The 104,646-nt window shown below is 43.6% G+C and overlaps 2 protein-coding genes and 1 pseudogene across 6 annotated transcripts; 1 reads left to right on the top strand and 2 right to left on the bottom strand.

Annotated features, from left to right (window-relative positions):
• Window positions 1-11,101: 11,101 nt before the first annotated feature.
• NKTR (natural killer cell triggering receptor) lies at window positions 11,102-47,055 on the bottom strand. 5 transcript variants are annotated; one of them, XM_033165695.1, is made up of 17 exons: window positions 46,984-47,055; window positions 45,471-45,565; window positions 40,517-40,591; window positions 39,814-39,921; window positions 38,409-38,453; window positions 36,369-36,456; window positions 28,508-28,537; window positions 27,773-27,918; window positions 24,881-25,106; window positions 22,480-22,632; window positions 21,406-21,493; window positions 20,356-20,501; window positions 15,881-18,727; window positions 14,951-15,046; window positions 14,655-14,714; window positions 14,201-14,305; window positions 11,102-12,379 (listed from the first exon to the last, which is right to left on the bottom strand). In XM_033165695.1, exons 2-17 carry the CDS (start codon window positions 45,526-45,528, stop codon window positions 12,301-12,303), a joined length of 4,350 nt encoding a protein of 1,449 aa, XP_033021586.1. In that variant the 5' UTR covers window positions 45,529-45,565; window positions 46,984-47,055; the 3' UTR covers window positions 11,102-12,300. The 5 variants fall into 5 exon arrangements, with proteins under 5 accessions (XP_033021586.1, XP_033021587.1, XP_033021588.1 ...); XM_033165696.1 differs by having other exon boundaries at window positions 14,201-14,302; XM_033165697.1 differs by lacking the exons at window positions 40,517-40,591; window positions 45,471-45,565; window positions 46,984-47,055 and adding an exon at window positions 38,090-38,117 and having other exon boundaries at window positions 39,814-39,877.
• A 7,213-nt stretch (window positions 47,056-54,268) lies between these two features.
• Window positions 54,269-68,143, top strand: SEC22C (SEC22 homolog C, vesicle trafficking protein). Its single transcript, XM_033165762.1, has 7 exons — window positions 54,269-54,393; window positions 58,505-58,714; window positions 59,962-60,125; window positions 62,150-62,329; window positions 62,815-62,933; window positions 66,481-66,546; window positions 67,924-68,143. The coding sequence occupies exons 2-7, from the start codon at window positions 58,533-58,535 to the stop codon at window positions 68,122-68,124; spliced, it is 912 nt and encodes a 303-aa protein (XP_033021653.1). The 5' UTR covers window positions 54,269-54,393; window positions 58,505-58,532; the 3' UTR covers window positions 68,125-68,143.
• Window positions 68,144-91,690: 23,547 nt separating this feature from the next.
• On the bottom strand, window positions 91,691-92,403 carry LOC117056008 (annotated as a pseudogene).
• Window positions 92,404-104,646: the final 12,243 nt, after the last annotated feature.

The following is a 104,646-nucleotide window of genomic DNA, read 5'->3' as shown; positions in this document are numbered from 1 at the left end:
GCAACCACTGTATAATAAAACAAAACAAAAAGTTGTCTCTCTGTCACAGTTATATCTTAATTTTCAGTCCACATACAGAGAAGTGGCTCCTTCCAGCTCTCACCTGGGAGAGCCTCCTCCTTCCTCAACCTCACACCCTGAGAAAAGCCACTCTGGCCTGCTTCTCACACGGGTCTCTTCCTCTTCGGGCGAAGGGGGGAGGGCATGCAACCTGCTGGGGGAGATCTGTGGCCACTGAGAAGCTCAGCCCCCCAACACCCAGATTTTCCTGCCTTCTGGGGACTCGGAAGGAGGGCTCAGGAAAGTTCTCTGGGTTTTCCTCTGTTGTTTGTTACCACTTATGTGCTGTCAATCTTTACTCTTGGTTGGGTGACGCAGAAACACCCCTTCAGCTGTGATTCCTGCATTGCAGGGGGTTGGACTGGATGACCCTTGGGGTCTCTTCCAGCTCTACAATTGGAGCTGAGAGTTCTCAGCTAACAGGCACCTGGAACAGCTCCCCCCCCCTTTTCCTTTCTATTTCAAAACCAAAAAGAAACAAAGTACAAACATCAAATTCAAAATCCATATTCGTATTCTAACATAAGCCTATTACATGCCATAACAGGCACCTGGAACAGTTTTTATTATTATAAATAAATCTTTATTGAGAATTATAACATTCATACATTAAAAACAATACACAACAAAACAAACATCACACACACACAAAACCATAATACATCAAAAAGAAAATTAAACAAGACAAATCATACATATTCATTCATTCTATCTATTAATAAGATATCAATATTCACTATTTAAATAAATAAATCATAACCAATCAAAATTAATCATAAATCATAATTGTTGTTGTTCAGTCGTTCAGTTGTGTCCGACTCTTCGTGACCTCATGGACCAGAGCACGCCAGGCACGCCTATTCTTCACTGCCTCTCGCAGTTTGGCCAAACTCATGCCAGTCGCTTCGAGAACACTGTCCAACCATCTCATCCTCTGTCGTCCCCTTCTCCTTGTGCCCTCCATCTTTCCCAACATCAGGGTCTTTTCCAGGGAGTCTTCTCTTCTCATGAGGTGGCCAAAGTACTGGAGCCTCAACTTCAGGATCTGTCCTTCTAGTGAGCACTCAGGGCTGATTTCTTTGAGAGTGGATAGGTTTGATCCTCTTGCAGTCCATGGGACTCTCAAGAGTCTCCCAAATCATAATACCTGGTTGTAAACTTGACTTAGGCTTCCGCCTGCCCTCCTTTTGGGTTGCTTAATTTACTCGGTACTGCGTTTTCCAACCATTTAACCACACTTCATGTGAATTTATCGACTTTTTATCTTTCCTTTGGAACAGTTTTTATGATGCTTTTAAAAAAGCGTTTATTTGTTTTATGCACCATAGATTATATAGATATAGATCCTACTTCCAATAAATAAGCAGCTGCAAATAAAGTAGCCAGAAATAAGCATCAGTGTTTATTCTTTTTTTTAATGTGAGAAATGCGGAAACAAGATAGAATCATAGAACCGTGGAGCTGAAAGGGACCCCCGAGGGTCATCTTGTCCAACCCTCTACAATGCAAGAATCTTAACAAAAAGCATGGGGCCATCCCATGGCTAGAGGAATAAAGTGATAATTGTATAATATAGGCACACATACAGTGTTTCACACGTGAAAAGACAGGCAGGCAGGCTGGAAGAATGAGGACATTCTAGCCAGAGCCTGTCTTTGCATGCAATTGCCGGATGGACTACACCTCCTATCATCCCTGATGACAACCCAACATCGGCTGGAGGTCCACTGCCTCTCCTGGAGAGTCTCCGTTCGCAGAACCTGCTCATACAGCCATTTGCAGGATGAGTAACTGTGTGCGTGAAGGTGACTCTCCTGTTTCAGAGCCTGGGGGGGGGGGCTAGAACTGGGTCAGCTGTTTCTCATGTCTGCCATCTTTGTAGGTCAGGGTGCCTCGATTGCTAGATAACAGCTTCCTCAAAACTGGTGGGTTTTGGGGGGCAGGGCGGGGCGGGAAGCTGTATGATTTTTGAAGTAGACCTCGTAAACCACTTTTTCCAGCCCTGGGGCCTCTTTCCAGCCCCTTCCCACCAGATAGATCTTAATTCACGCTCTGCACAGCCCCGTCAGAGGTCAGTATTGAGCACTTTGGAATCACTGTGAAATTTAAAGTGTATTTAAAAAAGTATAGTAAGATTGAAATTTAGAAGGAGCTTGGAAGAAAAGTTTAGACTTCGGATTTAGATTATGTTAAGTGTTAAAGAAATGGAAAATAATGAATTAAGATGATAGTTAAAGAAATGGATAGGACTTTTTGAAAATTAAGGTTTATACAATGTAAAGAAATTACTAAAGGTGAATGATGATAAACGCAGGAAGGGCAGATGCGAGGAAGTCAATTTACAATGTTTAGGAAAGAATTAGTTTTTTTGTTTTTTGTAGCATGTTTGTAATAGGTTTTATTTATTTCTTTTTTGTAGTTTGTTTGCATTTGCATTTGTATTTGTTTGTATGTATTTGGTTGATGTTTTGAAAAAAGTTAATAAATATTTTTTTAAAAAAAATACGAAAGGAATCACTGTCCACCCATAAACAGGACTGCTTGACATCTGGTCCTCATTTCCATTCAGCTTCAGCTGCCTTGTGCGGTAACCCGTTCCAGATGTTTGTTGCCCTCTGCAAAGGCATTTGACACAAGGCCGGTATTAATTCTGCCTCCCATTTCCACCTCCCCACGCTTAAAAATTCTACCTTTGTTGTCTTTAACTTTTCTCGGGGGGGCTGAAAAGCTCCACCAGCTTTTCAGATGCCTTTTCTCAATTTTTTAAAAAAAGAGAGTAAAGAAACAAACAATAGTTCTTCTAAATACTTGGCAGGGAAGCCAGCCAGCCTCATGACCTGCTGCTGTCAAAACTTCTGTGGGCATTGGAAACAAAAATTCAGAGAGTGCTTATAGCACAGTATGCAAATACGATATCCTTGTGGATCTGGAGATTCCCTTCTGATGACTAGGGATGGGCCAATCTGTCAAATTCAGTTTCTCGTTTTCCTAATCCTAAATTCAGCTCTTCATTTCCCACATCCGTTTGCAATAATAATAATAATAATAATAATAATAATAATAATAATAATAATACAGTAGTAATGTACGGAAGTGAGAGCTGGACCATGAAGAAGGCTGATCGCCGAAGAATTGATGCTTTTGAATTATGGTGCTGGAGGAGACTCTTGAGAGTCCCATGGACTGCAAGAAGATCAAAGCTATCCATTCTGAAGGAAATCAGCCCTGAGTGCTCACTAGAAGGACAGATCCTGAAGTTGAGGCTCCAGTACTTTGGCCACCTCGTGAGAAGAGAAGACTCCCTGGAAAAGACCCTGATGTTGGGAAAGATGGAGGGCACAAGGAGAAGGGGGCAACAGAGGACGAGATGGTTGGACAGTGTTCTCGAAGCTACCAACATGAGTTTGGCCAAACTGTGGGAGGCAGTGGAGGATAGGGGTGCCTGGCGTGCTCTGGTCCATGGGGTCACGAAGAGTCGGACACGACTGAACAACTGAACAACAACTAATAATAATAATAATAATAATAATAATAATAATAAATCACTCATTTTGTGCAAGTTTCTCCAGATAAGACATATTTTTTGTATGCAGCTTTGCCTAACGCAATCGTGTTTGCAAAGCAAGTTCCCCCATATAACAAATTTTTGGTGCACTAGTAAAAATAACACCCAAAAATGTGTTATATTGGGCAAATAGCTTTGCAAAAAATGTCTACACTGGGCAAAATTTAGTAAACATTTCTACACATGCTTTACCTTAGTATATATGCATTTTTTATACCAATTACTTGACTGGAGAACTGCAGTGCAAAATTCAGGGAAGTCTGCGGTTTGAAAGATGGTGGCATTTCGCTTCATGTGTTGTTCTGGGAAGTGCAAATTAGCTAGATTCACCTTTGAAACTGAGCAAAATTGGATTTCTTCCCCATTCCTACTGATGATTCTATAGTGGTCCGCTGGATCAGAACGGAACTACCCACCTCATCCAAACACAGAGAAGGCAGGCTTTTCTGATTTGAGGGGGAAAGTATTTCAGAAACCCTCCCTGAACCAAGGAGATATGCAACTTTTAGAACAGGCATAGGCAAACTAGGCCCTCCTGATGTTTTGGGACTACAACTCCCATCATCCCTAGCTAACAGGACCAATGGTCAGGGATGATGGGAATTGTAGTCCCAAAACATCTGGAGGGCCGAGTTTGCCTATGCCTGCTTTAGGCAGCTCTATATAGGGAAGCTTTTTGTTGTTTAATGTTTAATTATAGTTTTATATATGTTGGAAGTTGCTCAGAGTGGCTGGGACATATAATAATAATAATAATAATAATAATAATAATAATAATAATAATGGAATAGGACATCCCTATTTTCATCAGAGAAATCTGGGAGGGTATGTAATTCCACAACACCCTCTGCGTACCTTGGAAGGCCTGCCCAGGGTCTCCAGGTTCTGTCACATGCTGATGATGTAATCAGTGTGCGCTGCTTTTCGATGTCTCCGAGCAGGAAAGGCCGTGGGCTCTTTCCTCTTCCCAATTCCTCCCGCAGAATCATCCAGAGGAACCAGTTTTGTCTGAACAGGCCATAGCCTGCCCTAAATATTTATGGGCACATGCCACACATGCTGTTTCGTTGGGCATCATCATTCTCTATTGCATTGCACTCCTGGCGGTGAAGCGTTTGACAGAGATTGGTTGAACCGGTGGTGTGGTATATAATGTTTGCCAACGCTCCAGCTGGCAGCCACGCAGGGAACGAAACCAGAATGTCCACAAGGCACCCCCCCACACACACACACACAAAGCTAGGGGAAATTGCTAGTTTGGCTCATGTTATGAAACCACACAGGTGGGACGCTTGAGGTGCCAGGAAATCACAGGTTGGCTGGAAAGGGATGGTGTAGCCCAGGGGTCAGCAAACTTTTTCAGCAGGGGCCAGTCCCTGTCCCCCAGACCTTGTAGGGTACCGAACTATATTTTTTTGGGGGGGGAAACAAAATGAACAAATTCCTATGCCCCACAAATAACCCAGAGATGCATTTTAAATAAAAGGACACATTCTACTCATGTAAAAACACCAGGCAGACCCCACAAATAACCCAGAGATGCATTTTAAATAAAAGGACACATTCTACTCATGTAAAACACGCTGATTCCCGGACCGTCCGTGGGCCGGATTTAGTAGGCGATTGGGCCGGATCTGGCCCCCAGGCCTTAGTTTGCCTACCCATGGTGTAGCCCAAGGGTGGGGAACCTGGGGGTATTTGGATGTTGTTGGACTGTGACTCTCACCATTCCTAACTCTACCTGGGAGACCAGGGTTCAATTCCCCACTAGGCCATGAAGCTCACTGGGTGGCCCTCGGCCGACCTACCTCATAGGGTTGTTGTGGGGATTAAATGAGGAGCGGGGGAGAACTATGTGCTCTACCTTGAGCTCCTTGGTGAACACAGTGGGGTAGAAATGCAACAAAACGAATAAGAATAAATAAATGCTGGCTGGAAATGGAGTTCAAGAACATTTGGGAGGCTGCATATTCCGCATCTTTGGTGTGTGAAAGGCCCTGAGAAGCACCAGCTGGAGGCAGGCAAATGGAGGGAACAAGTTAAGTCAGGGATGGGGAAACCTGTATCCCTCCAGGTGTATTTGGACTCCCAACTCCCATCAGTCCCAGTCAGCATGGCCAATGGTCAGGGATGATGAAAAATACTGGAAGGGTACCATGTTCTCCGGGACCCAGGTGGCGCTGTGGGTTAAACCACAGAGCCCCTAGGGCTTGCTGATCAGAAGGTCAGCAGTTTGAATCCCTGACACGGGGTGAGCTCCCGTTGCTCGGTCCCTGCTCCTGCCAACCTAGCAGTTCAAAAGCACGTCAAAGTGCAAGTAGATAAATAGGGACTGCTCCAGTGGGAAGGTAAACGGCGTTTCCATGCGCTGCTCTGGTTCGCCAGAAGCGGCTTTGTCATGCTGGCCACATGACCTGGAAGCTGTCTGTGGACAAACACCAGCTCCCTTGGTCTATAGAGCTAGATGAGTGCCGCAACCCCAGAGTCGGACACGACTGGACATGATGGTCAGGGGTCCCTTTACCTTTACCATGTTCTCCAGGCCTGACCTGTACCAGGCAACCTTTAGAGAAAGGCGACCACAACCCAGAGGCAGTGGAGGAGAGATGGGATTTGATTTGGTTTGTCCCTCCAGCCACTTCCTTTTACTACAGTCTCCTAATCGAGAAGAATATTGCAGGTGAAACGCTGAGGACAATGTCTTTTCTAAGCAACACACATGCTACTGGGAACTCTCCATAATTGAGCACTCCTAGCACAATAAAGCAATTGCCTGCACGAGAGTCACCCTTTGCTCACAACAGATAAAACGATCATGTAAGGTTGGAAGTTTCCTTTCGTCTCCCACATTCGGGAAAAACAGCCTGTGTCCTAGTTACAGTACACATTACATTTGGCTGCTACGGAGATGTACCAACCAGCTGCTGGAAACAGCAGGCTCCGGGTATGCTGCCAAAACATTATCTTAGAAGCCAACACGAGTTCCAGAGCTCCCTCCCCTGCCCCATTTATTTTCCTAAATCCTTATTAACTATCCTTGCGAAACTGCCGATATCCAAGACACACAGACCGAGCACAATCACAGCATGTGATGGGGAGGTGAAAGACGAGAGCAGCACCTTCGCTTGTGGGAAAGGGAGGTACGATGACCTCGCAGGGAATTTTATTTACTTCTTACGGCACACTCCCAGTTCTCGCAAGGCTCACTAAAGGAGATGGGACCATTCCACTTTCTGGCCAGTTTGCTGATTACAAACATACCTCACGCAAGAATATAATGCGTGTTGTTGTTTTTTAAAGGGACACATAATTTTTCAGACAGGCAACGTGGTCTGTCGTGACCTCCTCTGCCTGCAATCCCTCCCCACAGGCTATGGACCTGATCTAGCCAGCTTCACAAATACTGAAGGGTGAGAGAGTCGTTGGCATCCATCAAACTGTTAGAGTTAGAGCTCCTGCTGTGGTTTTAGAGGTCTATATGGGAGACATGTTTTGTTGCAGTTGGGGCAGATGAAATGCACTATGGCGTTTCTTCTCTGTGCTCCTCCCAGCGGTAAATCGTCTTCTGGTCACTGCTTTGGATACACAACCTGACTGTCTTGTCTCCAGGCACTGTGGTCGTTGTGACGGATTGGCCCTAGGGTGGAGGAGTTATTACCTCCCGGCTCAGAAGGAGTTAATCCACCTTCATCTTGACTGACAGTTCATCCTTTGGGGGCAGGACATCCCAGGTTTAAAAGGAGGGAACAGCCGTTTTTGACAGTTGAGAAGAGGGTGTGTGTGGAGACAGGGAAGAAGGAGGGTGTGGGGCTAGGATAGTGGTGGTTTAGGTTAGGTTTAGTTTTAACATGAAACTATAAAACGAAATATGTTTCTGTATTACTGCAACTAAGATTGTGAATGCATGAATCTTTAAAACAACTATGTTCTCAAGAAAATAAAGTTCAGTTCTTTTTGGTGCCAAGGAGGAATCGTCATTATTGGTCCAGCAGGGTATCAAATCTCACAGAGGTGTGGACTCAAGAAAGGGCAAAACTTACCTGAGGAAAGGGAGGTGATAGTTTGTGTCCTAGAGTCACACAGAAAAGGGTTAGATGGTGAAAACCTAGAGTGCCAAGAAGTTGCCAGTGTTGAGGCAAATCGATACAGTGGGGATCCAAGCTGAGGGAAGCCCTTTACTGTAGGCAAGAGGTTGTTCATTTAAGTAACCCAGAGTAGTGAGGGTATCAGGCCACGAAAGCTGGAAAAACTCTCATTACTATTAAGCCCTTGAAGTAAGAGGGGTTTGTTTTGAGGCGAACCAAGTGGAGGGGGGTTGGTTTCACCCCTGTACCCTTGTGGACACGATTTTAGTAATTGAGAGGTGGGGGTTTGTCACAGTCATCTGCAAGGCATTCCCACATGGCGGGGATGAAGTTGACAGCCTTTCCGTCACATTTGTAGACATCTATGTAAAACAGAGTTGGTCTGTCAACGGGCCTGGTGCCTGAAGCCAGCTCCCCATAGAGCACATCCTTGGGGGATCCTGCTTGTCTTCCATTCAGTGAACATGACCAAGCCAACATAGGTGTCGCTGAGAGAGGAGTGCAAACATGCTGGGAATGTGGGTTTGGGGGAGCACATGTGTTTGAGACTCTTTCCTGCCACGTGATGCCCAAAATCTTCCTGATGCAGCATATGTGGAAGGCATTGTGGTGTTGTAATCCAGCAATATCTGGAGGGACACAAGCTCCTCACCCCTGCCGTATGCTGACAGGCGGATTCCTCTAAGATTCAGATAAGAATCTTTCCCAATCCTACTTTTAAGATGCCAGGGACTGAACCTGGGATCTATTGCATGCAAAACATCCCTGAGGTGTGTTGAGAAATGGCATTTGGCCCAAGGTTGCCCAGGAAGTTTTGTGCCTGAGTTGAGATTTTAATCTGGGTCTCCTTGGACCTTGTCCAAGCACTCTTGAACACTTACACCATACAGGCTCTCCACATAACCACTCTGGGAAGAGGAATGCATGTCAAATAGTTTCAGCTAGTGTAAGGGCTGCAGATGAGATATTGTACAGTGTTGCTTGGTTATTGAACAGCATAACAAGGCTTGTTCGAATCCACACTGAATATTTCATTTGCGGGCAGAAGCTTTCAACGGATTTGAGGGGGGCTCTGGAGGATGAGGGACGTGCCATATGGAGCATACACATTTTCCCACCCTCACGATCGGATCCACCAGGCTACATTCAGAATAAAAGAGCAAATGACTAAAGCAACCAGCTGTGGTACAGAATTATTAAAGCAAGCCAACCATGTGGAACCCTAGCTGAAAGCTGAAAGTTCTGCCACATTGTGCTTGTGAACATCAGCTGAGAACTTGGAAAACCTGGCGTTCAGGCCAGACAGATTGTGGTGGTGGGTTTTACTTCTGCAGGTTTTTATTAGCATTTCAAAAAGCACCAACTGCAATGATCTAGCACATCAGGAAAAGGTTTGGAGCCATGCTGACTGGGGCTGATGAGAGTCAGGAGTCTTAACAAGATCTTTAAGTCCACAGGTTCCCCACTCCTGGGCTAGACGAACCTCATTTTCCGATGTTGGTGCTTTACTATAGGCATGGGAGCATTCAAAAATACAACCCTCCAGCTGGTGTCTGAAGTGGTACCACCAGAATTCTACCACCTTGGCCAACATACTGTTCCACATGGCATATAAAACAGCTCTGCCTTTCCAGTCCTGTTGCTTATAGCATGGTTCCTTATCTAGCTTGTTGTTGGAGGATGACAGCCAGATAGCAGGATTACTAGATCTAGCAAAGGGGAAAGAGTGGGTACTCAGAAGGACAAGAAGATTGGAATCTACTGGTGGCCTTTTAGAAGAGTTTTGCTGTTTTAATTATTTACTTGTGTTTGTATCTTGTATTTTATCCTGTGAAGCACCCCAAGATCTCATGAAGGGCCGCTAGGATCTAAAGCACACCTTTGGTGCATTCAGTTACGTGCAAAAATGCTGGAGTCTTCCCATTTCCCTTCTGACCACAAATCCTTACGCTGCTTCCAAGACCTTCTGGCCCACCGGTGAAAGGCTCCGATTCTGGAAGCAGGAGCTCAAGAAGGCTCACTTACAGGAGCAGAGCCCTCCACCTGGCCCCTGGGAGCCCACCATCTCACAGCATCGAAAAAGATCGCCGTGATATTGAGAAGCCTTGTGCAAATAGGCAAGAGACTATTTAGGTCACTGGGCACCCACTACTTAAAGGAAGGAACTTCTTCTTATAGTTGTTGGAATTAAAAATACTTATTGGAATGGGGCCTCCATTCATGAGCAGTAGCAGGAACCACCATTTTCATGAGTGAAGGTGCATGCTCAATTTCTAGGGACACTTTTGAGAAAAACAAAGTTGCTACCAATAAATTTCCAGAACACAGAATTAAGGAAGCTTCCTTTGAACAATTCAATACCATATTTTAAGAGTCTTGACTCTGTGAATCCCCAAGTCTGAATATACCTTTATGAGATAGATAGATAGATAGTCCAGTAGCACATTAAGAGACCAACTAAGTTTGTTCTTGGTATAAGCTTTCGTGTGCATGCACACTTTCTTCAAATATCTGAACAGGTAATGTTCTTAAGCCAGGTGTCCCCCATCCTATATTTGTGCATCTGGTTCTTCCTGCCTAAGCGCAGAACCTTACAATTGCCCCTATTGAAATTCATTTTGTTAGCTTGTGCCCAGTTCTCCAATCTGTTATGGTCATTTTGAAATCTGATTCGGTCTTCTGCGGCATTAGCTACCCCTCCCAGTTTGGTGTCATCTGCAAATTTAATGAGCATCCCCTCAATTCCTTCATCCAAGTCATTTATAAAGACGTTGAGCAAGAATGGGCCCAGGACAAAACCCTGCGGCACCCCATTTGTCACTTTTCCCCAGGATGGCAAGGAACCATTTATGAGTACTCTTTGGGTTTGGGTTAGCCAAACAGCTACAAATCCACCTAACGGTTACCTCGTTCAACTCAATTTTTACTAGCTTCCTCATGAGTATCATGGGGGACTTTGTCAAAAGCCTTACTGAAATCAAGATACAGCACAGTTGTACCTTGTGTTGCGTTCACTGCGGGTTGCGAACGGCACAGCTTATGAATGCGCCGAACCCGGAAGTAACAGAACAGATTACTTCTGGGTTCAGTGGGTCGCGCATGAGCAGACACGCAGTGACGTCACGCGCATGCACAGACGCGCCGAATCACAACCCACGCGTGCACAGAAGCGGCGCTGCGGGTTGCAGACTTCTCAGGATGCGAACGGGGCTCCGGAACGCATAAGCTTGAAAACAATCTCAGTTCTATCAACCCAGGTTTGCATTTGAGGTAATGGGAGGATGTCATGAGTTTGATGAGCACCAAATGACCAATATCCAATATACTTAAATGGTTTATATTTTTAATTGCAATGAGGGGAGGGAGAGAGAGAATCACATTTTCAAATGTACAGCTGTTAGCTCTTGACAAAAAAAATCCTGATTTGATAAGAAATGTACAGCATTTCAAAATAATAGAAAGTTAAATTCAGTATCACGACTACAGTTACAGACAGCGTTTCCCCCTCTGCTGTCACACCCAGCTATCAGAAGGGCTAGTTCTGCTGTTAGAAAACGTCGCTATTTCATATGAAAATTTGTTTACACTGAAATGTTCATTTACAAATAATTCTTTAACTGCTGAATCAAAGCACTGGAAGAAACTCAGTGCTTTTGAATTGAAAATGAGTGTTTGTAAACCCATTTACAAACAGTTTGCTGTCACTATCGAGACTCTTTTTGGTGCTGAACACTGAAAATGAACTCCCATGTCTTCCTTTGTTTTATACCTACAGTATAAAATCTTAACAGTATAAATACCTGCTGATACTCTGAAGCCAGTGGGAAAAATCAAACATCAAATTATCTTGTACAAGTCGCATTCACTGAAGGGTTGGTGGTCAGAAAGTCCCCACTGAAACTGTTCTCGGTGTTCGAAGACATGACTTAAGAATGTCAAAGGCTCTTTAGGTCAGCTTTTACAAATCCAGGATGCAACATTCTTCCTACATTCTTATAGCATGGATACAGAATTGAAATAGAACTCTATACTATCATCTTTTGAGGCTTAACATACACCTTTATACATTTTTTAACTTTTCCAAGAAAGAGCTGCGAAGGTTTGCACCTGAACCTAAGCATTGGATATTGTACTGCAGAAAGACAGAAATACCTGCCTTAAATCTTTTTATCCACCTCCACTCGTGTAAAGGCTCATACCATGTACATACAGGTCACCACTGAAATGATACAAGCTTTTTAGGTAACTACAAAGAAGCTAGTCTCGGAACAGTATTCTCCTCCTCCCCCTCCTCAGTTTCATGGCTGCCAGCGTATTTTTGAGAAAAGGCTAGTAGCCATCCCCTAGAGGTAATTCTGACACATCAGGCCTCTTTCAGTACATAAGGGTATCTGCAAATCCAAATCTCTCATGACTGAGAAATCTAACTCCAGGATTCAGAAGATGGCATATGGAAAAGTTGTGCTCAGAAGTTGTAAGGCCTCATCTCACTAGGCATCTGTCAGTTTTACTGAGAAAAAGGGGTCTGCACAGTACTGATGGGGGAAAACCCCTGTTAAATACAATCTGCATTTCCAATGGTTATGGCTTTCAGCTGTATCTGCTGCTTTCACTGGGGCTTCGGTTGTTGGAATAACTGCGGTCACTTTCACTGTCTGAGCCGTAGGATCTAGAAAGGGGGGAAAAAGTCAAGGCACAAGTGAAGGTGCGCACTGCTGAAGTGTCACATTTTCAAGTACAAAGTTCTGCAGCAGTCCCCATTGCGAGCAGAGCGGCATGGCAAAGAAATGAAATACATTTCATTATGTTACGGTAAATATGCTCCCCCCCCCCCCAAAAAGCGTGCTTATTTCAAGCATGGATTTTCTCAATTGGATGAAAGCTCAACTACTCTAATTAGAGGTACATTTCAGGATTCCCCCCCGGCCCCAGGTTGTCTTTCGCCAATTTTGAACCTGCCACCTAACTTGGTACGCAGCCAACACCGACTTTCGATTCAAAGCATCATAAAAAAAGGTAACATAATAAAAAGCCTGGCGTAAGAGAGTAAGAAGGGACAATTTTTAAAATACTGATTTTCTTCAACACCCGAACAGGGGGCAATTACACCTTTTCAGGCAATGCGGTGGAAAGCTGATGTCTTGGCACCATAAGGAGATCTAACACCTAACCAGGTTGTTAATGGAAAACTACACATCAGGACCACTACAGGGAATAAAAAGCAGTGACCAGGTGTTCTCAGAAACATTTAGACAGAATATGAAGCGACGTTTGTGTCTCTTCTCAAGTTCAACAGCTGTCACCAAAGGTAACCTATTGGCTGCGTGTTCTGGCTACCAATAAAAATCAAATGTAATAACCTAGTTCTTTGTTCCTCTATGAGTCCAGTGAGGCAGAGTAACTTCTGAATCAGTTATGGATTAGATGTGGGCTAACAAACTGAAATCTAATTGAGACAAGACAGATGTGCCTTTGTTCAATAGGAGAGTTGATCTGTTTTGGCTATTTTGATCACGTGTAGCCTGGAATCCCCTGGGATGCAATGTGGTAGTTGTAGCTCGAAGCACCCTTCCACCACTATGGTTTCTGGAGAAAATGGATCTGGCCACTGTTGCACAAGCCTTGGTCAGATCCAGAGTGGCTTACTTGTAATACGCTCTACTAGGTGAGGCATTTTGAAGTGTAAAGTGTTTGGACACTTCAAACTGTTGTCACTGGAACATGTGATCACACTGGCTTCACAGCGGAACATGTGATCACATTACAGTGGTACCTCTAGTTACGAACTTAATTCGTTCTGGAGCTCCATTCTTAACCCGAAACTGTTCTTAACTAGAGGCGTGCTTTCGCTAATGGAGCCTCTTGTTGCCGCTGGCACACATTTCCGTTCTCATCCTGGGGCAAGGTTCTCAACTCGAGGTAACTCTTCCAGGTTAGCGGAGTTTGTAACCTGAAGCATTTGTAACTCGAGTTACCACTGTAGTTTTTGGGTACAGTCTGAGGCGCTTATTACCGCCAAAGCCCTAAATGACTTGAGTTCAGGTGACAAGGAACACCCCTTCTAATAGGAAACAGCTCGCCTGTTAAGGTAATTAGAAATTATCTTGCTTTGTGTTCTGCTGTTGTCACACGTGTAGCTGAAGCTTGCAGTGACACAGAACTTTTCCGCAGTGACACACAAGTTGTGGCACTACCAGCTTCTGGTATTGGGTAACTGTGCTGCCTTGGCATTTTACATTTGCTCTGCTGCTTCTTAATGGTTTTGGACATTTAATGCTTTACTGTACTCTGATTTATATTGTTTTGTTTTATATTATAATTATGTTTGGAGCCCTTGGGTCGCTCCTATTTTTGTGGAATTTTGGCAGATGCACAAGATTCGTAAACAATTTGCATTACTACAAGTAGTTCGAACAGAGGTGAGACACAAATGTCATTTGCATTTGTCTATATAGTAAGTTCCTCAGTCTAGCTGTCAAAAACCACATACCTGGAGCGTCTGTCATAACTGCGAGATCTGTGGTAACTGTCACTCCTTTTGCTTCTGCTTCTGCTTCGGCTCCTGCTGTAGTAACTGTCATAGGTATAGGACCTGCTTCTATGAGTGAAAAACCAAGCAATGACTTACTTTGTTTAACACTGAATCTCCTTAAATAAACTTAGAGACATCAAAGCTTTCTTATTCACAGAAAATATATTTGGATTAAATACAATATGCTAGAGAATTAAAAACTAAACAATTAAACGCAAATGGAAAAAAAAATCTATAAAAGGCACCCATTCAGTGTAGCTATGATTCCATTATGCTCTTTCAATTTTGAAGTAAAGTAAGCCTGTTTAGAAAAGTAAGCCACAGCACCTTATTATCAATGCATCATTTAAATTTACTGTTACTAACCCATTATATACTAGAGTCATATTTCAAAAATGATCTCTTAGCATACCTTGATCGACTGTGGTGATCGTAAGAGCTGCTTCTGGACCGACTTCTACTATAAGTGCGACTATTAAACAAGAAAATAATGACATGACATTTTTAAACTGTAAGGAAGATGTCCCAATATTGTGCTTGCTTAGTTTGCATTAAAGCCAGTTATAACTATTTCCCAAAGTGACATAAACCATACTAAATCTACAGAGTGCCTCTGCTAAGAAACCAAACTAGGCTTCAAAAGCAGATGTTTGCAGAAAGTTATCCTCTTCGCTCCAGCACTTCCCCATCCCTTTTACTGGTACTAACCTGTGACTCCTGCAACTGTCATAAGAACTACTTCGACTTCTTGAGTGGCCTCTGCTGTACCATCCTCTGCTCCGGCTTCGTGTGTAACTCCGTGACCTAGAGATTTCAAGTGCATGTAGTGAAAAGCTGTGCAAAGTAAGTCCCAGCTAATCACAGGGGTTCGTTTTAAGGTTTTCAGAGCACACAGTCACCAACAGGCAAGCCCCACTGAGCAAGGAACACTGAAATAGCTTATAAGATATCAGGCAGGAGCCTTCACTGCACTCTTTTCGGCACATGCTAAAACATTTTTGTTTGGACAAGCCTACACAGATACCTCCATTCATGGATCACTGCCTTGTCGTGGCGAAGGGGCTTGAATAATTCCAAGAAGCTATGAGCTATGCCATGCAGGGCCACCCAAGACGGACAGGTCATAGCCGAGAGTTTAGACTAAATGTGATCCACATGGAGAAGGAACTGGCAAACACTCCAGTATTTTGCCAAGAAAACTCCATGGACATAAAAAAAGGAGAAACTTTGAGAAGAAAATGGGAGTTTCCAAGGCATGCTCTGGTTCATGGGATCACGGAGAGTCAAACATGACTAAGATGACTAAACAACAACAACAACAACACAGATACCTACAATGCTGACGTGGTTTCAGTTTCTCATTGGTTCTAGTTTTCTGAACGATTTAATTGTTTTTACTAACAATTGTTATGTTTTATTCTTTGCCATCAAGTGGTGTATACATTTCATGAAAGAAATACAGGCAACTGAGAGTTTGCGTGCACTTAAGGCACGCACAACCACTGACATGCATGCAGTTTTTGACACTGGAAGGGGGAGGAACAGGGATGGGGGCCGGGCCGGGCCTATGTGCATCCCTATGACTGTCCATAAAGAAATAGCTATGCCTATTTGTAAAATGCAAGTAATTTTACTTACCTGTAAGAAGAGGTGGAACTTCCTGATCGACTTCTGGAGTGACTGTAGGAATGTGATCTTGCTCTGTGCCTGGATTTGGGGTCTGACTTGCTTCGTGACCGGCTATGACTCCTTGACTGGCTGTTTTCCCGTGCAGGAGAATCCTCCTCGCTAGAGCTCTCATGGTTCCTTGGTCTCCGATTCAGTCGGGCAGTCTTCCTAACTTCATCAAACAGGGAGCCTGGTCTAATTTTGTTTTTGCTTTTAATTTCTATTCTTAAACCTTGTGGCTTTGACTCAGACGATGAGGCCACGTTTTTGGCTTCGGAAGGATTACTAGCAGCTGCCGGAGCTGCAGCCTGCAGGTTCCCTACTCCCTGTAACGGTTTCCATTTATTATCAGCAACGCTGCTCTGAGGATTTTCCACCATCTCAGTCTTCAGCACACTTTCCACAGCAGCAATGGTTGTGACGGGCTTAGGTCTTTGTTTCTCTCTCTGTGTGTTGCCTTCTTTGCTACCAGTCAATTCTCTAGCATCAAGTCCTGGTTTTGCACTCTCCGCTTCAGAGCTACTTGGCACACCTGTGCTCTTACTAACTTTAATGTCCTGCAAGTTCACCTTCAGACTTACTGGAGAAAGTTCCACCTCAACCTTCATGGGTGAATTATGCTCTGGAGTACAAATCTCCATGTCATCAATCTGGGTAACATCCACCTCATTTTCATTATTTACTTTGGCAGCACCAGCGCTTTCTGAAATTTCCGTATTTTTTTCTGAATTTAGATCATGTGCTGATGTTGCCTCTTCCCCATTAACTTTAAAAACTTTCTTAACAGCGGGTGATGCATGGCCTACAGTTTTATTCTCTTCACTGAGCTTTTTGTCATTCCCTGTTTGGTCTTGGAGCATTTTATTGTTTTCAGAATCTTGCTTTTTATCTGTTTTTGTCACGACTGGCTTCTCTCTCTCATCCTTGGTACGTGGCTTTACAGCGATGTCCTCTTCCTCCTCCTCCTCTTCTCCAAACTCCAGAGGCGGCTGCCAGTGAAATGTTTCCATTCGTTTTTGGGCCTTATGCTTCTTTTCTTTTTTACTCTTGGATTTCTCCTTCGCTTTTTTGGAATGTGCCTTTTTGAAGTTCTTTTTGGAGCCATGTTTCTGCTTTCTGGATTTCCCCCTGGCCCCAGAATTGGAATGGGAGCTCTCTGTCTCGGAAGGGGAGAACTGCTTGCTTGTCTTGAGTGTACCTGAGGAGGAATCCAACTTTGTCTTGCACTTGGCGAGGCTGAGATCTGTGTCAGAGTCTGATGTGGCTTCACCTTCCTCCTTGCTAGAAGACAATTTTGAATCTTCCTTAGAGTTCCTGTTTCCGCCTCTTTCTGAATTTGATTCAGAGTCCCACTTACTATCGGCACGTGTTTTCCTTTTTGCTTTACGACCACTTCTTGGGGAGTTCAGTTTCTCCTCCAAGTGTCTTTTTTTTGAATGGTCACTGCCCCACTCAGACCCGGCCTTTTCTTCATTCCCATCGCAAGCAGAGCTGCTTTGCTTTCGCTTCCGGCTTGCTTTTTCTTGCTGTAATGGCCCCTTTTCCTGCACTGGCTGTGGTTTTGTCACCTGCTCACTATCTGTGGAGGAGTCCAAAGAGGATCTACTCACACTCTCCCTGGGCTTCTGAGAAGCCGCATCTTTTGCATATAGAAGGGTACTTTCAGAACTGCTTTGTCTCTTCTTTGACAAGTGCCCACTTTCTTTTGTTTTGCTTTTCTGTCGGTCATCCTCACTTAGAGAAAAATAAGATGACGACCCACTGTAGCATGACCGGTCACTGGGGAATTTATGCACTGAATGGGATCTAACAGTTGATCGAGATCTCGAGCTGGATGGACTTCTTGATCTGGAGTAAGACTTGGAGTAGGATCTACTTCGAGATGTCCTGCTCCTCGACCTTCGCCAACTCTCTGAGCTTCTATCACTGTGATTTTTTGAATAATCACTGCGGTCACTATCCGAACTTTTTCGTCGCTTACGGTACGAAGAGGATGTGCTTGTATCTTTGACACTTACTAAACTGTAGGTAATCTGAGTAGACATCAAGTGAGTGGTCTTTGCTTTCATTTCCTGAATTCGCTCATAGGATGGTTTCCAAGGCTTTTGCCCAGGTTTCCATCTAGAAGGCGGAGGACTGTCACTAAGTGATATGACTGGAATGCTTTCGGCAACAACGGGCTGTATCACAACTTTATCATTCTGTGGCAATGCTGCCATGACAGGTTCGACTGCAACAGGCTTGAATTCATTTAAACGAGCTGCGACGTTTTTTGGTGAACTGGACACCATCTTAAGATGCTTGGAACTGGACCTAGATCCTGATCTGCTCCTAGACTGAGAAGACTTAAAAGCCATTCTTGACCTAGAACTTCTTCTGGAATAAGATCTGGATCTGGTTCTGGATCTGGTTCTAGACCTGTAGTATGACTGGGAGTCCCTGCTTGACGGGGACAATGAACTCTGCTTATCTCTTTCAGATTTAGACCAGTCCCTTCTGGAGGAATCATCTCTAGAAGAAAGTGAGGAAGAGCGGGACACCCTCTCACGATCACAAGGCGATTTTGTCCTTCTAGCAGAAGAACGAGAAGATTCTTTCTCTGTTGAAGTAGATAACCTCTTCTTTTTAATTTGCTTCTGCTTCTTGAAGTGTTTTTGCTTTTTGGCCTTCTTTTTGTGCTTTGCCTTTCTCTCTTTCCGGTGTTTCTTGTGGTGGCGACCGTATTTAGCACTACTTAGGTCAGAATAACCATTATGTGACCATGACCTTGACCTCTGAGACAGACTTCTTTCATCCCACCTTCCTGGGTCACTCAACCTAAGAAACAAATAAATAAAATGTTTATCTGTATCTTGTGAGCACCCTGAGAACTTTGGATGAAATATAAAATTAATTAATTAATTAATTAATTAATAAGCACCTCATTGACTATGCTTGCTTGGCTTCTAAAGTTCTCTAGCAGAGTTTGAGTTTTCAGGAACCATACAGCATGGGTCTAAAGACCTGGGTACATGGTATGCAGATGCCTGGTAGTACTGGGCTGGTACAGGCATCTTCCTAAAAAGGCCCTCAACAATTAGTGCACATGAAACTAAGAACAGTATCTCTACCTCAAGTAAAGAAAACAAAAATGAAAGAACTACATCTGAGTGGATAAACAAAAGCCTCAGTTCACATGCCTCAAAGGAGTTGCTCAAATATGATCCAACAAAATCGTGTTAATACTCAGAAACATGTCCTCAGAGCAACTAACGTGGCTGACCGTTCAGATGAATAGTTTTTTGCCTAAGTGTGTAACCATGGAATTCATTACAAAAGCAATCCCGTGTGGGGGGGGATTGTTAAAGCTATGATGGTTGTTCACTGGGAATGAAAACAGCCGGGGGGGGGGGGGCAAAGGAGCTTCACAAAAGGGCCATTCCATGAAAAATGAGCCTGATAAGAATGCTAGATGAGCGCTGGACTTTGGTGAGGAAGATTCCAAACATGCAGGCTAACCATTTTTTTAAAAGCTAAAGACAAAAGAAGTTTATTTTATGGACCTTCTTTTCAAAAGTCCACCCACGTAGTCTTCACAGAAGTGTTCAAGTTAAAAGTTTTCTGATGATTGTCCCACCCGTGACAGCATTTTTTCCTTAATTTTGTATCGTTAAATTTCTTAAACTTAATTCCTGATTGTATAGTTGTAACCAATAAACATTGATTTAAATAGATATGCTGAGTTTATCATTGATTCACCTCCCAACTCACAGAGTTTTTCCATAAATCAAACTTATCTCAAGCTCCATGTCCTTTTTTTGTCCCACCCGTGACAACACTTTTAACATTTAATAAAATTGTCAAAAATATCCATAAAAATAATAAAAAATTAGTAAAATGTTCAGCATCTTATTAAGAACATAGTTTAAATTTTGGTTGTTAATTTTTATGTATATTTACATTGTTACACATGTGTGAATACCAAAAAACATGGTCAAAGTGTCCCACCCGTGACAATGGAATGGCCCAAAATACAAATAACTAAAGTTTCATGAAACATATTTTGGGGCGAACTCAACAGATTTTCATTTTAAAAAATCCTTCCATTTTAGAATTATTTTTAGCCTGTTCATATAGGTTTTTTTTTTTACAATGCAGCCCCAAACTGTTTAAAACTCAAGAAGTTTCTGCAAGCGAGTAAGATTAACATGTCACTCTATTCCAGATAACAGGATGTAAACTAGACGCAAAGCACCCAAGTAAAATTTCATAACCCAATCAGCCCTACTCTCTTATTTGTAGCCATCTAAAAATAAACTCTCTCACCAGGTACAAAGTCTATCTAAACTGCAGTGCAATAGATGCCTTACAGAATCTGCTATTACCACTCTCTTTATTCATCTTGTGCCTATATGTAACCAACTTACTATTTTATGGGACAAGAATAATTTAAGGGATAGTCTTACTTGTCTCCTTTACTCCATTTTTCTCCACTGGGTGGCCTATAGGCTCTTAACCTCTGCATTTCTTCTTTCCAGTGTGGAGGAGTTTCACTGCTCTCATCATTATCAGATTCTGAACATGAGCGAGAACGAGGTGGTGTATGGTATCGCTAGAAAAATACAACAGCACAAGCAGAATTGTACACAAAATCCATAATACAGTAGTGCTCTTGCACAATCATCAAGGCTTATCTACGATTAAAAACAAATGTCTTGGGGCAACTGTATACCGAGCATATGTTACACCCAAATCTGGAGATTACTTGCAGATTTTCTGTGCAGGTAAGCAAACCTTGCCAGAGGAACTCTGCAGGAAGAGAAAATGTAGGTACAAGCAGAGACCTTGTTCAACTTGGAGAAAGAGCTTTTGTGACAGGAGAACGTAAGAGCCCACAAGAAGCTAAAATACAGCATCTGCCTAGTGGGCTTTAAAAAATCATCTCCACTTCTACTCTCTCTGTTCTTTGCCATATAAAGGTTCTGCAAGCAACAGGCAAACACTGCAATACACTTTGATAATATTTTTCAGTTGTTTATTGCTACTCCACCTTTTGAGGTCTCACATTCTCAGCCAATTTATAATGCCTTACTATCAATCCCCATCTCCATTTAGAAGAGAAGCCTATATCACTATTTTTTGTTTTGATTCAGTGCTATTTTTAATAAGGTAACTTGTGTGTATATATATATATATATATATATATATATATATATATATATATATATATATATATATACACATACATACATATATATATATATATAAACCATTTACTGTGTTTTTAGCTCCACTCATTTTTTATTCATGTCCTGGATCCCACACTAGGAGAAATAGAATAAATAATACTTTGTAATTAACCTCTTCATTCCTGCTTCCTCATGCAGGGACAAGTATGAATTTTCATATACAAGTGGTCAGCAAACAGAGGTAGCTTTCAAACACTGGCCAAAATAAAGCTCTCACGTAAGTTATAAAGCTTGAAGGGTGGGGGGAGGGGAATATGGAAAACATACTATTGTGCCTCTCCCTCTGATTTTTCTTCCAGATTTAGATACTGAAGGCTTCTGGTCATTCAAAACCGGGGCTACATCAAGCAGCTTCCTTAAATATTAAGAATTATACATGTATAAGGAAAACAGCACTGGCAACAATATATGTTTCTTGCAGTCAAATGTTAAAGACAGCCCAAACTGAGCAAGTGACTCAAATGGCCACACACTTAATTGCATAGCTTTTTCTTTGCTAAGACACAGTTCAGAACCATCTGGTTGGCACCCTCTCCCCTCCCCCAAGTTACAGAATTTTCACCCAAGGCAAATGAGTCTCTACAGCTCCTAGCTGAGGGGTGCAATCACATACTGTAAAAACATTCCTTCATCTGGCTCCCTAGCTGGATCACCCGGACATCTAAGTTTTCACTGGGGTTTCCCCAAGAAACGACGCCTCTTTAAGGAATCCAATAGAGAAGAATCTGACTCTTCCTGAAAGGAGTTTCCCCAAAGATGCTGAATTGCTATGAGACTAACCTGACCAGGGTCCAACACCACATGGTCCAAGAATTAAATGGGCATGTAGGATTTCTTCACCCTTTGCTGCATATACCCCACTAAGTATGAGAGAAGTATCTGGGGACCAGGAATTACTCCTTTTGGAAACATCAGGGGTTATAATGGTCAGGACGTAAGAAAGTTCATGCTGAGGATCCTTCTAAGCCAAAAGCTAGCTAACATTTAGAGAAAACAAAAACTGGAATCCAATACTTCGTGACTATCCTGCACCCTTGTCCCATATTTTTTTAACAGCAACTGGTACATAGCTGGCTAGATGAGACATTTCTTCAATCAAAAAATAAAGACCTTGGTTTCCTATATGTAAAATACATTTTTTTCAGCTGTGGGAGTACGCAAGCATCCCATTAAAATTCAAGCATATGAACTGCATCCCTGTAGCGCTGAGCTATTATTGCAAGTTACAACAATCCCCCACTAACTCCATAACTGCAAATACACAATTGACTCAAGGACTGCTTAAAAGGAGCAGTCCCACAGAGAAGGAACAAATATAACAAGAAGAAAATTGTTGCATACGGCTCAGGCTCTGTATTTATAACTGGTTCGTCTCTTCTGAGCAAAAATCTGTTTTCTGGTACTGGAGGAATTTCTTCAGGACGGACCACAGGCTTGTCCCTCTTCGCATTTGAGTCCACTGCTTTTTCATTTTCTTCGCTTCCGTTAGGATGGCTGAATAGAAAGGGCAATTTAGAATACACACACACACAAAATTTGAAACCCAAATGAGAACTGCATGTGTCAGACTATATATCCTGTATGTGACAACTTTCTACATCAAGTTCCCTTGCATTGTAAGAGGCTTTTCTCAAACTTAATAGCCTGATAATGAATCAAACTCCTAAATTTTTTACTTCCTGAATTTCTTTAAGTCAGCACAATTTACTTTTCCAGACAAGCAGAGAATGAAGGTCTGCAGGTTATCTGCTTCTATTCCTTTACAGATAAGCCACATTAATTGAGGACAAAAAGTAGAATTCAAAGAGCTCCAGTAGTGACATATATTCCCATATGGCAGGGGTATGCAATGGCTCTGTATGTAGGTTAAAGAACTAGGCAACCAGAGGGGCTCCCTCTTACCAAAGTGGGGTGCCAATAACACTCCCCTGCTCCCCATTATGTTTCTCAGTTACTCTCTGTCATTTACCGCTATTTCTCCTCTATTTCCATAGGTCATGGATGAGGAAGCTTTTTTGCCCCAAGGGCCACATGCCCATGGTGAGCAGGACCAGAGGGCAAAAGTGGGTGGAGGAATGAATGAGAGTTTTGTACTGTAGGGAAGTATCTTCCCACATTCCTCTCTATTTTTCATTCAGACAAGTGAAAGGAATCATCAGAGTTTAAGGATGCTTTGCAGCCAGGCAAAAACACTGTGCTGCAGGTTCAGTGAAGGGTGTTGTAAGGTTCGCGTGAAGGTGCTTCGCGAGTAACGGAGCAGGAGCCCAAACAGTCTTTTGCAGTTTTATTGTGCAAACTATTTACAGTGCAGAGCTATAAAAAGCACGTTTGTCTCAGTCGCTGGCAGAATCCGGAAGTGGCCCCTTCCGGCTTCTCCCCCAGCATAATAACTTCGGCACCCCAAGTCTCCTCCTACCCTCCTTGCGTTTCACCCCTCTGTGCAACTGGGGTGCCAGAAATGGCGTGCCTCCCTCCTGACCAGCCGGGCAAGGTGATCGCAGGGTCTCAGCAACATCCCTAAGCCCTCTCCCCGCCAGGCTGGTTCCTTCCCTCTCCTCCCCACTGGAGGTGTGGCGGCTTTCCCCGCTAGAAGAGGTGCTGCTGCTCATTTGTCGTTGGGGCTCTCTGTATGCTAACGGACCCTCCATTCCCCTCAGCGGGCCAGGTGGCAGTTCCCTAACAGGTGTGGCCTGTGGAAGAGTTACAGAAGCTATAGAAGGGGGTCAGGGGGGCATATTCAGCCCTTGGAGCTGTGGTCTTCCCTCCTGCTCCAAGTCCATGGGCTTTGCAAGAAGTGAGGCTGTCCAAAATAATGACTGTGGAGTGCAGAAGAGCTCAGTGTTGGTGCAAATTGATGTTGTTTTTTAAGAGTTGAAAGCTTCATTTTTGTTTTTAAAACCCCACAATGCTCTGCTTTTACAAAAAGAAAAAAACCCCAAACCAAACCAAACCAAACCAAACCAGAGCCCTTCAGAATTCAGCAACCACATTCAAGAGAGCTTCATGTTGTAAGATCTATTTGTAGGTACAGTGGTGCCCTGCTAGACGAATGACTCGCTAGACGAACGGCATTTGTTAGCGGAAGGCTGCCCTGCAAGACGAAAAAGTCAATGGGGCTTCCTCGCAAGACGAAAAAAAATATTTTTCGGCGCGAAAACCTCCGCGCTGCATTGCCGCTTCGCTAGACGAAAAATTCGCTCTACGAAGACACTCGTAGAACGAATTATTTTCGTCTAGCGGGGCACCACTGTATGTAAAAGCTTAGGGGTTGGCTGTTTTTAGATTCTCCATTATAGCAAATGGGAGAACAAAAGTGTTTGATTTTACACAGAGTAGCTTGGAAGCTCACACATAGGTCAAAGCAGAAGAACACAGAGCGATTCAGAAAGAGATAAGAATTTAAGAACGCACAGATAAAAGGCAAATATTGGGGCCCATGAATACCCCTACTCATTTTACTGTGATGTGCTTTAGCTTAAATGGTTAGGACCGGTTCCTCAGTCCTAAATGTCAGCATTAATTTATGGAACGTGTCAAAGTCAACTTCACATGTTATGCCCTGGAATATTATTTCCTAATGCAAGAAGTCTGACAGTGAGACACGTTATCTTCACTGCAAGCCAAGAATCTTAAAACTTGGTGCTCAAGAGAAGCTTACAGGTCTATGCACAAAAGTGAATAAAACGTTAAAACCTTGATAAAAAGGCTTCTTCATCTCGTCTTGTGATAATGTATTAGATACCTTCTTTGGCTTGATGCCCGTTTGTTCTTGGGTTCCTCCTTTTTCTTCTCTTCCCTTCGTCGCTTCCTTGACTGTTTAGCTTTCATTCTCCTCTTGCGTTTCCTTTTCTTACTTCTCTCACTTTCAGATTCACTGTCAGATGACGATTCTGATGAAGTAGACGAGCTGCTGGTGGAAGTATCTGAAGCTTTTGAGTGTGCAGACACCTTTCTCTTCTTCTCCAATGCTTAGGATGGGAAAGTTAATACATTTTTATAATTCACTCTAGGAACATATGGATCCGCATCCAGCATGGGTAAAACCACAAACACAATGAACTCTGGGGATCGTGATTAGATCATTACACTTTTTTGTTTGTTTGTTTCTAAATATCTGAGATGGGACCCAGGTGGCGCTGTGGGTTAAACCACAGAGTCTAGGGCTTGCTGATCAGAAGGTCGGTGGTTCGAATCCCTGCCACGGGGTGAGCTCCCGTTGCTCGGTCCCAGCTCCTGCCCACCTAGCAGTTCGAAAGCACATTAAAGTGCAAGTAGATAAATAGGGACCGCTCCAGCGGGAAGGTAAACGGCGTTTCCATGCGCTGCTCTGGTTCGCCAGAAGCGGCTTTGTCATGCTGGCCACATGACCCGGAAGCTGTCTGCGGACAAACGCCGGCTCCCTCGGCCAATAAAGCGAGATGAGCGCCGCAACCCCAGAGTCGGATACGACTGGACCTGATGGTCAGGGGTCCCTTTACCTTTACCTTTACCTGAGATAGTATGCTAGTTCTAGCCATACTGTGTGACCACTGGGCAGACATAAAAAGGCTACACTGGCAATTTGGCATTAACCAAATGCTAGACAATTTAATGCTGGACAATGCAGCCATTGTTTACTGCCATTTGCTTTGAGAAAATGCATCCAGATACATTCATAGAAACTCAACCTGCTGGTTACTGGTGGGAAGACAGGCAATGTGCTGTACAGTGGTGCCCTGCTAGACGAAAATAATTCGTTCTACAAGTTTTTTCGTAGAGCGAATTATTCGTCTAGCGAAGCGGCAATGGAGCGCGGAGGTTTTCACGCTAAAAATATATATAAATAAATAAAAATTTTCGTCTTGCGAAGCAGCCCAATTGACTTTTTCATCTTGCGGGGCAGCTTCCGCTAGACGAATGCCGTTCGTCTAGCGAGTTTTTCGTCTAGCGAGGCATTCGTCTAGCGGGGCACCACTGTATGTCAGCAGCTGATATTGTAAAAGTATTTAACTCTTAACATCACCCCCAGCAAATATACATCTTAATTCCTGCCTTATTTTTAAATAGCCCTGGAGACTTGTTTCATCCAGGTTCTTCTAGAGGATCCACTGCTTGTGCCCAAACTTAACTTTTCCTTCCTGCTTTCATTTTCCTATCTTAAAGATGCCATAAGAATGGATACTCATAGTGCTTTATTGTTTAATGTAAAATCTGCATCTGCTGAGGGTATGTGCACACAATATACAAGACTTTGGGATGCAATTTATCTGCACTTGCTAGTCTAACAGTGCCCACGGGAAAGTTTCTGCACAGGCATCAATGAAGTCCTCTTCTTTCCAAGGCCCTCCATAATATCTCATTCTCTGGCCACTACTTCCATCAGGGGTCGGTGTGCACCTCCAGCACAGCCAGCCCTCCTCTTCCGCCTAGCAACCTAGGTCTACAATTTATACCACTGGTAGTGATGGCTGTGGTGCAAATGAGGCCAAGGGCACACTGGGGAGAAAAGAAGGTCTTCAATGAGCACCACACTCTCCTGTGGGAAAAATTATGCCTACATCTGGATGGATCATGGTCTTATGCAGAGTAAAAAAATAATAGGCCATCTTAAAAAACAAAATCATAAAGAGTAGGGTGCTGACGGATGCATTGTGTTATAGCAAGGGTGGCTAACACATGCCCAGAGGCTCCACCCAGCCTCCAAGGGATTTTCTGTGGTCCCCTACTCCAACCTGTCTTATTCTTACTGCTCCTATGGGTCCTCTGTCGTGATTCCCTAAGGTTTGTTGTAGCCCCTAAAGGAACTATGTGCCCCCAGTCCATTTTGTCATTTAAAAAAAACCACACAAAAACCCTGACAATTCCAACAGGTCCCATGCACTTATTCTATGATGCCAAAAGGTTTAAGATCCCAAGATACCCTCCAAATTGTCTTTAATTGTTAAAAATAAAATGACCACACACCCCTCTACACTTTGGCCCACAAGAGGACTGACCATGGGCCAATGCAGCTCTTGGCCTGAAAATGGTTAGCCACTCACATTAGAGAGTAAACTCATTCTACGTAGACAACTTTATCATGAAAATGTCCTGTTTTACTACGATTTAAGCTTAGAAAATTTGATCCATTATTTAAACATTTAAAATTTAATAAGGAAGCACAACTTTACTATTCCTATATTATCCTAGGTTTAACAAACGAGTGCAGTATTTTCCAATATGCTTATTTGGTAAACATTCAGCAGCCCATTCTCCCAAATGTAGCAACGCAATACAGTCATAGCTCATGTTGCGTTCGGTGTGGGTTACAAACACGCTGAACCCAGAAGTACCAGAACGGGTTACTTCTGTGTTCGGTGGTTCGTGCATGCGCAGAATTGCGCTTTCTGCATGCGCAGAAGTGCTGAATCGCGTCACACTAATGCGCAGACATGGCGCTTCAGGATACGCGCTGCTCATGTTGCGAATGGGGCTCCAGAATGGATCCTGTTCGCAACCAGAGGTACCACTGTATGACCAAACTCAGTATAATGTTACAAAATGGAAACATATTAAAAGCACATAAAAAGGGGTTTCTAGAGCTTGCAGAATACCTAGATCTAATACAAATTATGATATTATCTCATAGATTTTGAGGAAGTATGCAATGGCTTACCATCCTTTGCTGATTTTGTAACCAGCAACCCACAGTCAATAACTCGCACATCTGCATATGGCCTACTGGCAGTATCAGTTTTCAGATTTTCTATTTGTTCTATTACTTCAAAACCAGAAATAACCAATCCAAAGACGACATGTACACTGCAGAAATATAAGATGCAAAAAAGTGCACTGGTTTATATGCAAGCAGCAATTGCTTGGAGTGACTTCTAGCAACAAATGTTATCCTTAACACAGAAAATTCATTTAAAAAGAGGTTGGGTTAAGAATGCTTTAAAATTATTGGCAAAATGCAGAGCCAATATGCTATGCCCTGTTACATGTTTTATGTCAGACACATATGGAGTCTCACATTACACACTTTTAATTACACGCATAGGTTGTTTTTAAGGTGAAGTAAATTCGGTTTTTTAAAAAGCAGTTTTTGCCTATCCTGTTCATTTTCTTTATGTGTTCAGACTGTCCTTCCTACAGCAACCAATATGTACCATATCTCATGTGCCTATCGTAAAGAGAATAGGAGAGGCATTATTGCCCTTTTAATTTTAGAATAACAACTCTAAATGATCTTATATGATACAAGGATAAAAAGTGGGGTGGAAGAGCAGAACAACCATGTATAATTGACAGAATCCACTGAACTTTGGGAATGAGCACAGATTTGAGCCTTGAGTTCTGCATGTTCAAGAGATGGCCCTAAAGTGCAAGAATACAAATATCTGTATCTTACCCATCAAGATGAGGAGCAGGCTTTGTAGTTCTGATTAACATCAACATGAGATGATTTTTGTGTGTGTAGAAAAAAAATCAGTTGTTCAGATGAGGAGGTACAAAGGCAGAGTGGCACATAAAACAAAAAAGGAAGGGAAAAAAACAGGGCCAAGTTAATAATTTTTGCATACAAAGCTTAAGAGTCATATGAAATTCAGGAAATGGAATATATTTTCAATAATTACTACTACTACAGCATAAAGCCACACTTCAGTTATTCCTCCAGTTAAGGCGATATGCATGCAGACAGAGCACATACATTAATAACTCAGTTTCACTGTGGCTGATATTGGGCAAATAATTGTACATGTCCACAAATCTCATCTATTGCAACAAAATTCATACTGCTCTACTGCACTGCACTGCCATCTCGTTCTTACCAATAACACTAAAATACGGCAATAGTAATTTAGGTGCTTGTATCAACACCGCATGCTACACAAAACTTTAATTATTAGACAGAAAAGGGGATAAAATCAGTTTCTGCAAAACAGATTGGTTTCCCACTATTCTTCTGGGTCTGCAAATCAGCTTCAATTTTTTTCACTAGAGACTGGTCTACAGCCACTGTTCTAGAAAAGTATCGGTAAAATTTATGGACGGTCAAGTAACACCAAAGGCTAGCACTGAATTTTTGTTGACGCCTAATCACAACTAAGTCCCACTGAATTCAATGGGGTTTCCATAAGACTGCAGCCTTAGCTGAGACTCTTAATTTATTGAACTCCAAGTCCTGTTTCTGTCTACTCCTACAATGGCTTGTATTTTAAGGAGATTAAAAAATAATAATCAGGAGGTAAATGCTATATTTGAAATTTCATTCCTCTAAACACCGTACCGTTAACTACTTAACCCTTTCAAGTCAAACATTCCAACAGTTCCCATCTGTCAAGAAGAGGATGATACAACAGATTTCAGGGGAAAGTTATAACCCAAGTATAGAACACACCTCTTCTGCATACCATGCAGATTTTCTGTCACAAAAAGCAAGAACCACCACAGAGTTCATTATTTTGATTAAGAGTCCTCCTCCTAAGTCCTCTTAACTTACGTTCCACTCTTCAAGAAAATCAAATATTCCTGTTAAAAGTTTCCTATAAACCAGCAGGTTTATTATTAGGGTCCACTGTTCTTGGCTGGCCTTGGTAACCAAGTCAGAAAGCAATGCTTGTTTGGGTGCCTTGCCTGAACAGAAGCCAAAGGAGCCCCCTGCCTCCCTACAGCAAAGAGAGGTTCGGAGCTTGCCCATCTGGCCTCTGCTTGACCAGGGTGTACAAGGCACTGTCACCAAGTAGCAGCCAAGGACTCTTCCCATTTGTTCTGGAGTAAGAAAGGGTGGCAGACTTACTGTCCTGGCCCTGCACTGTGGGAGGTGGGGCAAGACTGCTGTACAGCAATACTGGGACCCTCCCTCGCTAGACAGCAGTGGTATACAAATGTTGAAGTAAGGACAGAAAGTTTTGCACCTAAATGTGGGAAACCTGTGATTTGCTATACGTCCTGAGAGACGTCTGGCTACACCTGAGCATCACACCTGAGGCAAATGCTTACCTTTTAGAGAACTATCCAGAACAGTGAATATTAAGCTGGTGATTAAGTGTTCCTGACACCAAAGAACATTGAAAAACTAGTGAAGGAGCACAATGTACTACCAAGTATTACCTTGCTGGTACTTGGCTTTGGGTATCCTGTTATGATTACTGCTGTTCCAACTATGTGGGTAATGGGCAGCCAACATCCCACCAAGATTATGTATGAACCGCCCTCCAGTAAAAGGGATGATCATTTTGATAATTTGATTCTTTACAGAGCTCACATGGTGCAGTATGTGATATACAGGAACTTGGAATTACAAGTTCAAGTTTTACTGCATCAGTGGATGCACTGGGTAGCTACTGGCATGTCACTCAGTCTCAGTTCCCTTATCAATAAAATGGAACCAATCTAGCAGAGCTGCTGCAAGGATGAATAATGCATACTGTGAAACAATCCACATTCTATGAATTAAAACAGAAGTTTAAGACAAGTTTGATTACAATTCATAAAACAGTTACCAGAAACTATAGTCCAAACACCACCAGCTTCCAAATGGAAGTCTGATAATTAACAATTAAGGGTTTGAATCACCATAAAATATTTCTTATCTTAATGTTTAAGGGATTTTAGAATCTCTTCACTACACAGACATACAAGTTTATTAACATTTTCAGGAAGGCACTGAGGAAAACGAAAGTGCTCTGGACCAACAATTAGAGTAATTTTTCTTTGTTTATTTATCCCCCTCCCCATGCTTTAAATATTCTGATAAACTTGAAACTTTGTATATGCATGTTGTTAAATAAGATGGCAGGTGCCTGTAAATACAATGCTTTAACCAATGTTTCTTCCTTCCTCTGGAAGTCCATTATAGAACTGCAGTTTAAGAACACAAGCTGGTGATCTACACATTCCACACATTTTCAAAAGTGTAAGCATAATTTCATCCTAGTGAAAAGCACTGCAGAGAGAATGTTGCTTGCTCCTCTTCCCCCCCCCCCAAAAGCAAAGCAACTAGCTTTCTCCAAGTAATTAATATAGTTTGATATTCTTTCACAAAATAGCACCTTGGTTCCCCCCCCCCAAGCTGAGAGAATACTTATTTAGGGGTTAAAATAGTGTTGTCATATAGACAAACTGCTCTGCTCAAAGCAGGTACTTCCCCCCCCCCCCAAGAAGAACTTCAATACCACAAGATTTAATGCACATATGATCAGAAAAGGACAAGAAAGACAGAAAAAAAGAGAAGAGAAAGAACACAGCCTTAGAGGAATGAGACATTACCTTTGGAGCGCACGATGTAACACTGTTTCTGTAAATTTTACACAAAAATGGCAAGAAATAAATTGTAGTACAATTCCAGACAAAATTGAGTCTATGTTTAATACAAATTTAAAATATTTTTTTCAAGTGAATGCAGTTTTCAAAGTGTATGCAAAACCAAGAACACTTTAAAAAGAAGGGCTCTAAATTTTCTTCATGTTCATATTTAGAAGGTTAAAGTAAGTTGAGGGTTATACCAGTAAAGATATGTCCGGCTTATGTGCTGAAGTGTCACTACAAACAATGCACTCTATTAAACCTTTGCCTAGAAAAGAACTTTTTACGGAAAATTTTCAAGAGTATGCAACTGCACGTGTAGAATTCAGTGTAAGTGATTTTGGCATCTGAGGATGAATTTGTATTGCACAGGATATTATGGGTTGTATACAATGCAAGTCAGACTTCAAGTAGACCGACTGAAATTAATATACATGACTACCTTAGGTCTACTAAATTTAAGTTAGCTGCAACCCTATGCCCCTGTTATAAGAGACCATTGAAAGGAAGACAAGCTAATAAAGAATGTTAAAAACACACAAGTCCATACTTTCCTGAGTAACTATGGACACTCATTTTAAAGTCTTAAGAAAGAAACTCCAGCAGTACAGAAAAAATTAAAGGCAGTAAAAGTTTTAACATACAAAAAAGTCAATCATATGAAAACAGACAGCATTCCCTTAACATAGTCAGGAATGATGGGCCAGAAAAACAGTAACGTTGATCCAGTGTTAAAAACTTTTGTGCCAGCATGTAAAATGAACCATGTGGTGATATTGCAGTTTCAATACTTTTACACTGAAGATTTTGTACTGGAGGTGTTACTGTTATTCTTTCAATACATCAAAGATTACCAGCAAGCATTTATGAAGAGATCCTTTATCACTTATATTTATTTAAAATAATTTATATACCGCTTAATTTTTAAAACTTCTAAGCGGTTTACCTGAAATATAATTCACTAAGACTTACAGGGCTGGAAGTCCTTGTTAACGACTTCCTGTGAATAAGCAGTGTTGTGAACCAGCACTCATTGATTCTTGCAGGTGGGGAGAATGAGAGCTGGCTGTTTATTCACAGAAAGGCATAAGCCACAACCCATGGTTTACTGTGATGTGTGTATCGGCCCATGTGTGACACCAAACACACTGGGTCAGTTTTATTTGAATTTACTCATTACAGCAATTCAGCTGTGTTATTCATATTTAAGTTGAGCTGCTGAACAGAACTGTTTAGATGTTAAGAAACAGTTTAAGAAAGTAGGAATCAATCGTTTGTTAATGGTGTGAAAAATATTGTAGGAGAGCTACACTAGAAGACCTTGTACCTTGAAATTAACTGCTCCAAGAAATGCACTACTGTACATAGACATAAACTTTCATCACAAGCAAGACCAGGTACACCACCCGTAAAATCCATTGCTTTAGATTTCTCTTAGTAGAATGCCACCGTCCACAAATGAAAGCACAAAGTAGAAAAGTCACAAGGTTGAATACCCCCTAGCCTCCGCTCCCAAAACACAATCCCTGTCTACCATAGCTCTAGCATCTTAAAATTGACCTCCCAACCTCCAGCTATGTTTTAGAAAAAACTGTAGACCTGTTCCAAATACTTTAGCTGTTCATAAACTAAGCTTCAGCAGATTTACATGCCAGTTGCATGTTTGGACAAACACTGAATTCTTAGAGCAGTGTTTAAAGGCCAAATATTTACTTATTTTTGTGTGTGTGCATGCACAAGGGGGAAGCAAAAATGTGCATTCACATACTCATGCTATAATCTATTTTAGGTATCCCGAGTTTGTGTGCACCCAGCTGAATATTCTAACACCCCACCACCACCACCTCCCTTTTAACAGCAGATCTTTCTCTAGGCTGTATTACAAAACTTCTTTTGGAACTTGACTCTATTCCAGAACTGCAAGGTACTGTGGAAACTGGACAATATGGCTTAAAAGATGTACTTCCTGGCCTGATCGAAAACATTGTAGCTCAGTATACAACACTTAAACACATCCTTATGAGACTAGTAACTCGTGAAAATATTTACAAAACATTGGCCAGGATCCTAACAGCTCATAGTGTAAGCAGAAAACCTTCCACTCAAAGGGGCAGCTTGATGATTTTTTCTTCCAACTACACTCCTTCATTCTGTGTTCCTGATCTTCAGCAAGATATTTTCGAGGGGTGTTTCCACAAAGCGCTGTAAAATCCCCCTTTTGTATGCAGAAGTCCCACATGTCCTCCTTTAATTCTCAGAAAAATATTATCTTTACTGTATTTAAAAAACCAAAGCCACAAAATCTGTGGGGCTCCTGGTATAAATAGTAGTTTTGTTAATGGGCAAAGACTGATCACTTAGTAGGGGTGTGCACTGTTCACAAGAGTCAACTTTTTATCCATGGCTTTGGGAAGCAGCCTGATCTGTTCTGGAGTTCTCCATTACCCTAAGGGCCATTGGCTAGATATTTCAGAGTGTTTCCTATAAGTTTCCTATATTTCCAGAAAGGGGTTGGTTTTTTTTAAACAGAATTTAAGGGGGAGATTTCTGGAGTGCACACACACACACACACACACACAGAGCAAAAAAAAAAAAACTGTTTGGGGAGTTCACTGGAGGTAGCTACTTAGAGAGAAGCACCTAAAAAGAATGTTAGCATACTGTGCTTAGCGCACCTCTAAATTATAATCATTTGCATCCATGAAGGCTAGGAGCTTCAGTTGCAATTCTGTGCACATGGAACTCAAGATGTACAGAAGCTGTTGTAGCTCCATGCTGCCTCTCTGCTCAGAGCAACACTGCTGACCCTGATGTGGCAGGCTTCTTGGGAAGTCCCCTCTGTATCTCATCTGCACCAACTACTTGCTCTTCCCCTGTGGATGCAATGTGCTCAACACCAGAGCACTCAACTCCTGATTTTGAAGTCAACAGCTTTCAATAGCTGCACAGAGGTAATACTGGGGTCACTCGGCTCTCCTTGTGCCAGAGCTGCATCTAGCTTTTTTTAAACCCAGAGCCTAAGCCACTCAGCCCTTTCCAGTTGAATTATCAATAATGTGTAAGGAGCCCCCAGAAAAGATGGCAAATGATTACAGTCCTAGAAATATGACAGCTACTGGGATCAGTTTCTATACGTATGAGCCTGAGAACCGTGTCTACATAAGATTAAATTTCCCCTGCACTCTTGGATTAAAGTGAAATATAAACCTATTTATTAACAGCATTTTACAGAATTAAGACAATTTAAACTCTGGTGTTGGCTGTTATTCAAAGCTGGTCTATAAGATCCAGCTACTAATAGTTTGCCTATTAATCGAACAATCCTGCAGGTAATATGAAAGAAACTTTAGAGCCCATTGGTAGCTTCTTGATCAATGTACTATCAGTTGTTATTTCTCTAGTTCAGATAAGCTTAAAAATGGAAAAAGTGTGAGCAATAGAGAAGGTAGCAAGGATAGTGAACAAACTGCTTGTGCTCATGACTAAATATATGATTAATCCCAGTGTTAAGTTTCAAGAGAAGCCACCTTTCTGCCAAACAGAATTCACAACAAACCTACATCTCTTTGCCCAATGAAGTATGAAGCAAATCCATTTCCAATTCTTCTTCTGGTTATATTCAATTTCCATTTTTCAGACTTTTTTTTAAAAAGGAAACAACCTAAATATGCCTCTTATCTGAACTTCATGAAGGCAGAGATATCTTGAAAAAAGAAGAGTCTAGTCCTGGACAAGATACTCCTTTAACTCGGCTGTGAAGCGCCATTCACTCTTACCCAACAAGAAAGATGGCAAAGTTTATAAAGTTTTGAATAGCGCAACCTGGATTGCAATTCTTCTAAAGCACTCCTGAAAACACACCAGCTTGAAAGCAAAACGAAAAAACCAGATCCTCCTAAACACAAGTCTACAGTGAATAAAGTTTGCGTTTTTAAAAATGTTAATATAAAATAATGGAAGATATTTTCAACACCGAAAGGGGCACATTGAAAACAGAATGACTGGGAAGTCACTTCAGCTTAAGAGCTGTGCGGTACTCACAATATTTTTACGAATCAGGGATAAAGTTTTGTTGACGAAAGCTTGTGAACTACATTACTTTGCCATTCAGTTTATCTGTCCAAACTTAAAGCGATTTAAGATGTGCAGGGTAACCCATTTGGAATGTCTGTACTATGTTATGATATCGAAATCTTTTATGACAAACCTAAAGTACTGTCAAAAGAAGTATTCCCTTCGAAAATTTATTTTATGTTTTGCAATTAACTCTGGTCAATAAGATGCTTTGTTTTGTCTTCTCTTCCCTTTTATTTTTATCTTCAGAATGCAATAAAATGATTGTAAAAATTGTCCTCAAGATGGTCAGTCAGCTAGTATACAGGTATATTGTACTGAGTAGTCTGCTTCAGATGTTTCTCACAATTCAGGGAATCTATGGAAGGCAGCAGGACCCTCTGGTCCCATGCCCAGCATGAACATTCCTGCTTGCTCCGCTCCTGATTATATAGAAGCATCTAATCCAACCCCCCTCTATGGGTGTCAAACAAATGTCTCAAAAAGAGCCTCTGTGTATCTAGCTGTACATGTACTGTACAGATTCCCCCTTTAGACCTTTGGCAAATGAGAGAATGGAGGGATACTTCTGATATGGGATTTTTAACAGTTCTGAGCTGAACTGAGACAAAATTTGTCACAGAAGTGGGATTTAAAAGATAATCTACTTGAATTATTTCAAAAATACTATTTTTATGCTACAGAAATGCCAAGCAAATTCAATTATTCTAGAAAAAATATATCTAAAAAAGAATTGTTTTCTGTAATTTGTGAGATGAATGAGTTTTTGACTGCCCTTTGCTTTTTTCTGCAACAAATACTTTTGATGATTGATTTTAGCAATACCATCTTTCTCATGAACAGCGCTTCTTCGTTTAAGAAAACTCAGCTCTCACATTAAATCTACTTACATGAAAAATTGGGAACCATTGGTATGTTTCCCTCTGTTTGCCATCGACAAAAGGAATGCTCTATCATGTTTCAGAATAAAGTTTTCATCTGTTTCAAGAAAGAAGAAAAGACAGGCTAGTTAGCTTCTCTGGGCTGAAGTACTTCAAAAAAGATCAGTAGCTTAACAAGCAGGAATTCTCCAGCTGTTCACCAGGAAAATTTGAAAACTTAAAAAGCAATCTACATAATAAGAGCAGATACAGGTTGTACAATCAACAAATCAGCAACATTCGTTAAATAATATTTAGGAGTTTTGTTGTTAGTCATAACAGCTTTAAAACTAAAAAAACCAACAAATAGATTTTATCAAGCTGCCTTCGACTGTTAGCCTGCACATTGGTCCATTCAGTCCAGGTCTGTTTGCTCTGACAGGAAACAGATCTCTTGCAAATACCGGTATCTTGGACATGCAAACTATGCACACTATCACCAAACTATACCTGACTGACTATGGAGAAGGGGGTTGGGAAATACCGCAGGGTGGCTTTCCACAATTTAATAAATTCAATTGTCAGTTAATGCCCCCTTTCCTTTGTGAAATAAGAGAGCATATTTGGCTGACTCTAAGTATAGCCCTCTTCCATTCCAGGACTTAAAATGATGACAGCCCCCCCTGGAGTACTAATAAATTAGCAATATATTAGCAATAGAGTAAGAATGGTGCAGGGTGGTAGTAATTCACAGACCATTAATGACCAGAATATTAAAAGGCTGAACTGCATAATTACAGTGAGGGTTGGATACTTTTGTTTATAAAACCTGTCTTGAGTGCAATACTGACCATCTACAGAGAAAACAACACCCAAAACATATTATCTCTCAAAACCCACTTCAGTACGGTTTTTCCACCAATTGCAAAAGCGAATGAAAATAATTTCCACAAAACAAGAGGCAAAAGCCCTATGCCCTCCTTTCAAGCTTTGGTCCGAGTACGTCGTTAGGAGTAAAACGTTAATCTGATGAAGGGTATAGAGGAGCTGAGCAAAACTAATTTTAGTGAGATAGTCCCTTTCATATGTACACAAAAGTATAATTATGACTGAACTGTTAAAACAGCAAAGCTGCAAATACACAGTACCATAATATTTGTACTTACCTATTATAAAATCTTAAGAGAAAAAGAACCAAAAACCTTTAGAATAAGAATTTGTCTATACACTACTATTAAAGGCCAATATCTGTTGCCATCTAACTATATTTAAGCATCTTCAGAGCACAGCTTTGGTAAGCATATTTTGATTTGGTGCATATTCCAACCAACCACTTTCAGCACAAGTTTGCAACCAATATTCCAAACAGAACCATCCTGTTTAAGAATCAATGACTAATAATAGGAAGCTCTTGGAAACAGTTCATTCACAGGTTTAGTAAAGAACAAACATAAATGTATTGCTCCTATGAAAAACAGCTACATGCTGAAAAATATTTTGAGAATTCAATATACATACAAACCTTGAAAGGGTGGGGGATAGGGGAAGGGGAAATGTTTCAAGACAAGTATTTCGAATCCCAATTATTTCTTTTGCCAAAGAGAAGACTGCCTTAGAGTCTCTCAAACTATATTTAGGCTTTTCTCCAAACTATATTTACCCAGCCACAAATTCATTATCAGTGGTCCAAATGTTTATTAGGAAGGGGGCAGGGGAACAGTTTGAATTTGTGTTGAGCATTTGTCTCTTACCTTTTCATTTTGCAAAAGACCACATTCTCTATAAACAAAAGAATATGTTGACAGTTTTAGGCAGGAAGATAGGAGTTGTCATGAATCAAGTTGCCTAGCCTCCATGCTGAAGTCATGTTTAACCACTACATTAGCCGCAATATGTTTTGACAGTTAATACTAACATTACATTATATTCATTTACAAGTCATGCACATAGATAGTATCCATGCAACGTTACTTTCATGCAAAGGTGATCTAAGTAGACCTTCTCATTAAATGCATCATGAATAAAAACTCTCAAAACTGAAGCAAGGGATCAAGAACTATTAGACCTTACCTTTAAAATATCCTCCATAAACAGATTCACCTCCTTTTCCATTACCTAGTTTTTTTTAAAAAAAAGTATGCATTAAACCATGTCAAGTTGGAATTATTCACATGATTAGTATAGTGATAGGTCTGTGTACAGGTATAATTCTGAACAAAATAGAAAATTCTTTCCAGTAGCACCTTAGAGACCAACTGAGTTTGTTCTTGGTGTGAGCTTACACACGAAAGCTCATACCAAGAACAAACTCAGTTGGTCTCTAAGGTGCTACTGGAAAGAATTTTCTATTTTGTTTCGACTATGGCAGACCAACACGGCTACCCACTTGTAACAGGTATAATTCTGAACTCTCGATATGCAAAAGATTAAATAGGACCAGCTTAATTAAATGTTTTAATTGCATAGTTTATCATTCAACCTCATGGTAAAGCTCAATTACAGAAAGCTTACAGCTAAATAGACTATCCAAAACAAAACTAACATACAAGGATGGAAAGTTGCCACAACACTTTGTTCAGAACCACTTATTTTACAGCTTGGTGTTGCTGCCTTAATGTTGCCCAATTATATCCCTGACCACTGGCTATGCTGATTGAGACTGATGGAGTCTAACACCTGAAGGTTCTCCATCCCTGCCCTAAATTCATTTGACACCAAGCAAACTCTCAGCAGTGCTAGACTCAGGCCAGAACAGAAGAGCAGCCAAGTGTGCTACCTGGCATGAACCCACGATTTTGAGGGGAAGTACTCCAGGTCCCCCTGCAAGAGGCAAAGGGGGGAACCTTTGTAAATACTTTATTATTGAAATGGGGCCTATATTTTCCATCTGGCATGGGTGGAATTCACATTTACTTTCCAAGTAAGCCTTCAGTGCGGGATAAAAGGTAGGCATTTTGAAGCAGGGGTGAAGAAACCCACAGCAACCAAAGTGCAGTTTAATGAACAGAGCAGTAGTGGACATTCACACTCCAATTCTGAACACATTATGTCTAAGTGCCACTTAAGGTCACTTCGCCTAACAAGATTTCTTCACATCTCACTTGTGTGAACTTTCTGTGAGATGTATGTAATCCACTAGATCTACACTCAGCAGATTTTATCATGTCTGGGCATAGATGACTGACATGTCAATGTTTTAAATTTCAAATAAATGCAACAATTAGCATCTCATCTTACTATTTTATTGCTTTGAAGATGGATAATATCTGGTAATTAAACTTTATTTTTTTTCTTTAATTTGTATACCACTCTTCCTCCCAAAGGAGCCCAGTGCAGCAAACACTACAGTTGTCAAACTTCCAATTAAAAACAAAAACATAATTCTAAAAAACACTACAAGGCAAATTCCCTCACTATTTGAGTGGGACAGGGTAGATGCGCGGGGGGGGGGGTCATAATTTCTCTCAGACTCTACCTTCACTGAAGTCTCCTCCTTGTATCATGAAGTTTTTAACCACACGGTGGAATGTGGAGCCTTTGTAGCAGAGCTTTTTCCCAGTTGTTTTTCCAATTCCCTTTTCCCCTGCAGGGAGGAAACATATGTAAGCTACTATCCCAAAAATTCCCCAAGTAATAAACTTGCTCTAAAGTTGAACAGAAATACAGGGCCAAGCATTAACACTCTGCAAAATAATCGGGTTTACAGATAAAAGGAACACTGGTACCTTTCTACTACTCTGTATATACACCAAGATATTTAGAGATTTGCCAATTCTTCTTCCACTCTACCCTCAAGGTTTAACACTGCAAATGAGATGTGGCCAACTTCTAGGCTTTTAATGATCACATCAGCATTTTCTTCTTCTTCTATCACTTGGCAGATGTTGTTTCCCTCCAGGGTTGTTTTCAGAAAGATTAGGAGTTTAAATAGGATTTAATCTCCTGGGCTCAAGAGAGATATCACATTACCACAACAACTCCCATTTGGCTGATCTCTGGTTTTCAGTGAAAGGAGTAGTAGACTGTAAAAAGGGGTGACAAAACATGCAAAGAAGCCTCCTGTCAAATGCACCTCTGTCAGCAATTGTGGGCAATGGAATGATGAAGCCACAACTTACCCGACCATAGTAACAATTATTCAATTATGGAAATTATTTAATTATGGAAAAAAAGATTACCTGTACATAGGCAGAGAAAGTTTTTGCAAGTCCTTGGACACACATCAGAGAAAAGTTGCAATATGATACGACCAACTGTAATAAGAATAAATATATAGTTACTTTGCAATTTTGTAATATCCAGGATAAAATAGTCACATTTCCTCAGTGATTGTACTTCCATATATTCTTGCTGGAGATAAACAAAACACAATACAAGTTTAGTTGTAATTATGTTAAAGGTAATTATATGGAAAGTTTTAATGCACTGGCAAAAACAGAAGACAAAATGGACACCTATTCTGTCTGTCGGGGGGGGGGGGTTGTACAACCAGAGAGTAATGATGTGCTTGATTACCATTTTTATTTCCCACAGGTGATCAAGGAAGCCTGATTCTTATACTGGCCTAATATCGATCCAAGTTATTATCTGTTATCCTTCAGTACACAACAGGCTTAGGTAGTGGAGGGAAAAGGAGCCCAGGTAAGCACCTACTACAAGGTATTTTTCTTCCAGAACATCTTCACTTCTTTTAGAATGCACTAATATATAGGCTGCCTTCGAGAGCTCTTGGTACTGTAGTACTTAACAGCAAAGCAACTTTTTCATTTGTGTATTACCCTGAAGCTTGAAAAAATGCAAATGCAAGTGCTTCAGTGAATGTTAATAACAGTAGGTAACTGCACAGCCTACTATATAGCCTTCCTGTGTCCTGCGAGTCAGGGCACGATAAGAATGAGTAGGATTCGTGACCTAGAACCTGCCTTTATTGGCTCCTCTATAATCTCCCGACCCTGCCAATAAGCATATTGGCATTAGAAAGGGAAAGACACTTATGACTGATGATACTACTACCCTGCAGTGAAGCTTTGGATAAACCTGTGAAGAGTGGGCAGATTCCGTGTTGCTGTCCCCAACAGCTGCCATTAGCTTACACTCATTCTACCCTTCTATCTCTTCCCAGTTGTGCAGATGCCTGGCAGGAAGGAGAGGAGGGTTAAAGGATTTTCACAAGTGGCAGGAAGGCAGGCTTACAGCTTCAAACATTCACCTATGTGGAAGTGAAATGCCCCCCCCATGACCTGAGTAACATCATAGGCATTTTCAATGGGAGAAAGCAAGTGGAAAAAATACCATACTATCTCAGTATCTCAGGTGTATAGTAAAGGTAGGGTTTTTAAAAATCTGAATTATAGACCTATCAAGTGTATATTAAAAAGGTAAGAGTCATTCACAAAAAAGACCTCCACATGAAGAGAAAAGCAAAGCTTACTCCTTCCTGATGCAGAAGTACAGTGGTACCTCTTGATACACACACCTCCAGTTGTGTAGCCTTCAGGATGCAAACGCGGCAAACCCGAAGTATTTTTCCAGGTTTCGCTGCACGTGCATGCACAGAAGTGGCACCTCCAGTTGCAAATTCCTCAGGATCTGACCGGAGCTCTGGAACGAATCCCGTGAGCAACCGGAGGTACCACTGTAACTTCTTTTAAGTTGCAACACTTCAGATTGCAGGAGAGGTCTCATAAGACTGAATATTCTCCACACCGAGAACAAATGACAAACAAAATCCTTTCATACAGAAAACACACAAGTCAGGGACAAGGTATTTTGCCTCATTTGGTCATCTGATGCTTGTGTGAACTAAGCCTGGGTGTTGCCCATCTTATTTCATTCTTCCCTACCAACGAAGATCAGGAACTTTCCACTCAGCAATATTTTATTATTCAGTACTATGCACCAAATGAAAAGCCTTTCTCACTACTTTCTCTCCCTGGATAACTCTGTACAATTCACTTCCATCCTCACTGGCCTTTGTTCTCACCAACTGTCCAACATTTCTGGCTATGCTCCCTGCAATATTCTTCTCATTGTCCAGCACAGTGGAAAAAAATTCACATCACTTTTAAATTACTGACCATATAGTCTTATAAATACTTTGAACATTAAAGAAATGTGAGGGTGGGTGGAGGAGTATGTAATACATCAAATATACTACATTACTGATTTTAGAGAGGCCCTTCTTTATAACTTAATTTGAAACAGTGTCATTTACTTTTTTAAAAAAAGATTTAATACATGTTCTAATCAGTTCATTTTGTGGCATACTTTTAAAACAGATTCAGAACAGTAATCTGTACAATGACTATGAAACACCTGAGGGTCTTTAAGAAAACCCTGATCACCTAACTGCTTCTACAATTCCGAAATATGAATCCCTGTGCACTCTGCCACTTCCCTCAGCTGCTATAATAAAGATATACTAGGCACTCACATGAAGTCTGAGAACATGCAATTTAGAAGTAGTCATACCTCGTGTTGCGTTCGCTGCAGGATGCGAACGGCGCGGGTTACAAATGCGCCGAACCCAGAAGTACCGGAACGGGTTACTTCCGGGTTTGGCGGTTTGCGCATGCGCGTCGAATGACATCACGCGCATGCGCAGACGCGGCGCTCGGGATGTGGACTGCTCAGGATGTGAACAGGGCTCCAGAACGAATCCCACTCGCATCTAGAGGTACAACTGTACCCTTTTATATCTTTTAATTTTCTTACAATGACATGCAGATGGCATGAGATACTAACACCACTAAGACGACTCCTAAAGGTTCTAATTTAGCACTATGCTAATTAGAACATTTTACACGCCAGTAAAATCCATTTATTTTCTACTGTAGGCAAGTCAAAGTGGAGAGATGGACAGTATCATCTGAAATCTGTGTCTTCCCCTACTTTCCTTGTCAAGTATACGTCACTACCGGTAAATATTGCTTCTTACCCTCAAATGCTACTTGCTCCTCGAGGATGCTTCCCTTTCCACCCTAAATCACTACATACTGAAGAACTTACCAGTGTTTTTTGAAAGAATGTTATCACCAAACAGAAAAAGTGCTGTTTTTATTACTTTAAAAGTAGTAACAATAAAACAAGACACTGAACAGAATCCAGAGCAGCATAGATGTTTCTGAAGGCCTGATATTTCTGGTAAATTTTCACTTGTCTTTTAAAGATTAGCAAGAATGTTTCAGACATCTGTATAGATCATTAATCCATACTGCACATACCATTTTCACTACTGTGAAATCTGGGCAGTCTAGCAAGCCGAGGTTTCTATAGATGGGGGTCACCAATACAAAATAATGACCCCCCACATACTGGTTATCACCATTTCCCTAAGCTACACTACTAACTTCAGCTGCTCAACAAGGAGAGCTCAAGACTGCCTTCCAGATGTGATTAAAAGCAGAGTCCAAAAGATATTGATTAAGAACAGATCATTAATCCATTCCTATGTGAAGAAGAATGAATAGTACAAAATTAGCACACATTTGCGGTGGTATTGAACCTCACTAATTTCTTCTCTGCCTGAAAAATCAAAGGAAATTGCAAATTTGGAATCTGCAGACAGGTAAAGGACAAGTGTTAGAAAGACCAAGTTAAAAAGAAAAACACACACTATACTATTAACAGCCTACTGAAATGAAATTCCTCTGCATCGCCTCTTCATTAAACTATTTGCGAGGGGCGCATATGATCTCTTACAAGTGATTTATCATACCAGTTCTTACAGGTAAGCATGTTCTAGCGATAGAAAACAATGAATAAGTTCTCTGATACAACAACTACTGGCAAGTAGAATAAGATGACATACAAAATGAAGAAAAAGATAGCTTTATATGTAGTTAGCATTTTGGGTTTTTGTCAGAATCATGACAATCCCAGCACTTATTAAAAAACAGAAAACTCCCAGTTCCCATTAATAAGGAAAAATGACAGATGTGAAGAAGTGCATGCCAGATGAATTAAAATCAAAGTTCCTGGATGGAGATTCCTGTGATTAGAAAAACATGAATATCACAGTGCCGACTGTGTGCTTTTTAAAAAATTTAATATTCCACCTGATGGAATATCAGCAGCTTCCCATCACCACCCACCAAGAGGAAATAACCGAGAAACTTGACTGCCAGAGACCAGAAGAGAACATGACCACATATCCTTAAGATCAGTCAGCTAGTATACATGTATATTGTACTGAGTAGTCTGCTTGTAACCTTTGCCTGAGAAATGGGGTATAAATATAGTGAAAAACCACTTGTCAATGTTTTGCATGATTCTGCTTTCCCTTCTGGCCATGAGAGCAAACACATACTCTTTAGGGATTAGCATGCATCCTCAAAATTACATATACAGGCATCCCCCACTGCGTTCAACTTGGGTGTGTTCAGTGTTATGCACTTGGCAAAATAATAATAATAAATAAATAAATAAATAAAAGCGTGTGGAACAGAAACAAGCATCCAGGAAAATTATTTTTTTCAATCTCACCCACCACTGAAACCACTATACGCAATTTCACGTACATCTTCGGTACCCAGGAATATAACCCCTGTGTAAGTGGGGAGTCACCTATACATCCATTTACAATATTTGTTCATCCTATCACACTGAGAGGTTTTGGAGTTTACCCCCAGCAAATCTCTAAATTAACTCCTGCCTCTCACAATATACACTAAGAGTTTTTAACATACAAGTGTTTAAACCCTATCGAATCAACCCTTCTCAAATTCAAATCCTTCCTTAGCCCGATGTATATTTTTATCCCCCCACCCTGCCACTCATTCGTACAAAGCTCTCATCTCACAGGGATTACAGACAGGCTTTTACTACACCACCCTATAACATTGGTTCAGTTTATTTATTGATATTAAAATGCTTAAGACACCACATATGACTAATGAAACAATATCCCAAGTCACTATATACGGCTAAAAATTAACAAAGCCTATTACATATTCAGAGTGCTGTACAGAGGGGGGAAAGACAATTCCACAGTAATGTGAAATATGGCAGTCATCTATCTAGACATTTAACCTAAAGGAACACACTGGCTGCACATACTTCTGCTTCAAGCCTTGACCTAATTCAAACATCTTTTCAATCATACAGCAATTTCTGAGCCCCTCCAACTCTTACCTGGTTCCCGATTTATTTCTATGTCGAAGAAGCACTGAGGCCGATCCTGTGCCCCCATGGCAGCAGGAAGCCCAAGCACCTCTCCTCCTCACCACCTTGAGAAAAAGAGAAGCATTTCAGAATTCAAGCAGAAGGCTATTTATTGTAGCTTGAAAACAATCCTCCACCCACATGACGTAGCAGCCAATGATAACTGGTACCACAGATTTCACAGGAGCCACATGGAAATTACATTTTCTATTTTTAATGAAAAATTGAACGAGGAGACAAGCTCCTGCCACCCACTTTCTGTTAGGAAGTACTGTAGAAAGAAGAGCAGCCTGCTAATTCTAGCACTAAGGATTCCAGGGTAGAGAACAATGGGCTTCATTCAGCTTTTGAAACAGAGTATCAAGCACTCAAGCCCCTTTAGCTTTCCTCATCTGCTAAAGGGAAGAGCGAACACTTGCACCCCCAACTTTGTTTGAGGAGGGAGTTTGCAAGGCAAATTGTATTTCCTTTCTGATCTGCGTCACCTTAGAAAGAGGATGATAAAAAATACTGCTCTCCTCTCTTTGGAATCTTTATGTGACAGAGGCCCTTCCTAGTCCTTCAATATGCTACCACAACTATTTACAACCTATTCCTACAAGCATTTTATTTTAAGGTGATTCAGTTAACATACTTAATAACTTAATAACATACAGCACATTTCTTAGTAACACACAGCACATTTCTGGGCATATGAAGGAGACATATGCCTCACTGCTTGGCACACTATGAACCCCCATGAGAGCTGAATTGATTTATACACAGTAGCAAAACTTCAATTTCTCAATCCTGAGGAGGATGTGGTTTGTTCCAAGGACTAAATACTGCACTCTTTCAAGATCACATGGAAATGTGTTACTGTAAGCCCCAAAAGGCCTCCTCGTCTATAAATACCATTCAGAATGTCCAGAATTTGATTTTCCTGAGCAATTTTAATCTGTTTTAGCATTTCAGCTTCTGTATTTTTTGCAAACTGCTTTGCTTTTGTTTCTAGTCCTCAAGCAGTGTATAAATTTTATTAAACAGACAAAAAAGTGGGGGAGGAGAGGAGGCCCTTTCGTCTCAAAAGGGGAGCTGTTCAAGCTAAATGTTTATATTTTGGGCTGCCCGTCACCCTCAGAGGGGAGGGCTTCGTGCAGGGCGGGGGGGGGGGCGACCATGGGGCGTTTCCAAAGCAAGGCATCAGGAAACAGGTAGAAGGTCCTGCTAGGCTCAATCCCAGGCCTTGACCGGGCCAGCTCCCTACACGTGCCACCAAAACCACAATAAATCTGCCCGAGGCCTTGGGGAGCTGCTGCTGCTAGCCAGAGCCGACGACACTGGCCTAGATTAGGCCTGGAGAGTAAATAGCAAAAAAATAAAAAGGGGCGGGGCGGGAAGCCATTGTGCAAAAGCGGGTGGTGTGGAGATTCCCTGAGGGGAGATTAAAGACACCCAGGAAGTCTCCCGCCCCTCGCCGTCGAATCAGGGCGGCGTTTCTTACCTGGCCGCGCTGGCGTTGACGGCGGAACCTGCTCTTTATTTTCCCGCTTCCCACCCCGAAACGCCCCCTGTCCCGACCCTTTTGCCCGCCTCCCCTCGACACCCGGGGGGGGGGGAGAGAAAGAAAACTCCACAAGGAGATTCAACAGGAGCCCTGCTAATCCCCGGACGCCATTAACGGATTTCTCTGAGGAAACGGAGCGGCCCCGCCCACTCTGCCTCTCGGCCGCGCGCCCGTACGAGCGCCTTCATCACAACCCCCTCTCGCCATCCCATTGGCCAGCTGGAAAAAGGTTCACGCCCCCTTTCCCTCCTGTTTCCAATCGGAGGCGCCCGCCGACCCCCTCCTTCTCTTTCTTTATCTCGTCTGCAGCAGCGGCGCCCGGCGAGGTGACGTTGCCAAGCCCCGCCCCCCGCCTACCTTGCCCTCCCTATTAGCAGAGAGCGGGCGGGAGCGCGCGAGGAGTAAATAAATAAATAAGCAAGCGGGCGACGCCGGCCACGTTGTAATATCGCGATAATAATTCTAGTCTCGCGCTTGTCCCCTCCCGCCTTTTTTGGGGATGTGGCAGTTGGGGGGCGTGGCAAATACGTCGAGGGGGGGGGAAGGGGGGGAATAGCTTCGTAAATTATATTTCGTTTTTCAAATGCTGTCTTCTTTTAAGAAACCAGATGCTTAAAATTAGGGTCGCCGGAGTGGTTGGCATGTTTTGTTTCCCAAAACCCTCTCTCACATGCTTGCAAACTGTTTCCTTGGTCTCATTGCTTCTGGGCGTGTGCAGAGTGCCATTCAGGAAGATTATTTTAAAATATCAGTTATCTCTGAACGTCGTGGAGGTTGCGAAGGTCAAAAGTCTTATTTTTGGAGGGAAAGCAGTCTGGCCTGTGTGCCTCTGAGCATGTGCAAAGTGCCCCCCCCCCGCTCCCAAAATAAAGAGCAAGCCTTAGGTGCAAACTTCTGGCCATGGATTTACGCCCTTGCTGCATTAATGCTAAATGCAAAAAAAGTGCTGGCTTTATATCTTTACATTCTGGAATGAAATTCCAAGATAGGCCGCGAAAACTGTTCCTGGAAAATGTGAAAATGTTACTGTTCTCCTTGCCCTGCTTTCCAATGTAGCATTGTAAACTGAGGGTTGTCCCCCAGTTAAGTGGGGTATACATTTTGGCCTGAAGTTATGCCTTGTGAATCACTTGCATTTTCTTACGTTGCAGCTGCCACATAGGATGCCAACATGAAAAGCTTCCAAATTAGCACTTTCAAACTCACCATGGATGAGCAGCATGAAGGGAAAGTTCCTTAGCAGCTGCTACTTACACTGCTTCAGAGTCCTATGTTTACTGAGGGTGTTTCCAGATATTGCATATGGGTCATTTAGATATTACAAATGGGTTGGTGGCAACACTTTTATTTTTTATTGGATTTTCTGCAGAAAGAATAGATCTGGATCAAATGGATGGATGAAAAATACAGGACTGCAAAAAACTTGCTCCCACCCCATAATGAACAACCATCTATCAGGGGTCTGCAACCTTTAAGACCAAAAGAGCCACTTGGACCCGTTTCCGAAGGGGGAAAAAAATCTGGGAGCCGCAAAAACATTGCAACATTTAAAACAAATATAACACTGCATTTTATTTTTAAAAATCCGATTTAAATTTAAAAAAATCCGATTTAAATAAAAAAAATCCGATTTAAATTTTAAAAATCCATTTTTTTAAAAAAAAAAATCATTCATTTTTATCCACCCTGGGGACCACTACCAGGTCACAGCCTGATCCAAGGTGGGTTGCAACAGCATACAAATATTTGATTTGTTGTTGTTGTTGTTTTAAAAAATGAGTCCTCAACTGCACACTTGTGTTAAATGTTTGTCCCATGTCTTATTGAAGACTGCTGGCTTTTACAATAATCTTAGTATCTTTTACCCTTAATATTCCAGACCAGAGGCTATGTTCACCTCTTCCAACCTCCTCTCTTGCTAAATAAAGCACAGAATTGCACCAGAGAAGCCTGTGATGTTTGTGCTGACTTGCATACAGGTGGCTGTAGTAGGTCGTAGTGTTCAAACCTTTTTAGGGGAGTTCCCTGCCCCCTTAATGACAATGGCGATAGATTTTGCACATGAACACAGATCCAAGTTAGGACTCCTCTCTTCCACGCCAACAGGTGCTTTGTCAAGGCTCCCCTAACACACACTCAGGACAGAGGAAAAACTGCAAAATGTCCCGGCCTTGCTCCGGGGCGGAGAGAGACGCGCGCCCGCAAGAGCGCGGTCTGAGGCTGCGAGTGGAACCAGGACCGAAGGAGGCAGCGGCAGGGAAACAGGCGCCGCTTCCTCGACCATTTTTAAAAAGAGGGCTTCCCCCCTCGCCCGCCACCCTCCGCCCCTGGCCCAGCCCGCAGCTGCCTACCTCGTCATCGCCTCGACGCAGCAGCTAGCAGCCTTCCGAGAGGAACCGCGGCCAGCCCTCCACCGCGGTCCCACGACCCAGCCGAGGAGTCCTGGCCTCCAGTGCCCGTGCGGGGACGCGTCTGAAGGCCCCCTTGCTGCCCCCATCCCGTCCCGCCTCCCAGCTGCCTCTGGATGCCGCGGGGTCCCACATACCCGCCGACCCCGGAGCTCCCCTGTCCGCCCCAAGGCCGCCTCCCACGCTAGGAAGACTCCCGGAGCTGGGCAGGGTTGGTCCCGCCAGGCAGGCTCGGGGGGGGGGGCGGCCTCTCCCATGGGCGCCTGCTTCGGAGGCGGAGGCGGGGTCTTCAAAGTTCCCCCTCCCGCTAGCCCAGCTCCATCTCTTCCTGAAGGAGCGTGCGCGCCTCAGGCACGCTCCCCGCCAGAGCCCTCGGCTGAGCTGCGCCACCTCTACTGCACCCCCGCCTCCAAGCCCCGCTGCCCCGCTGTTCAAGGCCAGGTGATCCTGGGTACACCCCTGAGCAGCGCCCTCAGCCTCCGGAGGGCGGGCCGCCGGCCAGCTGGAGGGCGGTCGCTGCCAGCTGGAGAAGTGGGCGGGCGTATCCGCCCCGGAGCCGCGGCAGCCGTGTAAAAGAGCCGCATGCGGCTCCGGAGCCGCAGGTTGCTGACCCCCCCCCCCCGATCTAGATGCACCCTCATAATCCCAGCTGCAAGTTAATGGGAGTTCTTCCCAAGTAATTGTGCACAGGATTGCAGCTTTAAATGAGCAGCTGCCATTTCTGTGTGAAGACCTGGTATCCTTAAAATGCATGCTTTGAAGGCATCTCAGAAACATCAGTTAGTATATAATACTAGTTTACTAAAACAGCTACTACGGTATATATGAAACACATTTTATCTTAATTTGATTATGAAGCTCAGTACTGTACTGTGAAACAGACAGATAAGAGCAAAAAGCCTCCAGGCACCTCTTAAAGATATCTTGAAAAGGTGAAGAGGACTTAAAACATTTCCTTGCCATCTCTTTATAGAGTTTTGTAAACTCAAAAGGACACTAATAGCCTGGGGAAACTGAACCCATTCATCTCATGGATTTACATTGGTTCAAATCCAGACACCAGGTGACTGTTGTGCATTGCTGAGGAACAGGGAGGGTGAAAATAAAGTGGCAGGGCTTTTTCAGGAAAATGTGTTTTTTTTCCTGAAAAACCACTGCCACTACTTGGTTACTGGCCTTCTGTAACTCTGCAACTTGTTGCAGGGGATCCAGCATGACTTGGCGCCAGAATTCCAGGGCCCCCAAGCCCAGTGTAGCTAGTTGGCCCCAACACGCACCCCAAATGTCCAAGACCTTCCAGTATTGTTTTATTCTGCTTCTGCAGTAGCAGCAGCACTCATTGCTCTCCAGTGATGCTTGCACTGCCATATGACTTCATTCAATATTGTGTATTTTTAATCTTTGTTGGAAGCCGCCCAGAGTGGCTGGGGAAACCCAGCCAAATGGGCGGGGTACAAATAAATAATAATAATAATAATAATAATAATAATAATTGCCTACAACTCAAACCATAATAAGTATTTTTTTTTGCCATCAGGAAATACATTCTTTCCCCTTGCTGGAACTTCTACTGTTGTGTGGACACTGGACAATGTTTTAATGAGTATCACAGGCCTCTATAGAATTATGACTGGTATTGTTTCATAGAATCAACACAACCAGCACACACACACACACACACACGCTTGCAGTATTTTGTGAGTCTACCTTGTAAAACGGGTAGCCAACACGGCTGTCCCAACACATTCTTGAATTTACAACTCCCATCAACCTCAGCCAGCATCACCAATAGTAAAGGATTATGGAAGAGAGGGCATCACATCTGGAGGGCACCACATTGGCTACGCCTGTAAAAACTGCATATCATTAAAAAAAAATCTTATGAATGTTAGAAGCTGGGCTATTCCATGCTATACCATCCAACACGAGTGGGGTATTCCTCTAATCCTCTTGAAGAAGAGAACATGGGCATTTCAACCAAAATCTGATTGAGAGAAGGATTTCCTCTTCTAAACCCTCTTACTGTACAGTATGTTCCTGCCCAGTTCTTTGCATATGTGTAAAGCAGAAACGGGTGGCGCTGTGGTCTAAACCACTAAGCCTAGGGCTTGCCGATCAGAAGGTTGGCGGTTCAAATCCCCATGACGGGGTGAGCTCCCGTTGCTCGGTCCCTGCTCCTGCCCACCTAGCAGTTTGAAAGCACGTCAAAGTGCAAGTAGATAAATAGGTACCGCTCCAGCGGGAAGGTAAACGGTGTTTCCGTGCGCTGCTCTGGTTTGCCAGAAGCGGCTTAGTCATGCTGGCCACATGACGCAGAAGCTGTCTGTGAACAAACACTGGCTCCCTCGGCCCATAGAGCAAGATGAGCGCCGCAACCTCAGAGTTGTCCACGACTGGACCCAACGGTCAGGGGTACCTTTACCTTTAAAGCAGAAAAGCAATCACTTATAAGGAAGCAACTCAGTGTAGAGCCTCACTGCAAGGAAAAGCATTGGCCTTCTGTTTTGCGAAGCAAGCTTGAGTACCGGTACTTTGCTGAAGTTGGATCCATAGGAGATAAAGGATGAGAAGGACTTTGAACACTTCAGATAAGCTAAATAAATGTTAAGCATTGTTATTGTTATTCTGAATGCAGGTGGAGGAGGAGGATTAGTGTCATATAGAGTGACACTTGGTGGAAGCCAAGAGAAATGGTATTGCAAGCCAGGAAAAAGAGAGAGACAAAGAAAGACTGTTCCCAATGAATGCTTTTACTGTATGGTATGTGTTAACTATGCGCTACAGGAGACTCTCAAAGGCTTTGGCAACCATTAAAGGTCATTGCCTTCTCCCTTTAATGACTGCATTGTTTTATAGAGATAAAAAAGGCAGCAGCTGGCTTAAGAAGTATATGTGGCATTGCTTCACTTCAGACTTCACCAACCTGAAGGGCAAGATCTAATTCCAAATATCCCTTTTAGTGCCCTAAAATGTTTAGACCAGAAATCTGTTATGAACATCCTTATAAATGGGGGACTTCACAAACATGGGACAGTCAGAGAAGTCATTTGATTCCACGACTCCTCAACAATTTTAGCAGATTTCCTCACCTGATCACACAATATAACAAAATTTGAGCAGGCAAATTATTTCACTTTGTCCTTATTCCATAAGGAGACTGACTCTTGCAGCAAGTCTTTCAACCACAGCATGTGAAACCCTAATTAATATTGCTACCCTGGCATGATGATATTTAAGAACTGTGGTTTCAAGTATGCTATTTATTTATTTGACTTGTATCCTGCTCTGAATGTTATGTCTCCTAAAGGCTCATAATCTAGGATTATGATTCTACGATTCTGTGTTGCAGTTAGGATGAGTGGGTGGGTGATTGTTTCTCTGGAGCTCTGCCCAGGTCCTGGATTGTTCCTTCTTTCCAGCACCACCTGATGTCCATGGTGACCACTGGGAAATACTGGGAGGAGCACAGATCAGCTCCAGAAATGATGGTGACCCTAGAGAAGTCCCAGTTTTCTTTTATTTGATCCCGCAATGTCCCAGTTTTCCTTAGGATGTCCCAGTTTTCAGGGGAGAAATGAGAGTATCTGAACCCTTGCAATGGCTTTGGCCCTTTCCACTTTGATCCTGGCTTTTTTATTTCTTAGGCGCTGTCCAAAATACACAACCTCACTTACATTTCCGTAACACAGCCCTGGCCCTCATTTGCCCATAGGAAACAAAGGTTGATTCATAAGCGCGGGAGAGGGACGACGACAAAATCCTCAGTGGTGCATTGCCTTTATGAGGTCCAACCCAAATGCAACAAAATAGCTAGCAACCTTTCATAATGGCTCCCATCAGAGCGATTGCCAAGAGTTGGGCTAGATCAGTGTTTTTCAACCTTTTTTGGGCAAAGGCACACTTGTTTCATGAAAAAAATCACGAGGCACACCACCATTAGAAAATGTTATAAAATTTAACTCTGTGCCTATATTGACTATATATAAAGTAATTTTTCAATTTTCCCCACGGCACACCAGGCAACATCTCGCGGCACACTAGTGTGCCGCGGAACAGTGGTTGAAAAACACTGGGCTAGATGACCCTCGGGATGCCTTCCCACAACCCTACAATATTATGATTCGATGACACCCAAGCTCCCATCAGCCCCAACAAGGCTGATGGGAGTTGTAGTCCACATGTTGTTGTTGTTGTTTAGTCGTTCAGTCGTGTCCGACTCTTCGTGACCCCATGGACCAGAGCACGCCAGGCACGCCTATCCTTCACTGCCTCTCGCAGTTTGGCCAAACTCATGCTGGTTGCTTCGAGAACACTGTCCAACCATCTCATCCTCTGTCGTCCCCTACTCCTTGTGCCCTCCATCTTTCCCAACATCAGGGTCTTTTCTAGGGAGTCTTCCCTTCTCATGAGGTGGCCAAAGTACTGGAGCCTCAACTTCAGGATCTGTCCTTCCAGTGAGCACTCAGGGCTGATTTCCTTCAGAATGGATAGGTTAGATCTTCTTGCAGTCCATGGGACTCTCAAGAGTCTCCTCCAGCACCATAATTCAAAAGCATCAATTCTTCGACGATCAGCCTTCTTCATGGTCCAGCTCTCACTTCCATACATCACTACTGGACTACAACAACTGAAGTTGGAGCGGCGGCGCTCCTTTGTCTACACAGGGACTCTTCGCATGGAGGCGACCCTCCGTTTTGGAACCGGAAGTTCAGGTTGCTCATTTGACTTCTACCTCTTTACGGCACACGGGGCTTGTAAATGGAGGCGGCTGTCGCCGCGCGACGCTCTCCCGCCGGCGTCTCTATGGCGATCCGCTCCGGCCGCCTCCATCTCTGTAGCCGGAAATGGACGGGCCAGGCGCGTTTGTTGTGGTGGAAGCCGCTTCCTCCGCTGCCTGCGCGGCCGCTGCGACGACGAAGCCCCGAGGGGAGAGGGCGAGGTGAGGCGAGAGAGCCCCGAGAGGGTCAGGGGCCTCGGGGAATGGGGCGGGCAGAGGCCGTTGGCTGAAGGAAGCGTGTTGGTCACACACCAGGGGTGACCGACGGAAGGGGGCGCGGCAAGAGGGACCGCGAGGAGAGAGAGAGAGAGGGACCTGGTTGGGACGGAGCCGGTGGTGCTGAAGGGGGAATGGGCGCAATTCTGGGCCACAAAGTTCTCTGGGTGGCTCTCTGTCCCCGCGAAGCCTACCTCACGGGGCTGTTGTGAGGCTGAATGGGAGAAAGGAGGAGGGGCCGTGTGAAGGGCGTGAAGGGCGTGAAACAAATTGCATGAATAAATCCCTCACACACACACACTCTGCACGTGTGCAGTGCCGGATTTAAGTATAAGCTAAACAAGCTATAACTTAAGGCCCCCCACTCTATTGGAGGCCCCAAAAAAATTTAAATGGAAAAAAAACCATGGATGTACATTTCCAAACTATAAGATAAACTTCTTCTTATAAGATAAACTTCTTCTTAATTGTATTTCAGTTCAACAATTACTTTGATAAAATACATATTTTGTTATGTGCAAATGGCTTTAGATACCTATTAGGTCTGTAAATTACCTTTTTTTTTTTAAACCCACCACCTTTCAACACCCCCCTCACCCTGTGCTTGACTTCCAGTCAACTCAGCTGCAGTTCATTTCCACTTATCCTTTTTCTTTCAACACACTGTTATTCCCATTTCTTATTTCTTTACAATTCTTTACAATTCTCCTTTATTATTCAGCTTGTTTAATATCTAATATTTATAACGGAACCTGTTTATTACAATAGGAGATCCGACTTTTCAACATAATTTTGTAAGTACCCTTTGAACGCTTTCCAGTTTTTTTCTGTCTTTTCTCTTGTGGTCCTTCCAATTTCTTCCATTGTTTTGGATATATTGTAATATTCTAAAAGTTTGGCAAGCCATTCCATTTTTGTTGGAATTACCCCGCTTTTCCAATTTTTCGCTATCAGTAGCCAAAAAGTAAATTACCATATTCAACACAAATAACAGTGACAATTTTTTTTTCAAAAAAAGGATAGCTGGGCATATAAAGGGCCCCGTTACCTTCAGAAACTTAGGGCCTCATCAAACCTACATCCGGCCCTGAGTAAATGGGCCACATTATAAGATGGCAAGCATGCTGGTCCTAATGAAGTCCGTACTTATTCATTTCGACGCATATTCTCCCCGTTTCCGTGCTCGAAGCCTTTGTCATGCTGGCAAAACAAGCCGGGAGCGTACAGTTCTTTAAAAAAGCAAAGGAGCAGCAAGGAAACCCACCACAGAAACAGAATGCACCAGAAGCAAACACACCAATTTGTGAGGCTTTTGAATCATTTATTTAATTCGTAAAAGTAATACATCACTTGATTGTAAAACAAAACAAACCCTCAAAGAGGTGTATGAAAAGATAAGACAATAAAGCCGATAACAATTTACTTTAAAGGTAAAGGTAAAGGGACCCCTGACTATTAGGTCCAATCATGGACGACTTTGGGGTTGCGGCGCTCATCTCGCTTTACTGGCCGAGGGAGCCGGCGTACAGCTTCCGGGTCATGTGGCCAGCATGACTAAGCCACTTCTGGTGAAACCAGAGCAGCGCATGGAAATGCCGTTTACCTTCCCGCCAGAGCGGTACCTATTTATCTACCTGCACTTTGACATTCTTTCGAACTGCTAGGTGGGCAGGAGCAGGGACCAAGCAACGGGAGCTCACCCCGTGGTGGGGATTCGAACCGCTGACCTGATCAGCAAGCCCTAGGCTCTGTGGTTTAACCCACAACGCCACCCACGTCCCTTTCAACAATTTACCTTAAGACATACAAAATGTTAAAATAAGCATGCGGGTAGGCTGGTCTAATTAGCAGAGAGATGTCTACAACCCATGGGAACATAGGAAGGCACTTGTCCGGCTCAGTGTTTCCTACACTGACTGGCAGCAGCTCTCTGGTGTTTGAGATTGGAGTCTTTCCCAGCCTTACCTAGAGATGCCAGGGATTGAACCTGGGGCTTCTTGTAAGCACAAAGCAGATTCTCCACTATGGAACTGGGACCAAGGGACTCTGGGCCTTTTCTGGCGGGCAGGGGAGGGGGGAAGGGACATTTTGGTAGAGTTAGTAGGGCTGTCATTGTCAGATAAAAAAAACCATGCCTGTGTAGTCAAGGCTACTTAAGTTACTTATTTTAGAAAGGGTGATTTGTCAGTGGTTGGCACCCTGTGTAATGGGGCGGTTTGAGGAGACTTCTGTAGGGAATCTGAGAACTTGAGGAATTCAAGGCTAGTTGTAACTGAGGAACAGGAATTTCCTCAAGTGTAATGCATCTTTTCTAATATTTTCTTTTCTACTGTGTGCTTTATATTTTTGTAAACCATCCTGGAAGCTGTACTGAAGAGTAGTAGTATGCAGATCATAAAGTAGTATTTTGTGGGGGGTGGTGGTGGTGAGATATTATTATTATTATTATTATTATTATTATTATTATTATGGATTAAATTTCTATACCACCCTTCATCCGAAGTTCATGGGTTGATTTACAGTATCAAGGCAAAGCTATGGAAAGGGTATTTAGATAGTTTTGAACTGTAAATGGGGAAAGAGTGACTTAAAATGGAAAAAAATGTATTGGTTTAAGCTTGTTCTGCATAAACTGTGTGTAGAAATCCAGTTTGAGGAGGGATCCTGTTGCTGCAGAACTGCTGATGTTTGGAAGGAAAGGGCAGGCAAACAGTGAGTTAGTTTAGTGCTACCTGTATGCCCTAGTATTCATAACAATGCATTTGGTGCCCATTTAGAACTGGATATATATGAACCTGCTGGGATTAAAGAGCTTTTCAATGTCTCCAGGATTAAAGAGCTTATCAAACTCTAAACAGAACATTAACATGTTAAGTTGTTAGGAACAGCGTGTTCATCCTGAATCAGCGCTGCAGGAGACAACTGAGATTCATCGAGGGAAGTTCATAGTTGGAATTATCCTTTGGAACCTGGCTGAAGTCTTTTGCAATGTGGTGGATTATTTATCTTTTAAGATTAGACAGGGATGTAGTTATGCTCTTGTTCTATAGACTGTACAGTGATGTGTGGTTAAAAATGTGGTTTATTTTTCTTTTCTTTTCTTTTTACAAAATATGAGAAACCCAACCCACTGACAGTGCTGCTTGTGTTCTTTAGCCTTAGGGCACTTGCAGAGAAGAGTAGATAGTTCTCATAATAATAATAATAATTAATAATACTTTTTTTTATTTGTATGCTACCCACTCTGGGCGGCTCCCAACAGAATATTATTCTCACTTGAAATGACAGCCCACTTGAATTTAAAGTCAAAATCAAACCCACCCCTGTTGCGCTTTCAGAAAAGACACTTCTTCCTGAACTTCCCTGGTGATAAAGATCTTCACATTTTTTGTGTTTTCAGTGTGAGCGCACAGTGTTTATTGTCACTGAGCTTTTTTTCTATTTCTTTCCCTTTCGATTTATTTTCTTAAATTTGATGTGTAAAAGTAAATAAATAGAATATATTCTTCACTGAATCCCTCTGCTTACTTAAGACCCCCTGACCAGGACATTTTCAGTTGTGGCACACCAACTCTGGGATGCTCTCCTCAGCTTGGTGATGTCTTTTCACTGCCGTGTGGCGTTCAAAAATTCATTAGTTATTTTATTTATTGTTACTCTTACAGCCCACCTTTCCTCCAAGCGTGGAGCTCTGCATTGCTTTCCGTAGAATCATAGAATTGTAGAGTTGGAAGGGTCCCAAGGGTCATCTGGTCCAACCCCCTGCAATGTAGGAATCTCAGCTAAAGCATCTATGACAAGTGGCCCATCCAGCCTCTGCTTAAAAACCTCCAAGGAAAGAGAGTTCACAACCTCCTGAGAGAGACAGTTCCACTTTTAGTCAGGCTTGGGGGAAAACAACAACACATTGCTGCTGCTGTTTTATGCTGCACTATATATATATATAGTATGTGTATGTATTGTAACTCTTCATTTTAAACTGTGTTGGCCGCGGTGGGAGGTTTTGCTCAAAGAGGAGCAAATGAATACATTGAGTAAATGAAATACTTATTTCCAGGTTGCCCCCATGAGTTCTCCTGTGGAGGATGTCCATGATCCTCTTTGCCTGCGTGGTTCGGGTGAGGGATGGACTTCCGCTCTCTGCCTCCACGGACTTCCACCTAGACCAGGACTTCTTGGAATGCAGGAAGAGGCTCAAGAACTTGTCGTCCATTCTGACACAGTATCCAGAGCGTGGGACAGCCAAAGAACGTGACCTCAGTATACAGTAAGTCATGTTTCAGCTTGGCAGAAATGTAGGTTCCCCCTGAAATTACCTTGATGGGTACCTTCATGAATGTTCCCTTGATAGTAACATTTTATTTATGTATTTACACAATTTGTACCCTGCTTCATTCAAATATATATCTACAGTTATTAGAAAAGGTATGGTAATAAAATCCCAGCTAAAATTTAAGAGATGCACATAGTGTCACAATCTGAACAACAAAACAAAACAACAACCTACAGCCATCAGGGAAAGCCTGAATAAACAAACAGGGTTTTTTTTAAGTGGATGAACATGCCACAGTTGATGCCCCTTAGATGACATGTGCGACTCGTAGAGCGTGTTGAATTTTTCAAATTCCAAAAAGGGATGCTAAAGTCAAGTAGGGCGTCTGGCCAAGCCTCTCTGTAACCTCTTTCTGCTTATAACCTTGTCCAAGGTTACTTCCTGATAACATGCAAGTTAAGCACACATCCATAGGTGTGGTCTCTGATACCAGCAAGCTCAGCAAAGGGTAGTGTTTTTACAACTCTGGACAGCAGCCTACCCCCTGCATATTGAGAAAAATTCTTTAAAATCAGTGGAAGTGTAAGGTTCACAGTCTGTCTGTTTCAGGCAAGGGATGCAGTTATGTGTTTGAGCAGCAAACGGCCCCATCTCCTACAGCGTTGGGATTCTAGGTGTGGAGCTGTGACTGTAGCGGGTTTTTTTGGGGGGGGGGTTGCTGCTCTGGTGTAAGGGTCCAGTGGTGCTCCTCACGAGTAAAAGGCGATGACTCAGGATCTGTATATTTACATCAGTTTATGATACAGATATGTACAAGTCAGAGCTCAAATTCCATGACCATCTTAGACCATCTCAGATTCCGAAAGTGGCACTTTGCGAGAGCGCCTCCAACAAAACCACCTGGGCACCCCAAGTCTCCTCCTTTCCTCTTTCCGTTTGAGCCCCCTATGTAATTGGGGTGACGGAACTACCGATTCCCCTTCCGTCCCTGAACTGCTGAGTTGGTGTCGGGACCCTGCAACATCTGACTGCTCTTCCGCCACGGAACTCCCTCCCTGCCTATCACTCCCACAGGAAGTCTCAGGGCTCCTCTGGCGGTGCTGGGTACTTTCAACATCAGGGGTCCCTCCCTCCACCTCAGCCTGCTCTCTGCTGCCTCCGGAGGAGCCCCTGACACCTGGTACCTTAGTTAAGTTTGTGTCTGGTGCTTGTAGTGAATCCTGGATTTTTCTTCTTCTCAGCTTTCATTCTTCTGGAGACGTGGCCTGCATGGGGATTTGCACCAGCAGTTTCCCAGCTGCCATGGCGTTCTGCTTTCTGGAAGAGCTCCAGTGGGAGTTTGCCACTACCTATGATGCCACCAGTGTGGGCCTGGCTTCCAGACCGTATGCTTTTCTAGAATTCGGTGCGTACCATGCCGCCTCTGTCTCTCTTCCTCCTCCTCCTCCTCTTCAGGAATTGGTAGCAAGCATCGCATTTCAAATAAATCAAGAAGCCCGGCTAACATTTTGCCTTATACTTGCTGATATATCTTAATGGCCCTAACCTCAGTTGATCCTATCTGCCAGAGAGGAAGCATAGTGTAAGGTCTTCAGTGGCTGCTCATGAGTAACCAGCCTGACGCCGAGTTTTCTGAAACTAGGTTTCTTTATTGTGCAAATGTGTACAGTGCAGCTATAAAAAAGACGTCCAGCTCATCCTTCGGCCGAGTCTGGGAATGACCCCTTCCGGTTCTTTGCCCAGCATAAAAGCCGCGGGATGCGGAACCCCCGCCTACCCCCTCTGTGTCTTTCCCCCCTGCGCAAGTGGGGAGACGGAAGAGGTGCCTCCCCTCCAGCCTCTGCTTGGTGCGCGGGCTCTCCTTGCCTGCCAGAGCCCTGACTCCTACTTCCCATTCCCATCTCTCCCTCCCCACTAGAGGGATCACTGCCTTCCTCACTGGAGGAAGAGGAATTGCTCAGCAGCTGAGGCGGGGGCTCGCGATACTGATAAAGCCCTGGCAACTCCTTGCCTTGAGGCGAGGGTAGCCCCCTGACACATAGCGATAACCATCCTGCCCAAACAGTGAAATAATCTCTTTATTTGTGATACTTATTTGCCATTGTCCTTGGAGACTGCTGATGGTAAAAGAAGTAGAAGGGATTGAACATTTTGCCCACACATGTGGTGCTGGAGTATTCAAGGACTTAAGCCCATCCAAGTTAGGTTGCAGATGAGGACCATTTGCTTCAGATGAGCTGCTTGTTCAGTGAAAGCAGCAGTTCTTACTTTTGTAGAAACTCCTTGTGTGTCCTTCTCCTCTGCATAATAACATAAGAAGGTCCCTGCTGGATCAGGCCAGTGGCCCACCTAGTCTGGCATCCTGTTCTCACATTGGTTAACCATGGGAAGCCTGCAAGCAGGACCTGAGTGCAACAGCATTCTCTCCCCACTTGTGATTCCTAGGAACTGGTATTCAGAGGCCTACTGCCTCCAATGGTGGAAGTAGGTCATTGCCACCATGCAAACAAGACCCTCTCCCAGTGATTTTTGATGGATGTACTTGTGTACTTCCAGTAGCCCTATGGTAGTATCAAGCGGTCAGTGCTTCTCCCCCCTCCTCCTGGCTAGCCCCTGGGAAGGTACATTCCTTATTGCTTTCTCTTGCAAGCGGCCAGTACTTATTCCATGGAAGCTGTGGCACATTTGACCAGGTTGCATCTATTCTGCGCCAAATGCAAATTCTGTACAAATCTGGCACTTGGAAAAGTTTAGTTCCATGGGCTACATGTTTCACAAAGAGACCATATTTGCATGCATTTTGTCAGGAGCAGGTCAGGTGTGACTCACATTGTGTCATTGAAGTTAACTCTTTATCCAAAGAAACAAAACTGCTCAGGAGGCCAGGCCTAGTGAGCACAGCAACCCTTTCTGGTTGATCGTGCCCCAATGAGGCAGTTGTGAGGACAGAATGCCCCTGCCTTCCCACCATTCCCTAAATCTCTTCGAACCCTGGGTCCTTCCCAAGAAATCTGAGACTTTGTCACCTTTGCCTTTTGCTCTGCCCTCTTCACACCTCTTCTGGTTCTGGGAGACCAGCGGGGAGGATACCCCCCCTGGCATTTTCAGCTGCCTGTCTGATTTCTGCCTCTCCCCCCCCCCTCCAGCCTCCGCTTCTGCCTCTGATTCTGGGCTGCTTTCTACCGCAGACTCTCCCTGCTCACTAAACCCTGTTATCTCTTCAGCTCCCAATACCTCCTCCTCTCAGCCTGCTCCCTCTTCTCTCTCTCACCCATCTTTGTCCCACCACCTCTTCCCTTGCTCTGAGCCTTCTTCTCTTGGGGTGTGTGTGTTCCCCAACATGTGCCTCCTGCCACTCCTCTGCATCCAGCCAGTCCCATGGCAATTTTCTTACTTTCAGTTATTACTTTTCTTGCTTCTCTGATGCAGACAATGTCATTCAAAAAGTCAAAGGCCGTTTCAATTACACAAACTGCGCACAGACGAAGTTCAACTTGGAAAAGATCCAAGAAGAGCTCCTCTTGCGGCCTCCTGCACTTGTGAAGTTGGAAGATGCGGAGCTGAGGAATGGGATTGTGAACGGCCACACGGAGCTCTACATGGAATCTGGTGAGCCGCAATCCGCAAAGGTGGATTCTTTGTCAGCCATACTCAGGAGCTGATTGGATACTTTTACTCACTAGTTAACTTTACTGCAGTTCACTAATAGTTCCAGCTGATAGGCTGTAGTCACAGCCAAAAATACAAGAACAAATAAGAGCTTGCAAAGGCATACTATTCACTTCTGTAATAGTTGTGGCATATTATTTGGATGCGATAGTATTATCAGAATTTTACGTAAAGCTTTAAACACACTAAAGTGGTTCACATGACTTGTCTTGTTAAATAACCCTGTTGGGTAGATCAGTATTGTTACTCAGATCTTGACCTCTCAAGAAGGGATACAGGAATAAGTGCTTTGCAAATGATGCTGTGTGGAACTAGTTCAGACACCAGGGTACATAAGAAACATGAGAAATGGCTGTAAACGTCATAGCAGTGCTCACCAGCCTCTTTTTCTTTCTTGTTCCCTTCCTTCTTGAACTGGCCTGAAGCCCCTGCTCACAGAATGCAACCTGTGTCTGCTTTGGGAATCTTATCTCTTGTTCTCAACATAATGTGCGGAGCACTGAATCTCATCCGAGGCGTTCACCTTGCAGAGTATTCATTGCAGGTAACTGGGGAGATGACATGGGGATGAGGAGGCTGGAGGTGGGAATTTCTTTGGTACCTGTCCAGACCCCTGCGGGATCAGGCTGGTGGCTCATCTAGTGTAGTATCTTGTTTTCACAGTGGCCAAGATATATATCTTAATGGAAACCCACAAGCAGGGTTGATTTCCACAGTCATTTTTGACATGATAATTTTTTATATTCTGCTGGAAGCCACCCAGAGTAGCTGGGGAAACTCAGCCAGATGGGTGGGCTATAATCATCATCATCATCAACAACACCACCACAATATAATTTAACCTTGCTGGGTTAATGTGGTGGTCTTTGTTAAGGGAATATTAGTTGCTTATACAACAGCCATGTGACTGTAAAGATAATTACTTAAGATTCCGGTGTTAGCAACTTCAATTTTTGAGACTTTCTAGTACACAATGAACCCGCTAGGAACTGTGCGTGTTAAGCCTCTATGAAAAGAAAATGTACGCACTTTATTTGTTTTTCATGCTGTTTGGTATTGGCTGATGTTTATACTTTTGTTATTATCTGATTGCAGTAGAAGCGCTTCTCATAGTTGACTCTGGTTTATTTGATAGATTTTCTGATAGTTTATTTTTATTTTTATTTTATAAAGAATTTATTGGTTTTTTCCATAACAAAGAATACCATCACCCACCCACATTTATACAAAACAAAGACAAACATAACCACAAATCTTCTTCTTTTTTTACACACACAATGAAAAAATTCTAGTTTCAAATCTTTACAGTTGACTTCCCCTGCCTTCTCTCCTTCGGTTCCAAATCCAGATTCTACTTTAATAACTTCATCTCTCAAAAAAAAAAAAAAATTAAATTCAAATTTAAACAAACATCTTAATCCATAATAGTTGGTAACATAACTTTATATCTTAACATCTCATTCTTACATCAAATCTATACTATTCTTCTTTCCCTTAAACTGCTGCTAGTAACATAGAAATTTAAAATATCCCTTTTCTTGTTAAAAAATAAAATAAAACTTAATGTCTCTTCCCTCCGATTTCAGATTGCCATAGTAAACCATTTATATTCTGCACTTAACACATTTCACCCTATCCCCCCTCTGTCCAATGTCCTTCTCCATCTTACACCGGAACCACTCCTCAAATTGTCCTCTTTTCTTGAACATCCACAGAACCAGACACAGTCTCCAACAGACCTTGCATCGAACATCAGGGTGCACTGCTCATCTTCTTTCGGCTTCTCCCATTCAATACTGCGTTCTTCTTCTATTTGTAAAAATCTTAATTTCTTGCCTTTCGCTCCCGAGCTCTCACCTCGGGGGCTGGATATAACATTCCTCGCCGTCCCCGGGCTGCCACCACCGAAGGACGTTTCTTTTTCCGGGAGTCGCCAAACCATCTCTCTCAGTATTCCAATCATCCCCTTCAGCTCTTTGCCAAGGCTCTCTTCCATAGTATCAAATACCTGAAAGGTCTCCTCTGTGGGAAATAGATTTTTCTTCATATCCCCACTCAAAACCTTCAATTTCTGATTAAGCAGTTCCAGTTTCAGAATAATAATCCTTTGTTCGTCAGTTAATCCAGAGTTCAAAACAATTTCAAAAACAAAGCCCAGCATGGTGAGGACGGGCATAGGTATCAAATTTCAGTTTCTATTTCAATGTTGTCCATCTTGTAACAGTAATTTTCCACTTCGACTCAGACTTTTCGCAGCCATTTTCTCTGAAACCGGGGTGCTGAGACCATAACTTTCAAAAGGAATATTCTCCATCCTCTTCCTCCCCAAAGGGAGATCTATAAGGTCTCACTTATGAAAAAATCTTAACAATGTAGCCATCCAGTAGCAACAGTATCACAGACCGTTATTTTCTTGCCACCGAAGGGAGGGAGGCAGACTTCCTTTGTCTAAAGCCTCCCGGATCATTAAGTCTTTAAGTTCAGCAATTAATCCAATCAAGTACTCACGACCTCCGGGCTTCTTTTCCTTTCATCTCTCAGGGAGAACGTCGTCGCTCGTCACGGCCAGTACTCGCCGCTTTTCCGCCCGGTTGGGGCATTTCCCCTAATGGCCCAGCTCCGCGCTCCCTTCACCCCCACTCCCCCTTTACAGGGGGAACGAGGGAAGGGTGCGGAGCCTAGCGGGCCCGCCGGGGAGCCCGAGGCGCGGGACGCTCTTCCCGCGCCTCACCGGAGCCCCGCGTAGCGGTGGCGGAGCTCCAACCCCCGGGCTGGACTGGGTCGCCTCGCTGCCGAGGCAACCCACGACCGCCCGTGATGGCGACATCGCCGGAAGACCTGATAGTTTACTTTATTATACATTAAAAATGTTATAATATCCATATTTTCAACATGAATTATTTATTTGGATCGTTTTATTACCTTTTGACATTTTCGGGCATTTAGTCCTTAATTGTAATGATGCATTGATTTGCAGTTTTTGGTTTCATGTCATTAGCCACTTTGGGCACATATATGTGGGAAAGCAGCATACAAATTAAAATAATAAATTAATACCTGCAAATTGGCCACTGATAAATTTTGACTGGGAAACAACTGCGGAATCAACTTTCAAGACAGTAATGAAACCAGTAAGAGAGTTAAATAAATATCTAGGCTTATTTTACATGTTTTGCCCAGTGGGGCCCCCCGCTCCGTCTTTTTAACGTCTTTTACCTGAGTGGATAGAGCAACCGAGTAATTTCGTTGTTCCCACAAGGGGACAATGACAGTAAAGATTATCTTATCTATCTTAACAGAGCAAGAGTAACTTAGATATTGCAAAGTGTTCTGTGTAAGTTGAAAGCTAGTCAAATGTGAACCAATTAAACCTGACTCTGTGCAAGAGATGAACTGTTCTATCTCAGAAGAGCTCTTGACATCTTTGATGGGTTTGACATGAGTGCAAGTACCATTTCCCCCTCAATGGGGCTGTTGTTTCTTCAGAGCTATAAATATATATTGTTTTACAAACTCTTTTTTTTTAAAAAAAAATGCTGTGGAATAATTTTGAACTACTGTATATTCTGGCGTATAAGACTACTTTTTAATCCAGGAAAATCTTCTCAAAAGTCGGGGGTCGTCTTATACGCCGGGTGGAGAATCTGCGGTCAAGTATATCTCAAACTCTATATTTTAACTGGAAAAGTTGGGGGTTGTCTTATACGCCCAGTCGTCTTATATGCCGGAAAATACGGTAGATGAGTACTTTGGTTTACATTTGTTTCTTCAGTGGCATGACTCACTGCATACACACTCTTGATTGTAAGTTAAATACCGGTTTAGTTCCTTCCTGATTCTGTTGTTTTGGGTGCTGAAGTAATAAAATAAAGACCACTGTGTTCCTTCTTGAAACAAATTCATTCAGGCGTGCACACAGTCAGGGAGGCTTTCCAAATGCTTTGTGCCCCCTCCTTTTAGATGCACATGACTTAACACAGATACAGATGGGCAGGCAAGAGAGTATTCCCCCCCCCCTATCGTCTAATAACTTTGTGGACTTATTTGCACCGACTGAGTTAATTTGACCTTCAAATGTCATCTTCCAACAGGAAGACCGCAAAGGAATTGGAAACGTGATAGCATTTCTCCTGCCCTTTGTAGCCTGCTTTTTGTTGGTAAGTATATTATCTGTTTTCTTCCCATGAAAACCAGACGTGACATGATTTACAGTCTTGCATAGAATCATAGAGTCGGAAGGGACCCCAAGGATCATCTAGTCCAACCCCCTGCAATGCAGGAATACGCAGCTGTCCCAAATGGGGATCGAACCTGCAACCTTGGTGTTATCGGCACAATGCTCTAACCAACTGAGCTATCCAGCCCAAGGCATGATGGTAAACAGCAGCAACTGGGAAAAGATAGACATAATATTTTACAAGGACAGGAAGAAACATCATGGACAGAATGCAGCAGGAGGCCCCATTAGCTAAAGTGGTACCTCAGGTTAAGAACGGACCTCCGGAACGAATTAAGTTCGTAACCAGAGGTGCCACTGTAGTTTGAATACTTCACCTGTAGCTTTATAAATCATTGAATGTGTCAATACGATTGGAAGTCATTAAAATTGCAGTTGTTGTATAAGGGATTGTTATTTTGACTGGAGTGTAATTGAAATTAATAAATATATTAAAAAGTAAAAAAAATTGTCCAGTAGCACCTTAGAGGCCAACTAAGTTTGTTCTTGGTTTAAGCTTTCATGTGCATGCACACTTCTTCAGATACACTGAGACAGAAGTCACCAGACTGCGTCAGACCAACTCGGCTACCTACCTGAGTCTGAAATTGATAAGATTTTGGAACGCAGAAATAAAGTACCATCAATTCTAGCATGCTGGGGGCCACCTAAATTGTATAATTTGGCATCTAAATGATTGGCATTAGTAAATGTATTATAATTTGGCATTGTTATAATGAGGCTATGATTGGATTATTGTAACTGAAAACTGATAAAAATTACTGTCAGGGTGGAAAAGCTGAGCCATCTGGGCTGGCATTGTTTATTCACAGGGACATGGGAAGCTACCGTATGCTGAGCGAAGCCATTTGGCTTATCTAGTTTGTCATGGTCTGTTCCGGGGGTTTTCCGACTGACCCACAAGCCACTGGTGGTCTGCGAGCTTCATTCAGGTGGTCCGCAGTATATCTGTGCAAAACACTGAATTCCATGGCATTTTAAAACTGAAATACAATAAAATATCAGAAGTAAAAGAAGCAATAAAAATATAGCATCTGGAACATGTGCATTACAACGGCCTGATAATATTCATAGCCCAGGGGTCCGCCCAGACCCCTGGCAATTTGGAGGCGGAAAAGGTTGAGAACCCGCTGGTCTACACTGACTTCCAGTCGTTTGCCAGAGCTTCAGACAGGAGAAATTCTCAGCCTTACCTGGAGAAGCCAGAGATAGGACCTAGGAACTCTTGCATATGAAGTTATGTCCATTCCTTTCATAGCCTTTGCTAAACTTCTCTCTGGTTTTCTTCCCTTTTCAGTGCTGCCTTTACCTGTTCTACAGTTCAGCCAGGAACATAAAGGTCTTTGTACTTTTCGTCACAGTCTGTCTATGCAACATCTACCTGTATGGGTTAAGGAACATCTGGCAGATACTTTTCCACATAGGAGTGGCTTCCCTTTCTTCCCATCAGATACTGACACGGCAAGTTGTGGAGAAACAGCCAGACTTTGGAGTATGAAAACGATTGTGGAATACCAGCTGCGGGTTGTTGTTTTTTTTAAAAAATGTTTGGTTTGGGAAAGGGGGTGTTTAACGCTGGTCAAAACCAGCTTGTGTAATATGGCAAGGTTTTTTTTTGTCACCCATCCTTTCCCAGAAGAATGGGTTTTAGTATAAACCAGTCGTGGGTTTATAGAACCTTAAGGGGACAGGCATACAACTCAAGGCAGGGTCCTTCGAGCACCAGTCCTTTTCAGATCAACGCACATAATCCAGAAAATGATCTGGATGTCCTCCCCGGAGTGAAGCAGAGCTGGGGGCCTCATGGATCCTTCCTGTTCTGGGATTCCAGGAGAAAGATAGGCTGCAGTTTCCAGCAACCATAAAACAATAATCTGATCTGTAGTGTCCTGCAAGCAGAGAGCAGGAGAGTCCTAGACAACCCCAGAACATCAGTCCATGCCCCACTGGAGAAGGCAAGCCATACAGGGATGGTGATTGTTGCTTTCACGTTGAAAACCCCCCTAAATACGTTCCAGTCGGTCAAATACCCACACGGCACCACAAAGGCCAGGCTTTCAACTCCCGCAAGTTTAAGACACAGGTAGAGCTAATAGAATGGTTCATGGTTTTTTTTATGGCAAGAGATGGCTTTGAATAGTAGGCAGCTTATTGTGACTACGCTAGGGAAGTAGCATCTGATATAATCTCGAACGGTAAGATGCAGTTTGCATGCATTTAGATTAATAGTAATGAACGAGTCGTTGGGCAAATGCTTTGTATGTATCAGAGGTAACAGGAGGAAAAGGCTAAAGGTAATAGCTCTTTGAAGAGCTGAGTAGGAGGCTTATCAGTAGAAGGTGGTCCATTGGGGCAAATGAGGCGCTGCCCCACCAGCCTCGGTGTGCCCTCAGCCAGGACCCACCTGCCTGCTGTCTTGCTCACAACCTGTCCAGAAGCTGGCTCTGTCTGTCAGCTTCCTCCTTTTCCTCCTCCTCCTTCGTCTCAGTGTTGCTCTAGTGCAGGCATGTCCAACAGGTAGATCGTGATCTACTGGTAGATCACTGGACATCTGCAGTAGATCACTGGTAGATCATTGGTTCCCCCCAAAGTAGCTGAACATCTGTGGCTCCCCTAAAAAAACCTCAACATTTTACCTACTCCCTGAAAAAACTCAACCACTTTGACCTGAACCCCCCCCCCCCATGGGTCTTCCTCCTTCTTAATAAAAGCTCAACAACTTTGACCTAAACCTCAAAATTGGGGGTAGATCACTGCCAGTTTTTAACTCTGTGAGTAGATCGCAGTCTCTTGGGAGTTGGCCACCCCTGCTCTAGTGTAACTCAGCAGGAAGGAGGATGGGGGCAAAAATAGAGTTGATTGGTTCTGCCTGTCATTGGCTCTGGCGCCACCTGCTGTTGGGTTCCCTGCCTTCTGCCCTACCAGTCCCAACGTGCACCACCCATCAGTGGTGTTGATGTTCCTTTGCGAATCATCCAGGCGGACGTTCCTTGCACAACCTATTCAGCACTTTTTCTTCCTGGCCTGTGTGCGTATGTACAAAGGCACTGAAGGTAGAACAGGGTAAAAAAGAGGTCCGTTGGCAGAACGGACGGGTGGCAGATATCAGCACCAGGCGTTGTCTCGCTGATGGGGGATCAGGCACCACAAATGAGCCCCACCCACCCCCCATTTGCTCCCCATGAAGATAAAAACATTTCAGCTTAACTGAACAGCTTTTAAATAGTGACCAGGGTGCAAGTTGTCTGCCAGCAACAGCTCTGGTTTAGGGTGGTTTCTGGCAACTGGTTCATCTGTTGTGATTCTTAAAGAGTTCTAGCCTTCACTTAAGTAAACGAAAATGTTTCTAGTCCTGTGGGTTAAGGAACTGAGACTAAAAAAAGATAGTCTTCTGGCAAGTCTGTAGAGAAAGGAAACAAGGCTGTACTCCGGTCCCAGCTTCTCTGCCTTCCTGTCTTGCAGCCCACACCTTTTTAAAAGAAAAAGCAAATTACTTACGGCAGGGGCTCCCAATAGCTTCCCTGATGTACTAGCTTTCTGTGAGCAGAAAATTTCCTGAAGGAGCTTTCAATCTCCCTTTCACAGTCCGCCCTGATACAATTCAGGCACATTTATTGAAAATATTTCTCCTCCCCCTGCTGCCACCTTCTGTACAATGTTAACTTTTATAAGAATATATGATTAATATTAATGGAAGCTATTGCCCTGTAACTGAGAATAGAGCAGGTTCTCTCTCTCTCCCTCCCTCCCTCTCCCTCTCTCCTGATACTCTTATTGCAGCTCATTGGATGTATTTAACATTTGTGAACAGAGTTTAATTTAAGAGCATGCACTTTTGAAAGTAGTAACTGGAACCTGTGCTCCTCTCAGCCTCTGCTGCACTGTATAGTCCGTTATTTAATGTGTAGAAATATGCCAGCGTTTACACCATTTGTGAACCCTTTTGATAACTTTTGGGACAAAGTTTATCGTATAAAGTTTTGATGCAGTTTTTCTAGGACGGATTAAGATGTTTTACAGGATCCTCTCTTACTTGCGATAGTTTGGGGTTAGAGTCATTTGTTGGACTGAACTGCCACCAAGCAAACGAGTCCCACATTCATCCTCACTGCATGTCCTGCAGGACTTATCCCCCTACTCAGGATTTTGTATTTTCTCTCTTGACTATGAGAGAGGGGGGGGGAAAGGATGGAGAGAATTAACTTTCTTAGTCTGCAGACAGCTTGAGGTGAGAACTGAAGAAACTAATAATTCTCTAAAATCTATTGGTAGCTCATACTGAGACTTCATTACTTATTTAATAGTTGACACCCACCTCAAGTCACAAAAAGCAACTCACATCATCTCCTGTTTCCCCTTCACGACCAAAAGCATTGCCTCTCCTCTACCTGCTTTCCCAAATACCGTATTTTTCGCTCCATAAGACGCACTTTTTTCCTCCTAAAAAGTAAGGGGAAATGTCTGTGCGTCTTATGGAGCAAATGCATGGTCCCTGGAGCCGAATTGCCTAAGGGCCAAAAGCAGATCGTGCTCTTTTTTTTTACAAAGAGAGAAGAGGGTGTTGAAAGGAAGCCGCTGAACAGCTGTCCAGCAAGTGATCGGGAGAAAGATAAGGCTCCCTTTCCAGCCCTGCCCCCTTGCCCAGGCCTCCGTTGTTGAATGCAGAGGGAGGCTGTCTGTTTCCCTAGCGACATGTGACTGGCCGATTAGATTATCTGTCGGGAAACTGTAGAAATGGCTGTAGGACTAGAAGCTGCAGAACTGTGAGTTGGACCCCATAAAAACGGGGCTTTTCCTCTTTGCAAAAAAAGCTGCACCACTTTCAGCTGATCCTCAAAAAAACAGGTCTTTCCCCCCTTTCCTCCTCTAAAAACTAGGTGCGTCTTATGGAGCGAAAAAATACGGTGCATCTTGTTCCCCTTCTAATTTCAGCATATCAGTGGAATGAGCTCCATCTGTGTTTTCATTTTTCTTTTCTTAAAAGGAAAGGTCTTCAAAACTTAGCCTGTGACCCTCAGCAAGCTTAGAGATTATCCAAAGGGTCAGAAAAATCTCTTGCTACAGTGATTGGGTGGGGATGGCGTTTTTGAATGAACCAGCGCACAAACTCCCTTCAGCATAGAAAACTGTCATGCCAGAAAGTGCATTTCTCTCTCTTTTTAGGAACGGGCTTTTTTTCTTTTCACCTGTGTTGCATTCACACGCGTGGATGCTTTCTTCTTCAATTGTGTCATTACTTCATCTATGGAAGCGTCGCATGAAGTCAGTGGGGTTTCTTTTCAAGGCAACGTAGTTGGCGTTCAGGTTTTTGATGACACTGGGCAGCTGTGCCAATCCCTATACAGATTTCCACAGGACCCAGGGGAATCCAAAGGGTCAAGTGCAGGACAAAAGTTTGTGCAATGTGGGTAACCAACTGCACAGCTAGTTCTGTGCTTCCACCTGGGCCCCCTTGGCTGGTTCAAAGCTGGCACTGCTGTCGGTCAGCCACTTTCATTCTGGTGATCTGCAACCTGCAGGGAAGCCACATACGCAGTGCAAAGTGCTTTATGGTCTTGCTTTTCCCCGCAGCATCTTAGCCCAGTGTGCTTACTGCCTCCTGGTTTTACAGATGGGGTAACAGGCTGCCCAAACCAACCTCAAGGCGAGCCAAGGATTGCCAGGCCAAAGCCCACAGCCCCATCCTCTTGACCATAACGGCCATTCTTTATTTGTGTCTTTTAACAAAGGAGGAAGTGCAAGTTTGATACGCTGTTTTCACATATTTTGAGTTGGTTTTTTAAAATAAAAATAAAAAAGGGCATGATTGGGGAAATTAATGAGACATATCTCAGTCAGTAGAGCATGAGAATCTCAGGGTTGTGGGTTCGAGACCCACACTGGGGGAAAAGATTCCTGCATTGCCCGGGGTTGGACTAGATGACCCTCGAGGCCCCTTCCAGCTCTACAGTTCTTTGATTCTGTGAGCCTAGTTCTCACTGAGGTGGTCTGTGTCTGAGTTTGTCTATGGGTGGGGGGCTTTCAGGGTGGAAATTCCTCCAGTGCTAAATAAATTCCCTGCTCATGGAAAACCAGCGTGTAAGGGAGAAGGTTAGAGTAGAACCCTTCTCCTAACAGCTTTGAACCACAATCTATGGTCTGAAGCGGCAGAACCCAGATGTTGAGTTGATCACGTTACTGAACGCCGGGTCTTCACAGCAGTGTTTGGAACAATTTTCCCGTGTTACTGCTATCCCATTACTATATCTCGTTTATGTAACGGGATTATATCCAACCAAGTTTTACTCAAAGTAGATCCATTGAATTGAATGGACCTAAGTTAGCCGTGCCCATTACTTTCATTGGGCATGACTAGCATTGTACACAACTCAATCCAACAAATTGATTATTTCAAACCATGCTGAAAAGGGGCACAGTTAAGAATGTATTTTGAAAAGGACACATACAAGGTGGTTTTGTGCTGCTTCAGTAAACGATGCCCATTCCCGCTTCCTCATTCCACACTTGGGTTTTGTTTTTGTAACAGCCCACTAATGCCACATTTTAATTTATAAAATTAACAGGCAGGTTAGGATTTTAAGCAAGCTCCCATCCCCTTTTTATTTTCAAACCAAAGAGATTCCTCATACTTTTTTTGCGTGTACCATTTTCCTGAAGATGTTTTTGCACTGTATTATAAAAAGACTGATCTTTCTTCTCTGTCCGAGTCATTTTTTGCATGAGTGTACATATGTATATATACTAACGGACAATTTAAAGTCAAAGAATAAATGACCTTTTTGTAATTACTTGTGACCTGTGATTTGTACAGCATAGGGCTGGTAAGTCCTGTCCCTTTCATAAGTCCTCTTGCAACTCTTCAGGGTCCTGAAAGGTCTGTAGGTCCAGCCCTCAGCTCTGCATCTAAGGGACGCTCTTGTCTTGTGGCTGGTCAAAACAGATGAAAGGGAGCTTAGAAAACAGATACCCACAAGTGTTATGACATGAAGAAAAAACCTCTCTACACACTTTCTCCTTGCGATGCATAATTTTATCAACTTCTGCCATGTCACTTCTTACAAACTTCCATCTCTCTCCCTCCTTCCATCCCTCTCTCTGCCCCAAAGGCTTTCTCCTCCCAAAAGCAACCTATAGTCTGACTTGGTAAAAAGCAGCTTCCTGTTTGCCAGTGTTGCCTACTCTGCTTGGCAGTGGCAAATCAGGTTCTTTTAGGGAAATAATCTTCCCCCACCCTCTTTCCTCCCCCCATTTCTTTTCAATTTATCTGTGTTGTTTTAATTTGTACAAACCACCTTGAGTCCCGGTCTTGGGGTAAAGGCAGGATTTAAATAACTATTATAATCTTTCCTACCAGCTGCCCCCTGATCCTTTTTATCTGAAGCTGCAGGGTTCTAGTTATTTTTGTTTACGTATAAGCGTTTTTATCTCATGTTTCCATAGAGTATATCAAGGCGGCTTACGACGAACAAAATAATAAAATGAGCCTACAGACGTAGGAGCCAACTCCTAGGGCTCAAGTTCCCTTCCATCTGCCCCTCCCAATCAAATATATGAGGGGGCTGGGCTCCCCTAAAGATGATGGGCATTGGGCATTGCCATTCAAATGGTGCTTGTGTGCCGCACCTTGTGTTTGATTATGCAAGGCGGGGCTTCCCTGCCCCCCCCCCCCAATATTTTATTTCAGTTGGCAAATACCCTACCCCTGAATGGGGTAACTGTGCCCCTGAGGGACCAGGTGCGCAGCCTGGGAGTCATTTTGGACTCACAGCTGTCCATGGAAGCACAGGTTAATTCTGTGTCCAGGGCGGCTGTCTACCAGCTCCATCTGGTACGCAGGCTGAGACCCTACCTGCCCGCGGACTGTCTCACCAGAGTGGTGCATGCTCTGGTTATCTCCCGCTTGGGCTACTGCAATGCGCTCTACGTGGGGCTACCTTTGAAGGTGACCTGGAAACTACGATTAATCCAGAATGCGGCAGCTAGACTGGTGACTGGGAGTGGCCGCCGGGACCATATAGCACCGGTCCTGAGAGATCTGCATTGGCTCCCAGTACGTTTCCGAGCACAATTCAAAGTGTTGGTGTTGACCTTTAAAGCCCTAAACGGCCTCGGTCCTGTATACCTGAAGGAGCGTCTCCACCCCCATCATTCAGCCTGAACACTGAGATCCAGCACCGAGGGCTTTCTGGCGGTTCCCTCACTGCGAGAGGTAAAGCTACAGGGAACCAGACAGAGGGCCTTCTCGGTAGTGGCGCCCGCCCTGTGGAACGCCCTCCCATCAGGGGTCAGAGAGATAAACAACTACCTGTCATTTAGAAAATACCTGAAGGCAGCCCTGTTTAGGGAAGTTTTTAATTTGTGACTTTGTATTGTATTTTGGTATTTGTTGGAGGCCGGCCAGAGTGGCTGGGGAGACTCGGCCAGATGGGCAGGGTATAAATAATAAATTATTATTATTACTGCCTACAAATATCCGTAAGAGTCCGAGAACGCATCAGTAGATACTGGTTGGTGAAAAGGAGAATTTCATGTTGCGAAGACCTGGGAAAAGGCAAGGGTGGTTCCTGGTGAACGTCTCCTAGCAGGGAGTTCCACAGGGCAGCACGTGCCATGCTAAAGGCTTGGCCCCGAGTGAAGGCTGACCAAACCTCAAGGTATGGGGAACCACAAGAAGTGCCTCACCAAAGGATCTCGGCAGTGGAGGTGGAGCCGAAGGAGTCAGGCAGCCTTTTACTGTGGTCCGAAGTCGTTTAGACCCCTGTGAATTGATTACGGCATTGAACTTGGCACTTCTTTAATGCAAAGTGTGGGATGTGATACATAAGTAGCAGTCAAGTACGACATTCCTTGTTTTCCTAGAGTGGACATGCGGGGGAATGTTTGGTCCAGCCATTTGAAAACTCTTGTTTCCTCCTGGCTGGGACATACTTCCTTTGAATGTGACTGAATGTGGGCGTGACCTTACCTGCCCAGGTAACAAAAGGGCAAGGCACGCAGCACACCCCCTCTCTTTGATTCATCCTTTTCCATCTTCCTTTGTTGTGTGAACTCCAGTGACTGCCAGTCTGCAGTCACTGGCATTAACCCCCATATGGGGTAGATCCACGTGTACATATTTGAAACTAAGTCTGCCTTCAGGGATCCAACTGTGAACTGATGATGTGAGTATACTACTTTTATATACTTTAAACAAGATTGTGGTGTGTTTATTCTTTTAAGAGGGATATAAGGGGACTTACCAGGAACCTAATATTGAGAGGCTTAAACAAGCCTGCAACCAGCTATCTGTTGTGCGTTTGAAAGGGGAATGTAAAACTCTGCCAAGTTATAGAACTTGCTAGCGCACGTTAGGAAGGATATTAATAAATATATCCCCTCCTGCCTCCCTGAACATTCCCCCACAAAGCATGTGTTTTGCCACTAAGCTGTGAATTGTTCCAAATCCCTTCATGAATTCGATCTGTTTCCCTCTCCTTCCTGCACCTCCTGTCAGTCCGAAAAAGAAAGGGGGAGCTGGATGCGCTCAATGGTTTGTCGCTTCTCTTGTTTGAGCTTGTGAAACAGGCGCACCAGTTGATGTCGGCAGAGGAAGCAATTAGGGGCAGCTTTCCCTTTTGAAGTTGTGGATAAAAGCGGCCTGGGCGTGTTCCAACCATCAGAAGTGGAGCGCCACACGCAGTGGGAAATGGGGAGATTAAAATATTTCTGAGAACGGTTGGGAATTTTGAAGCACGCTGCACTGCTTTGAAATTAAAAGGGACATGGGATGTTATTGGCTACTGAGGAAAGAGCTTGGGAGGCCACAGAATAATATCATCATGCTATTTCAGTGAACTCAACCCAGGACCCACTTTTAACCCAAACAGGCATCTGGGGATGCTTTTTTTCATGGGGGGAAGTGCTCCTCTTGCGACCCAACTTTGGGGATCAGGCCGTGACACGCTGGCGGGCTCCAACCCATCAGTTAAAGACCTGTGGTTTGTAGGAATTCTGTGCATTCCAGTGCCACCCACAAGCCAGTTGGATTTGATTTTAATCAAATAGATTTAAATCACAATTTAAATCACTAGTCAGTAAGACTTGATTTAAATCTTTTTTTTTTTTTTTTTACAGAAAGACTAATTCTTGCTGGAATAATCTTGATATTTACAACCAGATAAAGGTTTCATTTTTGGAACAATAAATTTTCAGAGTAGTTTTTACCGTTGTATCAGAAATTACTGATTAGAAATACATTGACAGATAATTATGAAATTATTGTGAGGTTTAATAAGTTAACTGTTTATATTTGGACAACTTTTCTGCTGTACTTTATTGGAAGAAGAAAAACAATCATTTCCTTAATGACAATTGAAACAATTTATTTAACTAAAACAATAACATTATAGCATCCATCCTAGTATCCATGTTTGTTAACTGACGTGGTTAAACGATTTTTATTTTTTTAAAACACCTTAGACTGAGTTTTATCAGTCTTAAATCCTTATTTCCTGATGAATAGCCTTTGGACTATAATGTAACTTTAATAGAAAACTATCTTTAGAAAGATTTTCCCTCCAAAAGCATTTTATTTTAAAAATCCATTTAAAAAACAAAACAAAACCTGATTTAAATTTTAAAAAACCCGATTTCAATAAAAAATTGATTTTTTTGATTTTTTTTTTAAATCATTGCTTTTTATCCACCCTGTCCATAAGCATGGGCTAAAGGCAGGAAAGCCACCCCAGCTCTCCAGCTGTGACATGTGATTAAAATAAACGGCCGGCTGTCTTGGTGCAAAGAACCTGGGGAAAATCTTTTCTGCATAATGTCCTCTTGGGCAGCAGAGGGCAGTGATACACCAACCATCAACACACAGGCAAGGTAGGGCAGAGAAGGGATGGAGAATTACCTAGCTGATCTCCTCTTTGTCTTTCTGCTATTAATATGAGGATGAGGATGATGATGCTGGTTACATTTATTACCCACCCGTCCCTAGCAGATCCCAATTAAGCGGTGTATAAATTTTATTATTTAACAAATGAATTCCTTGCAGACATTTCCTTGCAGATGAATGCAGTGCCTGGAGACAGACAGTGGCCAGAGGATGAAGCGGAGAGAGAAGAAACGCCATAATAATAATAATAATAATAATAATAATAATAATATAATTTATTTGTACCCCGCCCATCTGGCTGGGTTTCCCCAGCCACTCTGGGCTGCTCCCAACAGAATTAAAAGCACAATAGAACATCAAACATTAAAAACTTTCCTAAACAGGGCTGCCTTCAGATGTCTTCTAAAAGTCAGATAGTTATTTATTTCCTTGACATCTGATGGGAGGGCGTTCCACAGGGCGGGCGCCACCACCGAGAAGGCCCTCTGCCTGGTTGCATCTGCAGCAGCACAACCAGACACCTTCATCTGGCCCAGCTGTAACAAAATTGTGCGTGTGTGTGTGTCTCCAAACAATTCTCAGCGCTGTTAAGAAACTACAATTCCCATGATTCTTTGGGGCAAGCTGTGACTGTTAATGCGACCTCGTAGTGCTTCAAATATATAGTACGGATGTGGCCTAATGCAGCTGGCTGGAGATCAAGGCTGCACACAAACCATAAATTTAAAGCACACCCCGCAAAGAATCCTGGGAACTGTAGTTTGCTTCTGATGGAGCTGCAATTCCCAGCACCCATAGCAAACTACACCTGCCAGGATTCTTTGGGGGGGGGGTGCTTTAAATGCAAATCCATCGAACCTCCAATGGGGAAGGTTCTCAGGCAGGGTGGAGGGTGAGAGGATCTGTCCATGCGATGACCACCAGGTGGAAAGCCTTGTTCATATGGTTTTTCACTGCAAACTTTACGAAGATCTCCGCCAGCAATTCCTTGACCAGCTCTGTATCCCTAGAAGGAGACCAGAGCGGGAAGTCTTACATTTCCTACTAACGGGGACTGTTACCTACATTTGCTCTTTTCTCGTCGTAATATTCTGCAGTTGTCTGAGTTATCAGGAGTCCCAGAGATGTGATTGTGGACAGCGGAGTCTTGTCTCTTTTCTTTTCTAACATAGTCTGTGCCACTGTGAAAGTATTAATCCGCTTCTGTTTGTATGTATGTTTGTTTGTTTGATGCCAATAAAAGGTTGATGATGATGAAATGTCTGGTCTGTATGCAGCCTTGGAAAGAATGCACTCACAAGGGATATTCTCCTGATGTTAATTTAACTACCCCCAGCTCCCTAGGATGCTAGCAAAGGCACAGGAACAGGGCCAGTGAAAATGTTGGCAACCCATGCCGACCTCCATCCTGTTTCAACCAGCTCCATTTATCTCTAAATTCTGTTACAGAAGCTCTGTTACAGAGACTGAGAGGGGAAAAAAAAAGATTTCGTTTATGTCTGGGGAAAGATTAAAAAAAGCAATGTACACCCCATGGGCCTCAGAAGTAATATTGCTTTCTTCTAGGGCTCCTGAGACAAGCATTTCTATTTTCATTAGCTTAAAAAGCCGCGTTCCCCCCCCTGCATTCTCCCCAGCTGTGCTGAACATATTAAAAGTCTGTGCTCTAGAATTTAATAAAATGCACACACACACCCCAAATCTTAAACGGCATGGCACTTTTTTTTGTCAAGGCTGCATCTATATCTCTCTCCATTTATGATATTTGAAACTCTCTTTCTATATTGGCAGGTGGCCCTGTTATTTAATAACAATAATATAAATTTAGTTAGGCTTCTGGGTTACACGGAAGGGTGGGCCACGAATATCGGGCACTGCTGCGGTTTGCAAGGCGAGTGAGAGGGGCGCGTGGTTGAATTGCCTAAAATTAGGCGTGGCGGGGAGAAAGCGGACGGAGGAAATTTTTCTCCTAACACTGCAGCTCGTGGAAACGCAAACAGGGAGAGTGTTAGCAGATTCAGAACAGACAGGGCGAGGGGGAAGCCCTAAGTCACACAGCACACCGTTAAATGGTGGAACTCACTTCCACAAGAGGCAGTGGTGGCGACCCACTTGGATGGCTTTGCCAGAGGATTAGACTAATTTGTGGAGGTAAAGGCTATCAGTGGCAACTGGCTATGGTGGTCGTGTTTTATTCTATTATTATTATTATTATTATTATTATTATTATTATTATTATTATTATTACCGTATTTTCCGGCGTATAAGACGACTGTGACGGTAACATGAAGGTGCTGGAGGTGAAATAGTTAAACCAGGTTACCAATCAGAACCCAGAGGGGGTGGAGTCAGAGTGACAGTTAGTTGGCAGTTGAGAATCATAGAATCATAGAGTTGGAAGAGACCACAAGGGCCATCCAGTCCAACCCCCTGCCAAGCAGGAAACACCATCAAAGCATTCCTGACAGATGGCTGTCAAGCCTCCGCTTAAAGACCTCCAAAGAAGGAGACTCCACCACACTCCTTGGCAGCAAATTCCACTGTCGAACAGCTCTCACTGTCAGGTTCTTCCTAATGTTTAGGTGGAATCTTCTTTCTTGTAGTTTGAATCCATTGCCCCGTGTCCGCTTCTCTGGAGCAGCAGAAAACAACCTTTCACCCTTGAGATAGAGTGGGAGTTTAGTTGTGGGAGTGGGTTGGAATTGGGAGGTTGGTTGGAGTGGAAGTGAGTTAGGAAAAAGTGTGCGTAGGTGAAGTTAATGTAACAGGAAAACTGAGTCAAGACCAGTTAGGAGATTGGAAAACAAGTAAAGAGCTGAGAGGTGATTAAGTGAGGGAGAGCTGGTAGAGGGTGTTATGGGTCTGGGAAGACCCATGTTTGACGTTGTTTGCAATCGTTTATGAAACCACAATCGTTTTGCAATCGTTTATGAAACCACATGCTTGTTATTCTGTAATAAATAAACATAAGTTTGATGTTACAATTTAACCCTGACTGGACTCAATAGATTTACCAGGTAGGGCCTGGTTGGTGGCAGCGAGAGAAGAGAGCGTGGCGGCACAGGGATCAATCGACCGTGAAATGTCCGGGGACCCTGTGTTGCGATCGCCACAACTGCCTCCAACTTTTCCAGTTAAAATATAGAGTTTGAGATATACAGTATATTCTGGCGTATAAGACTACATATTAATCCGGGGAAATCTTCTCAAAAGTCAGGGGTCGTCTTATACGCCGGGTGGAGAATCTGCGGTCGAGTATATCTCAAACTCTATATTTTAACTGGAAAATTTGGGGGTCGTCTTATATGCCCAGTCGTCTTATATGCCGGAAAATACGGTACTCGACCACAGATTCTCCACCCGGCGTATAAGACGACCCCCGACTTTTGAGAAGATTTTCCTGGATTAAAAAGTAGTCTTATACACCAGAATATACAGTATTATTATTATTATTATTATTATTATTATTATTATTATTATTAACATTTGTATATTGCCCTACATCTGTAGATCTCAACATGAAATGACAGTACAGTGGAACCTTGGTTCTCAAACTTAATCCATTCCAGAAGTCCGTTCAACTCCCGGAACCGTTCAAAAACCAAGGCACGGCTTCCGATTGGCTGCAGGAACTTCCTGCACTCAAGCGGAAGCCGCGTCGGACGTTCGGCTTCCGAAAAACGTCCGTAAACCGGAATACTTACTTCTGGGTTTACGGCGTTCGGGAAAAGCCGATTTGTTCGTCGACTAAGCCATTCGAGAACCAAGGTTCCACTGTATAAAAACACACGAGATGCATAACAGAAATAAGAAGCAATCCGAAAATCCCTCCACCCACCCACAACACACTTAAAAGGGCATCAGATGTCGATCAGCCCAAGTCCTGGTTGAAGATGAATGTTTTCGCCTGGCACATAAAGATGTGAGACGAAGGCACCAAGTGACCTTCCCTGGGGAGAGCACTATAGACAATTATATGAAATGTACAAGGAAGCTAATAAAAAAGGGTTTAGCTACACAATCTCTAGATTCCAAAAAGAGGTTATAAAAGAAGATGTGAAGCTACTGAAGAAAGCCTATAGTATACTGCTAGAATGGAAAACGAAAGATGAGGAGGTCAAGTTGGTTATGATTAAATGGGCACAAGACATTGGACATAATATACAGTTTGAGGACTGGGGGAAATTGTGGAAGGCAGATCTGAAATTTACAGACTGTTCTCTTTTGAAGGAAAACTATTAAATAGTGGGTGGACATAGCAGACGACACAGTGATTCTCCAAGCAGCTCTGTTTATTCTCAGGCTGGAACAGAACTGGACTGAAGGGCTCAGCAGCCTGCTTATATAGAACTCGGCTACAAGCAACAGTAACAACTTTCTGTAGTTACCCAATCCCTGAACGTCACTTTCAATCCCTCATTTGCATGTGCGGACCTGAGTGAGAACTGCACACCCCTAGTGGCTTAGGGTGAGAACTTCAATACATAACAAAAACTATATGAAAATGATGTACAGATGGTATATTACACAGTAAAAATGGCAAAAATGTACAAAACAGGATCAAATACATGTTGGAAATGTAAAGAAAAAGAAGATACGTTTTATCATATGTGTTGGGAATGTAGAGAAATTAATTTTTTTGGGAGATGATATATAATGAATTGAAAAAAAATGTTTAGAATGACATTTGCTATAAAGCTGGAAGCATTTTTATTGGGGATTTTAGGTCAAGATTTGCCAAAGAAAATAAAGAATCTGTGGCAAGAGTCTTGCTAGCACAAGGCTGGAAGAAAGAAGAAATTCCAACGAAGGAACAATAGCAAGAAAAGCTGAAGAGCTATGCGGAACTGGGAAAACTAACATATGAACTACATGAGAAGGACAACCGGGACTTTGGGGAAGAAGGGGAACTTTTTACAAGCTATTTGAAAAAGCAACAAAGAGACTCACTGGCAGGTTTTGAATAAACATACACAATTTTTTTTAAATTAGTAGAATATGAATAAACAGGGAAATGATATGTACAATGCAGAAACAATATGAATAATGTTATGTACTGAGTTGAATAGGATCCAAAATGCAGCAGTCTGATTGGTCCTAGAACAATAGGATCCAGAATGCAGCAGTCTGATTGGTCCTAGAACAATAGGATCCAGAATGCAGCATTCTGATTGGTCCGCAGGAGTCACCCAATCCAGCTCCAGGTGGAAGTGAATCCACAACCCGATTGGCATACAGGAGTATCCCGGAATTAGCCAATCACGTGGGGCCCATTGTGTAAATAGTGTATATAAAGCAGACGTTTTGGAGGAACTGCATTCCTCGCTATAATGAGCTGAATAAAGAGCATGAAATCCACTCTTGACTCCGAGTATATTTCAAATAAATAAATTGGAAAAGGGAACTGAGGGAGTCCAAGGAGGGTGGGAGAGAGAGGGGGGTGGGGAGGGGGAGGGAAAGGGGGTAAAATGTAATTGGTTGTAGTATTGAAAAGTGTATTGATTTAAATTTTTCTTAATAAAAATATTATTTAAAAAGATGTCAAATCAGCCCAAGCTCTGGTTGAAGAGGAATGTTTTCGCCTGGCACCTAAAGATGTGAGACGAAGGCACCAGGTGAGCTTCCCTGGGGAGAGCATTCCACCAACGGGGAGCGAATGCAGAAAAGGCCGGTTCTTGCGTTGCCACCCTCTGGACCTCTCATGGAGGAGGCATATGGAAAAGGTCCTCCGATGGGTCAGTTCCCAAGTTCCTATTCTGCAACTCCTGCAGCTGATGGTGACATGTGATTCTACAATGGTGAGAACCCACAGCTCTCAGAGATCCAGAATGAACAGCACAAGGTCAACATTCCTGCCTCCTGGCCTCCGGTTTGTGTCTGCCTTCCGCTTGACATTTTAAAAGCTAAAACTTTTCAGGTCTGGGAAACATCAACAAAGCCCTCAGTTTTTTTGGCCTCGTTTGGAGCAGGCCACATCCAGTCTTTTTTCTAGTATATTTTTCAAAGGTTACTGGACATCTTTAGAAACAGCAGAGTTCCAAGCCCCAACCAGGCTGATTCACGAGTCGTTGTGAGCATTCTTTAAAGATTTTTATGGGGAAGGTTCAGAAAGGTTCATATGGAGAGAAGCGGTCCTTGAGGTATTTAAGGCTTTATAGGTCAAGACTAGCACTGTGAATTGGGCCCAGAGACTAAGTGATATCCAGTACACTTGGGCCAGATTTGGTGTAAGATGTTCAAACCGTCTTGCCCCGGTGAGCAACCTGGACACCAAATTCTTCACCGGCTGAATTTTCTGAATCGTTTTCAGAGGCAGCCCTATGTATAACACGTGACTACTGGAGGCAGTGATGCTTCTGAATCTCAGTTGCTGAGAATCGCAGGTGGGGAGAGGGGTGTTGCACCCGGGTTCTGCTTTTGGGCTTCCTGCAGGCAACCAAGGTGAGAACAGCATGCTGGACTCAGTAGGCTCTAGGCCTCATCCAGCAGGACTATTTTTATGCTCCTGTCGACCTGGATTGGCGATGGTCTCTTGCTTCCTCAGCTGACGCCATACACCTTGGGAGTTTGGGTATTTGTGTGTGTGTGTTTTATTTATTTATTAAGTTAAAATTAAATACCATCCTCCTTCACAAGATCTCAGGGTGGCACACAGAATAAAATGCAAGAATCCTAGAATCATAGAGTTGGAAGAGACCACAAGGGCCATCCAGTCCAACCCCCGGCCAAGCAGGAAACACCATCCAAGCATTCCTGACAGATGGCTGTCAAGCCTCTGCTTAAAGACCTCCAAAGAAGGAGACTCCACCACACGCCTTGGCAGCAAATTCCACTGCTGAACAGCTCTTACTGTCAGGAAGTTATTCCTAATGTTTAGGTGGAATCTTCTTTCTTGTAGTTTGAATCCATTGCTCCGTGTCCACTTCTCTGGAGCCACAGAAAACAACCTTTCTCCCTCCTCTATATGACATCCTTTGATATATTTGAACATGGCTATCATATCACCCCTTCACCTTCTCTTCTCCAAGCTAAACATACCCAGCTCCCTAAGCCGTTCCTCATAAGGCATCGTTTCCAGGCCTTTGACCATTTTGGTTGCCCTCCTCTGGACACGTTCCAGCTTGTCAGTATCCTTCTTGAACTGTGGTGCCCAGAACGGGACACAGTACTCAAGGTGAGGTCTGACCAGAGCAGAATACAGTGGTACTAGCTGCATCACACTGTAGTTTGGGAACTGTAGTTTGTTAAGGCTGCTGGGAACTAGTTCCGTGAGGAGGAACTGCAGTTCCCAAGATTCCTGTGGGTCGAAGTTAATGTGCTTTAAGTGTGCTTGGAATGTGCTTCAGATGGATGGGTGGTGTGTTACTCTTTGCCAACAAAGCCATTCTGAGTACAAGCTTACACATAACCGTTATGGAGTCATTAGGGAAACAAATGGAAGGTCGAATCCTTTTTGGTTTTAGGAATATTTTTTATTGGGTTTTAAAAGTGTAGAGTTATAACAATACCAAATAGATATCCACATTTAGATATTTCTCTGAATCTCTAGACTTCCCCCCATCCCCTCCTTGAGTCGTATTGTCAATGTTTTCAACTGCATATTTTAAACCTGTCCATATTGTCCATAGTTACAAGTGTTATTGTTGTTTAGTCGTTCAGTCGTGTCTTCCACTGCCTCCCGCAGTTTGGTAAGACTCATGTTGGTAGCTTCGAGAACACTGTCCAACCATCTCGTTCTCTGTCGTCCCCTTCTCCTTGTGCCTCCATCTTTCCCAACACCAGGGTCTTTTCTAGGGAGTCTTCTCTTCTCATGAGGTGGCCAAAGTACTGGAGCCTCAGCTTCACAATGTGTCCTTCCAGTGAGCACTCAGGGCTGATTTCCTTCAGAATGGATAGGTTTGATCTTCTTGCATTCCATGAGACTCTCAAGAGTCTCCTCCAGCACCATAATTCAAAAGCATCAATTCTTCGGCGATCAGCCTTCTTTATGGTCTAGCTCTCACTTCCATACATCACTACTGGAAAAACCATAGCTTGAACTATGGAGGAGGAGGAACCGGCAAGCCACTCCAGTATCCCTGTCAAGAAAACTACATGGACAAAGACATGTGTTATTAAAATCCTGCTAATGTTTTCATCTGCTTACAGTGGTTTCCTAAATCAATTATAATTCCCCCCCCCCCATTCTTTCTTAAAGTTTTTGTCTTCTTGGTTCCTGAGCCTTCCAGTCATTTTTGCCATTTTGGCACAGTCCATCAGCTTGGTTTGCCATTCCTTTCTGGTTGGGATTTTGTCTTCTTCGATCTCTGGGCTAGTAGCATCTGAGTGGCTGTTGTTGCATACATAAAGAGTATTTTCTGGTCCTTTGGGATATCGGTACCTCCAATTACTAATTAAAAAGCTTCTGGTTTTGTTTTTTTAAAATAAAAGTTATTTTAAATATTTTTTTTTCATTTTATTGTATATCATTTCCCAGAATGCTTTTGGAATGCTAACTGTCTGATGAAGCAGTAGCAGGAAGGAAGGAAGCAAAGTTTGTGGGGAAACAATCGACAAGTAGTTACTCAAAAAGGAATCTGAGAGGGAAGAATAGGTTTCCTTTCTGTCTATGACCCATGATTAAAAAAAACCATGCATCTCAGCTTTGCATATCTGGGTAGGCTTGGCTAAGTCAAAAATATTATAGACCAAAAACAGGACGGGGAAGATGACTGCCAAACATCAAGGGGCAGTGAGTTCCAGAGATGCCACATTGAGAGGTGGATTCCGTGAGAGTGCAGAACAAACTCCTTTTGGCATAAGGCGTAGCTTTGCTCTTTGCAAAACTATTTGCCAAGGAAAACCTGCGATGGCAGAATGGAGATTCTTCCGTCTTCTTTTCTGAGAGAGAAAGAGAAGGGGGGAGGGAACCAACCAACCTGTTACTTTAAGAGAGATTCTCATAGGGACAAGAAATGCCTGCTAGGGCATGCCTAGAAAAATGAAAAATTGGTTCCTCTTTCGGATGGATGGATTTCATTTTATCTGCCCTAGGCATTACATATTTGAGGAAGGAGAAAAAGCCCCCCCCCCTAGGAATGATAAAGATTAGGTTTTGAGAGACAATGCCGTCCATCTTCCTCATCAAATTCCACGGGGTTCAATGTTTTTCACTGTCAACTTTTCTTTTTATATATATCTGCCCCCCCCAACCTCTCAGCATCCTTGGAAATTTTCTACAGTGTAGCCAACAGGATTTCTGCCCCCATTCCAGATCAATGGCTTCTGTTTTAAATGTTTGTTTGGCGGCAACCCTTGAATAATTCAGCGACAAGAAAAGGTTGCTCAAAGGACTCCTTCCCTGCATTATTGTTTTCATTTTTTACATCGAGGACACAATTCAGGGCAGCATATAAGATGCCCAACTGGGTTAATCTGTTGATTTGTTTATGATCAGATGTGCCAGGTTGGGTTACAATAATATCAGTTTAAAATCAGGTGCAGGGAAGGGGCAGAAAAAGAGAGGGATTGGAAAATGGAACGGAGAGTCTGGAATCCTAAACAGGCGGGCCTCCACCCTGCAACATTTTGTTGCAGGTACCACTCATTAGAGGTGCCGTGAAATTTAATAAATGGGCATGTTGCTCTTATTAAATCTGTTGGTTGTAAGCCACTTTTAGGGTGCCACCGACTGGTGGAAAAGCAGAATTGTCATCATCATTTGACACCTAGTATGCCAGGAGATGGCTAGTTTAGAACCCTGACCTGCTACCTTTCTTTGTTCAGGGACTTCTTTCTTGTAGAGGAGCAACATCACCTGCTATTTTCCTAGCAGACACCTTTGATGATGAGAACAAAGGTTTTTGTCGGGGTAGCCGATGCCTTGCGGGCACCAGCTATGGGGCCAGCCTGCGGACAGCGCCGTGAAAAAAGGGTCCGCTGGCTGGAATCTGAAGGTTTGAGCTTGTTAGTTCGTGATGATGCCTCGTGAGTATCTGCAGGCGTCTGTCTGAACCAAAAAGGTTCCGGAGAGGAAAACCAAACCAAAAGGCGGCCAAAAAAACTAAGGGCCAAATAAAAGGATTTAAAGTACAAACGAAAATGAAATAAAACAACTAAGACTGCAGTCTGATGGAAGAAGTCTACCGCTGCCCTGCGTGGCTGGTTTCAGTTTCGCTTTTCTACCTGGGCTTGCCACGCAACAACGATCTTCCTGGGCTTGCCTCGCGCTTTCTCCACACCACAAACAGGGAGTGGCTACTATTTATTAGAAGAACAATCAACATCATAACAAGTACAACAACCAATGAAATTCCTGTTACCGGGCTAGATTTTGGCGGGAAGAAGACTAACGACCGTTACTAGATTTGAAGTTGGAGCCTTTTTCACCCGCGTAGGGATCCAGGCAGTAAGTTGCCTGTCGGATCCCCCTTTTTACCCTTCCTTCCAAGATGGAAGGATATCGTCAAGTAAACATAAACAAACATAGATAATCATAAATAACCATAAATGCACCCGGTTAATTAAAGCATTTACAAAACATATTCCAACAGGTTTTGCAACCCCTCACCATTTTTTTTTCTGCCACCTGCAAATTTAAGTTTGTGTGTGCAAACCCTTTTCTTCTCCTTCTAAGAATACCCGCCTGTCAAACTGGTAAGACAAATACCAAATTACATCGGGGCATGTGACATATGGCTCATAAACAGTGATGGATGGCAGTTTGCATCCCTCCCTCCAAGGAGGTGATCAGATCAGTTCATGCTCAGATATTCTGCTTCTTGTTTTTCACCTTTTCATCTTTTGACTGCTGAATTATGCAAAAGGGCACAGGCTGCAATTTGCTTTGTGTATTTCAGATTTCCTTTTACAGCCACAGGCACTGTGGAAACCCCCCATTTGTGTGTAACTGGTCACGAAATTACTGCCACCCTTCTCAGCCACTATAAGATAAGGAAAACTAAGTACATGCGGTGTTGCAGTGGTGAGGGAATGTGGGGGACCTAGGCTCCGGGGCTTTTTACAGACCAAGGGCACAGATATCATCTGCCCCAGAGTGATTGGCAGGTCCTCTTAGAGTTAGCATTAAGAAAGACAGAAAACATGGAAGATAATCACGAAATGACTGGATACGCCTCTCCTTTTCTTTGATGGAGTCCCTGCTTCGCAGTAGCAGTTTAAATGTTGCACTTCTTTGTGAGATTGTTCCACGTTTCTAATGAAAAGCTGAGGTCTGCATTTTAGCTGGCTGAAGAGCTTTTGTTAAAGGATTTTGCAGATTGAATCTGTGCAGCCAGGGGGGAACACTACTCAGTGCAATGAAGCTTTTCGTGCTGTTCCTAATAAATTGGGCACTTTGCTACATCAGAGGTGGGGAATTGGATCTAGCCGGTGGGTCATACGGTTAATTCAACCATTCCATGTAGGTCAATAGTGGAAGTGTGTGGGACTGTGCAAGGGACATTGACTGTTGGGCAGGAAAACCCAATCACTAGATCTCCTAATAATACCGGGCGATTGGCTGCTGACTTGTCCCACCCACCTGTCAAAGTTCATAGAATCATAGAATTGTAGAGTTGTAAAGGACCCAAGGGAAATCTCATCCAACCCCTTGCACTGCAAGAATATTAGCTAAAGCATCTATGACCTATGGCCACCCAAGCTCTGCTTAAAAATCTCCAAGGAAGTAGAGTCCACCACGTCCCAAGGGAGTCTGTTCCACAGTCAAACAGCTCTTACTGTCAGAAAGTGTTCCTGACCTTGAGTCAGAATCTCCTTTCTTGTACTGTAACTTGAAGCGATTGGTTTGAGTCCTACCCTCCGGAGCAGGAGAAAACAGGCTTGCTCCACCTTCAATGCAACAGTCCTTTAGATATTTGAAGATGGCTATCATATCTCCTCTCACTCTCCTCTTTTCCAGGCTAAACATACCCAGCTCCCTCAACTGTTCCTCATCAGGCTTGGTTTCCAGACCCTGGATCACCTTGGTCACCCTTCTCTGCACACGTTCCAGCTTCTCAACATCCTTCCTAAATTGTGGTGCCCAGAAGGGGAAGAAATGGAGGCAGTGAGAGATTTTACTTTCTTGGGCTCCATGATCACTGCAGGTGGTGACAGCAGTCACGAAATTAGAAGACGCCTGCTTCTTGGGAGAAAAGCAATGACAAACCTAGACAGCATCTTAAAAAGCAGAGACATCACCTTGCCGACAAAGGTCCGTATAGTTAAAGCTATGGTTTTCCCAGTAGTAATGTATGGAAGTGAGAGCTGGACCATAAAGAAGACTGATCGCCGAAGAATTGATGCTTTTGAATTATAGTGCTGGAGGAGACTCTTCAGAGTCCCATGGACTGCAAAAAGATCAAACTTATCCATCCTTAAAGAAATCAGCCCCGAGTGCTCACTGGAAGGGCAGATCCTGAAGCTGAGGCTCCAGTACTTTGGCCACCTCATGAGAAGAGAAGACTCCCTGGAAAAGACCCTGATGTTGGGAAAGATGGAGGGCACAAGGAGAAGGAGACGACAGAGGAGGAGATGGTTGGACAGTGTTCTCGAAGCGACTGGCATGAGTTTGGCCAAACTGTGGGAGGCAGTGGAGGATAGGGGTGCCTGGCGTGCTCTGGTCCATGGGGTCACGAAGAGCTGGACATGACTGAACGACGGAACAACAACAGCAACTCCAGGTGTGGTCTGACTAAGGCAGAATAGAAAGGGACTATGACTTCTCTTGATCTGGATACGAGGTTTCTGTTGGCCCAGGTGGAGGCAGGGACAGGAAAGGATCTGGTCCTGTGGGCCAAAATGCTCCTGTTTCAATAGGAGATGCCAGGAACTGAACCCGGAACCTTCTGCATGCCAAGCAGGGGCTCTGCCTCTGAGCTGCAGCCCCTCCCTGTATTTGAGCAACTCGCCACCTTGTTTTGCGTGTTCTCCCTCTGTGTACCGTGGATTCAAAAATTCAGAGTCGGAAGCCTCTGGCAAGCCACCAGCCCAGATCAGCTGTGAGAGTGTCTCAGCTGTGAGATTAAAGTCATTTGTCAATTGGCTACTGCAGATAAGGGAGGTATCTGTTTGGAAATCCCCAGGAAAAGGCTGTGACATTTCTCCAGCGGCATTTGCGCCTTACATTGGGGGCTGTGCGTGATGCTGCAGATTGTTTAAGAGGCAGAGGGCATTCATTCTTGGTATTTACAACATCACTTTTGCCATTTTAAGAGGGCATCCTGGCTCCACATTTTGGGGGATCCCTCCATACTTCATGCAGAACGAGGAGGCAGAATTCTGGACAGCAGCAGTTCAAGCTAGACTCATAGACTCATAGAAGGGACCCCAAGGGTTATCTAGTCCAACCCCCTGCGATGCAGGAATATTTTGCCCACAGCTGTCCCAGGGTGGGCTTGAACCACCAACCTTCTGGTTAGAAGCAAGATGCATTGACCCATTGCACCACCTAAGAGGGGTGGTATGGACCTAGGAGAGACCCTTGTTTGAAATCATAGAGCAGGCTTCCTCAACCTTGGCCCTCCAGATGTTTTTTTTTTTTTAAAAAAACAATAATATAAAACTATTTTATTGATAAGTGTTCACCAGTATTTTCAATAAAGTAAGTAAGTAAGTAAGTAAGTAAGTAAGTAAGTAAGTAAGTAAAGTAAAACACGGGTGGCACTGTGGGTTAAACCACTGAGCCTAGGGCTTGCCGATCAGAAGGTCAGCGGTTCGAATCCCCGCGACGGAGTGAGCTCCCGTTGTTCGGTCCCTGCTCCTGCCAACCTAGCAGTTTGAAAGCACATCAAAGTGCAAGTAGATAAATAGGTACCACTCTGGCGGGAAGGTAAACAGCATTCCCTTGCACTGCTCTGGTTCGCCAGAAGCGGCTTAGTTATGCTGGCCACATGACCCGGAAGCTGTACGCCGGCTCCCTCGGCATATAAAGCGAGATGAGCTCTGCAACCCTAGAGTCGTCTGCGACTGGACCTAATGGTCAGGGGTCCTTTTACCTTACTAAACTGGGGAAATGCACAACAGTCGTATAGAACTACAAAAACACTTGTGAATTTGATCACTCTGCCATTAGGGTTCACTATTAACTATCAAGTTGTATAAAACACTTTGCCTAAAATGAAGAAAGCAGTACCAAATGCTCCCCTGTAATAAAACAATAAAACAAAGCAAATAGCACAATGTCTTCCCCCCCCCTTTATGTTTACTTCAAAAATAATCAAACTTGTCTCATTAAAACGTAGCTTTCAACATTTCTGGTAAGTTATAATCATACATACATAAAAAGGGGGGGAGGGGGGGATAACCCAAACAATTACTGCACTTCATCCTCTGGGCATGAGTGCCAGGTTAGTCGTTCTTCATAAAAAGCAGTTACAATCTGACGGCATTTAACATCTGCTTCTTTGGCGAGCACCAGGTCTGCTTCATCAGAATCTTTTCATTTCATAAGAAACATAAGTTCCCCACTACTGTCTGTGGCTCCAATTATTCACTCAGGATCAAGACCTCTTGCAAATCCTCTGGGTTTATCAACAGAATCTCTTTTTTTCTTTGATTTGCTGTCATCAGACTCACTATCTGAAAGAGATTTTCTCTTGGCGCCCTCTGTTTTTTCTTTACCAGCTTTCTGGGAACTCAGAAAAGCTTCTATTAACTTTGGACAGTCCAAGTTTTCTTCTGGTTCCCATGTGTTATCGGCACCAGTAAATCCTTTCCATTTCAAGAAGTACTCAACCTTGCCATTAACTACACGCCTGTCCAGGACTTTCTCCACAACAAATTCTTCAGCTTCTGTTTCTTCAACTTTTTCGCCTTTGCCGTTCTGCTTTTCCCCCATTTTATGCAATGTAGATTTATCGGTGGCCATTTTTATTGCAGACTTGCTGAGCTTTTATTCCAATGGTGTGCACAGCGGCGCTAGGCTCTGTGACGGATTGGCCCCAGGGCGGAGGAGTTATTACATCCCGGCTCAGAAGGAGTTAATCCACCTTCATCTTGACGGACAGTTCATCCTTTGGAGGCGGGGCGATCCCCGGTTTAAAAGGAGGGAACGGCTGTTTTGGCAGTTGAGAAGAGGGAGGGTGTGTGTGGAGACAGGGAAGAAGAAGGGTGTGGGGCCAGGATAGTGGTGATTAGGCTAGGATAGGATGAAGATCAGTCGGTTATACCAAAAGAGTTTATACTTTAGATGTAACTAAGCTGATGAACTATTGAAGTACTTGAAACATGATGTTCTGAAATAAATAAAGACTTGTTTTTGTTGAGCCAATTGAAAAGAGGCATTTATTTGGTCCAGCGATATATGGATGCTCATGAGGAGGTGAACTCAGGGAAAAGACAAAACTGACCTGCAGGGTGATAGTTTGTGTCTTGGAGTTTCCCTCAGGAGGGGCAAAAGGGCAGAAACCTCAGTAAGGCTACACAGTTGCTAAAAGGGTTTAGCTAACTGACGCAGTGGGGGGAATCTAATGAGACAGAGACCCGGAACTGATAGAGCTGAGAGGTATCCTTAACCCAGGAGCCCAGAGCAAAATATATATGTATATAACAGGCCACGACAGCTGGACAAGAGAACCCCGTTACTAAGTTGTCCCTAGTTATAATAAAAGGGGATTATCCACACAGACGGACCTCAAGGCATCGAGGTGGGGGTGGATAGAAAAAGTGACCCCGAACACCTCAGAAATAATACACTTAGTAACAGAGGGGTAGTTGGCAGGGAGGTTTGTCGCAGGCTCCCTCGAAGTCTCCCCTCCAGATGTCTTGAGACTACAATTCCCATCATTCCTGACCACTGGTCCTGCTAGCTAGGGATCATGGGAGTTGTAGGCCAAAAATATCCGGAGGGCCGAGGTTGAGGAAGCCTGTCAAAGAGAGTTGACAGCTTTTGTAATGTGTTTTTTATTCATTCATAAGTACAAGTTTAGCTGTCGGATTCCAAGCACTATTGCATGTCAGCTATGAAATGGCAAACGCCTAACACCATTGCATGTTGTCTGCTAAAATCTTAAAACACTGCTGCATGCTGCCAATTGTCCAGTACTATCTAGTCAGCTATCAAGAAGAGTCAAACAGCAAATGCTGACATTACGAGAATGCCTGCATTCAAGACCAACAGCAAGGTATATGCTAGTGCTATTTACTTCTGCTCTGTTCTTGGCTAGTGTCAGAGTCACAAAGAAAATGGAAGCCCGGGTATTGAAATGCTCCAGGAGTAGTTCCCAAATATCAGTGCGGGTTTGCAAAATGGAATTCATTAGCTCATTCCCCCAGCACAGTTCATGATTCAAGCCCAGATAGCCTGCGGTGCTGTAATGCATATTGGAGGGAAATGATTATTTCCTTGCCAAATAAAGTCCATCTGCTGCCTTGGCAGGCACCAGAATGCCGAAAGTATTGATTCTGACAGCGTTGTCCTGATTTTTATCTTCTCAAAAATGGCCCAGTTTCCTTCCTTGCTGCTCTGATGTTTGAAAGCTGGAAATAAAGTACTGAAGTGGGAAGCGACAAAATCTCGCTTGGAGTCGTAGGGCTGGTGTGTGTGTGTGTCTGTGTCTGTAGGAGTGTAGGAGAAATCTGGTTTGAACATTTTTATGTGAGCCTAATTCACAATTCCTAAAACAAACATGCGAACCGAAAACACAACTCTCCTTCAAATGATCACGTCTCCTCGTTTTGTGATGCAGTTCTGCAACCAAAAAATGTGTACAAAATTGCAAATGTTAAGAAAAAGTGGGCTAAAAGAAATGCATACTCTAGTGAACATTGTTTGTACAAGTGTGTATATTAGATGCAAACTGAATGAAAATGTGTATGTTGCTCATGCATTTTCCTGAAGACTTTTTATTTATTTTAAAAATAGCAGACTGATGTGAAAATGTTGCTACCTGGACCTAAGCTTGGAAAAAAACAAAACTGATCCACTCACCCATCCTTAGTTCTCTGCCATGGATTCCCTGACTGCCATTGGGAGGAGACTCTGTGATTCCCATCTGTAAAATGGGAACAGCTTGAAATCCATTTGCCACGGCTGTTGGAATAAATGAGACAGCTCTGAGTACTCCCACCCGCAAATTAAAGGACAATTAGCATTGATTTAGATCAAATGAATGCTTTTTGCTGAAACATTGTCCTAAACGTTTGCCTTTGTTTCTACTGCATGTATCTGTGCGTGGAAACTGGGGCAAAGGAGATGCTGAAAAGTTAGGCTTTATTTTTTTAAAATAATGAAAAATAATCATAAAGCAACTAGCTTTCCTTCAAAAGGGAGACTAATTGAACCCAAGGATAGTCAGAGATGGATCTATTTCACGAGGTATTTTCCAAGTCCTATACCCCTCAATGTTGAGACGCGGGTGGCACTGTGGGATAAACCACAGAGCCTAGGGCTTGCCGATTGGAAGGTCGGCAGTTCGAATCCCTGTTACGGGGTGAGCTCCCGTTGCTCAGTCCCTGCTCCTGCCAACCTAGCAGTTCGAAAGCACGTCAAAGTGCAAGTAGATAAATAGGAACTGCTCCGGCGGGAAGGTAAACAGCGTTTCTGTGTGCTGCTCTGGTTCGCCAGAAGTACGCCGGCTCCCTCGGCCAGTAAAGCGAGATGAGCAATGCAACCCCAGAGTTGTCCATGACTGGACCTAATGGTCAGGGGTCCCTTTACCTTTATACCCCTTAATACAGGTGACAATCTTCCTTTCAGGCTGAGAGAGCCGGTGTTTGTCCACAGACAGCTTTCCGGGTCATGCGACCAGCATGACTAAACCGCTTCTGGCGCAATGGGACACTGTGACGGAAACCAGAGCGCACGGAAACACCGTTTACCTTCCTGCTGCTGCAGTACCTATTTATCTACTCGCACTGGTGTGCTTTCGAAATGCTAGGTTGGCAGGAGCTGGGACAGAGCAACGGGAGCTCACCCCGTCGTGGGGATTCGAACCGTCGACCTTCCAATCGGCAAGCCCAAGAGGCTCAGTGGTTTAGTAAGGTCAGGTGAAAAGAACTTACCTGAAGGGAGCAGTTTATGTATTGGCCAGCATGTGGCGCCAAGCGAAAACGGAATGAGGTTACCAGAGGGGACCATGTTTAGATTATGTTTCCTCTGCAGAGACCTGAGAATTGGATAGGACTCCTCTTATGCGTTTTCTGCAGGTATGGCAATTTTTTAAAAGGAAAAACATTTTCCAACAGGACCGCACATCTGAGGGGGAGTACAATGGGATGGGAGGGCAGGGAGAGAGAGCCAGGATTAATAGCATTCAGCTAAGTGGAACTAATTGAGATGAAAGATGAACAAAACTAGTCAGCTCCTGACCTAATTATCAGGCAGATGGAAAGCAGCAGGAGATAAGCAGAGCGAGTGAGAGCACTTATGGATATTGGAAAATAGCAAGGGTTCGAAAGAGATAAAGGGAAAGGAGACCTCACTTGCTTAAAACCTTTGCTGCTCATGGTACCAGTACAGTTTAAATAAAATGTGCTACTTTGTACTGAGTCCAGTGGTTCATCTAGCTCTGTTCTGGGCACCACAGTTCAAGAAGGATACTGACAAGCTGGAACGTGTTCAGAGGAGGACAACCAAAATGGTCAAAGGACTGGAAACAATGCCTTATGAGGAACGGCTGAGGGAGCTGGGTATGTTTAGCCTGGAGAAGAGAAGGTTAAGGGGTGATATGATAGCCATGTTCAAATATATCAAAGGATGTCATATAGAGGAAGAAGAAGAAGAAGAAGAAGAGTTTGGATTTGATATCCCGCTTTTCACTACCCGAAGGAGTCTCAAAGCGGCTAACATTCTCCTGTCCCTTCCTCCCCCACAACAAACACTCTGTGAGGTGAGTGGGGCTGAGAGACTTCAGAGAAGTGTGACTAGCCCAAGGTCACCCAGCAGCTGCATGTGGAGGAGCGGAGACGCGAACCCGGTTCACCAGATTACAAGTCTACCGCTCTTAACCACTACACCACACTGGCTCTCAGGGAGGAGGGAGAAAGGTTGTTTTCTGCTGCTCCAGAGAAGCGGACACGGAGCAATGGATTCAAACTACCAGAAAGTAGATTCCACCTAAACATTAGGAAGAACTTCCTGACAGTAAGAGCTGTTTGACAGTGGAATTTGCTGCCAAGGAGTGTGGTGGAGTCTCCTTCTTTGGAGGTCTTTAAGCGGAGGCTTGACAGCCATCTGTCAGGAATGCTTTGATGGTGTTTCCTGCTTGGCAGGGGGTTGAACTGGATGGCCCTTGTGGTCTCTTCCAACTCTAGGATTCTATGATTCTATGATTCTTGCTTTTTATTATGTGTGCCACCTTGAGATCTTGTGAAGGAGGATGGTATTTAATTTTAACTTAATAAATAAATAAAACACACACACATACCCAAACTCCCAAGGTGTATGGCATCAGCTGATGAAGAGGAGGAGTTTGGATTTGATATCCCGCTTTTCACTACCCGAAGGAGTCTCAAAGCGGCTAACATTCTCCTTTCTCTTCCTCCCCCACAACAAACACTCTGTGAGGTGAGTGGGGCTGAGAGACTTCAAAGAAGTGTGACTAGCCCAAGGTCACCCAGCAGCTGCATGTGGAGGAGCGGGGAAGCGAACCCGGTTCACCAGATTACGAGTCTACCGCTCTTAACCACTACACCACACTGGCTCTCAGTGTCCATCACCAATCCAGGTCGACATCTGCAGCACTGGGTGTGACTGACAGTGGCTCTCCAGGATTTTGGATCAAGGTTTCTCCTAACTGTATCTGGAGCTGCCTGGGGTTGAATCTGGGACCATCTGCATGCAAAGAGATGTTCTGCCAGTTTGCTAAGGCCTTTGCTTTCATAGGAACACAGGAAGCTGCCTTTCATTGAACCAGACCGTTGCTCTATCTAGCTCACTATTGTCTATGTGGGATGTAATTGACTGAGAGCAGTCAAGTACAACATTCCTTGTAATGCTAGAGAAGACATGCGAGGGAATGTTTGGTCCAGCCAGTCGAAAACTTCTTGTTCCTGTTCCTCCTGGCTGGGGCACCCTTCCTTTTGCATGTGATAGAAACTGGGCATGACCTAACCTGTCCAGGTAACAAAAGGACAAGTCATGCAGCACCTCTCTCTCTCTTTTTGACTTCCTTCTTCATTTGACCAGCTTTTAGCTAGGACTGCCCTGCTGGCTCTCAGCTAGCAGAGGCGCTGGGATTATTCCCCCATATGGGGTAGATCCACATGCACATATTCCTAACTAAGTCTGCCTTCAGGGATCCAACTGTGGACTGATGTAAGTAAACTTCTTTTTATTGACTTTAAATAAGATTGTGGCGTCTTTATTCTTTTTAAGAGGGATTCAAGGGAACTTACCAGGAACGTACAATTCAATCTGAGACAGACTGAATTGTATAATAGTGAGAAGCTCCCACGAGCCTGCAACCAGCTATCTGCTGTGCTGTGTAAAAGGGGGAATGTAAACTCTGCTAAGTAAAGGAACTTGCTAGCGCAAGTTAGGAAGGATATTAATAAACAATATATCCTCTCCTGCCACCCTGAACATTCCCACACTCTACACTGAATGGCAGTGTTGATGCCTGTTCTGTAGCGGCTCTCGAGGAGTCTCCCAAGCTTCTCCTTGAGGACCAGGAGGCAAGGGATTCAGGTTGGGGATTTCTCCCACTCCTACCTGGAGATTCCAAGAATTGGACCTGGGGCCTTCTGCATGCAGAGCAGGTGTTCTGCAACTGAGGGGAGCTAGCTTTAGTTCCTTTCCCCACATCTGAAGCACGTCTGCTGAAAGCTAGTTCTGGAGCACCTGTCATGCGGCAGCAGGTGGCAGGCATGAATTTGGCTGCCAAAGGTTTGTTACTAAGGGGGCTATCCAAGTTAAAAGATGGGAATTGCTCATCCTGCAACTATAATTCCGCAGCCGGGAAATCCAGCTCTGCTTTGGAGGAACTAAACAATCAGGGCTGGATCTCATGGCTACCACTAGCCATATCTCGTGAGTCAGTCTAATCAAGATCCTCCGATTCAGTTTGGTACATCATGAGAAAAGGCAGCCACCTGAGCAGGTACATTAGTGGTGGTAGCTCTGACCGAGAGGCAGATGGACCGACAGAGGCAGAGGTGGAGCAGAGCAGACCCGACCCTGATGGCTGCAGAGAAAATCACTGGCAGAGTGTGAAAGGCGACAAAAAGCAAACTTTGTGAGTTTCTGGTCCATGCTCTCTCCCAGCTCTGGAGGCTGTGATACAGTTCCTTGCCAAGGGCATGTGGGAGCCTAAGTATGCCTCTGTGGACAAGATAGTCTTTTATGTATCCTGGTCCCAATCGGAATAGGTTTTGTACACGAGCACCTTGTGCTTAACCCAGTAGATAATTGGCAGCCTGTGTGTTATTCAGCCACCCTGAAACATTCAAAGCAGAGGAACTAACCTGAATCAACAGCTTTCTTTCAAAGTGAGGGGAGGGTGGCCTTTTGACAAGTGGTACCCAAATTTTGCACATCACTTGGGAAGACAGGCGAACTAATACCAGTGTACTGGAAGAAGCAAAGATCACCAGTGTCGAAGCTATGGTTCTTCAACATCAACTTCGTTGGACTGGTCATGTTGTGCGGATGCCTGATGATCGTCTTCCAAAGCAAGTCCTCTACTCCAAACTTAAAAATGGAAAGCATAATGCTGGTGGTCAACAAAAGAGGTTTAAAGACTGTCTCAAGGCAAATCTTTAAAAAATGTAGTATAAACACCAACAATTGGGAAACGTGAGCGCTCCAATTGGAGAACAACCTTTACCAAAGGTGTCATGGGCTTTGAAGACTGAAAGATACTCGGAGTCCAGTGTGATTTTCATGCTCTTTATTCAGCTCATAGTAGTGAGGAATGTAGTTCCCCCAAAACGTTTGCTTTATATACACTATTTACACAATGGGCCCCACGTGATTGGCTAATTCCGGGATACTCCTGTATGCCAATCAGAGTGCGGATTCACTTCCACCTGGAGCTGGATTGGGTGGCTCCTGCAGACCAATCAGACTGTTGCAATCTCAATCCTATTGTTCTGGGACCAATCAGACTGCTGCAATCTCAATCCTATTGTTCTGGGACCAGTCAGACTGCTGCAATCTCAATCCTATTGTTCTAGGACCAATCAGACTGCTGCAGTTTGGATCCTATTCAACTCAGTACATAACAAAGACACTCAGGATGCAAGGGAGAAACGTCCTAAGAGGAAGGCATGCTTGGCAAATACACATCATGATCAACTCCTGCCCGGAAACCAATGTCCCCACTGTGGAAGGACGTATGGATCCAGAATTGGCCTCCACAGTCACTTACGGACTCACTGTTAAAACTGTGTTTATGGAAGACAATCTTACTTGGCTACAAGTGATCGCTGAAGAAGAAGACCCAAATGCCCCTTGTTGATGCCTGTTCTGTAGCGGCTCTCGAGGAGTCTCCCAAGCCTCTCCTTGAGGACCAGGAGGCACCTTAATTGTGCCTTTTGATGCTGAGGTATGAACTTCACGGCTGCGCCTGCAAAATTGGCCAAGGGAAATTGGTACCTAGAGTAAAGGGTGGAGGAAAGGAGAGCCTTTTGTCAGACTAATGAGAGAAGTGGCCTCAGTGTTTCGCTGCTCCAAGCTGATAAGTGCCCACTTGGAATAGCTTCCCCTGTGAAGTGGGCTCCTCTTTTGTGTCTTAAAAGAAAGGAACTCTGGGGAAATCCTCTGTGATAAAGCAGAGGCAGTTGTGCTGCGATGAAGACGCAGAGAAAGCAGTTCAGATGGAGAGACAGAAAGAGACGGAAATCATTCTCCTTTCTCCGGGAGGGTCCTTTGTGATTCGAGGACCCTACTCCTGCATGTCAGGAATAAAACACAACGACACATAGATTTTAGGTTAAATGGAGATTAAAAGGCCACAACTTTATTGGTTACAGCATGTGAGTGGTATTGGCTTAGGCATTGGGTTGAACAGACTATAGTTGACTCCCCCCGCAGAGCGTGGAGTCACTCAAGGGTTTACCGCCCAGGAGGCGGAGCCTGTTGATGCAAGATACAACTGGAAGCTCCACCCCCTGAAGTCACCGAAGGTCGTGCCATGGCCCCTAGCCACCAACAGGGCATTGGACAGGATCCACGACCTCCGGATTCCTTTACGGAATACCCAAAATTTAGGAGGGTTAGGCGATGGCCCGAACCTTGCCCTCCAACACCACACTAAACCCAATGCCTAACCGCCAATCTAACAAAGTTGTGACAGTTTGCTACGAGGTAGGCGAAAAACCAATGAGGCCGTGCTAATTTGCCACATTGGACAAAAACTCCTACCAGGCCCCTTGAAAAGACAAGGCGACCAACCGAAGTCCATAGCAATGTCCTAACCAAAAAACAACCTAAGGGAGGGTGGGCGGGTGATCCGGCGCAGGAACGAAGCGGAATGGCGGATGGGGGCCGCCGCGGCTGCTAAGGTACAGCCTAAACCCCGCCCCCAAGCCAGCCCTATTGGCTGACTGCTAGGGGCGGGGCGCGGCAGCGGGGCAGGTAAGGCTGGGGGCGAAACGCCCCCGCGCAGGTGCAGGAGCCGGCTCCCGTTCACAACCCCTCCCCTCGCTGAGGAGGAAAGGCTTTATCACTGCAGAACAATTGCTCTTCCCCAATCTGTCACTGCGGTCCTGGGCAGCACTTAACCCATCCCCATATCCCCATTGCAATCCTGCAAGCACTTATCCCTGTGTCAAAGGTTTATTCTACACCAAGGGCCCCTCCAGACTGGTGCTTTGTGTATGTGTGGGTAGAAGCATTCTGTAACCTGTCATTGGCGCAAAAATAGTGTGCTAGCGGTGAATCTGTGCTCACACATCGGGGAAACACCGGGGAATGACTAATAAAGCAGGACTGGAGCCACATTGGCAGTGTACATTTAAAGCACTACAATACTACTTTAAACAGTCACGGCTTCCCCCAAAGGATTCTGGGAGCTGTAGTTTGTTATGGGTGCTGAGAGTTTTTAGGAGGACCCTATTCCCCTCTGAAGGGACGCGGGTGGCGCTGTGGTCTAAACCACTGAGCCTAGGGCTTGCTGATCAGAAGGTCGATGGTTCGAATCCCCGCGATGGGGTGAACTCCCGTTGCTTGGTCCCAGCTCCTGCCCACCTAGCAGTTCGAAAGCAAGTCAAGTGCAAGTAGATAAATAGGTACCGCTTCAGCGGGAAGATAAACGGCGTTTCCATGCGCTGCTCAGGTTCGCCAGAAGCGGCTTAGTCATGCTGGCCACATGACCTGGAAGCTGTACGTCGTCTCCCTCGGCCAGTAAAGCGAGATGAGCACCGCAACCCCAGAGTCGTTCATGACTGGACCTAAGGTCAGTGGTCCCTTTACCTTTATTCCCCCCCCAGAGCTACAATCCCTCTCCACAGCGAACTCTAATGGAGTAGGGTGGTTAGGGGCTGGCAGGATTTTAACTCAGTACCCCAGTTAAATCTCTCCCCCCACCATAATGCTTGCCTCAAGAGTTCTGCTTTTTAACCTAACAGGTGTGTGGGGGCGGTGCCTATTTCTTTTGCTGATGTTTCAAGGTGCCACACTTTGTACTTACACTGAGCCATAATCATCACAATTATAACAAATAAAGGCTTGACATATCTCGCTTTGCATGTCATGAGTCTATCTCATATATTAGTTTCACCTTTTAAGTTGAATTACTGAAAAAAAAACCGAGCCTTTCCGCGATATTCGAGTTTCACCTGTATAGCAAATGGAATCCTATTGGCTTCCTGTGTATGTTACGGTGCTGAATGCAGACGCCAAGTCCTGCAAGGTAGCTAATGAGGCTGACATCTCATAAGAAGGTTTCAGCGCCTCCTGTACACTTTAATAATTCACCACGATATGTATCATTGATGGAGCAACACTCATCCTTTAGAGTTTTGCGAGCCGTGCTATGAAACAGCTGCAAGGTGGGAAGGTAATAGGAACATGCCATCAGTTAAAGCCGGGGGCAATGCCAGCTGCAGGATTTGCCCATCGAAAGCTCTGCTTTTTTTTTTTAAACTGTGTTTTGTTTTTCTAGGGTACCGCCCAGGTAGGAGATAATAGAATCGTAGAGTTTTTTTGAGGGAAGGGGCATTGACGGTCATGCTTTTTTCTTTTCTTTTTTTTAAAAAAAGGTTTCATAGAATCATAGAATCCTAGAGTTGGAAGAGACCACAAGGGCCATCCAGTCCAACCCCCTGCCAAGCAGGAAACACCATCAAAGCATTCCTGACAGATGGCTGTCAAGCCTCCGCTTAAAGACCTCCAAAGAAGGAGACTCCACCACATTCCTTGGCAGCAGATTCCACTGTCCAACAGCTCTCACTGGCAGGAAGTTCTTTCTAATGTTTAGGTGGAATCTTCTTTCTTGTAGTTTGAATCCATTGCCCCGTGTCCGCTTCTCTGGAGCAGCAGAAAACAACCTTTCTCCCTCCTCTATATGACATCCTTTTATATATTTGAACATGGCTATCATATCACCTCTTAACCTTCTCTTCTCCAGGCTAAACATACCCAGCTCCCTAAGCCGTTCCTCATAAGGGATCGTTTCCAGGCCTTTGACCATTTTGGTTGCCCTCTTCTGGACACGTTCCAGCTTGTCAGTATCCTTCTTGAACTGTGGTGCCCAGAACTGGACACAGTATTCCAGGTGAGGTCTGACCAGAGCAGAATATAGTGGTACTATTACCTCCCTTGATCTAGACGCTATACTCCTATTGATGCAGCCCAGAATTGCACTGGCTTTTTAAGCTGCTGCATGACAACTCAATGAAAGAATACAAAAATGGAACATGAGAGAACAGCAGACAATAGGAAGAATCAAGGGACACACTCCAAAAGTAGCAGTGCAGGACAAACACCAAAGCACAAGAAATTGAGGGTAATTTAAGCATTCTAGACCTCTAGAGATACGGAATGTAATTGATATTGTAGATTATCGCTATCGACATATGTAATCAAGTTCCACCAAACTGCATGCAAGATCTGCAATAATTCATTTCCTTGTAAGCCTCTTAACTGCTGTGTCATTTTCTCAGAGATAGCCATAACCTATGCGACAATGATAAATTTAAGTCCTTTCAAGTTTTCCATTTCTATACACTGGACAGTCTCATGGCAAGTAAGAAAGCAGTAAAGAGTTCCTTGCAATTCACATGCAAGTCTTCAAATAAAGACAATAGCAACAACTGAGGTGTAACTTGAACAGGTTCTCTATATGAGAGGCATTGTGGTGCAGTGGTTTAGAGTGTCAGACTAGGAACCTGGGAGAGCAGGGTTCGAATCCTCACTTGGCCAAGGAGCTCACTGGGTGACCTTGGTCCAGTCACTGCCCCTCTGCCTGACTTACCTCACAGGGTTGTTGAGGAGATTAAATGGGGAGGGGGAGAACCATGTATACTGCCTTTAGCTCCTTGGAAGAAAAGGTGGGATATAAATTCAATTAATAATAATAATAATAATAATAATAATAATAATAATAATAAATTTCATTAAACACTTTGGACCTAAACTCCCCTGCAAATGGACATTCCCACCATTTAATATTATTTAAATTCAGGGGTCAGCAAACTTTTTCAGCAGGGGGCCGGTCCACTGTCCCTCAGACCTTGTGGTGGGCCGGTCTATATATATTTTTTGTGGAAAGAATGAATTCCTATGCTCCACAAATAACACAGAGATGCGTTTTAAATAAACGCAACCCCATTCTACTCATGTAAAACACGCTGATTCCTGGACCGTCCGTGGGCTGGATGTTGTGTATTGATTCAAGGGTTATAATATCTGTATTGCTATTGTCTGTATTTACATTAGGGGAAAGTAACTGCCTTCCTGTTCCAGAAGGAACAGCTACTATTGGTTCATTCAAGTTGCTGCATTTGGATCCTCAGTCTTATTGGTTCCCACCAAAAGGCAGCTTTGTGATTGCTTGAGATTGTTCCCTCCCAAATGTATCCTTTCTAGCCAGTCTACTGTCCCTATAAATGTATCTCCCTCTCCTCAGTTCCCCAGTCTTGTTTGTCTGAATAAAAAGTGTTACATGAAGAAGCTGTTTCCTGCCTGCTATGTCAGAGCTGAAATCACTTGCTGAATCACGATCCCCATGCTACAACACTGGATTTAGAAGGCGATTGGGCTGGATCCGGCCCCCGGGTCTT

The sequence above is a fragment of the Lacerta agilis genome, chromosome 12, assembly GCF_009819535.1.
Source record: "Lacerta agilis isolate rLacAgi1 chromosome 12, rLacAgi1.pri, whole genome shotgun sequence".
NCBI lineage: Eukaryota > Metazoa > Chordata > Lepidosauria > Squamata > Lacertidae > Lacerta > Lacerta agilis.
Note: the sequence above shows the minus strand (reverse complement) of the source record. Positions and strands in the feature narration are given on the sequence as shown.

Excerpts from the sequence above, each read along its gene's own strand:
- SEC22C (XM_033165762.1), top strand. The coding sequence starts at position 58,533 with ATGTCCATGATCCTCTTTGCCTGCGTGGTTCGGGTGAGGGATGGACTT. Across the intron at positions 62,330-62,814 it reads GGAGCTCTACATGGAATCTG|CCCCTGCTCACAGAATGCAA; the intron begins GTGAGCCGCAAT and ends ACTGGCCTGAAG. Across the intron at positions 62,934-66,480 it reads TTGCAGAGTATTCATTGCAG|GAAGACCGCAAAGGAATTGG; the intron begins GTAACTGGGGAG and ends ATCTTCCAACAG.
- NKTR (XM_033165695.1), bottom strand. The coding sequence starts at position 45,528 with ATGGGGGCACAGGATCGGCCTCAGTGCTTCTTCGACATAGAAATAAAT. Across the intron at positions 38,454-39,813 it reads AGGAGGAGACTTCAGTGAAG|GTAATGGAAAAGGAGGTGAA; the intron begins GTAGAGTCTGAG and ends AAAAAAAACTAG. Across the intron at positions 36,457-38,408 it reads TTATGGAGGATATTTTAAAG|ATGAAAACTTTATTCTGAAA; the intron begins GTAAGGTCTAAT and ends TTCTTGAAACAG.